The 144,179-nt window shown below is 38.6% G+C and overlaps 1 protein-coding gene across 1 annotated transcript; it reads left to right on the top strand.

Moving 5' to 3' along the window:
- The first annotated feature begins 25,410 nt into the window (after positions 1–25,410).
- On the top strand, positions 25,411–122,499 carry LOC118910067 (uncharacterized). The gene is made up of 3 exons (XM_057495400.1): positions 25,411–25,491; positions 43,901–44,251; positions 122,290–122,499. The coding sequence occupies exons 1-3, from the start codon at positions 25,411–25,413 to the stop codon at positions 122,485–122,487; spliced, it is 630 nt and encodes a 209-aa protein (XP_057351383.1). The 3' UTR covers positions 122,488–122,499.
- The last annotated feature ends 21,680 nt before the right edge of the window (positions 122,500–144,179 follow it).

Below are 144,179 nucleotides of genomic sequence, written 5' to 3'. Positions count from 1 at the left end.
GAGTCATACCAAAAAAAATTGTTCAGAGTTTTTATCATGAAAAGATTATTGAAGAGCCTATCCTTTCCCCAGTGAGGGTTCTTGGCTCCTTGTCACATATTAGTTGACGATATATCTGGGAGTTAATTTCTATGCTTTGATTCCATTCCATTGGTCTGTCTGTGGTTTTAAGCCAGTCACTCTGATGACTGTTAATGCAGCCAGAACAAAAAGTATTTTTCTTGTCTAATTTTGTCTTGTACATCACATACCTTTCTCTTTCTTTCCAGTGAAGCTTCAGGTAGTAGTGTTTATATAAGAAGCATTCAGGTTCCCTCTAGTCAGCCTTCTGCCATCTTGAGAACATAAGCAGCTGGTAGAAAAGGTTGTTTGCTCTTCAACAGTGCCAGTTCTAAATCTATTGTCAAAGCAGGCCTTGTCAAAAATGCAGCTGGGGGCCAGCTACCTGCCTCATGGGTGTGGGGTGATATGCGAGCACTCAGTGTTATAAGCACATGATTTTTAAGATACAACTCCCAAGATATTTTCATATGTCATTTTGGTATGGTGTTTATTCATTTATGGTTGATTCCTTATCACACGTTTACCTTCTCCTTTGGTATTTTCACCCCAACCCCAAGCTTTTCCAACATTTTAAAATTTCTCAAGTTGCATGGTTTCCTAATTGGCAAAATGCAAGGCTGCCTTTTAGTGCTTACCAGTGTGCCTATGGCATCTGAAACGATTAGAGATTTCACTTTCTTTGCATTATCTGCTCAGATGATTTTATGTTACTCGGGTTTTTTTATCTGTCATTTTATTCTGCCTGTCTTCAGAAAGGTTTGTGTCAACTTGTAATACAGAGCCTCAAGTGAAAGAGAGGATTAAAACTAAGCTGAAAAGTGAAATCTGAAATCATTAGGAACAAAAGGGATGTATCTGCTATTTGGGATAAGGTAAGGCAGGCATTCTATTTTGGTACCAGATTAATTTTAGACTTCCTGGTGATCAAGCAGAGAAAGGCACTGAGAATGTCCCTAACCCACAATGCCTGTCAACAGCTCTCCTATGCTGGCTTCTCTAAGTTACGCGGCCTTCATCCCTGCACTTTTCTCTTCCTAGGGTCAGTTCTGTCGCTATTCATGCTTCCAAATGCCACCACTGAGGGTAATGCTCCAAACCCCAAGTGTTACTGTCTCATGAGTCCTATCTGCTTCCAGTTATTGCGTCATAATAATATGACTGCAACTCAATGTTTCAACTTCAAAAAATAAATAAAAGACAGCTCAAACCTTCTAACTCTCCCAGTTATTCGAAGTCTCAACATTTTCCCAGCTCTAAATTTCCAGAATTTTGTCTCCTTTTTCTTTGCCATCCCCATCCAGTCAGTTAGCAAATCTTGTTGATTTTTCTCTTGCAACCTCCCTCCTCTTCTCTTCCAATGGCCTCAGCTTCCTTTGAGAACCTCCACAGTAGTATGCCTGATTCTTGCCTTCCCTTCTTCCAGTCAGTCCTACAAATTGGGCTCAAATAATTTTTTTCTAACTTTTGCTTCCCTTCTATTCCTCCTTTGTTGTAAAGCTTTCACTGGCTCCCAATTATAGAGACACACTCTTTATCTTGACACAAAAGATCCTTCACAATCTCACCCTTAGATCCTTTATGTCTCCCCCAAAAAATAAAAAGCCCAGATCCAGTTAAACTCTTACATTTCCTATTTGTTGGCCTATTTATTCTCATATATCTCTGTACTAAAAGATTCTGTCCCCTCTTCTCCTCTAGCTATGTAGTTCTTTCAAGAGCCAATGCCAGTTTTCTTTCTGTGCTAGAATTACTTATCTTGCAGTTGACACTATAACTTCAATATTTAAGTGTTACTTAAGTTTCTATAAATGTATACATCTTTTACCTCTTCAACCAGGTAATCAGCTCCTAAGAGATGTCTTACAGACCTACACATTCTCACCAGCATCTAGTTTAGTAGCTGTTTGGTAAATATTTATTGATTTCATTTAGAGCTAGTTATATAATTACTTCCCTACTCCATGCTATCTATATGGAACTGTTCACACATTAAGCAACAAAAGAAATGAAAAAAGTTATTATATGGTTAAATAAAAAGTCACACTGCTCCCTAACCTTTGTATCAAAATAGATCTTACTGGTTTTTTCTTTCAACATCCAAGCAGCATATGTTCCAACCAGCAGTTTGAATTTATCAAGAAGACAAGAACTGCCATAGACTGCTATTGCATAAGTATAAAATGCCATCACTGCTATTGTACTAACATCAGGAAAGGTTGAACTGCAGCATTAAAATGGGCCTCCCTTTCCAAGGTGAGCCTCTATGGGAACAATCACACGCCAGAAGAGCAATGAGTGCCATGACAACTCATATAACCTGAGTAATTATTATTTGTCTATGGTGAGAAGTCTCCTGGAGGGAATTATAATAGTAACGGCTAACATTTATTGCGCTCATACTGTGTGCCAGGCACTGTACTAAGTGCTTTATATGAATTATGTAATTTAATCCTCACTACCATCTTATAAGATAGAGACCACTACTTTCCTGTTTTACAAATGAGGAAATTGAGACTTAAAGTAACTTGCACAAAGTCACAGAACTAAGAAATGGCTAAACTGCGTTCAAATTGAGACAGACTGGCACCCAAATTTACACTATTTATTACCTGAATTAGTTTTTTTTCTCTTGAGACTTTCTTGCTTTATGTTAAATATGTTTAATAGCATCACTCACTCAAAAATCTAGTAGAGATCTATTTTAATTACAAACCTATACATATAACCATACTGCTTTAGGAAAGGGGGTGGACAAAGTATTTTGTTTCAAATGACTGGCACTTCTGAAGGTTTAGGGAATTTTGAGAAACTATATTTATATGTGTAGATGCAAACTAAGAAGTGCACTAGTTGTAACAATCCGCCAATGGAGTTAGGAAATCTCAGGAACATGGGCTGATGTCTGTGGTCTTCCAGTGGCTTTTCAGTGTGCGCCTCTTTTGTTCACCTAGTCACCACTCCAACCTATTTTCTCATGGCAGAGATATATTCATGCAGTATCAGATTCCACCCCTCAGAAAGCTAATGGAGATATATTTTAAACACTAGCAAACTAGCAATTCAATTTCATAGAGAACACAAGGTCTATACACCAACGCTTTCTCATGTCCTTTGGATTTAAACAGAGCCTCTTGGAATGTGTGTCATGTCAGAAAATTATTTCATACACTGCAATAAATATATATGAGGACATACATTCCATGTTGGGGAAACTGGGTAAGATATATTTCATAAAATAAATGCATGGTATAAAAAATAACTGTGGGGATTGATATTAGATAATAATATATCATAGTTTGATTCATAAGTTCCCTGAGTACTGGGGCCATGTCTGATTCATCTTTGTATTCTATATAGGACTTGATCATAAAAGATTACTTGTTGGGTTATGTGGTTGTTTCTAGGAATTGTTCTGTATTCTTTAGGTGGACATTTGGCTTGTCATGAAGCAAGAGACACATCTTGGATGAATGTGGACATAACTGAGCTCTCTGAATACTCACCCAACAACTTAATGCTTCTATAGGTTCTGTATGAAATATGCAGAAGGGATACTTGAAACAGATGTACTTAACTACAGTATAAAGCCCATTTCATTTTGCTTCCAGTGTTTGAATGAACTGTACTTAATGCATACAGACATGGCTCACTATCTCAAGACCAATCTTCCACAACCAGGGAAAATTTTGTGGTGGTGTTTTCTGTGCTGAAGATCCCACATGCCTTCACAGAGTATGCTGTAGCACTATTTTTTTGGCTTTTACTGAAGGCTGATATAACGAATGACCATACAGACAACACCTCTAATATTTTTATGGTTCAAATGTTCATACTACCCAAAGCCATCTATGCTATTCAATGCAATGCCGATCAAAATTCCAATGACATTTTTCACAGAAAGAGGAAAACAACCGTAAAATTTGTGTGGAACCACAAGAGGCTGTGAATAACAAAAGCTATCTTGAGAAAGGACAACACTGGAGGCATCATACTTCCCGATTCCAAACTATGCTAGAAAGCTATAGCAACCAAAAACAGCATGGTACTGGCATAGAAGCAGACACATAGACCCAAGGAACAGGATAGAGGGCCCAGAAACAAATCCCTGCATACATGATCAACTAATATGTGACAAGGGAGCCAGGGACTCTCTTCAGTGAATGGTGCTGGGCAAGCTGGATATCCATGTGCAGAAAAATGAAGTTAGACCCCTGTCTTACACCACTCACACAAATTTATTCAAAATGGGCCAGTTGCATCCTACAAATTCTTACATGATATGATTTTATTATTGTTCAGGTCCAAATATTTCATAATTTCCTTTGTGATTTCTTCTTTAATCTACGAGTTATTTGGAAGTATGTTGTTGAATTTCCAAGTGTTTAGGCATTTCCTAAATATCTTAATAATAATTTCTAATTTAATTCCATTGTGATCAGAGAATATATTTTGGGATGATCTCAATCCTTTTAAATATATTGGTACTTGTCTTATGGCCTGGAATGGATATTGCAGTTTGGGGACGTATACTTCAATAAATAGCAATAATGTTATATTGGCTGGTCAAATCGTCTATATAATTTTTTTCTTTTTAGTCTATGAGTTCAGTCAATTACTAACGAAGAAGTATTTAAATATCCAACTGTGCTTATGGATTCATTTCTTTCTCCCTTCATCATATCTTTTTTACAAACTGTATATTAATGCTAACCCCTAGCCCACTCCCCTGAGTCTGGTCCTACAGCACTGTGTTTCTCCCAAGAGTAAGCATTAATGGGTCGAAGGTTCCTAGTCTTCCTTGTTGACAGAGCATGCTCCATACTTTATCCCACTCAAGATACAACATAAGGAAATCAAAAATCAAAATTTCCTCCTTTAGTACAGGTAGCATTATGTTACTTTAAAAAATGACAGAACTGACATCCTTTTGTTAGGGTGTGTGCAGTAGGTGAGGATGTGTTAAACTCGGTTTCTCTTCTGACCACTGTCCTATTGACAGTTGTTTGTCTGCGTGAGCGGTTTCAGGTTGGGACCAAAGACCTGACTGAACTAAATAGCCCCATCTGCCTTCTGCTCATATCCCTCAACTCACAGACCCCAAATGTGTCACGATTCCTTTTCTGATTGAATGTAGATCTTTTGTGGTAACAGATATTTCTAGGAACTGCTGCACCTGGAAGATGACTTTGGAGGTGGTGATAAAGGGCTGGCACTGTGATGGTAAATAGACAAAAACAAAGCACAGCCTCCGTTTAGCATCTTCCAGCTTCCATAGTGCATGTTCAAATGAGCAAATCCCCCAAAGAGATAACTTTTCTCTATAGTGCGTGAGCCGGGAAAGGCCTTAGCAAATAGATGCATATACTGGATAGCATTTATAGATCACATTGAAGGCTCATCTTAATAGTTGCCCTTTCATTTCCTTCCATAAAATTGAAGGGTAAGCATACCTTTTTTTGTTACATGGAAGAATAATGGTTTTTATCAATAGCCTTTTGATTTGCACTGAGCCTAGTCTTTTTCTGAGGCATACAATTGTGGGAAACTTCATCACTGTTGTATTGTCCTTGAGTACTCAGTAGTGAATTTGAAGACCCTAGAAAGCTTTTTTTTTTTTTTGCATGAAATCAACTTTTCTGAATAGATATAGGCAACTGGTAGTGAAATAGAGACTAAGGTCTCCTGCAAATGTTATATTCTTTCTTCATTACCACTTTATAATGGAATGCAAGAACATTGCTTCACAGTCTATGCTGATTACAGCATGTATTGACCTCTTGTCAGCACTTCAGCCTAGTGTTCTCAGCTTACTGTTGAGATATACTACAGCTATTGACAAGCAAAAGGAACTGCCAAAGATAGAACATATATTATTAAAGCAGCTCATTTTCCCATCAACAGTTTATGTCTTGCTTTGGGTAATTAGTGAGGTCTTGGAAGGAATTAGTACAGTATTTGGGAATGTGTGTGCTAAGAGAATATATATACACAGGATTAGAAAAGAAATGTACTCATTTATGAGGGAACTGAGCAATGCGAATGGCATGCACATAGAAACAGAACCCTGAGCTCTGTCACGTGGTTTTCCCATTATACCCCTACAATTGGCCCATTTATTGCTCTTTGTCTATAAGGCTGACCTAGGGTCATTATGTTTCTAATGTTATACTGCTGCTTATATCAGAAGCTACTTTTTCATTCACCCACCATCACCCTGCATAAACTGAAGGAAAAGATTCTATTCCTACTCAGTAGCCTGGGGATATAATACGAGACTTCATACAGAGGAAATAATTGATCAAATGAACTCATTCCATTTAAATGGCCAAAACGTGTATGGGAGGAGCTGTAACTCCAGGGACTAACCCAGATATGCTGTGTTTAAATGATCCCAAGCATCTAGATATTCTTATGGAACTTAGGCAACCCAGGATTCTGCCCCTGGTGTGTGCTGTATTAGGGTATGTTTCTGTCTAATCCCTTCTTCAAAATGTAGGGATCCACTTCCAGGGGGTTTAGGATAACACAGACTTTCACACTATATATGGCATGTAGCATTCTATGCTTATGGTCTATTCTAACACTCAGGGCTTCTTAGGTTTCTATCTTTGAAAATGATTATTTCCATTATATTTTGCATAATCATGGTTCTAGCAGGGAAAAACTTTCATCTTACGTGGTTCAAATGAAACCATTTTAGTGAGACTTCATACAGATGTGAAGCAAGATTAAGAGGACCTCCAATGGATGGTGAGGCACCCAGAGACTAGCAAACCTCAGACTTATTATCCCTAAGGCTGAGGGGGCAAAGGGAGGTATGGGTTCTTCTGGAGCTCACTGAGAGCTGATTCATGGAGGAGAGGCCACCCAGCAGGGGCTGTAAATGTGAAGGAATGCAACTACTGCCAGAGAAGCAGTGCAGAGGCCAGGAAGGAGTTGGGGAGAAATAATACCCTTACCTTTCTCTCCTCCCATCCTGCAGTGGTACCTGTTGCTGCCTCCATTGGGCTAAAACCCATCCAGGAGACAGCTAACATGGGGTCAAGGTTCCATCTCTAGTACACAGGATGGGCAAAAAAAGGAGTCAAGTGGATCTGGGGAGGCTGGGACAAGGAACAGAGAACAAAGCAGCATACGTTTAGAGGTTGCTGCTTATGTATAGGAGTATGAACTGGGAATCAAAACATTGGAGATTATTCCATGTCAACACTCTTGGCTACACAGCTGCAGTTCTATCCTAACCAGTCTTCCTACATCCCCACTCGTCTCCAGCCAGTGAGAAGGCCACCAAAGCCAGAGGAATCAGCTCAAACAAACCTGATTGTCACACCCTGCCCTCTGCTGCCCCCTCCCCTCAGCAATGAACCCCACAACAGATGCCATTGCTTGTAGGACAGAAACCCAAATCCTTACTAGGCCCTGCAGTGCTCCATATGGTCTGAGCCCAGCTTAATTCTTTCACTGCATCTTGCTCCATCCTCTCCTTTGTTTGGCTCCCTCCAGCATTACTGGCTTTCATTGTTTTCAGAGGGATTCAGAACCTTCGAAATGTTGCTCCTTCTTCCTGGAATGTTATCCTGGCTTTTCCCTCTTTTAGTTAATGCTTCTTCTTGCCTCAGATCTCATCTCAAAAGTCATGTCCTCATGGAAGCATTCACATAACTCGTAGATGCACTCAGCTACCAATTTTTATATATTTTTGTTTATAACATATACATTTTCTTCATTGAATCTGCTTAGTTTAAAATTTTAAACTTACTTATTTGATGATTAGCTTGATTTCCATCTCTTCTACTAGATAATAAGCACCATAAAGCAAGGAATATTAATGCAAATAAGATGCATGTAATAGTACGTCTGGATACTTAATCAGTTATGAATTTATTATTCAGTTCCCTATGCAGAAAGACATATAACAATATGCCCACAGTTTATATTGGCTCTTCATGTACTTAAGAGTTAAAACAGTCTCTCTTTTTTCTTTTATAATTGTATTTTCAGGTTATGTCCTTGAAATGTCTCATCTGAAAATGATTGGTAGCATTATTTATGCATCACAGAGACTGTGTTTCTAGGAAATGAAAAATACGGTCCTCTGAAAACTTTGTTTAAAAAACGCCTTTTTACTGTCTTGCATTTTTCTTCCTATAAAACTCACATCTTCCTGGTCATGAAAAAGAGTGCAGTTACCAGGAAAAAGGTGTGAGCATGAATGAATAATATTTAAAATTATTCAAAATAAATGTTCCTTCAGAGAGGAAAATGGTTATATCAGTAGAAATGCTGTCTGCTTTCTAAGAGACCATTCTAAACAAATAATTATAAAGCACATTTTTGATGGGGTCTATGAAGTTCTGGATGGCAGAATATTTTTGTGATTAGCTTAGCTATGCTCAGGGAGTACATGAGTTGAGCCCCATCGCCCTTGTTAGGGCTGTTTCTACACAGCCAACAGGGACTATATGTGAGGGAAGTATTTTAGAATTTTGTTGAATTATTAGCCATTTATTCTCAACATTCCAAGAAGCAAAGAAAAGAGTGAAACTCCTGTAGTATGCCTATTGGGATGGAGACTTAGGTGGTACATGTACATGAGAGAATGTATAGGAAGTGCCGACCATGGTGGGCAACTGCAGGTAAAAATCAGAGTAGGCACCTGGCAAATGTTAGTTCCCTCTTCTCTCCATTTATTGAGGTACTAAGTTGTCAGGGAAACACTAATTACAAAAGTACAGTTGCACAGCTGGACAGGCATGTCATAGGGAACAGCAGTGTATCCGCTTTATTTGTCTTTCTTCTCAACTCAGCATGAAGGGGACAGGACAAGAAAGGGTTTAAGGTTCAAAATTAGAAGGCTCAGTGGGGTATAAGAGCGACTATGGGAGAGAATGAGAAAGGTGACTGTTGAAAAGACAAACAGTGTCATCAGTCTTATAAGATCCAGGCAGGTAGTGAGAAGTCCGAACTGAGCAACTTGTAACTTTTTTTGAAAGCAGTAGTACCTTATTTTCCAGTGGAGTCTGACCTGGGATTCTAATGTACTCAGATGAAAGCACTTGCGGTTGTCGGTAGAAGGGGGCATGGGATAGGAAGCCAGGCCTCTCATTCTTCCACCCTAACTTCACCCGGCCCCAAAACTTTTCCGGATCTACAAATACCACTGCACAATGGCCGGAGGGAATTGATTAGCTGAGTTTCTAAGGAAAACTGACTTGTTAAAGAAATACTTTCTAACTGAAGTTTAGGAAGAAAAGAGGCTTAATTTGTACATAGGAATGCCTTGCTTTAAAATTGCATCTTTCATTAATTGCTAATTCCATAGTTTGAATTCCTAAACTACTTGGCAGTAACTGTTGCTTACGCAATTTTGGCAGTTTCGTTAAATATTTTATTTTATAGGAAAAAGATTGGATCATTTGTTAACTTACTGATTTTATTAAAAAAATAAAAAAGAATAGATCTTGAAGTTGCTGACTTGATATAACTATTGAAACTGAGTTGTCTAATGGAAAAGTGATGGTATATAAATCTAAACCTTGCCTTTGAGATAGGTGGTTTTATACTATTTTTGCTAAATAGCAAAGTTGCTAAAAATATATGAGAAGAAATTAAGGAAATAGTGTGTTGCACTGATAATGGAAATAACTTCTAATTTCGATTTAACTGTCAGCTGACCTCACTGAACAGAACCCCCAAAATACACCATTATCAACACATTTCCTACCCCCAATGGGATGAATGCTGTGCTGATGCCAGGCTAAGTTGAGAACCTGACATAAATATAAGCCTATAGTTAAAAAGCAAAGATAGGAGTAAAAGCAATCAGATAAGAAATACTTCATTTGTCTCACCACCAATTCTACCACTCTCCTATATGTGTGCCCATACATTTTGCTGACTTTCCACTACAATGGGAGAAGTGACTCCATGAGGAATTAGGGCTATATGTTGAGTTCTGGCCGTCAGAATGTGACCAATGGGATATGGGCCAATGCAGTGAAGAGTCCGTGTACATTCTCCACACTCCTTCTCTTTGCTGCCTCTATGCCTGGAAGGGATGGACTTGTAGAATGGCATCATCATAAGTTTCAAGAGCACAGATTCTGAGTCACTGCCTGGAGAGTAGTTTGATCCACATGCTACTATGACATGAGTGACAAGCCTTTGTTGAGTAAGGCCACTGAGAATTCAGGTAAAAACATGGCATAGGCTTTACCCATTATAGGCTATTCTAACTAATATAGATGGCTGTGGATTTCATCATTTCTCAATGATTTCATAAGGTTTCAAGAACCCCTATACCACATATTTGGCTCTGCTGTTCTGTGTGTAAACTTGTCCCCACTTTGAGTTCTGCATTTCTTACCTCTATATTGATCATCAACGGATCATATCCTAAGAAAAAGACACTGGCATAGAAAATAATTTAATTTGGTTCTAATCCAGCATTTCCCAAAGCATTTTTCAAGAAGCATTACTTTTGGGAGATATTAAAATGTGTACCTGAACAGAATTTCCAAGCTTATCTAGTTTGGGGAAGTGCTGTATCAGAGATACTTGACACATACTGTCATACAAAAGGCTCTGAGCAGACCTGAAATAAAGAAGTAAAGAAGCCAAGTGTTTTCCAAATGTTCCCCACATTTATTTGAACATGGCTTTTTTTTTTTCTGCAAACATTTCGCAGAAGTAGTTTCATCTGTGGAAATGTAGTTATGGAGAGAGACTGAGAAAAAAGTCCTATAATTTCATGTACAAAGATGCATTTTCAGTAAAGGAACATTGAATTGAAGTTCTACCAAAGAAATGGAACCAGTAGTTAAGTAGGTACATTAGTTTCAAAGGGCTGTTGTAAAAAATCACCATGAATGGATGACTTAAAAAGGCAAATATTTATTCATTTATTCTTCTGGAGACTAGAAGTTCAAAATCAAGGTGTCAGCCAGGGCTGTGCTCTCTCTGAGGGTTATATGAAAGAATCCTTCCTCTTCTCCTGGTGGTTGCTGACAAGCCTTGGTGCTCCTTGGCTGTCTTCCCCTGAGCCTCTTCCGTGTCTCCATCTCCTCAAAGGGGCACTGGCCATTGGATTTAGGGCCCATTCTAACCCAATCTGACTTCATCTGTATTTTATTACATCAGCAAAGACCCTTTTTCCAAATAACTTCACATTCATGGGTTCTGGGGTTGGAGGTTAGGATCTCAACATATCATTTTGGGAACACAATTCAACCCACAATAGCAGGGTATCTCTACGTATCTAGGAATTGGCTTATGCACTTGCAGAACCTGGCTAGGCATGTCAGAAACCTGGAGGGCAGGTGGGAAACTCTTGGGCAGGAGCTGAGACTGTCGTTCACAGGCAGGATTTCTTCTTCCTCTCAGGAACTTCAGTTTGGCTCTTAAGGCCTTTCAACTGGCTGAATGAGGCCCACACACACTATTGAGGATAATCTCATGTAGCCATTTTTTTCCCCTAAATAACAAAATTGTCCTGGGGTGCCTTCTTAGACAGGTCTGTTGAGGTAGCCATTATTACTCCTGTTTCTGAAGGAAAGTGAGAATTGATGTGATACAATTGAATTCTGTTTGGATATTTTTAAATATCTTGGGTAGTACCTAAGCTAATATTCTTATTTACTGAGGGGTGAACTGGGCCCAGAGTGGATAGCACCTTGTTCAGATTTACCTGGCAGGTTCACACTCAACCTGAGATGAGAACCCAGGCCAATCCTCTTCCCACAGGCAACTACCTGAGTTGCCTCCCAGACGACTATGGAAGGGGCATGCTAGGCTATGTGGAGCAAACAGATTAACCCTCTGGCTTTGTTCTTCCAGTCCTGATGCTGTGGGAACACGCGTACCTTGAGGCATTTCCCATGCCCCTCCTCTAGGGCACAGAGCTCAGTCCCAAGAACCATCTGTGTGGCTGGAGAGGAAGGGTGGCCTGAGCATGAGGGTAACTCCTAGCAGGACCCTTTTCCTGTGCTGGACCTCTCAGGGCTCTCTTTAAGTATGGCTCATGTCCTTCCTCTGCATCACATTTGAAATTCAATTTTTAGTTACTCTGAGTATACAAGGTTGGCCTGCCTCTGCATTTCGATGACACTGTATGTTTTGATATCCTAGGTGACATGTCTGCATAAATACATTAAGACAGGAACAGCAAAGGTCATAACTTTCCTTATTGCTGAAGATAAAATTTAATGAGCTAGATCACAGGCTGCTTTAAGAACGGCTGTGCCAGGTTAATGGGGCTCTGCCACTGAAGCCAATTACACTGGGTACAATTACATCCTATTCTAATAGCTGTAAGTCAGGGTTACACAAAGATTCTGTCTCTGGGTAATTACTAGCTAGGAAGCAGGTGAGGGGAAACTAAGCAAATTGTCACTGATCATACAAGAGACACACAGAGAGCACAGAGCCGGTAGCTATTCCGGCTGCGTGTGTGTCATCTGTTGCTAAGATGGGGCTGGCTTCACAGTCAGAAAGCTCTCTTCTTCTAGCACTGACCAAAAGGATATGTGGTTTCAAAGACGCTTTGAGAAAAGTAGCTGAAAAGTGAATAGTAGGAGAGGGGGAGGAAGAACTCAGAAAGCCCTTCTCTATTGAAACTGTTTCCCTGAGGATTTTGGAAGATTTAGTGGGCTGACATTATTAATTTTTTCCAACCTAAATACAGGGGACTGTTACCAAAACCCAAAATGAGACTGTAAAATTTGAACAAACTAACTTCAAAGGTTGACTTAATAAAAGACCTCCTTTAAATTCTGTTATCCTTCCCCTTGTGGCTATTTACAGGTCCTTTGCTACACATGGCTGAAAGGGGCCCATTGAAGAGCCTCCTGACAACTGAAGATCCATCAGAAATGCAGATGAAAACACTTTCGAATTTCAAAGTAACAGAATATCCCTATGATCTCATGGATCAATTTGCACACTATTGATTTTTGAAAAGCCTTTGAGGAACCAACACATCTTCGCCAAGTGAGACACACATGCTCATGTTCTCCGTGAGTAAACACTTAAAAATCCAGATGAGTGGGGAGTACCATCTTCTCAATGAAAGCGTCGGTGACATGTATTGGAACTGTGGGAAAGTCGTTGCAGACAAGGGCAGCAGTATTTCTGAGGGCTGCCTTTTGAGTGGTACAATGTTTATAACAGGATGAGTATTAAATAAATGACACAGGCAATGTCAATTCATAGAATGTTTCTTGTTTCCAAGAGGTTAAAGATTAAAAAAAGTAATTCCTAATATTGGTTGTTCAGACCACAATTGGAAGGACTTCCAGAATGACTCAATACTTTTTAAAGATCCTTTCAAAGTAATGAAGTAATTCGTGGTAGAGCAGATACAAAGGAGCAAAAGGAAGAGGCTGATAGAGCGGGAAGTCAGCTCATGTCTGCTTGCTACTGCTTGCTCTGAGGTTAAACTCAGGTGACAGTGCTCTTTCTATCATTAGTAGAAAAGAACAGAGAGGTTTCTCAGGAGTTACATATTTATACTATCCCTTTTTTCTCTCTAAACAAAACTCGCTTCTCCAAATCCTTCAGATTTTTACACACTCTCCAAAATGTCATTTGTTTTTACTCCTGATTTAAGGTCGCTATCATTTTCTTGGTTATCTTCCTCAGAGAGTGTCCTTAAAGGATTACATTGTGCGAGTGTGTAATCATTTGAAAGACACTTCCGTTAATCCCTAGCAAGGCTGCCTTACAGAATTGCCCTTTGGTAACAAACTTCCCAAGGGCCCTAATTAAATCAAAGGACAGAATACTCTCCAGTTTATTGTTCTAAGTCTTTCAAGTATTCAGGTGTATATAATGCTATCTCAATAAGGGAGAAAGTCCCACTGAAAATGTATTATATTTGAGTTACTCAAGAAATGCTTCAGCCATCTTTTCAATTGAATAGCTCCAATGAGGATCTATCTTGGAGAGCTACAGTGTTCCAAAAGTGTAGATCTTCTACAACGCAAGCAGATACTCATTTTCAGCATTTATACTGATCCTGGCTATTTAGAGAACATAGTGATCTGGCCTGTCATTCACATAGTGCTGATACTGGACAGTATAAGAGAGAAAATAGGAGAACATATACTTTGATACAAGCACTAATATAAGAAAAACGAAAAAGTGCATCTGATGAGCAATACATCTAACACCGTACTTGCTTACTTCCACCTAGAACTAATACAACCTAAGAATGACAAACAGCCAAGTTTCAGACACAGTAAAAAAAACAACTCAGATATACTGGCGGTTTGCTCTAATACCAACAGCCTACATTAGAGGCAAAACAAAGCAGCTTTCTGTCACTATAGATTAGTTTATATTTTTAAGTCTTAGGTAAGTGCATTTGTAAAGTATGTTCATCACAGGAAAGTGACAAATGAGTTTTCTTGTCCCTGGCAGAATTATACTTCAAGTGTAGTTCAAGAATGGCCCAGATTGATTGATATTCTATAGCCTTGTTATTCAAGAGTGGTCCACAGACCAGAAGTATCGGTATTACTTGGGAGCTTGTTAGAGATGCAAAGTCTCAAGCCCTACCCCAGACCTACTCAGTCAGACTCTGCTTGCATCACCTCAGTCCATTCTCTTATCAACACTATGACACACGTGTTGATCCCCAAGTGATTTGTAAGCACATTAAAGCTTGAGCAGCGCTGCCTAAACCCAGTAGACCAGGAGGTTCCAGTGTCTGCTTTCATCATGATCTCATGGGACGACATGTAAAACATTCCAGAGCCAGGTGCAGATTCAGTTTCATCAATCTCCCAATAGGTCTGTACTCAGATTCGCCTCTATGTTATGTGAAATGAAAGAAATTATTGGTAAATGACTATACTAAGGACAGTATGGCCTTAGTGGACCAAACCCTGAGCTTGGTGTCAAAGAGATTTATGCTTGATTCCTGACTCACTGTGTAGTGTGAACTTGAACAATATGCTTTATCTCTTTGTCATTTCTTTTATTTACAAAATGGGGTTAGTACAACGTGTGTCATAGTGTTGATAAGAGAATGGACTGAAATGATGCAAGCAGACTGCTGAAATAAATCTCAGTTTGATGGGTTGCCTGAGGCCCATCTCGAAATTTTCCCCCAGCACCTCAATATTAATTTCTCTCCTCTGGTTAAGTCTGTAGTTTGTCGCCTCAAAGGTATTAGACAACTTCACATCAGTGATTTTTCTACATTTTCTCAAAGCAGTAGCCTCTCAGGTCTCATCACAGACCCATCACTACTCACTCTGACCAGATTTAGCTTTAAAATGACATGTGAATAAAGAGCAAATTAGAGGTGTATGATTTCAAACTAGTTGTCTTCCAACATGATAATTTAGGTCAAACCATTTTTTCCAACCCTCACTGCAATTAGAGGATTCCTGGAGACCCCCAGAGATGTTTTATGGCCATCTGTCCAGCAGTGTGGCTCAGGGACTGCTGAGTCTTACACAACATAAAATAATTGATCCAGAGGGCTCTTGTCATTTAGATAGCTTGACTATTTGTCCTTGTTCACCCAACACAATCCTAGTTTACTGTTGTTTGTCCAGGTGTGATTATTAGTACCCCCAATAACAATATTTAAAAGGGTCGCAGCTTGTATGATAAATTACAGTCATCTATGAGCAGGTGACCGAAGCTGTCTAAAGGTAAACGGCCAATGAAGAAGAAAAGTTGCACTCGTTGCCTTGCTTTGCTTAAGCAGCTCTTCAGAAAGTTGCTTCTGCTATAGAACCTTACCCACTTCATCAGGCCTCCCCAGCCTGTGCCAGGCCAACTACTGTCCATCAGCAGTCAGTACCCTTTACACTCCCCTCTCGAGTGTCCCCTCTATCGCAAAAGATGAAAATTTGGATCTACGTGTGCCAGACTGTCCAGCCAGCTGAGAGGTTCCTATAGTCTTCGATTCCATGCTGAGATGCATTAGTGTGAGGTCTGGAAGGCAGATGAGAAGTACGATCATTTGCAGCTTCTTCTGTAAGCGGCAAGCAGACTCAGGGGGTCCCCAAATGCAAGTTTTTTTTGTCGCACCCTCTGCTTTCTCTAGCCACTTAATCTGCTTTGAGGCTGAAGGAGATGTATAAAGGTGGCAGTGGTTTCCTGCAGATTCCTGACCCTGGGCAGCAACATTGCTGTGAGTCTCTCTGCCTCTGTGAAAATGAAAGCTAGTGGCAGTCAGCTAGACTTTCACCTCTGTTAGCCCTTCCAGGGCTTTGTTGCTTGCTTGCTGATGCTTTAACAGCTCTATGGAGTTATCATTCATATAACTAACCCTCTCCCTCTGTGTGCCCCACCCCCAGGCAGCTAATCATCTGCTTCCTGTCACTATCGTTTACATTCTTAAGTTTTACATAAGTGCAATCTTAAAGTATGTAATCTTTTTTGTCTGCCTTCTTTCACTCACATCATGTCTTTTGAGCTTCATCAATGTTGCAGTTACCAGATTTCATTACTTTGTATTACTGAGTGACACGCTATGATATGAATATATCTTGTTCACCACACCTCCATTGACGGACATTTGCATTTTCATTGTTTCCAGTTGTTGGTTATTACAGATAAAGCTATTACGAACATTCCTGCAAGTCTTTGTATAGACATGTTTTCATTGCCCTTGAATGCCTTAGAGTACAATGACTGGATGGTATGGGAAGTTTGTTCAACTTTTAAAGAAACTACAAAACAGCTTTCCAAAATGATTCTATCTTGTTATATTAACTGAACATTGCATATGATTTCCAGTGGCTCCACATCTTCACCAACACTTCTAATTGTCTGTCTTTTTAATTTTGCCCATTCTAATAGGAAAGAAGTAGGATGAGCCTCATCTCTACCTCAACTTGAATATGGCCACATTAACTTGGAGATATTTAGGTAAGATATACAAAATATTAGGTAATAGTGAAGGGTGAGAGACAAGAGGCTAAATCATGGCATAGGGGTGGCCATGGGGAATGACTTGGAGAAAATGCCCTCTCCTTGCCATGTGAGCCTCCGGAATTGAAGGCAGAGTATGAGGAAAGTTAGCAGGACAATTTGGGAATGCTCTTTAGAGAGTGCTAAAGCAAAGGCCCTTTTGTCCAACCAGAGAATCTTTATCTCCCCAGAACCACCACAGAGGTGTTAATGGTGATACTTTGTGATATCAAAGCCATATCATGGCCACCCCAGCATCTACCACCCCGTTGCTTCTTTGCTTCATCATGACTAAAGTAGCCAGGAAGCCACAGGACCCTAAAATGGTTACAATATAACTAACCCCAAGGACCAGAGGGAGGAAGATGAGAAAAAACCTCTGTAAATCAAAGTCCAGAGTTGGTGTCAAGGTAAGATTGAAAGGAAAGGAGCGACACACAGCAGCGATTCACCAGAGAATTCCGCTTTATTAGGGAAAGGTGCTGGGTTATATAGGAAGGGGCATGGGGTGATTGTGGTGTTACTTCTACGGGGCTGGTGGCTATTGGCTAGGTGCTGGGATTAGGGGGGCGAGGGGTGATTGAGGTTCAGGTGGCGCCGGTGGGAACCGAGGACCCAGAAGGGAAGCAGGAATTTTGCCATCTTATGGGTGGGGGCCCTTCAAAGATGACTCCAACCAAGCTCCTCTTCTTCCCCTATTGACTTTGCCTCCCAAGTCCTCCACCCTGTCTTGCCTGGCACAAAGCCCCTCATCAGCCCACACCCCGTTTTCATAAAGCCCCCCCCTTCCCATTCAGTCCTTATCTGCTTTCTCCAAACCAATGCTCTTCTGGGCTCACTCTCTTGTCCTTCCAGGTGCCAAAGACAAGCATGAAGGTCAAAAGATCCCTTCAAGGGAATTTGACAGAAAAATCTCAGACATCAACCACTCATTCAAAAAAGCTTAAAGAAGCAAAAAGTACAATGCTCATCTTTTTCCAGGTGGTAAATAAGAAATTGAGCAAAAGAGAGGGAATCAAAGTGAGACAAGATCAGCCAGTCCCAGAACAAGAAACCCTGGAGAAGCCTACCACCTCACATAACCTGTGTAACCAGTAGCTGAACAGAAGAGCAGAGACCTTAGAAATAGTTCCTGTGTCTTCAGATGCCTGCTTTCTCAGAAATGACCATCCACATAGAGGCTGAATTTTACCCCAAGAGGGTAAATTGGTAGCTATGATTAAATAAAAATTAAGTTGTGAAAAGATGATATTTTGGGTGTCTCTGAATTCTCTTTTGATGGGAAGAGAGGGAAGGAAGGAAGAGAAGGCAGGTGTGTGATAAGGGAGGGATGCGGGGTCATGGATGGTTAGGGACCAGGCCCTCAGGCCCACAGTTAGCCAGACATTGGGGATAAGGTCAGGACTGAGTACCGAAAATAAATTTCCTTTGTTCACACTTTAGCTCAGAGTGAGAAGTAAAATGGTGTGGTAGTACTGCACTTACTTGGGGTGGGGATCAACACTAGGGTCTAGATTGCCACAACCAGGACAGAAGAAGGTTTGGTGTGTGGAGTGTGACTAAAAGAGAGACAAATCACCTCCTGGCCACCTAAGTCATAGTGGGGTTTCCTGTGGTCAGCTAAGTGCTCAGAAGGCACAAAAGGCTCAGTCTACTAAAAGTCACCACCTGTATTCCCAAGGACTGAAGAATGGTTGGAGAGAACAACCCAGTGCTGATTGGGCCCCTCTCTTGCTAAGAAACTGGGGGTGGAGCAGTGGCCCCCACAAGGCTGAGTGGTCCACTCCAGTGCAAGTGATAAAGAGGAGCGTTGTCCACAGAGAGTCTTAATACAAGTACAAAACCAAGTAAAAGCTGGTCTTTTAATTATCATCATACCCCAGCATTTCTAAATAACTAGTGGTGAAACACTCATTCTCACTGAAGTCTTTTATTAGTCCAAGTTCTGAAAGTTTCTTGTGGCTTAAGTTTTAAAAATATAAGGTTTATTCTACAACTAAACAAAAATGAAATCCAACTCAAAAATGGGTAAAGGACATAAGTACATATTCCTCCAAAGAAGATGTACAAATGGCCACTAGATACATGAAACGATCTTTAGTCATTAGAGAAATGCTCATCAAAATCCTGAGATACCACTTCACACACATGAAGATAACTATTGTGAAAAAAGTGAAAATATCAAGTGTTGGTGAGGATGTGGTGAACTTGGAGCCCTCACTGCTGGTGGGAAGGTAGAGCGGTGCCACTGGTGTGGAAAACAGTCTGGTGGTTCTTCAAAACCACGAAACACAGAATGATCATATGATCCAGCCATCTCACTCCTAATTATATACTGAAAAAAGTTGAAAGCAGGGTCTCAAACAGGTACTTGTACACCTGTGTTCATAGCAGCATTATTCACAATAGCTGAAAGGTGAAAACAACCTGTGTCCATCAACAGGTGAGTGGATAAGCAAAACCTGACACATACATACAGGAAGAATGTCTGTCACATGTTACAACATGGATGAACCTTGAAAAAATTATGTCAAGTGAAATAAGCCAGATACAAAAGAACAAATGCTGTATGATTCCCCTTATGTGAGGTACCTAGAGTAGACAAATTCATAAAGACAGAAAGTACGATAGAGGTGACCTGGGGCCTGGGGAGGAGGGAGGATTGGCAGTTATTGATTGATGGGTACAGAGCTTCTGTTTGGAATGTTGCAAAAGTTCTGGAAATGGATAATGGTGATAGTTGCATTGCAAATGAACTTAATGCCAGTGAACTGTACTATACAGTTAAAAATGTTTAAAAGGGGGAAATTTGCTTTATGTACATTTTACCACAATAAAAATTTGTAATATTCAGAATAGCACACCATTGGTACTTATCCTTGGAAAATCATTGTCTCCTATGAGGGAGTTCATTTGGAGAGGTCCCTGTTATGCAGTTGGTCCCAACGCACCTATTCAGGCTGGCACCATTACCACTGCTCCTGCATAGAGAAAGTGCCCCAGGGTTTGGGATTGCGGGAGGTCACTACCAGTGCCCTTCCAGTCTGCAGTCCCCGAGGTACTGTACGCAGCACGCACATCCAAGGATTACACTGTAGGCTTTACATACACAGTGATATCAGCAAGAGGGCAAAGGTAAAGGCCTATTGGGCAAACTTGTTAATGAGCTGCTAGGAAACAATTTGATACTTTTGGGTGTTGTTTTTAAGCTTTGTTAGGTGGGACCAGAGTGGTACTTACCCTAGGGCTATTTCCTCCTCTCTTCTGTTGCAAACCTTGTACACACTACCTGGTGTACTACAGAGTACTTTTCCCACCATTCCCAGCCCTGCTTGAGTCCTGGAAGACTGGGGCCCAATCCCCTTGGGTCGTTCTTTCCTTTGACTAGGGTAGCTGTCTCACGTGCATGTGCTAATCAGTCCTTTGCGGAATACTCATGGGCAACCCTGTAGGGGCCTGAAGTTCTCTCTGTCTCTCTCTCTCTCTCTCTGTCCAGTTCCTCCCTGGTGCTCTGCCCTCTGAACTCCAGCCACCTTGCTCCTCCTGGACTCCAGTGCTGTCCTGTCACCTCAGGGTGACCGCCAGGGCCTTCCTGGGTCTCTTGTTCCTGCACTGCAGCCTGGAAACGCAATCCTGACAGCAAGCTGGGGCCTCCTGTCTCACCTTTTTTATCCTGTCTCACAGATATCACTGTCCTTCGTTAGCCAATGTCCGATATCTTAAAAATTGATGTTCAGTATATTTCGTGGGTGTGTTTTTCAGTTGTTGAAAGCAGGAATGTAAGAGAAGTTGTTGCTACTTCATTCGTTTTAGAATTGGAAGTCTTACTTGTGACAGAAGTGTTGAAGAGAACTCATTTATTGTAATAAATCCCTTCATGCCTGAAAACCTTCGAATTGTGCCTGTTTTACTAATGGAACATGAGTACCGATATGCCTAGAGTTTGAAGTCAATGAGGTAATAACAGAAATGGAAGCTAACATTTATTTAGTACTTACTGTTTGCTGGGCAAATTGCACACTTAGGAAAATTACTCAGTGAATATTAGCTGACACTGAATATTGCTGATTTGATTTACTATTTTAGTGCACGTCTATATAGCAACTTGCATTTATTTGCAACTATCCTGTTTGGGTATACAAGGAGGGGATGCAGGGAATCATGGTGTTGGTGCTAAACCAAGAGCCAAACAAGTTTTCAGGGCTAGCAAATTTAAACAATGGACTTTTAACATTCAGTGACTAAAAATTTTATGTGGTTTCAGTGACTATTTACACAGAGTCCCTACATTACTTGGCTTCCCCTATATTTGGAACAACTTCAAAAATAAGGTATTCCAGGACTACAGAATCTGATCATAAAAGTGGAATTGTATTTTCAAGCCTGAATTGTAAATTTCAAAAATATGAGGTTTCATAAAATTTTTTGAAAGTACAGAAATGCTTGAAGAAAATTAAAAATAACCAATAATCCCACTGCCTACTGATAAGAATTTCATAGTCAATTCTAAATCCAACCAGTATTTATGTAAATGCATGTATGAGGCATCTAAATGTGTGTACTTCAGTTTTTTGTAAAATTATGTTGATACAGTATTTGTAATGTGCTTTTATTTATGTTGATACTGTATAATGTGCTTTTATGAACCATAAGTTTTTATACTTTATACTTCCTACACCATTTAGTAAAATTGTTTTTAAGAAAAATGGATTTGTTATTCATGTACTTGATTTGATTTTCAAATAGAGATCTTTTACTATCCCACACCATAATTGTTTTGGTCTATCCAAAGATGATACCTCTGTATTTGTTAGAAGTTGCTTATAGAAAACATCACTTTTCTTTTTTAAAATGATGGTACAGCCAGTGGTGTGCTGGAGTCCTGTAATACTGCTTTGTAAGAGATGATAATGAGCATTTCTTCCTAATCCCACATTCAGTGATGTCACATTTGTTGCTTGAATTTGGCTATGGGAGTATTTACAACACAGAAAAAGGAAAATAGCACTAGTCAGGGCATTTTTTTTTCACTGAAGAACCAGTTATTCGATATTTACTAGCTGAACCTCTGGGTGTAGCCATGCCATGGAATACCTTGCTAGTAAACAAAGATGTGAATAGATAAGGAAAGGGTAAAATCATAAAAGCTATGCATATTAGATTCCTATTTCTGTTAATAAAAAATATGTATGCATGTACAAAGGAAAATGTCTCTAAGGACTAGGATTGCCTCTGAGAAATATGACTGTGGAGTGATCTGATGCTTTCAAATTTTTTTGTACAAAATTGTTTTCTTTTAGACCTTTATAATGAGTATGCTTTACTCTTGTGATTAACATATATATTAAAATTATTACAGATTTCTTCTGGAAAATAAATGTATTATGCTGATATTATCTTGCAGGTATTAAGATAAAAACAACCACAGTGTAAACCACTTATTTACTGTTTAGGATTTATCAGATATGCATAGTGCCAGGTAGCTTTTATGTCTGTCTACTCACCTACCCGCCATGAATTCCACAAGACAGATTTTGTTGCTCTCATTTTGCAGAAGGATCAATGGAGATGCACAGAAGTTATATCATCTTACCCATAACCAAACAGCTATTAGATGTGTGAATGGTTAGTTTTAAAGCCACTTTTTTCCCCCTTTGTCTACTGAAGGGAAAGCTCCAGTTGGTTGTTTTGTGAGTTTCAGCCCAGGATGAATGAGATCTTAAACATACTAGGAGAATGAGGATTGTTGGTATATGCTGAATGGCTACCTTGAGGAGGGGTGGTGATTTAGATGTGCTGACATTGATTATTGCTAAGTATGAGAGAAATCTGAAAGGTAAAGAAAGACAGCTGAGATAGGAGAGACTAATTGCAAATAGAGATCATGGCCATAATTCCTGATTTTAAAAGAATAAAGTTGGAAAAGAGCTAGAAGCAAAATTATATGTTAGACCAAATAAAAATGCCTTGGCAGATGGGTGATATTAAGACAACAGGGGATTGCATAGGTGATAACCGAGGTTGTTCTGATAAGCCAAACTCAAAATCCTATGCCAGTATGGGAAAAGCACTCATATAGAAATTTATTAGTAATGAAATGGCCAGGTTCACTACAGAGGGTGCCTCTCAGGCTTATGTGCTATTAGATGTGGAAATGAGGCAAAATGGTGGTTTTGAGACTCAATCAGATTATGTTGGTTGATCAGAGTTCAGGAATAAAGTTCTACCATTACTTTGATCCAGTTCCTACATCCGAAAGAACCTAGAACTGGTAGGCTATTAGCTGCAGAAGAACAGGAGAAGTTTTCTGTGGAAGACTGTTCCCCACGGAAGGAAATTCTTTAAGGAGGTTGCCCAGACTCCAAGTGTGATCAACGAAGCAGTTCTCTCACTCACAGCACACAGTGTGGCAAATGGCTTCACCCTGCTGGGCCTCAGCTTCCTCATGTGTAAACCAGGGCATCTAAAATACTTCAATCAGTTGATGTGAAAATCAAATAGTGATGCCATTAATATTAGACTGGCAAAAATTAGAAAGCCAGATAATGCCAGGTCCTGGTTGAGATGTTGGGACATCGCACTGGAATGGAATGTGGGCCTGTGTAGCCATTATGGAGAGCAACCTGACGCTAGCTAGTCACGGAAATACATGCATACCTTACAGCCTAACCATTCTGCTTATGAGGAATTGTCTCAAATAAATTTTCACACAGCTCCATAAATTCTCAAATGATGGGCATATTGCAGATGAAAAATAGAACAGTGTGGCAAGAACCACAAATATCACTGAGGATTGTAGCTCAAATCATTCCCTGGTGACATCAGAAACCTTCTAGTTTCACATTCAAATTGCTTAACATAACAAGATCCTTCTTGCTCTTATTAAGCTTTAAAGACAAGATATGTATATACTTTTGGAACCAGGCACTTTGTAAATTGTTTTAGAGTGGGGACTATTTAATTTGGTGTTAACTTTCATTTCAAAGGCTTTTTTTTTTTTAAGGATTAAAGGACTATTCAATCAAATAAAACAAAAACTTGTCCAGAGTACCCACCTGACCCCAGACTCTGCTAGGCTTGGCAGATAGGAAGATACATAAAGCAGAGTCCCTGACCTCAAGAAGCCTGCATGACCTCAGAAAACATTTTAGAAAAAAACTCAAACACGGAGGTTTTTCACCCATCAGCATCCAAAGAATTCAGTTGGGATTTGAAGTCAATGATATGGTATCTTTCATCTGGCCTGCCCTCTCTCATTAACTCTTTCTGGCACTTTAACTCCACAGAAACCCAGTTGATGATTCAAAGTCAGTCATTGACTGTGATTTAAAATCAGTAAGAGTGAAAGACACCCTGGGTGTGCTGTCTTTTCAAAGGAAGTGGGAGCACTTTCATGCCTTGTTTGCAGAAAATCGATTGCGTTAAGCAGCTACCAGGATGATGTGGAGAGAGAGAGCTTATGTCTAAGAGAGGCCAATGCTGCTATTTCTGATCTGCATACATTGTAACTGTTCAGCGCTTCTGCACTTTAATGCTCTGTTGTAGGACCTGCCAAATGCTTGTTGTTAGACTGAAAGGTAACAGACTTCTATGCCTCGAGAGCTGGTTAAGCAGAAGCAAATGTTGGAATTTGTTTCCCAAAGGGGCCCTGGTATGTATTTAAATATGCATGGATACATTGCCACATTCTACAAAGAACTGAGGATTCTTAGAGTTAAAAAAGAAACACATAGGTAAGAAATGAAGCCATGAACAGAGAAAATATCTATCCACACAGAACAACAAAAAAGATCAGTATCAGATGGGTGTGATTCCCCTCAAAAAGGATAGCATATTATGCTTCAGACATGTCACTTACTATTGCAAAAGTTGTTGTTTGTTCCTTTAGCACTTACAAAGTACAGTGCAAACTCTTTAGACTTAGCCTAAATGTCCCCTCTGAACAGGCTCCAACTGACCTTTTGAGCCACATCCATAAAACCCGTGGCCCCAAACCTAACATCCTTCGAGGCCCAGCCTAACAGCCACCTTCCAAAGTCCTTTTCTCAATTACCCCAGTAAGTTTTAGTTTGTCTAGTCTCTCTATACTCATTTATTTTACTGTTTACCACATGCTGCCTTTATGATAAGGATTTGAATATGAGGCCAGTGGACTAAATTTATTAGTGTGATGTAAAATATCATCAGAAATGGAATTATATAGGACTATAAGGGGAGAGAATCACTCTCTTCTGTAAACTATATCTAAGAATCTGTTTTGAAAATATAATAAGAACATAGACAAACTGGAGAGTGGGTAAGTGGTGGAAGGAATTTAAACCACAGGCTTTTTCATTATATGTCAAGAGGAACTCCAGGTCCCTGTATTATTAAGAACACCCCTTGCAAGACACCAAGGCAGAGGCCAAGAGAATGCCCATGGACTCAGAACAAGAGTACCTTAGTGCTGGCCCCGAGGCCTCTTCCCTCAGAGGTCAAACGGGCGTTGATGTGCCGAAGGTGAGAACACCTCTCTGCAAGACACTGTACATCTATCAGCAGGGATCAAGTGGGAGCCACAGAATTCCACATGTTCCCGCAAGGTGCCTTACCCCAGTGCCTTCCCCACAGGCTTGTCACCCCTTTCTGCCTTGAGATAATCATGATTAACGTTCATCCTGTCTTCTCTTCAACTAGTGGTGCTGGGAAACTGGATATCCACATGCAAATGAATGAAATGAAACCTTAGTCTTACACCATACCCAAAAATAAACTCAAAACCAATTAAAGATTTAAATGTGAGACATAAAACAGTAAAACACCTAGAAGAAAATGCAGGGGGAAAACGTCATGTTGGTTTTGGCAATTAATTCTTATATGTGATACCAAAAGCATAGGCAACAAAAACTACAAAAGAAAAGTGGGACAATATCAAACTAAAAGGCTTCTTCGCAGCAAAAGAAACCACAAACAAAATGAAAAGGCAACCTACAGAGTGGAAGAACATGTTTGTGAGCCATATATCTAATAAGAGGTTAATATCCAGAACATAAAGAACTCATACAATAGCCAAAACCCCAAATAATCCAATTTCAAAAATGGGCAAAGTCCCCAGGCATTTTTCTAAAGGAGACATACAAATGGCTAATAGGAACATGAAAAGGTGCTCAATATCACTAATCAGCATGGAAATGCAAGCGAAAACCACAATGAGATATCATCTCACAGCTGTTAGAATGCCTATCATCAAAAAGACAAAAGATAACAAGTGCTGGTGAACATGTGAAAAAAACGGAACCCTTGTGCACTGTTGGTGAGAATATAAATTGGTACAGCCATTATGGAAAACAGGATAGAAGTTCCTCAAAAAAAAAAAAAATAGAACGGCCAGCTCCAGCAATTCCACCAGAGGAAAGAAAATCAGGATCGTGGAGACATTATCTGTACCCCATGTTTATTGCAGCATTATTTACAATAGCCAAGATATGAAAACAAGCTAATTGTCCATCAACAGATGAGTAGATAAAGATGTGATACATTTACATATATATAAGAATATATATATAATATATATAAATATGCATGTATATAAAACATATATATATAATGGCATATTAGACATGAGAAGGAAATCCTGACATTTGCAACAACATGGATGGACCTTGAAGGCATTATCTTAAGTGAAATAAGTCAGACAGAGACACACAGATACTCTACACACTTAAGTGTGGAATCTGAAAAACCTGAACTCATAGAAACAGAGAGTAGAGAGGTAATTACCAAGGGGGATTGGGGTGGGGGAAATGATGAGATGTTGCTTAAATATTACAAACTTCAATTGTAAGATTAATAAGCTCTGGAGATCTGATGTATAATATGGTGATGATAGTTAATTATACTGTACTATATGCTTGAAAGTTGCTAAGAGAATATATTTTACATCATGGATGGACCTCGAGGACATTGTACTAAGTGAATAAGTCAGAGAAAGACAAATACCATATATGATTTCTCTTATATGTGGAATCTTAAAAATAAACAAGCTCATAGATGTGGAGAACAGATTGGTGGTTGCCAGGAGTTGGGGGTGGGGAAATGGGATAAATGGGCGAAGGGGGTCGAAAGGTTAAATAAATAAGTTCTCACAAAAAAGAAATGGTAAGTATGTGACATAATAGAGGTATTAGCTAAGGCTATGGTGGTAATCATTTTGCAATATATAAGCATATCAATCAGCATATTATATATCTTAAATTTACAGTGCTACATATAAATTATATCTCAGTAAAGCTGAAAAAAACCAAATGACCAATAGGAATATGACAAGATGTTCAACATCAGTAATTCTGAGGACAATGCTAATCAAAACCACAATGAGATACCACCTCACACCTGCTAGGATGGCTTATATACATATATCTCAAAACAGAAAATCACAAGTATTGGTGAGTACATAAACTGGAACCCTTGTGCCTGGTTAGTGGGAGTGTAAATTGGCAGCCACTCTGGTAAACAGGAAAACAGTGTGAAGGGTCCTCAAAAAATTAAAAATAGAACTTATATATCCAAAAGAACTGAAATCAGGATCTTGAACAGCTATCTGCACCCTCATATTCACTGCAGCATTATTCACATTAGACAAAAAGTAGAAACAATGTAGATGTCCACTGATGGATGAATGGATAAAGGAAGTGTGCTCTACCCATACAGCGGAATTTTATTCAGCTTTTAAAAAGAAGAAAATCCTGTGACATGTTACAACATGGATCGGCCTTGAGACCATTATGCTAAGTGAAATAAACCAGTCACAGAAGGACAAATACTGTACTGTATGATTCCACTTATATGAGGTATATAAAATAGTCACCCTCATAGAAGCAGAAAGTGGAGCTGTGGTTGCCTGGGGTTGTGGGGTTGGTGGGAATTCAAAATGGAGAGTTGCTGTTCAATGACTACAGAGTTTCAGCCGTGCAAAATGTAAAAGTTCTAGAAGTCTGCTGTACAATAATGTGCATATAGTTAACGAGACTGAACTGTATACTTAAAAATTTTTTAAGAGGTTAGGTTTCATGTTATGAGCTTTTTAGCACAATAAAAGAAAGAAAAAGAAATAAATTTCACCCTGTTTTTTTATATATGTTGATCACTTACCACAAAAAACCAGGAGTACTGAGTCATCATCCAACCCTCCTGTCAAGGACTCTAAAAGCCATACTGAGTCCTCTTCTGTTTCTCTCACCTCTCCTCAATTCCTGAAACTCATTCACTGGATCACTACCACCATCAACATAAACCCCTCCATTTGCAAAGGAGCTCATCTCTTCACTGCATAGACCCCACTGTCCCTTCTCCTTTTTGCAGACATTACAGAGCCTTGGTTCCCTGTCAATCTCTCCAGCACTATCACTGTCTTAATTCTGGGCCATTTCAATACAAACACTGGTCCTATCAGTTCTCTGTCTAATCAGTTTCTTTTTCTTTCCTCCAGTGAACTCGTTTGCCACTCCCTTAGTCGGTCATTCCCATGGCCATATCCCAGATTTTATCATTTCCAATAACCACAACTCCTACATAATCTCATTCCTTGAGCACAACCTCCAACTGTCCAACTCCCTTTAGTACCACATCTAAAACACTCTTTGACTCTCTAGGATCTCTAACACATTGAACCTACAGCCTTTTGTTATCTGTCACCCCATTTATATTCTCAGAGTCCTTCTTACCCAGATTATATTACATAGTTATCAGAATCATTAATTGAAGGCATGCCTCTTTCTAGCAGCACTGTTGTACTCATTTGGGTAAATCACAACTATTTCAAAAGTTTGGCCAACTGCTCAACAGTACATGAACTACAGCACTGTGGATATTTTAGAGGGGGTGAATTTGAGTTATGGGAATAGAATTGATAAGACATATTGACAATGGGTGATTATAGAGGCAAGGAAATGAGGATGACTTCTATGCATCTATTTTGGAGAATAGATATTAGAGATATTAACTGGTTTACAGTCATACAAAGAGGGGCATGTGTATGGGAGATCATAAATTTGTTTTTTAGGCCCAGTGAGTTTTAGTTGCCTTTGTGCTGCCCAGGTGGAGATGTCTAGCTAGTAGTTATAAAATGTGGCCTCAGAGCTCAGACGAAAATTCAGAATAGGAGTTATTAAAGTATAGTAAGAAGCTAAATCCATATGAGTGAAACAAATCAACCAAGGGAAACCATATAGACAAAATATAAGAAGAGACTGCATCAAGAACAAAATAAAACCTGTTTTGGGAATGTTTGGTTTATCTTCGTTTTCGTTATTTATTGGAGTCCATGACAATGTGCAATCCACATACTGTTATCCAGCTCTCCCCCAAAGGAATTATAGAAAATAGAGATACATTTCTCTCTATAATGGCAAGCTATATAATCCTTCTAAAATACTCACTTTTGCATAGTTTCAAAGGGATGGGCTATAAGAAAAATTGTTTTCTGATTCGAACATGACCTGTTATGACAAGGAAATGCATTGCTTTATTTCATTCTCAGATATTTTGATCCTAAGGATTTTTTCCTTATAATTTAAGATCCACTATAAGCACTTATCAATTTATGTTAGAATCTCTGTAAACAAAGCTACTTTCCAAATATTGGATCAAAGTGCCTAAACTATTCTGATTCTTATACAAACTCCAGCATCTGAAGATGCTGTGTCTGTCTTAAGTACTGGAAGAAAGGGAGATTTATCAGAAATCAGCAAATGCCCATTAAATCCTAAAAGATTAAACATGCAGGGTGGGGGTAAGTAGCTGTGCCTGCTCATTTTCCCGTTTGCTTTCAGAATCATTTGTCACTCAAATATAGCATCATCATTCCTGTAACAAGAACAATGCCATTTCCTGAAGTTATCCTGAAAGTCAAAGGCAAAATTGGGTTATAAACTTGGCCCAGCTTTTTATTGGCCAAGTGCTGTTCACAAGTCACTTGACCTCTCCAGGACTCAGTTTCCTTACATTAAATATATATTTTAAATGCCTAATATAATTATCAAAAGGATTAAATAAAAGGCTGCTGAGTAACATGTAAGGTATTAACTCTCTACAATTTCATTTCATGAAAACAGTTTCTCCTCAGTTGGGCTTATTGATGTATCTCCAGTGAGATAGAATATCTGGCACAAAGCAGGTATCAATAAATATTGCATGAATTAATTTGACCTTATTTTATCTGACTTTAAAATCTTTCACATTGCATACTAAATAGAAAACAAAAACAAAAACATGGAAAACATTTACATCAATAAAGATGGGCAAAAATACTTCATAGAGGCCATGGGATCACAGTAAAGCTAGTTGTTTTGAATAGGAAACATCAAATCAGAACAAGTAGAAAATCTTGAAATATAAATAAGGGGAAACTCCCTATGTCATAAATTCTATTCATGTTGATTTTGAAATGAGCTTACACTAAGAAACAAAAAATAAAAACAAAATATACTTTTCCTAGGAGGTAGGTTTTTTAACATTATTTTTAATGCATTCATATGTGTATTTTCCAAATTTTCTACTTTCTTCAACTATTTTCATAAGCTAACATAGTGGTTTTGCCATTACCAAGTATTTCTTACTCCTCAACTACACCACCTGTGGTTACTGTGCAGCAGACAGGTTTTAAGACAAAGCTTATATACCGGGGAATTTTTTTCATGAGTGAATGTTGCAATTGGCCTATTTCTTATATGTGTATCAGATTGGAGATAATTAACATTTTACAAAGCTCTTTTACTTTTCATAAATTGATTTCTTTTCCTCTTGCTTTTGGTTAAATGTTAACTGCATGTTCTTTTCAAAAGGTTTATGTGTTTTAGTGGTTCAGCTATTTTTCCCTGAGTTCATTTCAATTTTTCCTCATCCATTGATGTGTAATACATTTTATCAATGTCATTTTCTTTTATAGACAATATACAGTTGGGTCACAATTTTAATCAACTATGGCAGTATCTGTCTTTTAATTGATATACTTAGACCATTCACACTTAAAGTGATTATTGCTATAGTTGATTAATACCCACCATGTTTGTAGCTGTTTTCTATTGGTTGCACTTGTTCTTTCTTTTTCTCCCTTCCCCTCTTCTGTCTTCTCTGCTTTAAACTGGGCATTTTATACAATTCCATTTTCTTTCCTCTCTTAGCATATTGATTATACTTCTTTGAGAAATTGTCTTGGTGGTTGCCCAAGAGTTAGCAATATAAATTTACAACTGATCCAAGTCAACTCTCAAATAACATATCACTTCATGGAGAGCAAAGGTAATATAACAATGTTTCCAATTCCTCTCTCCTGTCCCTTATGATATTGCAGTTGTTCATTTTACTTAGGCATATGCTCTAATCACCTAATGCATAATACATTGTTAGTATTATTACTTTGAAAGTTATGTAATAGATTAAGTAAAGGAAAATATTTTATTTTACCTTCATATATTCCTCCTCCTCTAATACTTCTTTCTTTATGTAGGTGAATTTCTGAACTATTATTATCTTTTTTCTACTTGAAGAACTTTTAACATTACTGGCAAGACAGGTGCTGGAGATAAATTTCTAATTTGTTTACTGTGTCAGTCTATATATTTTCTCCACTTTTGAAGAATAATCTCACTGGATATAGAATTCTAGGTTGGTGTTTATTTTCTTTCAACACTTTAAATATTTTACTCTACACTCTTCTTGTTTGTGTGATTTTTAAAAATGAGAAATCCCTTGTAACATTCTTGTTCCCCCATGGGTGAGGCATTGTTTTCTCTTTCAAATCGCTTTAAGTGTTCACTTGATCTTTGGTTTTCTACAGTTTGAGTATGATATGCTTAAATATACATTATTTTGTTATTTATCCTGCCTGGTGTTCCCTGAGCTTCCTGGATTGTGGTCTGGTGACTGTCATTAATTTTGGAACATTCTCAGCTATTATTACTTCAAATATTTCTTCTGCTCCATTCTCTTTTCTTTTTTCCTTTTGATATTCTGCATATGCTGTCCCTTTTGAAATTACCCCATTATTCTGGGTGTTCTGCTCTGTTCCCTTCATTCTTTCTTTTTCTTTGCATTTCAGTTTAGAAAGCTTATATAGACATGTCTTCAATTTTACTGATTATTTCCTTGGCTCTGTCTGGTCTATTGATGAAGCCATAAAAGGTATTTTTCAATAATATTATAGAATTCTTGATTTCTAGGAATTCTTTTTAACATCTTCTTAGAGTGTCTATCTGTCTGCTAGCATTATTCATCTTTTCTTGCACACTGTCCACTTTTTCCCTTAGAGCCCTTAACACATTAATTAGTTATCTTAAACTCCCTGTCTGACAATTATGAAATATGCAACATATGTGAGTTCTATTTCAATATTTGATTTGTTTCATTATACTGTATTTTTGCTTTACTTTTTAGGACGTCTTGCAATTTTTTTTGTTGAAATCCAGATAATGTATCAGGTAATATGGACATATGCTAGTCAGGGTTCTCCAGAGAAACAGAATATATATATAATATGTATATAACATATGTGAATATATATATATATATAACACACACACACATATATATATATATACACACACATTTAACTCACAATGGATCAAAGACCTAAATATAAAATGCAAAATTATAGAACTCCTAGAAGATAACAGAAATCCTAGATGACTCTGGGTATGGTGATGACTTTTTAGTTACAACACAAAAGGCACGATCCATAAAAGAAGCAATTAATATGTTGGACTTGATTAAAATTAAAAATGAAATACAATGTCAAGAGAATGAAGAGACAAGCCAAAGACTGGGAGAAAAAATTTTCAGACACTTAGGGTAAAGGGCTGTTACATAAAATATACAAAGAACACTTGAAACTCAACAGTAAGAAAAAAAAACATTTAAAAATGGACCAAAGATCTTAACAGACCCTTCACTGAAGATGATATAGAGATGGCAAAAAGACATATGAAAAGATGCTCGATACCCTATGTCATCAGGGAAATGCAAATAAAACAACAATAAGATACAACTACACACCTGTTAGAATGCCCAAAATCTGGAACACTAACACTAAATGCTGGCCAGGATGCATAGCAACAGGAACTCTCATACACTCTTGGTGAGAATACAAAATGGCACAGCCACATTGGAAGACAGCTTGGCAGTTTTTTACAAAATTAAACATATTCTTATAATATGATCCAGTAATTATGCACCTTGGTATTTACCCAAAGAAGTTGAAAATTATGTCCATGCAAAAATTGCAAACAGATGTTTATAGCAGACTTATTCATAATTGTCAAAACTTGCAAGCAACTAAGATATCTTTCAGTAGGTGAATGAATAAATAAACTATGATACATTCAGACAATGGCTTATTATTCACCACTAAAAAGAAATGAGCTATCAAGCCATGAAAAGACATGGAAGACCCTTAAGTGCATATTACTGTGACAGAAAACAATCTGAAATGCTACATACAGTATGATTTCAAATATATGACATTCTAGAGAAGAAAACCTGTGGAGACAGCCAAAGGATCAGTTGTTGCCACAGGTTAGGGGAGGGTTAAGTAGGCAAAGCACAGATGATTTTTAGGGCAGTGAATCTACTGTGCACAATAATATAATGCTGGATACATACTGTTATCTATTTGTCCAAACCTATAGAATGCACACCACCACAAGTGAACCCTAATATAAACTATGGCCTTTGGTTGATTATGATGTGTCAATGTAGATTCATCAGTTGTAACAAATGTCCCACTGTGGTGGGGGAATGTTGACAATGGGGGAGGCTATGCGTGCGTGGGGGCAGGAGGTATATGGGATATCTCTCTTTCTTAATTTTGTTGCAAACCTAAAAATTCTCTAAAATATGTCTTTAAATAAAAGAAACAAAAAAAACCCCAGTATATATTCACAGTGCACTTAGTTTGTCAAAGGCTTCTAGGGTACCCAAAGTTGGATAGGCCATGTCCTGGCCCAGCGGACAAGTCTCAGGTGGTCCCACTCCCCTGCTTTAACTGCCCCATGGTTTTGGGGAACAGGATGGGTGGAGTATAAAGGAGAAGCAAAGGGAGTTCCTTTGTGGTGCTGAAACAGTTTTGCATCTTGACTATGGTGGTAATTACATGAATCCACACATTGGACCACATATCTAGGCACTATGACCCAGCCAAGTTGACTCACAAAGTTAACCACCACAGGGACAGAGGTAAACAAAGGCCTTTATCATGAGTTTTGTCAAATAAAAAACAGATTTGCACTTGAGTAGGGAGACTTTATTTGAAAAGATGATTGCACAAAATCTAAAAGTGTCTCAAAGGTCAGCCAGAAAGAATTTTCTTTTATAGTGAGGAGTGAACAAGGCTAGACAGAATTGGTTATGGGACAGTGAGATGAACCAATTGCATATGATGTTCATATTCATAAGTGTTACGACTGGAAAATGGAGCTGGAAATGCATTTCCTGGTCAGCCCATTTGCAGGAGGGATCATTAAGGAGTGTTGTCCCAATGTTTGTTTAAACATTGGGGTGAGTGAAAGTCCAGGACCCTATGGGAAGAGGAGATACTTAACTAAAATTTGGCCAAGTCAATAGGCATTCTGTTCTCATTGATCAATGGAGACAAACAGTTCAGCTAACTAATCACTTTACAAGACAAAGGATGGGAATTTGGAGGGTCTGTGTCTGGCCTACCAAGTAAACAAAGGGGTTACCTGCAAGTCTTAGCTAGGTCATATGAGGAAGAATGATACTTTCTGGTAGGCTGCTTCCCAGAACACAAAGCGTGGTGGGATTTCTTTAATAGTAACTCTTTCCAGGACTGCAGTACTCTTGTGAAGTTCAGCGTTTCTAGATTGAACGTTAGTCTGGCTAGGAGTTGGGTTTGTTTAATGGCTGCAGGTGTTGGTACCAGAGGCTTCAAATTACTTTTGTGCTAGTCCTTGTTTTGTCCCTCCAGTTGGCTTTGGGTTTCCCTAAAAGTGCCTTCGTAAGTGATAGAAGCACTTTGCTGCTCTTCCAGCTGTAATTCACTTCTACCAGTACCACTGATTGGACAGTAAGGGATGGGGAGAACAGTGTTTTGTAGTCTTATTAAATCTCAGTCTACCAGTGCATCCCTCTGCTGTGGCTTTCACAAGTGTGTCTCAGCTTCCTCTCCCCATTGGGTGATCCAGGAAAGTCAGAGGTTGCTGGAGTTGAAGAACTGCCCTTTTCCTGTATCTGAGAAGACTGGTAAAATATTTTCCCTTGGAGAATAGGCCTTTGTTATGGAGAATGCTCTATTTCTAAATGGATACTTTTCTCCTCCTCCTGCCAGAGCCATGAAGGAATTTTTCTTGGCTCCTCACCATGAGAACCTGATGGGGTTCCTGGAACCCGTGAATGCACTGGGGGCCTTCCTAAATACTACAACCCCGAGGAGTCACTCTCATCCACATGCAGACTGTAACGATTCATCCAAGTTTCTGTTGAAGTGTACCTGCCACTTTGTGGCTCCAGTGCTTTTATTCCAAGTAAGCTGATCCCTGCTGTGATTCTCTGTATTTACCTGTTTATCCTGATTTAGAGTAGGTTTTGCCTGATGACTTTAATTCTCTGGTGGTCTAAGAAAAGTCAATTACTTTCAGTTCAGCTTTTTTCTTAAGGACGGAAGTCATGTTCAGCATTAAGAATGGGAGTTATGACTTTGAAGCTCTTTCCATGTCAGAGCTGACATCAGAAGTCCTCAGTGTCATTTTTTTATGATTAAGAATCAGTTCAGATAGTTCAAATTCTAGAAAATCAAATAAGCTAATTAAAATTTTCTTCAACTTTCATTTTTATATACTCTTGTTCATGATTTATTGTTTCCACTGATACTGATATTCTGAAAATTTTCATTCATACAATCAGAAGTTAAAGGATATTCTAATTTTCTCCATTTGGAGATGAAATGGACACTTCTCTCACACATCATTTTGTTGACAGATTATTTTACTTCTTGTGTACACCTGTTTTTATTTTTTAAAGCCTACCCATGCACAGAAAATTATTTATTTAAAAAATTTTAAATTCATTAACTCATATCACACTGATATTATAGAAGGTGTTCTTAAAGTAACACCAATGTATGCAGAAATGGAATTGGACAACCTAAACACTATTTAAAAATAGTATTCTGTCTCTGCTTAACAGCCCAAGGATATCTCAAAAGAAGTCCACAGTCAGAACTCTAATGGATTCAATAAAACAAATGTCACAGAATTAGAAAAATCTGGCTTTATGGAACCCACATGACCTCTTTGGGCTAAAGAGAAGCATATGAATACTGAGAAATAGCATTGCACACGTTTAGGTATGAATAGAGTAGTCGTGTGGGAATGACACCTTGTGAAACTTGGCCTGGATCTTGAGACTGATCACTGATTTTAGATGCCAACCGGTGCAAGTGTCTTAGTCAAAAAAAATATCAAGGATAACATTTCATTAGTTTAAAAAATGTATCAATGATAAAAGATTTCAGTAAATAAATGATAAAATATTTTGAAAAGTAGATGAGACAAATGAAAAACTGGAAAAAAATTATATGACATACAATATCCATGTGGTTTTGGTTGCAAGACACAGAAAACACAACTTAAACTACCTTAAAATATTTTTATAAAATTCTATTTTCTCAGTTTGAATAGACTTCTGACATGGTTGTACAGAGCTCTGTGCCTAATTGTCTGTCTCTTGATTCCATACTCTTTCTAGTGTTGGCCTCATCCTCAGGTCGGTTTCCTTCATATTCATAAGATATCTGTGACTGGCAAGTGGGACTAGATTATTCTTGGTTCATTCCAAGGGGAGAAAATGTCCTACTTCCCAAAACTGCACACACACAAAGTCTCAAGGTTATTTCTGACTAGATCACTCTTAAACCCAATCACTCTGATCAGGGAATATTTCCATCATCATCTGACCCACTTAAGCATGGGCTAGTGTCTATCCCAGTGAAAGTAGGGTGTAATTATTCCAACAGTTTCAGTTTAGTGTTCCTCCACGGGAGTGCTGCTGGCCAGCTCTGAGCTAATCACTGGCTTAGGTCTGAATTAGGTGCCAGTGCCTGAACTAATCACCAAGGAAAGAAGATGGAATTTTTCTCTTTAGTGTAGACCAGTCAAGAGTCGACTCCTGAAGCTGGAAGTGGGGTTAAATCCATGCTAAGCCATGTGAATTCTATGCAATTGGGAAAAGGTAAAATTAAAGTTGCAGAAGCAACTACAACATTTGCTGCCTAGACAAAATGCCAATAAATTTTTATGAATAGTCATCATAAATAAGGAAGACAAGCACAAAATAAGAAATAGCAAAGGATGTGATCAAGAAATTCACAAAATACAAACGATCACTATCAATCAAGTATGAAAAGATTCTCACCAGTAATCAAATTCACACATATTTTAAAGTAAGATTAGTTTTTCACATATTATATTTGCAAAAATGAGTAATACTGTTCCTCTATAGGGTTGGCAAGTGTGTGAGGAAAATTACATTGTCATCTATTTTTGGTCAGACTATGAATTGGCAATAAAAGATTTTCTGAAGGGCAGTTGTCAATTCATAATAAAAGCCTTAAAAAGAATATACATTTTTGCTGATCATTTTAAATTTTAGGCACTTAATTAAAAAATATCACCAATGAATTTGCAAGCATTTATACATGTTTCTCCATAGCAGTATTGTTTATAATGGCAACGACAGTAGAAAAACCTGAAAATCCCCAAGTAATTAATTAAGCATATTATTAAGGTTTTTTTTTATGTTTCAGACACTCTGCTAGATGCTAGGAACAGTACAATGAACAAGATACATATGGTCCCTGTATTCATGGAACTTGTTTCCAGTATGGGATATGCAAGAATCTGAACACTATAGAATTGTTAGAAAAGATGACAGATACATGTTGGTTGACATGGAAATATTTTCCCAATCTATTGTGTTGAAAAGGGAGACTACAATATAGCATGTAAAGTTTGATTTGATTTCTATAAATTAAAAAAGGTATATTCATTTATGTGTATACACCCTTCCAAATGTATGTATTACATACATTATAAGCATTTAGGGTAGAACAACGAGCACCAATATATTGACAGTACATATTTCTGGGAGATGACATTACTGGTGCTCTCTTACTTCATTACTTATACATTTTTTTTCCTTTTGCCAAGTACTTTGCATTGAGTATATATTTATAATTAGAAAATGTTGGCAAAGCTCTTTCAAAGCAGTGTAAGACAGCCATTAAGTTAGCATGTGCCCTGGTGTTCCTTCAAAGTCTTCCCTTTTTATATCTCCAGGGCCACGTTTCTTCCCAATTCCCCCATCATACCTTGGATTCCAGTCATATTCAACACATGGACTGTGAAAAGCCAGGGTCCTCTCGGGTCGCGGGGCCTTTGAAGATGCTTCCCCTTCCCTTTGTCTGGAAAACACTCTGGTGCTTTCCCTTGGTTATCTACTTCTGGTGGTTTAGGATTCGCCTCAGGTGTCTCTAGGAAAGGCCCCCGTCCTCCACCTCCTGGCCTGCCGACTAGGACAAATGCCTCTCCTTTCTGCCGTGGCACAGGACAGCTTGTGTACTGTGAACCAGTTCATCACTTCAGTGGAAACGTACATGTCATGTTACCTTCCTCCTCTGCCTGCCTCATTCTCTCACCAGCACCTCATCTCTTTCCACTTGCCTCCTGACTCACCTGGTTCCACTTACCCAGGCCTCCTTGCTTCTTCAGAAGAGTGCAGATGGTACCAATTCAGGGCTTTTGCCCATGCTGTGTCCTCCACCTAGAACTTATTCCCCAAGATACCCGCAGTTCATCCCTCACTTCTTTAAGTCTTTGCTTAAATGCCCTGGATTAACAAGGTCTTTCCTTACTACCTCTAGAGGAAAACTCCCCATTTCTCATCAGCCATAGCTTTGTCTATACTGTATCATTTACTGTTTTGTTGTTAATATTTCCCTTTCATCTTCCTTAATCAGAACGTGAGCACCGTGAGGGCAGAGATCTGTGTCCCTTTGGTTTCTGATGTGTGTCTTGCACCCCCAACAGTGCCTGGACACAGGAAGGGCTTAAGTAATACCTGTTAAGTAAGAAATAAACATCACACCACAGAATTAATTTTTACTGGCAAATCAAAACAAATCCAGACTTAAGTAAGAAGAAACTTTATTTGAAAAGACTATTGCAGTAGGGAGAATGTTCTGAACGCAAGTTCTACAAGTGTCTCAAAATAGAACAGAGAAGGGTGTTTCTTTTACGGGGAAGGGTAAACAGGGATAACAGGAAATGTGTGTGGAGAGCAGGGTCGGGGGATAAGTGGTGGGAGTGAGCAGACAGCATGATGGGAGCAGGAAGTATTTCTCTGTGTTTAGCTAATTGTCAGAAAGAGCTGTTGAGGAGATACGCTTCCATCTTAGTGCTCACTTAAGCTTGGGGGTGAGTTGAGGCTCAGGGCCTGTGAAGAGGGGAAAGGCCTGACTGAAGTTTGATTAAGCCAAGTCAGTGGGTATGCTACAGGTAATTGTGAACACTCAGTCCCTGCTGTTGTTTAAGTAGGTCAGGTCTGTCCTTAAACACTATCATGGATAGAATTAGAGTCATGTGATGTTAAGGATGGTCAAAGTAGTTTTCACCGATGGGCTGGCCTGCACGTTCTTGTTGGCTTTGAAGTATTAGCCTTATTATATGTTGAACATGTTGCCAACCCACAGCTGTCGGAGGGCCTTAGAGACAAGGCACTGGTGAGAGCTATGTCTGGGAATTTAATAAAAAGAATGGCTACGGTTGAAAAAGGGAGTAAAACCAAAATCTGAGGTTGGAAAGGAATCAGACAAAAACATTCCAGGTCATTGAACCCAAAGTGTTCTTAGACCGCAAAGTGAAAGTGACAGTGGCGATCTGCTTCATTTTCTGGTTTGTGCTTTGAATATTTTTGGTGATAGCATAGAGATAAAGATGTTTTGGGGGACATATACACAGCAGCTCCTTCTGACAACTGATCACTGCCTAAGTGCCCCTTTGGGAGGCCAGAATCATGTCCAATGTCAGACAGTTTTGGAGGACCACTTCTTGAAATTGATGTTATTTTATGGCAATCATGTTGGCTGTTTCAGTAAGATTTCCCACGGTCCTGGTTATTTCCCAGAACAAAGCATGTAAATTGTGGGAGTTTGTAAAGAACTTTAGAACTATAAAAAGTGAGAAGAGTTTGGCTTCTCAATTAATCAAGGACATGATAAAATCAACATGAAAGCACAAGGAATTACTCTAATAAGACACAGTATTTTTGCATTTTAGGCAAATTACTTAGCAGTCCAAGAAAAACTTTTCGAATTTCTTGTTAAGAGCAGGTAAAACATCCAAGGAAATTTTGTCATTTAACAGAAAGAAAAAAAAATTTTTGTTTTGCATTAGTGTAATATTTGATATTAAAGTGTCTCTTAAAAAATTATAAATAAACCCATTAATTCTTTGCCAGCTTTGACTTCAACAAATAAAACTCCCCATCACAACTTTTGTATCCACTTAACTTTTATCCTACATTTCCTTCTTTTTTATTTTGGAACAACCAGTCATTTTACTTTAGGACAAAATTTTTTTTTCCTTAATAAAAACATATCTTCTATATTTCCATAAAAAGTTGTTCTATATGCTACTAGTGCTTGCTCCTAATAGAGTTTCATTCACATATATTGATGATAACATTCATTCACACTAATTTTTATTTTAAGGAAACCTAGGAGGTCAATAATTATGAACTATCATATACTAATATTTTGTAGCAAACAACCAGAGGTTATGAATATATATCTTACAATTTTTTATAGCCATAACTATCCCTTATAGTACAACTTTTCAATGAGGCAAAAATGAATATGTTAATAGACCCAGACATATATAGCCTTAAAGATATGCCTGATAATTAATATTTCAGTATTTTACTTAAAAATAATCTAGTTATTTAATGAATATTCATTACTTAATTTAGCACAAGTCTGAGGGTTTTAACTTAGCAAAATATCTTGAAAACTATTTTCAGGCTGATATATTATGAAGCAGATTAGAGTTAAGATAGTTTTGTAAGACAATGATTTAATTTGGTTAAACAAATTTACATTTTTTTATAATCTTAAATATTTAATAGATGTAGTGCTAGTCTATTTGATCAGTAAGCCTACATAAGTTTAGGAGGAATATACCACAAAGAATAAAAATGTATGTTTATATTTTATCTATACTTGATAACTCAGAAGACATAGCTGAATTTATTTAAACCAGTAATATTAAACTAGACTTGTTTGCCATGATTTACTTTAGTTATGTGAAGTTGAGTTTTTAAAATATTTGGGTTAGTTTCTGTGAGAGAATTTTTGAAAATTGCAGATGTGAAATTTTCTTAACTTTTGAGAACTTTAGGAATATTTAATTCATGGAAGTGCTTATTTATCTCTAAGCCAATCAAAATAGAGTTCTTGAAAACATTTTGTAATCTAATATTTCAATACTACCTGGAGGTAGGAAAATAACATACATACATACATAAACATACAGCCAGATACAAATAGAGAACTCAAAGCTTTAATTTAAAATTTTAATTTATTGGTTAAAAACTGCTGACCCTTGCCCTTGACCACCCTTACTCTTTTAAAAAGCATCAGCATTGCATTTCTGGTAGATGGGGCAAGTTAAGGTGACCTATTTGATATCAGAGGTGAAGTGTCTCCAACAATATTAGTGGAGGAGACCCTTAAGATTTTCTTTACTCTGATGTGTACTCTTATGGAGGACGTGGACTGAATTTTGGGTCAGGGACTGGGGATACACCAAATGACCATCTGGGCATCTCTACAGCTCATCTGAGTTGATAAAACATCCAGCCTGGTTTTAATTAGATTTTTCAGCATTAAGTGTACGCTCTTTGGATCCCTGAGCCCCTCAAGAGCTCCCAAGAGGGAGAGGAGGGCCTAGAGCTTAGATGACTATACAATATTGAAGGGTCCAACTGGGATGGAAAAGTTTTGGCAGAAGCAGATAGAGGGATGGAGGAGGTAGAAGTGTTGACAGATCAAAGGAGCTGAAGGGAAGTTTGGAAGTCATGAAAATGGAGGGGGGGTGGTTGTGGGAAGGGATGGGCAATTGATGAGCCAGTATGGGCAAAGCCCAAGCTGCCCAAGGAGGCCATTGAACTTCTCAACTGTCTTGAGTGAAATTTTGCCATTTTTGAAGATACTGAACTGTATTAATGCCATTATAATGGAGCATAATGTCAGCAGGGAAGGAAGAGGGAGAATACCCAATAGAGTGGGAGTCACTCAAATGATTAGAGAATTGAAACAGATAAGACCTTAAAGGAGCCAGGAAAGAGTCCTCCTTGATTACTCCCTGGTACAGTTCCTGCCTGAAGGGCCTAGGAAATTCCCTACCCCAATCCCCACCTGCGGAGCCTGGGAAAGGAGTCCTCACACAGAAGAATAGGGAAGGTTCCTGCTCAAGAGTCAGGAAATGATTCCCCACTCAAAAGGCCAAAGAAAAATTTCTTTGCTTAAAAGAATCAAAGTAACTCCTTACTGTGATGTGACACACATGAAGCCCAGAGTGCTGGTGTGAGAACTGAATTCACCAAAGGATTTCTGAATTCATGAACAAGAGAGGAGTTCAAAGGATTTGCAAGGTGCCATTAGTTACCTGGACAGAGATGACACGGTTCTGTAAGTAAAACTCAATCTTGAGTCAAGTCATGATACTGTAAAACTGTCAAATAATAAATCCAGACTAAGGCAAAGACAGACTTAATTGGAAAAGGCCATTGCAATAGGAGAATGCTCTGACCATAAGATCCAAAGCCTTGTCAAAATCAAACAGGAAAAGGCTTTAAAAAAGAAATGGGAGTGGTAGGCAGGGCTAGCAGTAACTTCGCTGGGGGTGGGAAGCTCTGGGGGTGAGTAGACAGATGACTGGGGTGGTTTAACAGGAAGTGTTTCTCTTGTGAGTAGCCGGGAATGAACTGCATTGAGTGCTTGCTTAAGCTCCAGAGGGAGCCACAATGTAGGGGTTTGTGGAAAGAAGAGAACTAATGTTTGGTCAAACTAATGGGTTACTTATGAGTCACTGTGTGAGCGCTTAGCACTTGGTCATTACCATTCTAAAAACTCTGAATTCCCACTTTGCCTCTCTGTTCAAGTTGGTATTACTTGGCATTCTCTGGAATGACTGAAAAATATCACACTTTAAAGAGTCAAAGCCTCAGACTGGCCAAGTCTCCAGTGTAACCAGGTCCTCAGCTTCTCAGACTTCAGTGTTTCCTGGTCAAACTTCATATTCATGATTACAAGCTTTAATTCAGTAGATATTTCACAACTGTTTTTCCAAAATAATCTCAACTCTCTGTGCAGGCACTGTCACTGAAATTTCAGGTGAAATTACAATTCCTTCCCAGCAAGAAGATGAGATAATGGTATCCCAACCTTTTACTCAGGGTTCAGATGACCCCTTTCCACATATGCAGACTGTGACAACTGCAGCCAGTACCCACACAGGAAATGGCACTTATAAAGTCACTTCTTTCCCCTGCTAGGTCTCATATTCCTGAAAGCACTGGCATCTAAGGATAGGGAGTAAGAAACACTTGGATAAAACAGTGCTGCTTTCTGGTTTGGAGCACAGTCTCTAACTACAGAGGCAGGAGAGGGTTTTGTTTGTTTGTTTTCTGAGGGAACCAGAGGCAGGAACCACCCTTGTGTATTTGCTTCAGTGGATCACTTATCTTTGCAACCGTGGTCCTGTCTGAAGTCTTTTCTCTTGTCCCGACCTGAAAATACTGACACCCACATAACTGACTAAAGCCTTAGGCTACCTGTATTGAATTAAACATAGTTTATTAGCCCCCAGACCCTTGGCCTGGTCCTGGCGCTGGGGAACTACATCACCCAGAAGGCTCCCCCCTGAGCATAGGCGTCGCTGGGCCACTGAAGGACCTGGAGGGGGACGTTTCCGCGCCTTACGCGTCACTTCAGGGCGGGACTTCTGGCACTTTACCGGCGGCGGTTATTTTATCTGCTCTCTGTTTGGTCCATCGGTCAGGGACTCCGGAGCACTGTGTCGCACTCGAGGTGACGGGAGGGAAAGCGTTGTCCCCACTGCACGGGGGCGGGTCTGGGGCTCGGCCCTTGCCGCCCGCCGCGCCGGCCTCCCTCCCTGCGGCTCCGGTGGCCGCGCTGCTGGACCTGGCGCAGGTGGGTGCCATTCCCAGGCCGCCCTCCGACCCGACCCCCACCGTCCAACGCTAGGGCCCCGAGCGAGAGCTGCCGCTCAGGTCACTGTGTCCGGGACCCTGGGGTGCTCGCGAGTGGGGTCCCCATTTCCGGCAGCCAGCGAGGGAGGTGCGGGAGAGTCGCAGAGGCTTAGATGTGCGGCCGAGTCGGGGCACTTGGGAAACCTTGGGGGGAACCTCGGGTCCGCGCGGGGTCTGCAAGGATCGGAATGGGAGGAGAGGCGGCTCGGCTGCACTGACCACCTGGACCTTCACTCCTAGGGCGTTTCAAGCCAGGGCGAGTTGTGAACAGCAGAGGGACACAATCTGGGATACGATTCGAAGCGTTTCCCAAAGGTGGCTCGGGAGAGTGGGGTCTGGAGCGGGCGCTGATGACGGTGGAGGGAGGGAGACCCGGGAAGACCCTGCTGCCCCGGCGCCCGCGGAGTTCCCCTGGTGACCGGATCCCCGGCGGCGGGGCAGGAGGGCAGGGTAATCGATTCCAGATAGATCCGAAGGATGGAGCCCTTGGGGTGTCCTGCCGCTGCCGAGGAAAGTAGGGAGTGAAGGACCATCCCAAGTTGTTTTCTGTTTCTTGTTGCTCAACATCTGGGAGAATGGAGGCGGAGAAGTCGGGTGGAGGGAGCAGGTTGCTGCGGGGAAGGAAGGTCAGCGGTTGGTTTAGTGATTCTGAGATGTTCCAGAAGCGTGACAGACAGACAGAGACAGAGAGAGACATGGACAGCTGGACAAGCAAGCCTTCAGTTCCAGAAGGATTCTACCCTGGGGATGTCCAAGGGGAGCTTTAGAGCTGGACCAGGGCATAGCGTGGGGATCAGATTTAGGAGAGGGAATCTTAAGAGGCTTATTCCAAATGGGCCTGAAGTGAGAAAGGCACGTGTTGGAGGGTAGGCCTAGCGTTCAGGTTCAGGTTGCTGAGTCTTCCTCTGGAGGGAAGGTGCCTTCAGTTCCAGTGGGTTCTGGCTGTTATCTGAGGGAAGGGAGGCCTGTGGTGGGTAGGCAGCCAGGCCAGCAGGGACAGGGACAGTGCTGTTGGATGATGTAAGTCAGCACCCTGTGGGCTCAGCAGGACCTTTTGTCTACTCCCTGTGAGCAGGAGAAGAGGCAGCTAGGCCAGCAGCGTGACCCAGGCCAGGCCAGGGAAAGGGTGCATCAGCTCCTCAGGCTCTTGCAGGCCCCCGGGGGAGGGTTGATCCGATGTTCTAAACAACACTTCCTTGAGCAGGTTCTCCCTCCCAGCAGCAAGCACGCACCTAGCCTGCTTTAGCGAAGGAGCTAGTGTCCCACTGGTCTGCTTAGACCCAACCTCCAGAATTTATTTATGAAGTAATTGCTTCTTTAAACATTTCTCTAAATAGAAACACTCGATAGAAATTTAAAACTTATGGATTTATTTGGTTAAATTTATGCAAATTCTTACTATTGCTTGAAAAGTTACTATACTGCTAAACATTTGGTTAAAATCAAAAGTCCTAAACATCATATTCTCTTAAATGCTTAAAAAAGCAGGAAAGCCACCCCACATTTTCAAAAGCTCCTTACTTCATTGGCAGCAAAAGCATTTACCAAAGCTTTAGTCCTGTGGACAGAAAAAGCTCATACTTAGCACTTGACATGTACTAAAGTGTTTGATATTAACAACAGCCCTATGACATGGGTACCATTTGACAGATGAGGACATTGATGCCCACAGAGGGTGAGTCCTTGTGCAGGTTCATGCAGCCAGTATGAGACAGTGCGGTAATAGGATCCCAGGTTTCCCTTTGAATGCAAACATACACCAGACCCAGCTACTCTCTGGCAGCCACCCTGTTTCTCCTCATCGTGGCGCTGGTTGCTGTCAGGACTTGCCTTGTTTTCTCCTTTGTTGGACACGTGGCCCAACCCCTCACTTCATTCCAGGCTTGTCAGTGTGCCCTCCTCTGAGAAGCCTTCTTTGGTCATCCCTAATCTCTCATCTCCTCACTCTCGTCTGCAGATTTCTCTTGACCATTTATCTAGTTCCTTGTGGATGATCTGTCTGCAGCCCTGGAATATGAGCCTCTCTTTGTGATCTATCCCCAGGCCTATAGGCATCCTGGTCTGTACCAGGGGTTCCATAAATGCATGCATGATGCTCCCCTTCCCCAGCTCCTGGCAGGACAAATCCAACCTCCCTACCAAGCCTCAGAAGGTCCCGTCCTTGGAGATCATCTCCGACCTTGTCTCCTAATATCCTTCCCTCGCTCACTGCCCTCCAGTCACACCAACCTGAGTATGCCAAGCTCTTTCCCACTTCCCAGCATTTGCCCTTAGAGTTCCCTCTGCCTGGGACACTGTGGCCAGATCTCTCCTTGGCTGTCCTTTCACATCCTTCCGGCTCTACTCAAATGTCACCTCTTAGAAGAGGCCTTTCCCGGCAGTTCTAGCTAAAATAGTCCCTGTCCCTGCCTGCCCTCATTTTGGCATTTTTGTACAGGGAATTTGGCATAATTACAGAAGCAAAGATGCAGGCTGAGTCAAGCTTTTCTAGGTTGCTGAGGGAGTAAATAGGAAAAATAATAATAATCGAACAACCGTTAAGAGTTGGCCTTCATCATTGAGCCCTTGCCATGCACTGAGGGGCAGTTATTATGTACCACTTCATTTAAGTCTTCTCTCCTTAGAGTTAGTTTCTATTATTATCCTTACTTCACAGAAGAGGAACTTGAGGCTCAGAGAAGTTAAATCACCTGTCCAAGGTCACACAGCTCCTAAACAGCAGAAACTCAAACTCAATATGTCAACCACCAGAGCCTGTATTCCTAACCAAAACAAAACCCATAGTGGGCTGGGGAGGCCTGTGGGTGACACCTAAAGTCTACTTTGCAGAAGGAGTTCAGGTTTAGGGATGAGGAGAGCATATGGGGCATTCTAGGTAGGGGGAACCTGTGGGCAAAGGCAGGGATGTAGGTTGTTCAAGGAGTCATGAGAGGACCTGTGTGGTTGCTGAGGGCCTCCATCTGTTGAGATATATCCTGGAGGGCAAAACTGTAACAGCATTTGTTGAATATTCATTGTGGAAATGGAGGAGTGTGGGGGTTATACACATAGACCCTGAAGCAGAGGGTCCTGGGTTCAGATCCTGCCTTATCAGATATGGGACTGGCTAGATGTCCCTGAGCCTCAGCATGCTGACTGTGACATGGAGACTAATGGTCATATTGGCCTCATGGGCTGTGGGAAGATTAATACAAGTTAGCAAAACCACACTGAGCACAGACGTGTGCCAGGCATCCCGGTGTTTGCCTTAGGAACAGTTCATGTTCATTCTGACAACAGCCTAGAGAAGTGGGAACTATCAGTATATCGAAGCAGAAAGCGCTACACAGAGAGATGCAGTCATTTCCCCAGGACTGCACAGTGGGCAAGTGTAGGATTCAAGAAACCAGATTCAAACCCAGGAGTCGGGCCCCAGTGATGGGGACACTGCATCACTTTGTGACACACTCAGTTTGGAGCCAGGCACACGGTGAGGGCTAGTAAGACTCAGAGCTCCTGCTGTGACCATTGTTGGCATTGAGATTATTGCTAACATTGTTTCCTCCTTCCTCTGATGTCCTTGAGTGCTTCCTGCCTGCTCCTCCCAGGACACAGGGGCTTAATATTGTCTTGTGTCATTCTCCAGTGGCTTCCCCTGTAGAAGTGACACAATCACATTCTGTGCAAAGGCAGGATCCACCCCCGACTGGAGCCCAGAAGAAAGCTGGGCCCTTAGGAGGAGTACAGTGATTTGGACCTTGGGTGCTCCATGATCTTTTCCAATGACTGAGTGACAGACTCTAATCCTATCCTATTACAAGGCCAACATCCCTACCTTTCTTTGACTTTCCAGGGATTGGTGACCTTTGAGGATATGGCCATGACCTTCAGGAGGTCCTGGCCCAGAGGATAGAGCCCAAAGGACCATGTACCAGGAGGGGATGCTGCAGACCTGGACGCCCTGCTCTTGCTGGGCAGGCCCACATGTGTGCCACCTCGGGGGCCTGCAGCGTCCTGCATTCTGCCCTCGCACAGGGCCTGCCCTCCCTCCTCCCCACACCTCTTGCCTTCTTGGGTCTCGTGTCCTGCCTGGTCTCCCTGTGTCTCTATCAGGGATTGGTGGGACTAGAATCAGGGTCCCCTTCAAAATGGTGCAAAGCCAAGGGAGAAGGTGTGGGAGGGGAATGGAGATACACCGCAGAGGCCAAGGGCAGCATGTCCAGGTGGGCTCCGTGAGAGACTGAGAGCAAGGTCTACAAGGAACGGAGGTGTGGCCTCAGGGTCTCTTCTCGTGGCCTCTCTCTCTGTCTGCTTGCCCAAGAAGGAAGGTGAGTCAGGTGCCCAGAGTGCCTGATGGCAAATTCCGCCTCTGCTGCTCCTGAGCTCTGGGACCTGGGCACGGTCCTTACCTTTCTGTACCTCAGTTTCCTTGTTGGTCAAGTGCGGTCATATAGTGTCTAACTGGCAGGGCTGTTGCCAGGTCAAGCAGACTGATGCATGAGAAGGCTTGGGACAGAGACTGGGTGCTCCCTGACTGTGCGGATTAGCACTTGTGATCCCTACTGCGGTCATGACGGGTCATGCCCGGACTCAGCACCTTGAGGAGCCAGGTCATGTAGCTCTGCCGATAAACATCACAGACACCACACACAGCCATATCTGGGCTTCTGTCTTGGCTCGGCCACTCACCATTTCCAGGCATTTAAAATGCTTAGCGTAGCCCCTGAGACATGCTAGTACCCCGTAATGTTAGTTCTGGTCTTACTGTTAGAATAAAAATTCCCATGGGGCATGGCAAATTAAGCCCTTGGACTCAGGAGTCACAGTGTGCATCTTGGCACTGACACTTACCAGCTGTGGGACTTGAAGCATGTTATTGACACTCTCTGTGCCTCAGTTTCTTAATCTGTGAAGTGAACAATAGCAGTATTGGTCTGATAGTGGTAGTATATGAATTGAAATTGATTCATATTTATAAAGCTCTTAGGAAAGAACTAGGCACATAGCAAGTGCTATCTACATTTTTGTTCAATAAAATGAATGAATACATCCCACAGTATTCCCACCCAACTTTTGGTGGTTCATTTACCAAGGAATTGGTCTGCATAGGAACTGAAGAGAAATGTGAGGACCACCCCTTGCCCCCGGAGGGCTCCCCTGGCCTCAGCACCCACAGGTCTCTCCCAGGAGGTCAGAACAGTGGGCCCCACCCATCCTCTGGACTACTGGGGGGATGGCACTTCTAGCCTTTCTTCACAGGGGGATTTAGCCCTCCACCCCATACTTTGTTGAATCTTTTCTGACGGCGGCCTGGAAGACCTGAGCAGCTAGTGGAGGCTGGTCACGTGGCTACAGGCCACCCTTTGCTCACTCATCAGTCACAGGACCTCAGTTAAGTTCTCTCACTCACCTCTGAGCCTTAGTTTCCTCATCTATAAGACGGACTGGGCTGCAGTGAGGATTGTGTGAAAAAGTTCTTGTGAATAGCCTTAGACCAAACCTGGCTTCAGACGAGTACTCGAGACAAAAGGGCCCAAAACACACGGTTACCACTCTACTGGAGGTTAGCCCCTTCCCACATTCCCTCACCCTCTCCCCAGTTTTATTCCCTTCTGTAGCTGTCAACACTTCTAATAGACTTTAAAATCCACTAATTTACGCTTACTGTCTTTCTCCCCAGTAGAACGTAAATTTCAGAAAGCCAGGACCTTTGTCTGCTTGGTTACTGCTGAAGCCCCAGCATGGAGAACAGTGTCTGAAACATAGTGAGCCCTCAGGAACACTTTGTTGGGTGGATGAATGAATGAATGGATGAATGATCTGTGAGTCCTGGTGTCTGTCATTTTACCACTGTACAGAGGGCCCATGACTCTTCTCCTTCCTGCATTGATCAAAATATGTTTGGCTACATGCAGCAGATGACCACCTCAAACAGATCCCCCTTGAGCACGTGCAATACCCCACCCAGGGAGGAGCCCGGGCGGCACTGGCCCCTTGCTGGCAGTGCCACTGTTGATGTAAAGGTGTTTGCTGGTCCGTTCATCTGTCTTTCCCTCAGGCTGGCTCCCTCACAGGGGTCGCAGGATGACTGGGACAGCTCCAGTTACCCCTCTCCTCTCACCCTAAAAATAGTGCTTTATCTTCAGAACGATTGCCCTGCCTAGGTCATGACTATTGTGGGATGCCTTTTGCCAACTGACTTAGACCTGTGCGCTTCAATCCTCCCTGCCTCCTTAGGCTGCAGTGCCTTCCCCCCCCCCTCCCCCCCGCCATCGCCCCTTATGCTATCTGGGAACTCCGACCTCCCCATCAGGATTCAGCTCATGGGACACCTCCTCTGGGAAGCCTTCCCTGGTCTCCTCACTCCCACCTGGGCCTTGTTAGGCACTGCTTCTCTGCTCTTCTCACACCACTAGACATCCTCTCTCAGATCAAATGCAGCACACACAGTGCCGTCATTCCTCTGGCCGTTCACCTCCACTCTGCGCTGTGAGGAGTGGTTTCCACACTAGTCCCTCTGTCCCTTGCCTGACCCTTCCTTCCTGGGTTTCCATTGACACTCATGAAGGTGTCAGGAGTCCAAGGATCAGAAAAGAAAGAGATGGAAACATAGATTTCAGAAATGTCAGAACACAGCAGGCACAGAGACACTATTTTCCTCTTCATTTCCCCCCTGAAGCAGTGATTTTGCTTCTTTGTCCATATCCTAAGAGTCTCTGTTTAGGTACAAAATTGCCCTCAGGTGACCAAGCAAAACCTGACCCTGTAGAGAGTGCCACTTGCCTGAGGGAGCCTGGCTCCAGGGACAACTGATGCAGGGAGCCGCAGAGGAGTCCAGGTCGGGAGGAGCAAGGGGCCAGCAAGCTCGGGCCTTCAGGAATGCAGGAGAGGGGCATGAGACCGTGGCTGGCCCTCTGGGAGAGGCTCCCTGTGCCGATGGGCCCGGAATGTCCTGGCTAGCACAGATGACAGTCTGCGCTCGGGGGTTTCGCAGCAGCGATTGTCTCCAGGAGACTCTGTCTACAAAAGGAGTTCATCCAGACCCTGCGCTTCATCCAGGAAGAACTGCTGCAAATGCAAGGATTGTGGGGAACGGCGTAGCAGGAATTTCTTGCTCAACATCAGCAGATTCACACTGGAAAGAAGCCCCGTGAGTGCTGAGAGCACCAGAGAGAGCTTTGCACAAGGAAACGCCTCATCCGACGCTATCGTCCATGCAGTGAAGCAGCCCAGTGAGTGAAGTGAATGTGGGGATTCCTTCCCATGTCGCTGCTTCTGTTCAGCATAAAATAATGCACTCCAGAGGAAAGCCCTTTGAGCGCAAGGAGGGCAGGAAAGCCTTTCGCCCCAGCTCTTCCTTAGCGCAGTTCACGAGGACGCCTGCTGGTGAGGGAGCCTTAGGAATGCAAGGATGCCGATGATGTCCGGAAGCATTTGGCTGCAGCTCAGTCCACAGTGAGCATCTAAGGGTTTACGCTGGGGAGGAGTGGGAGAGTCGTGGGAAAGTGTGGTGCTAGCCCGTCCACTTGGGTCAACATTAGACAGTGCACACTAGGGAACAGCGACCTTCCAAGTGGATGTACTGCAGAAACTCTTGGTCTGAGGAATCATCTTACTTCGCATCTGAAAGTTCATGCTGAAGTATCATTGCTATGAGGCAACTTTTTGTGACATCATCATTTATTTTCCTTTTAAAGAGTCATATTAGAAAATGACCAACCTAGAGCCTACTCTATATCTGAGAGATACCTAGTGGTTATTGTAAACTATGGGAAAACCTTCATAGTTGGCCATTAGTTTGCACTGGAAGGCTCTTTAGAATATTCAACAACAGTGGAGGAAGAAATGTAGACAATGAAGAAATGCATGGATGACTTCTTTCTGACTCTTCTGTGCCATGCCTTTGATGATTTATCATTGGTTGCTTTTTTTGAGAAGGTGGGGAAGGCAAACAAAGAGTCCCCAGAGATGTGCACGGCCTAATCCTGGAACCCGTGAATAGGTCATGTGACATGGCAAAGGGGGATCAAGTTTGCAGCTGGAATTAAGGCTTGACCATAAAACATGAAGGCTACCCAGGAGGAGGTAGGCGGGCCCAATGCAGTCACGAGGGGCTATAAAAAGGGAAGTGGGAGGCAGAAGAGTCGGTGATGGGATGCCATGTGAGAAAGATTCAACCGGCCACTGCTGTCTCTGAAGATGGAGGAAAGGGTATGTGAGCCGAGGAATGCAGGCAGCTTCTAGAAACCAGAAAAGGCAAGAAAACAAATTCTTCCCTGCATCCTTCAGAAAGCAATGCAGCCCTGTTAACACCTCGGATTGGCCTTGTGACACCTGTGTCGGGCTTGTGAGCCACAAAGCGATATGATAATACATTTCTGTTGTTTTCAGCCACTAAGGTTGTGGAAATTTGCTAGAGTAGCCAGAGGAACCTGGTGTAGAGGGTGGGGTGGTTAGGGGGGAGCTGAAAGGCCTATTCCCTTGGTCTTTTATAAACATTCACTGCTGTCCAGTGTCAGGTGTGTTGGTTGAAGCAGCTCTATGAACTTTTATTCAAAGCCACCTTTTCTAAAACATTGTCTCTGCCCTTGAGAAGCATAAGTCTCTGTAAGAAACATGAAAGCTTGGCTTATGTGAAGTACTTGAAACTTACAAGGAATCAGAATACTAAATATAATGTCTCATGGAATTATTTTATTATAGCTAGGGAGATAATGATCCGTATACAAATAATCACATTTTACTGTGCCAGTTAAAACCCTTTAGGGCTTTTATTTTTTAAAAAAAGTTTCTTTATGTGATTTTGAACATCCAGCACCCTTACTTTCTTTTGCTGCTGGTCCACTTGTTTACTGTACAACGGTGTGGAGTGGGGATGATGGTGAGGCTGTGCGGGCTTCCCTGTTCAGGCCTAACTCTGCTCTGGCAGGGGTGTCTCAGCTTCCTTCATCCTCGGTGCAGGGGCTTTTCTACCCGCACTTCAGCAGTTACTTAGGGGTGGAATTAGAACTAAAACAAAATAATACACCCAGGCAAGTTAATTCGTGGTCTACTCAGAGAAGCAGAAGAAATCTCATTATTTAATCTGATAAAAGATTGTGTCAAGTGTTACTGTGAAGTGACTAGAATTTTAACAGGCAGACCAGGATGAATACAAGCAGGTATATGGGCTTCACAGTTATCACCATGGGCTTATTGCCATGCTGCTGTCACTGGTCAGGGGTGTTGCAAATCCTCTGTGATTAACTTGAAGCTACTTTTCGGAACATGTGAGATCCTCGTGTTACCTCTGTTTAAAAAATGTACACAGATAATGGCGTGCTCACTTTGGGACCTCTTTGGAGCCCTTTCAGTGATCACAGGCCAGTTGGATTACGTGGCCAGAGTGCACACTTGCCCTTTTTGTGGTACTCTGTCCACATATCATTTTGCCTATATATTGATAATTTTATAAAGACTAGGTGCATGGTTTTCTATTCTTTGTGGAAGAGCAGTGCCTCAGGACCCGGCCTCCTCACGAGGGTGTCTGCTGTTGCTTGGCTGTGCTTGTAGCACACATCCTGGTCGTGGGAGAGTCGGGGACCATCTCTTCTGAAATGCAAGTCTGTTGTCAGCAGAGGATCCTTTCCAGGGAGGAGCTCAGCCAGACCTTCCTAGGGCCTCCCAGCTCTCAGCTCGCTTGAGGCTGGGAGGAAGAACCTTCCTGGCTGTGAGGCCTCCCCTCACCACTCACTGCTATATCCTTTCCTAGAACAAAACACCATGCCGAACTCTGAACTTCCTACCCCTCTGAGGTGATGGTGGGCGGTACCTATGGTGAGGTGGACCTGGCACGCTCCCAAGTTCTGCGTTATGAGCGGCAGGTGGGAAACGTGCCTGGCAAAGACACCTCGCATGGTGGGACCTGCACAGCTCTCCCCCGAGAGGATGGGCACAGCTGAGGCATTCATGGGGGAGCTACGTTATGGTGGGTGCTGTCCTTGAGCTGTCTGCACGCAACCAGTGGGGGTCTATGTGGTTGTGAGCAGCCGTCTGAATGGGTTCAGGCAACAGGGAGTCACTGACAGAAAGAAACTATCAGATTTACTTTCCTCCTGAGGCCTCATTGGTAGCTCCTTTCCTTGAGCCATGCTTTACTGAGCCCAGACTCTGACCTCAAAATCACTCAGATCCAAGCCCCGAGCAGCTGCCCCTCACTGGGGCTGGAGCCCCCCTGAGTCTGTGTTCGCTTCAGGAGGGAGCTGGGCCCTGGACTCAGGTGAGCCCCATCTGCCCTGTTCCTGACTCTGCTACCGCATGTTGGGCCCTTGTTTATTGAGAACTACTTACTAAAAGTGTTCATGTTTTGTGTGGGTAGCTGTGTGTTTGTGTCTCCAAGTAGGGCCACTGCTTATATAGGAAGCCCTTTCCTGAGAGGATTCGGATCCTTGTTCTTCCTGGCTTCCAGGCCAGCTCCCTTTACTGCTCTTCTTACCTTCCTTAAAATTCAGCAGTAAAGCTGTACAGTTCATTAGTTGTTGGCCTTACTCTGCCAACTCAGAAATAACCTAACATCAACCATGTTAAAACTCTTTATAGTCTCTGTTTCCAGTTTCCCAAGTCAACATTCATCCTGGAACACCCCAACTACATTTTATTTACTGTTTTATCTCTTCTTCCTACCAGGAGTTTCCCAAGACCCCAGGGACTGCTGGCCGAGGTCATATTTGGTTTGTCCCTCTGCACTCAACTGTGATAAAAGTCTTAGTTGACACCTGTCCTTACTAACGTAGTCCTTAATAGATTCTTTCCCTTTCCTATTTGCTCTCCCATGGACACTGGAAACCCCACATCTCCTGGCATTGTCAGACTCCATTTCAGTACCTTCTCATTAAAAAATCCCCAGCACCCTTGTAGCACATGCTATCAGGCTATAGTTCCAGCTACCACTTCTGCAGTCACTACCAACATCTTGCTCCGATTTCATCTTTCACTGGAGACCTGGCCTCTTGGCTCATGGCCTCTCCCTTCTCCCCTGTTCCTGTTACCATCTGCCGTGACTGCAGCATCTGTGGTGGCTGACCAACCAAAGCTCCATAACCTTTGATCCTCACCGACTTCCAATAATCCCTTCTGCCATTCCACTGCAGCCAAGATTCCCATGGTTACACTCCTTTCACCGTCACTGTGAGGGATGACTCCACCTCCAAAATGTGCCTGTTTCACTACCCCCACTTACCTGTCTACACTTTCAGCCTTGTGCCCCTGAACATTCAGATATCTTATAATCTAGACTTCCAATCCACTGACATGATTATGTCCTCATTCTTGGTGACCTCCTACCCCTCTATAAAAATCTTAAATTCCATGTTTTGTTATTATTGCAGATCCGTTGAAAACATGCTCAAGAACTGCACTGTCCTTACTGGTAGACAAATGTCACTAATGAGAGATTGAAATGAGGCTGGGTCACCAAGGGACTTAGTTTTTAATTTTTTGACAAATAAAAATTATATATATTTAAGGTGTATAGCATGGTGATCTGACATATGGATACACTGTGAAATGGCTATCCTAAGTTAATGAACACATCCATCACAAAACATAGTTAACTTTCTATTTTTTGGGACGGTGAGAACATTTAATATCCTCAGAAAATTTCAAGTATACAATACAGTATAAATATAATCACCACGCTGATCATTAGAACCCCAGAAGCTATTCATCTTATAGCTGAAAGTTTATTTCCTTTGACCAATATCATTATTTTCCCCACTCCCCAGCTTTTGGTTAACACTCTCTGGTGGATCTCAACTTTTAAATCCCATCATACAGTATTTGTCTTTGTCTGGTTTATTTCATTTAGCATGATGTCCTCCAAGTTCATCCATGTTGTTGCAAATGGCAGGATTCCCTTCTATTTTATGGCTGAAAAAAGTACAGATACTCCATTCTGTGTATCTATATCTATATATCTCCATCCCATATTTTCTTTGTCCATTCATCTGTTGACAGATGTTTCCATATCTTGGCTAATGTGAGTAACGCTGCAGTGAACCTGGGAGTGCAGATATCTCTTTGAGATCCTGATTTAATTTTCCTTGGTTACACACTCAATAATGGGATTGCTGGGTGGTAAGGTATGGTAGATCTATTTTTATTTTTTGAGGAAACTATACTGTTCTTCATAAGGGCTATACCAGTTTGCAATCCCAACAGTGTCTAAGCATTTCCCTTTTCTTCACATCTTCACCAACATTTGTTATCTTACCTTTTTGATAATAGCCATTATAACAGGTATAAGAAATATCTCATTGTGGTTTGCATTTCTATTTCCGTGATCAGTGATTTGAGTACCTTTTGATGTACCCATTGGCCATTTGTATGTCTTCTGTGGAACAATGTCTGTTCAGAGCCTTTGTCCATTTTTAAATTGGGTTATTTGGGTTTTGCTTGTTATTTGCTACTGAGTTATATGAATTCCCTATATATTTTGGATATTAATCCATTACAGATATATGGTTTGCAAATATATTCTCCCATTCTGTATTGCCTTTTCATTTTGTTGAATGTTTCCTTTGCTGTGCAGAAGCCTTTTAGTTTGATGTAGTCCCATTTGTTCATTTTTGCTTTTGTTGCCTGTGCTTATGGTGTTATCCAAAACAAAACAAAACATTGCCAAGACCAATGTCAAGGAGTTTTTTTCTCTGTGTTCCTCTAGGAGTTTCACAATTTCAGCTCTGACGTCTAAGTCTTTAATCCATTTTGAATCAATTTTGCGGATGGTATAAGGATATATTTTCATTTTTTTGCATGTGCTTATCCAGTTTTCCCAACACCATTTACTGAAGAGACTACTGTTTCTCCACTGTGTATTCTCAGCACCCTTGTGAGAGATTAGTTGACCTCATATGTATGGGTTTATTTTCTGTCTGTATATTCTGTTCGGTTGGTCTACATGTCTGTTTTTATGCCTGTGTCATATTCTTGATGGCTACAGTTTTATAATATAGTTTGAAATCTGAAACTATGATGCCTCCAGCTTTGTTCTTCCTTCTCAAGACTGCTTTGGCTACTTGGAGTCTTTTGTGGTTCCATATGTATTTTATGATTATTTTTTGTATTTCTGAGGAAAATGCCACTGGAATTTTGATAGGGATTATGATGGATCTGTAGATCACATTGGATAGTATGGACATTTTAATAATATTAATTCTTTCAGTCCATGGACCCAGATATCTTTTCATTTATTTGTGTCTTCAATTTCTTTGATTAACACCTTAAAGCTTTCTGTGTACAGATCTTTCACTTCAGTTAAAATTATTCCTATGTATTTTATCCATTTTGTTCCTACTATAAATGGGATTATTTTGGAACTTTTTTTTCATTGTTAGTGTATTGAAACACAACTGATTTTTATATGCTGATTTTTTTTTTAGATAATTATTTTTTATTGAAGGGTAGTTGACGCACAGTATTACATTACATTAGTTTCAAGTGTACAACACAGTGATAAAACATTTATATACATAATTCTAGGTTCCAGCTATCACCCTACCAAGCTGTTACAATATCTTGACTATATTCCTTATGCTATACATTACATCCCGGTTACTTTATTTTACCATTGGAAGTCTGTCCTTTTTTTTTAAAATTTATTTTATTTTATTTTTTTTGTGAGGGCATCTCTCATATTTATTGATCAAATGGTTGTTAACAACAATAAAATTCTGTATAGGGGAGTCAATGCTCAATGCACAATCATTAATCCACCCCAAGCCTAATTTTCGTCAGTCTCCAATCTTCTGAGGCATAACAAACAAGTTCTTACATGTAGAACAAATTCTTACATAATGAATAAGTTACATGGTGAACAGTACAAGGGCAGTCATCACAGAAACTTTCGGTTTTGCTCATGCATTATGAACTATAAACAGTCAGTTCAAATATGAATACTCATTTGGTTTTTATACTTGATTTATATGTGGATATCACATTTCTCTATTATTATTATTTTTAATAAAATGCTGAAGTGGTAGGTAGATACAAGATAAAGGTAGAAAACATAGTTTAGTGTTGTAAGAGAGCAAATGTAGTTGATCAGGTGTGTGCCTGTAGACTATGTGTTAATCCAAGCTAGACAAGGGCAATAAAACATCCACGTATGCAGAAGATTTCTCTCAGAACGGGGGGGTGAGGTTCTAAGCCTCACCTCTGTTGATCCCCAATTTCTCACCTGATGACCCCCCTGTGACTGTGCCTGTCTTAGGTTGTTCCTCCCTTGAGGAATCTTACCCGTCTCTGGCTAACCAGTCATCTTCCGGGGCCATACAAGGAAATGTAAAGTTGGTAAGTGAGAGAGAAGCCTTATTGTTTGAAATGGTTAGCTTTTTATTTCTTTGCATATTTATGCCCTGTAGCTTCTATGCCCAGCATTTGTCTTGAGGTATCTTTACCACTTGGAAGAATTATGATACTCGGTAAATTTGATATGAGGCACGAATTCTATTTAAGGGTTGTAATTAGGAAGGAAGAAGAAAAGCTATAGAAGTAGCAGGCGGAAGAAAACCTGGGAAGATTGATTATTTCTTTGACATTATCTTCTTGTAGAGTAACTTCAGCATGTATAGGTTTTAAGCTACTACTTAAATTGCGCACACACATTAACATAATAGGAGTATAGTTACATAACCAAAGCATATCTGTAATTACCAGCCATCTCCAGTGAAACCAAGAAAACCAGTTAGGCACCTTAGGCATTTGTGAAAACTTATCTATGATATGGTGGATATTGTCCAACTGAGCTTGAACAGTCTGAGAGAAATCAGACAAATTAAAACAACCCATTCCTGGGGAATGTTCACATCCCTTATGTTCTTTAAACAGTAAATAGTCTGTAGTTGTAAGATTTTGGAGCGCTACAATTTGCACTTCTCCTAATTCTTGGTTGAGTTCCAACAGTATAGATCCAGTCAAATTTGTTGTTTTACTGTATGCACAGGCCAGCTTAGATATCTCCTTCATTCCCATGGCAAGTCCAGGAGCTGGTGGGATGAGTGCATCTACAGCTGTAGCAGTGCGTGGATCTTTGTTGGGGTTTTTTGATGATCATCTTCTGGCATGAGTCTTCCAGAGAGTGCTGATGTTGGAAGTTCTCTTTCATATCGTATCTTAGTTCATTTTTGGGGTAGCCCAATTAGGCTTTGATCCTCTGTATAAACGCAAACAGACCCTTTGCCTACACTTTTATAAGCCCTTTGTACCCTTGTGTAGAACTCATTGGAGGTTACCACACAGGAACTGCCCTTTTTTTTTCTTCTTTTTTTTTTGGTATCACTAATCTACACTTACATGACGAATATTATGTTTACTAGGCTCTCCCCTATACCAGGTCTCCCCTATAAACCCCTTTACATTCACTGTCCATCAGCATAGCAAAATGTTGTAGAATCACTACTTACCTTCTCTGTGTTGTACAGCCCTCCCTTTTCTCCTACCCACCCATGCATACTAATCTTAATACCCCCCTACTTCTCCCCCCCTTATCCCTCCCTACCCACCCATCCTCCCAAGTCCCTTTCCCTTTGGTACCTGTTAGTCCATTCTTGAGTTCTGTGATTCTGCTGCTGTTTTGTTCCTTCAGTTTTTCCTTTGTTCTTATATTCCACAGATAAGTGAAATCATTTGGTATTTCTCTTTCTCCGCTTGGCTTGTTTCACTGAGCATAATACCCTCCAGCTCCATCCATGTTGCTGCAAATGGTAGGATTTGCCCTTTTCTTATGGCTGAGTAGTATTCCATTGTGTATATGTACCACATCTTCTTTATCCATTCATCTATCGATGGACATTTAGGTTGCTTCCAATTCTTGGCTATTGTAAATAGTGCTGCGATAAACATAGGGGTGCCCTGATCTTTCTCATACTTGATTGCTGCATTCTTAGGGCAAATTCCTAGGAGTGCAATTCCTGGGTCAAATGGTAGGTCTGTTTTGAGCATTTTGATGTACCTCCATACTGCTTTCCACAATGGTTGAACTAACTTACATTCCCACCAGCAGTGTAGGAGGGTTCCCCTTTCTCCACAGCCTCGCCAACATTTGTTGTTGTTTGTCTTTTGGATGGCAGCCATTCTTACTGGTGTGAGGTGATACCTCATTGTAGTTTTAATTTGCATTTCTCTGATAATTAGTGATGTGGAGCATCTTTTCATGTGTCTGTTGGCCATCTGTATTTCTTTTTTGGAGAACTGTCTGTTAAGTTCCTCTGCCCATTTTTTAATTGGGTTATTTGTTTTTTGTTTGTTGAGGCGTGTGAGCTCTTTATATATTCTGGACGTCAAGCCTTTATCGGATGTGTCATTTTCAAATATATTCTCCCATACTGTAGGGATCCTTTTTGTTCTATTGATGGTGTCTTTTGCTGTACAGAAGCTTTTCAGCTTAATATAGTCCCACTTACTCATTTTTGCTGTTGTGTTCCTTGCCCGGGGAGATATGTTCAAGAAGAAGTCACTCATGTTTATGTCTAAGAGGTTTTTGCCTATGTTTTCTTCCAAGAGTTTAATGGTTTCATGGCTTACATTCAGGTCTTTGATCCATTTTGAGTTTACTTTTGTATATGGGGTTAGACAATGGTCCAGTTTCATTCTCCTACATGTAGCTGTCCAGTTTTGCCAGCACCACCTATTGAAGAGACTGTCATTTCGCCATTGTATGTCCATGGCTCCTTTATCAAATATTAATTGACCATATATGTCTGGGTTAATGTCTGGATTCTCTAGTCTGTTCCATTGGTCTGTGGCTCTGCTCTTGTGCCAGTACCAAATTGTCTTGATTACTATGGCTTTATAGTAGAGCTTGAAGTTGGGGAGTGAGATCCCCCCTACTTTATTCTTCTTTCTCAGGATTGCTTTGGCTATTCGGGGTCTTTGGTGTTTCCATATGAATTTTTGAATTATTTGTTCCAGTTCATTGAAGAACGTTGCTGGTAGTTTCATAGGGATTGCATCAAATCTGTATATTGCTTTGGGCAGGATGGCCATTTTGACGATATTAATTCTTCCTAGCCACGAGCATGGGATGAGTTTCCATCTGTTAGTGTCCCCTTTAATTTCTCTTAAGAGTGACTTGTAGTTTTCAGAGTATAAGTCTTTCACTTCTTTGGTTAGGTTTATTCCTAGGTATTTTATTTTTTTTGATGCAATTGTGAATGGAGTTGTTTTCCTGATTTCTCTTTCTGTTTGTTCATTGTTAGTGTATAGGAAAGCAACAGATTTCTGTGTGTTGATTTTGTATCCTGCAACTTTGCTGTATTCCAATATCAGTTCTAGTAGTTTTGGGGTGGAGTTTTTAGGGTTTTTTATGGACAGTATCATGTCATCTGCAAATAGTGACAGTTTAACTTCTTCTTTACCAATCTGATTCCTTGTATTTCTTTATTTTGTCTGATTGCCGTGGCTAGGACCTCCAGTACTATGTTAAATAACAGTGGAGAGAGTGGGCATCCCTGTCTAGTTCCCGATCTCAGAGGAAATGCTTTCAGCTTCTCGCTGTTCAATATAATGTTGGCTGTGGGTTTATCATAGATGGCCTTTATTATGTTGAGGTACTTGCCCTCTATTCTCATTTTGCTGAGAGTTTTTAACATGAATGGATGTTGAACTTTGTCAAATGCTTTTTCAGCATCTATGGAGATGATCATGTGGTTTTTGTCTTTCTTTTTGTTGATGTGGTGGATGATGTTGATGGACTTTCGAATGTTGTACCATCCTTGCATCCCTGGGATGAATCCCACTTGGTCATGGTGTATGATCCTTTTGATGTATTTTTGAATTCGGTTTGCTAATATTTTGTTGAGTATTTTTGCATCTACGTTCATCAGGGATATTGGTCTGTAGTTTTCTTTTTTGGTGGGGTCTTTGCCTGATTTTGGTATTAGGGTGATGTTAGCTTCATAGAATGAGTTTGGGAGTATCCCCTCCTCCTCTATTTTTTGGAAAACTTTAAGGAGAATGGGTATTATGTCTTCCCTGTATGTCTGATAAAATTCCGAGGTAAATCCATCTGGCCCGGGGGTTTTGTTCTTTGGTAGTTTTTTGATTACCGCTTCAATTTCGTTGCTGCTAATTGGTCTGTTTAGATTTTCTGTTTCTTCCTGGGTCAATCTTGGAAGGTTGTATTTTTCTAGGAAGTTGTCCATTTCTCCTAGGTTTCCCAGCTTGTTAGCATATAGGTTTTCATAGTATTCTGTAATAATTCTTTGTATTTCTGTGGGGTCCGTCGTGATTTTTCCTTTCTCGTTTCTGATACTGTTGATTTGTGTTGACTCTCTTTTCTTCTTAATAAGTCTGGCTAGAGGCTTATCTATTTTGTTTATTTTCTCGAAGAACCAGCTCTTGGTTTCATTGATTTTTGCTATTGTTTTATTCTTCTCAATTTTATTTATTTCTTCTCTCATCTTTATTATGTCCCTCCTTCTGCTGACCTTAGGCCTCATCTGTTCTTCTTTTTCCAATTTCGATAATTGTGACATTAGACCATTCATTTGGGATTGCTCTTCCTTTTTTAAATATGCTTGGATTGCTATATACTTTCCTCTTAAGACTGCTTTTGCTGCGTCCCACAGAAGTTGGGGCTTAGTGTTGTTGTTGTCATTTGTTTCCATATATTGCTGGATCTCCATTTTGATTTGGTCATTGATCCATTGATTATTTAGGAGCGTGTTGTTAAGCCTCCATGTGTTTGTGAGCCTCTTTGCTTTCTTTGTACAGTTTATTTCTAGTTTTATGCCTTTGTGGTCTGAAAAGTTGGTTGGTAGGATTTCAATCTTTTGGAATTTTCTGAGGCTCTTTTTGTGGCCTAGTATGTGGTGTATTCTGGAGAATGTTCCATGTGCACTTGAGAAGAATGTATATGCTGCTGCTTTTGGATGTAGAGTTCTATAGATGTCTATTAGGTCCGTCTGCTCTACTGTGTTGTTCAGTGCTTCCGTGTCCTTACTTATTTTCTGCCCAGTGGATCTATCCTTTGGGGTGAGTGGTGTGTTGAAGTCTCCTAGAATGAATGCATTGCAGTCTATATCCCCCTTTAGTTCTGTTAGTATTTGTTTCACATATGCTGGTGCTCCTGTGTTGGGTGCATATATATTTAGAATGGTTATATCCTCTTGTTGGACTGAGCCCTTTATCATTATGTAGTGTCCTTCTTTATCTCTTGTTACTTTCTTTGTTTTGAAGTCTATTTTGTCTGATATTAGTACTGCAATCCCTGCTTTCTTCTCACTGTTGTTTGCTTGAAATATGTTTTTCCATCCCTTGACTTTTAGTCTGTACATGTCTTTGGGTTTGAGGTGAGTTTCTTGTAAGCAGCATATAGATGGGTCTTGCTTTTTTATCCATTCTGTTACTCTGTGTCTTTTGATTGGTGCATTCAACCCATTAACATTTAGGGTGACTATTGAAAGATATGTACTTATTGCCATTGCAGGCTTTAAATTCGTGGTTACCAAAGGTTCAAGGTTAGCCTCTTTAGTATCTTACTGCCTAACTTAGCTCGCTTATTGAGCTGTTATATACACTGTCTGGAGATTCTTTTCTTCTCTCCCTTCTTATTCCTCCTCCTCCATTCGTCATATGTTGGGTGTTTTGTGCTGTGCTCTTTCTAGGAGTGCTCCCATCTAGAGCAGTCCCTGTAAGATGTTCTGTAGAGGTGGTTTGTGGAAAGCAAATTCCCTCAGCTTTTGTTTGTCTGGGAATTGTTTAATCCCACCGTCATATTTGAATGATAGTCTTGCTGGATCCAGTATCCTTGGTTCAAGGCCCTTCTGTTTCATTGTATTAAATATATCATGCCATTCTCTTCTGGCCTGTAGGGTTTCTGTCGAGAAATCTGATGTTAGTCTGATGGGTTTCCCTTTATAGGTGACCTTTTTCTCTCTAGCTGCCTTTAACACTCTTTCCTTGTCCTTGATCTTTGCCATTTTAATTATTATGTGTCTTAGTGTTGTCCTTCTTGGATCCTTTCTGTTGGGGGTTCTGTGTATTTCCGTGGTCTGTTCGATTATTTCCTCCCCCAGTTTGGGGAAGTTTTCAGCAATTATTTCTTCTAAGATACTTTCCATCTCTTTTCCTCTCTCTTCTTCTGGGACCCCTATAATACGGATATTGTTCCTTTTGGATTGGTTACACAGTTCTCTTAATATTGTTTCATTCCTGGAGATCCTTTTGTCTCTCTCTATGTCAGCTTCTATGCGTTCCTGTTCTCTGATTTCAATTCCATCAATGGCCTCTTGCATTCTATCCATTCTGCTTATAAACCCTTCCAGAGTTTGTTTCATTTCTGCGATCTCCTTTCTGGCATCTGTGATCTCCTTCCGGACTTCATCCCATTTCTCTTGCGTATTTCTCTGCATCTCTGTCAGCATGTTTATGATTCTTATTTTGAATTCTTTGTCCGGAAGACTGGTTAGGTCTGTCTCCTTCTCTGGTGTTGTCTCTGTGATCTTTGTCTGCCTGTAGCTTTGCCTTTTCATGGTGATAGGAATAGTTTGCAGAGCTGGGACGAGTGACGGCTGGAAGGACTTCCTTTCTTGTTGGTTTGTGGCCCTCCTCTCCTGGGAGAACAGCAACCTCTAGTGGCTGTGCTGCGCAGCTGCGCACAGACAGGGTTTCTGCTTCCTCACCGGCTGCTATGGAGTTAATCTCCGCTGTTGCTGTGGGCGTGGCCTGGCTCGGGCAGCTACTCCAAAATGGTGGAGTCGCGTTGGAGCAGGAGCTGCTGGGAGGCTATTTATCTCCGTAAGGGGCCTCCCTGCTCCCTGCAGCCCAGGGGTTAGGGTGCCCAGAGATCCCCAGATTCCCTACCTCTGGATTAAGTGACCCGGCCTGCCCTTTAAGACTTCCAAAAAGCACCCGCCAAAACAAAACAGCAAAAAAGCAAAAAAAAAAAAAAAATGGTTGCGCGCTTTTCTTATGTCCTCCAGCGCCCGGCCTCCAGTGCCCGCTCACTGTTCTTGCTGCCCTGTTTTCCTAGTATTGCGGGCCCTGCACTCTGGCCCTGATGGCTGGGGCTGGGTGTTCGGCAGTCCTGGGCTCCGTCTCCCTCCAGCTCTGCCTAGTCTTCTCCCGCCGGGAGCTGGGGGGATGGGTGCTCGGCTCCCGCCGGGCCGGGGCTTGTATCTTACCCCCTTCGCGAGGCGCTGGGTTCTCTCAGGTGTGGATGTGGTCTGGATATTGTCCTGTGTCCTCTGGTCTTTATTCTAGGAAGGGTTGTCTTTGTTATATTTTCATAGATATATGTTGTTTTGGGAGGAGATTTCCGCTGCTCTACTCACGCCGCCATCTTCCGCCCCTCCTTCTCTGCTGATTTTTTTTGTCTTGCAAATTTACTAAATTAGTTTATTAGTTCTAAGAGTTTCTTTATGGAGTCTGTGATTTTCTATACGTAAGATCATGTCACCTTCAGTCAAAAACAATTTAACTTTTTTCTTTCCAATTTGGACGCCTTTTATTGCTTTTGCTTATAAATAGACTATATTTAGATTATACCCCATGTTAGATGGGAGTGCCTTGCTCATGGCCTCAAGCTCTAAACAACTAATTTCTCCAAAGGCAAAATAAATTTTCTCTTGAGAGAACTAAAAACATAGTGTAGTGTACGTATTAGGATGAAAATCTGGGAACCTGAGCTCTGATTAACTATCAATACATTGCTAAGCAAAAAATTTTACCCTTTATACCTCTCTTTCCCTAGCTATCTAATAAATGGGTAAAATGTATTATGTATATTTGGTATACTTTTGAACTCAATTATGCTTTATGTTTACAGAAAATATCCAAATGCTTTTTTTGTTAAAACTGTTCATTCATAAATACTACTGATGTAAATAATAGGGTGTGATTAAATAATAGGGTGTTATCTAGAGCAAGACTGAAAGATCCCGCATACCTAAGGTCAATTTCATATTTTACTTGCTAATCCTTTTTAATTAATCACTCTTTAATTTTACCACTACTTAATATATCCACTGTCATTCCTAAATATAACATTTCTTCCAGCTCTACCCTTTTCCTTGAAATAGTTAAAGCTTTTTCAAGAATGGTTTCAATTTTGACATGTCTAATTTTCTGTGAAAAGCTGTTATAGTTTAAAAGTAGGTGTTGAGTGGTCCTAAGGTCTTGCTGAGGGATGCTGCACTTGGAAATTGTTATTTTATTCACCCAAGACTGCCAGTAAATACTCAGGAGTGGGGTGTGTGTGTGTGTGTGTGTGTGTGTATGTGTGTGTGTGTGTATGCACGCACGTGTGTATTTTGTTAGTTTACTTGTACCAAGTGAGTGGGCAGGCATAGCATACGTTCAGCTCTCAGAATACTTGGAAAGAACCAGGCATTTATATAGAACCCCTCTGAGATCAGGATGGGGCAAGGTTTTCTGGCAGGTGGAATCATCCTTCTGTATGAGTAGCATCATTGGCTCCTGTACATGCCCCAGAGATGTTTCTTGGCCTCCTTTTCTCCATCACATCACTGTTCTCAGCAGTTGCCTGTGCAGATGGAATCCTCTGTCTATTGATAAAGATGTCAGTTCTCCAGACAATCTGTAACAAGATGCTGATTTTCTTTCCCAGAGTTAAAAAGTATCTAATGAATGCTAAGCATACCTGATTCCTTCTCAAGAGAGAAAAAAAATAGTCATTAGTCCTCTGCCTCTGCACTCCACCCTGTCATCATTCAGAAGGACATTTCCCAGCTGTCTGGTTGCATTTCTTAACCTTAACTCTTTTTTGCATTGAAGGTATAGTTTTGATAGTTCAACCATGCATTGAATAGTCCCTTAGCAACCACTGAACTCACTGGGTTAGGTACTAACTGTTATGTGGTAGAGAAAAAAAAAGCTTTGAATTACACAATCTAAACTTATTGGAAGCTAAATCAAAATATGCCACATTTAATTGGTGTAAGAAGATTTTTCAAACAGATGGAATGTAGTGTCACTACAGCCTCCAGTAAGCTTAAAGTAGAAAATGCCTCCCTCTTCTTTTCACCTAAACCAAACCAGATTTGTCATCCAGTGTCTCTCTGCTCTGCTTGAAATGGCCTTGCTTGTTTTAGCTGTGCTAGGGAAGTGTGCACAACAGGCATTCCAACACTGAGGAATTCATTATGAAGGCAAGCAGAATCTGAAAGACAATACTCTGAAATTTGGGAAAAAGCACAATTACTCTAGAATTTTGAGGATTTCCCCTTAACTTTTGTGAGACTAAGAATTTATTTATGCGGAAAATCAAGTAAAAAAAATCTATATAATTGTTTTTTTTTTATCTTGTTTGTCCTGGAGCACTAAGTTGGAAATCACAAAAAAGGTGGCTATTAAACTTTAATGTGCAGAGGTACCATGTTTTAATTTAAAATGCAGATTCCCCGGAGCCATGCCCCAAAGTTCTATTTAATAGGTCTGGTCGAGGTGTCCAGGAATCCGCCTTTTTAACAAGCATCCCAGGTAATTTGGTACAGGTCAAACTTAGACTACAATTTAAGGAAAACTGACCTGGGCTACTTCCTGAAATCTGGAGAAGTACGCTGGTGTTGATAGGCTCCATCCTGCTACAAACATAGACATGCTGGATAAGATTTAACAAAAATTTGTTTTATAGCTGAGCTAAAAGAAGGGGCGGTATCTTTGTGCCAGAATAGGGAATTCAAAAAAGCCAGAGAAAGTATAAGTACTTTCCATCAAATTTGTTTACCTCCCACGCTTAATTTAATTCTTACAACAATTCTTCAAAGTCTAACCAATATGAAGATACATGCTAGGTGTAACTATACTGTGATGAAACTGAGATACAGAGATGTGAGACAACTTACTCAAGAATTGACCCTGAGTTCCATAGTTGTAGTCGAAACCAGAAAGTTGGCTACAAATTCAACACTTCTACTCAGTCCTAAAATCTCAGATAAGTAGAAGCAATAAGGTGTCTATTGTTTAGAAAGAAAGGAAGCTGTCTGCAGATGATATGACTATCTACATAGAAAAGACAAAAATATCTACAAAATAAATTTTAGGAAGAAGAGCTTGTCAGCAATTTGTAACACAAGATCAAAATACCAAAAAAAAAATTTCGATATAGCTATCACAGCCAATTAAACAAGATAATCCTGATTTAAAAATTCATGGTAGCAACCAATACTATGGGTGTGTGATGGTTAATTTTATGTCTCAACTTGACTGGGCTGCAGGGTACCCAGTCATCATTTGGCCTAACATTATTCTTGGTGTGTCTCTGGGTGTGTCCTGAGGGTGTGCCAGATTCATACTGAGTTGGTAGGCTGAGTAGAGAAGCTTGCCTTCCATAATGTGGTTGGGCCTCATCCAATTGCTGGAAGACTTTAATAGAACAAAAAGGCTAATCGAAGGGAATTGCCTCCTGCCTTGACTGCGTTAGCTGGGAGATTGGTCTTTTCTGGTCTTCATATTCAGACTGAAACATTGGTTCTTCTTGGGTCTTCAGTCTTCTGGTTTTTTGACAGGAACTTGCACCACTGGCTCTCTTTGTTCTCGGGCCTTTGGATTAGGCTGGAACTCCATTATCAGCTCTCCTGGGCCTCCAGCTTGCTAACTGCAGATATTGGGATTTCTTGGCCTCCATAACTGTGGGAGCCAAGTCCTTATAATCTCTCTCTTTCTCCAGATGGATAGAGGTAAAAACACACACATACATACATATATCCTATTGGGTCTGTTTCTCTGGAGAACCACTGACTAATACAGGGTATCTAGGAATTGCTGAAATAATGTACAAGGCCTGTTTGTGTAAAAGGTGAAATGATATTCATAACATTCAAACATTGCTAGATCTTCAAGGCTGAGCCAACTGATAATTTCCACTTGCAGGCTCAGGCCCACTCCAGCTTCTGTCTGAATCCTGAAGAAAGTAGGAATTTTATGTACATCCTCTATCTTGCTTTCCACTGCCCCCATCTCCTAGGGCAGTGGTTCTCAAGGTATAGCCCATGGGCCAACAGCATAAGGATCAGCATCATTTGTAAATTTAGTAGAAATACTTCACCTCAAATCCCTTAAATCAGAAACACTGGAGTTAGACCTCCAAAATCTGTTTTTTAAATAAGCCCTTCAAGTGCTAGAGTCTGAGAACTACCATAGTAGATCCATGTGTCTCAAATTTACTGTGCACAGAAATCATCGGGTGATCATGTTAAAATGCAGATGCTGATTCAGTGGGCCTAGATCTGAGTTCAAGTGTTTCTAATAAATTCACAAATGATGCTGATCCTTATGCTGTTGGCCCATGGGCTATACCTTGAGAACCACTGCCCTAGGAGATGGGGGCAGTGGAAAGCAAGATAGGGGATGTACATACAATTCTTCTGCATTTCTGGAAAGCCCCCATGTGATGCTGTGTCATGAGATACACCACAGCGTAATGGTTAAGACTAGGCTGTTGAGCCAGGCTACCTGGATTTGCTTCCTGTATTTTAATTATACTTGTTTCATTAACTGGCTGTGTAACCTCAGGCAAGGCATTTAATGAGGTGAGCACTCAGTAAATGTCATTTTATATACACGTGTGTGTGTGTGTGCACATATATGTAAAGTCATACATGAGAGTAAGGGGAATGTGTGGATGCTTTCTACACTGTTCTGTGAGAAGGCAGATTTCTGTATTGGGGACTAGTAAGAACATCAGTATGATGGGGAAGTTTACTTGGCATATGCCCTTTTTCCCCATCACTGATAAAATTTTTGCACCACCAACTAACAGCAGCTGAATGTAAGCCCACTGGCAGCAGTGAGTCCAGCAAGCCACAGAGAAGCCCACTGCTGTATACAATGGGTTGAATTGTGTCCCCCACAAAAAATGTATGTTAGAATCCTAATCCTTATTTTTACAGGGTTACTAAAGTGAGCTCATTAGGACGGGTCCTAATCCAGTATGACTGGTGTCTTTATTAAAAGGGGAAATTTGACAGAGATGCACATACAGGGAAGACGATGTAAAGAGACACAGGGAGAGACGGCTGTCTGCAAGCCAAGGACGGAGGCCTGCAGCAGACGCTTCCCTCACAGCCTCCCGAGGAGCCAACCCTATCTACGCCTTCATCTTGGACTTCGGGCCTCCAGAACTGGGAGACAATACAATCCTGTTGTTTGACCCTCCCAGTTTGCGGTACTTTATTTGGTGGCCCAAACAAACTAGCACACTGGCTGTGATGTGCATTCCCCACCTTGCTCTTTCTGATGGCTTAGACACCCTGCTCTGCTTTAGAAGTGCTTATTGTTCAGTTCTCTCAGATCTGTGTGCATTTTACCTTTGTCCACGTAACTCAGCAGTCCTAATCCTTCCTTACACCACTTTCCGTCAGGTTACCTTGAACTCTTTTGGGTGAGGTTAAGGTTTATGTTTACTATGATATTGTTTATTTGTTAGTAATTTACCATATCTTTAAAATTTTCCCGGGATTTGGTTACTGTTTTTGTGTTCCCTTAATGCAGCTGCATGATGTTTAAGTGGTCTGCCACAACCCTATTTTTCCCATAAACCCTCTTATATTCTACACATAAATTTACAAACAGATTTTCCAGGGACATATATATTGCATTGTATTAGTTTTCTACTGCTGCCTATGAAATTAGCATGAACTTGGTATCTTAAACAACATACATGTTTACTATGTCACAGTTTCTGTGGACCAGGAGTTGGTGGGCATGGCCTAGTTGGGCTGTCAGGTTCACGGTCTCACAAAGCTGCACCCAAAGGGTTTGCTGGAGCTCTCTTCCGAAGCCTTGGTTGGGGAAGAATTCAAGTCCATATTCATTCAGGCTTATGCAAAATTCACATTCTTAACAGTGTATTGTTGAGAGCCATGGATATTTACACCCAGCTAGGGCTGCCTCCAGGTCCTAGAGGCCACCGGTAGTTCTTCCCCACATGAGCTTCTTCAGCAAGGCTGCTGCAAGCCCACAAGGACCATTCATTCCAGTCTGCTGAAATGGAGTCTTATATTTGTACCCTAATCACAGTTGTGACATCCTGTGCCATATGGTATGACCTAATCATGGCAGTGACATCTATCACCTTTGCCATAATCTGCTGGAGAGAGAGGATTACACAAAGACTTGACTACCAGGTAGAGGGAATCATTAGAGGTCACATTAGAGTAGGGCAGGATTATATTCAATATACAGGCCTCTTGTACCCCCTACAAGTGTGCCTCTTAGACCTTAAGAACCAGTCATTGTAGCCAGACCACCCAATTATGGTGAGGAGATGTCCAACGGGTCCCAACTCTATTTTCTTCCAGGTCTATACATAATGTTTCAGGATTCAGGCACGACTTTTAACTTTCAAAAGTTCAGAGCCAACATCTGACAGAAACAACTACCTCATGAACCCTGTAAAGCACCTGCCCCTTCCCTTTTTCCTAGGCTGGATTTCTCTTCTCTGCTGAGGAAGGCTGGAGCTCCTAATTTCATAAATGGGTAGAAAAAGGGAGGTCTGCCACCTGCTTCTGCCTTCCTTCAGTGTTGTTTTGTTTTGTTTTTGTTTTACCTCCCCTGCCCTGATTTTTTTCCTGGCTTCAATACTTTGACACTCCAAATATGGACTAGCCAGTCTGCTCATTGTCTGAAAATCTGTGTCCATTGATTCCTTTCTGTCCTGAGGTGTTTACAGTGAAGAACACCCACTTGATGCTTGCAAGAGCAGCATCTTGAAAGAAGTGCCAGGAAAATGGAAATTGATTTCTTCATAACACTTTAAACAATATGACACCCTGTAAGTACCCACTTTCAGAAAAGCCTTGCTGTTTCTCACAAAAGGAGAAACTGTGGCCTGTCCCAGTAAAACATGCAGCCTCTCATTTAGTTTTCGTTTTTAATTATCTAGTCTCAGATAGCTTTCCCATATGTCAAATTATTTTTACTGGTCAATGTAATAGCAAAATGGCTCAGTACTAACCACTTGGGTATTTTCAAATAGGAGAAGTATGGTTGAGTCTCCCAAATTGCATTTACAATGAAAGGTGCTTCATGCCAGTGACGCAGATCTTGACAAACGAGGCACGACATTCATTAGTTTAATGTTTTTCCCCCTATTGTGATAGAAATATGTAATGGCACAGCCTATGTAATGTGAAATTATTCAGCAATATAAGAAAAATATTCAATAAGCACTGCCTACCAGTTACAGTTCTTATGCTCATCTTCAGATTTCTTCATTGGAAAATGACTTAGGAGACTGTGGAAACTTGCTACCTTTTCTATTTCAATGTTAACTAAAATCATCATCCCCTATTTATTTTTACTCAGTTTTTCTCAAAACAGCCAAATCAATACATTGAATTCTTAGCTTCTATGAGTCTTTAGGATAAAGGACACAAAGAATGAAGTGGTTAAGATAGCTCAATTGTGGTCAACATCTCATGATGTGTACAGATGGCAAATTATCATGTTATGCACCTCAAATATACATAATTGTTATTTGTCAATTGTACCTCAATAGAGCTGGAACAAAAAGAGACTAATATAATAATGTTACTGGGTATCAGTGTCTATAATGCTGTAGCAGGTATTATGGAATCAGAGAGTGTATCTTAAAAGAATGAAGGTAATGTCAGGAGGTCATCTGTCCAATCTTCTTGGCATTAGGCAGGACTATATCTAAACCCTCCAAAATTGCATGGCGTAATGGGAAGAATGATAGCCTAGATATCAGGGGACTTCTGCCCTACTTCCGGCTCTGCTGTATATTTTCTAGCTCGTGTCATTTACAAAATTAAGTGGTTGAAGTAATCTAGTCACTGGATGATAACAAAGCACCTTTTAAATAAATTTGTCTTATCTGGATAAGTCCATTAGGGAGTTCTGTTTATTTACTTTATATCATTCAGATATTTTTCTATGTAAATACCATTTTCTCCTTAATTGTGAAGTGAAATAGTTGGTTACTATTGTGTGAAGCTGTACATCTACTTCCTTGATACATAGTTGTTATTTTATCTATCAAATCATATTATTCATACTTAAAGCAATTGTTGCTCCAACTTAAAGCAATTATTCACTGTGCTTCAATGTAATAAGGAAATAAATTGTCATCAGGTTAACTGGGGGTTCAACCCCTGGTTCCACACATTTCTAGGTTCATGATGCTGGGGAATTCTTGACCTTCTATCTAACTGTTTATTTGTCTGTAAAGTGGCCAGTCATCATAATCAATCCCATGCATACACTCACAACTGCCTTACTCCTCTCTCACTTTGTTATACTCCTTTAGCAAAGCCACTCTTGGCTGAATACAACTCTCAGGGTGTTTCATATGTGTATGGGGAAGCTGAGCTTGGTTAGAAACAGAACAACTCTGTTAACTGCTCTCACTTGAAATTCCTAATCACAAACCTTGGTGGGCTTCCAATGCCATCTGAAGCCACAGTGTTGTCCTCAGTCAGCTTGGGAGACTACATTTCACCTTCGTTTTCCTTACTGCTCTTCCAGCTCCCTTGCCTTACCTCTCAGATCTACATTTCACCTTCGTTTTCCTTACTGCTCTTCCAGCTCCCTTGCCTTACCTCTCAGATGATGAGTGTTCAGTTAGCAATGGCCAGATGACTTCACTCAGCATGATGTTTTTGAGGTTCATCCATGTGTCACATGGAACAGCTCATTCTTATTTATTTTGAATTTTTAGTTTTTAATATAAATATGCCACACTTTGTTTATCCATTCTCCAGTTGATTTTGCATTTGGGTTGTTCTCCATTTTTGACTGTAAAAAACAGTAATTCTTTGATCATTCTTATGGAAGTCTCTTTTTGTAGGTCTATGTTTTCATTTCTCTTGGGTAAATACCTAGGAAGGAAATACTGGGTCATAGTACAAATTCATGTTTAATTTTTATGAGACCCACAAATAATTATCCAAAATCATACTATTTTGCACACTGACCAGGAATGTATGGTAGTTTCTTTTTCTCTTTATACTGAACAATATTTGTTGTACTGTGTCCAGTCTATTATTAATCCCATGGGAAAGATTCTCCATTTATGATATTATATTTTGAATTTTGAAGGTTTTTTTTTATACTTTACCTCTTCTTGGTAAAATTCTTCATCTGTTATTGTACAATACTCACCTTTTCAAATAAATACCCTACATATTTATCATAGACATTGTAAAGCCCCAGCTTGATAATTTCAACATACGATCATCTCTGGGTCTGCGTCCATTGACTATTTCCTCTATTGAGCATGGGTTGTAATTTATTGCTTCTTAGTATTTCTCATAATTTATTGTGTTCTGGATTTTGTGCATAAAAAGTACAGTATAGTCTAAAGTAAATAATATTTTTCCCAGGAAAAGGTCATATCGTTTCTTCTATTGGGCTACGAATTATTGGAGGTGGGAGTTGAGTGTGTCTAATCTATAGTTGACCCAAGTTGAGTATGGGCTTTTACTTTGGTTTTAGTTATATTTATTTCATGGTTGATTTCAAATATTTCAAGAGTAACATCAGAAGTTCCCCTTCAAAGAAGATCAAAGCATCAGCAAGACTTAGAGAACTCTGTATGCTTAATTTATATATGCAGTATGCTTAATACTGCAGTCGCCAGCTTTCCGATCTATGGGAAAGCACTCTGTTTTACCGATTGGCTGACCATGATTATATTGCCTTCAAATTCTCTTTGCTCTTCAGGCTTGCCTCCTGGGTTTCTGCTCCTTGGGTGATCCCTTCTGGGCTACCTTACTCCAATCCTCTGGAGGGCCACTACAGTGGCCTTGATGAAGAGCCAGCTTTCCTATCATACCTTCAGGCTCTGGCTTTTTATTGAAGCACTGTGCATGCCTCAGGGTGGGATCTTTCTTGGTTCTGCTGCCTCTACTTGGTCTTTGCTGGACTACCCCTGTGATCTTGAAGGCCCATGGGAAAGAGTTGGCAGGTAGATGCAGACGCCTTCTGAGGCAGGGGCTCTTAACAATTCTATTCTGTAACTCCAGGTCACGGGTAGCCAGTAAATGTTTATTAAAGATTTTGTTGTTTTCTCCTTAACCCTCATCTAATGGATTTTTCTTCCTCTTGTTGCTCTGCCAGGGATAGAGGCAGCAGCACTTCTCTAATCATCTAGAAAGGGCTTGAAATCTACATGTTTAGCTCATTGAGACACTTCCCACTCTCTGGTGGGATTTTTACAATTATGATGTTGTGTATTATCTAGGTTTTCCTCATTGACAAGGTGAGAAGAATGATTTCTTTTGACTCTGTATATCCTAACTAGAATTAAAGTAATACAATTTGCATTCATTATTGAACAGAATAGAATACAGAAAACATTGAAATTCTGACTATCTTAACCAATACAATAAAATAAGAAAGAAGAAATGAGAGATAACCATAGGAAAAGAAGATATAAAGTTATCATTATTGCAGGTAATACTCTCATCTATATAGAAAATCAATGAGAATAAACTATTCAATGATTAGAGCTAGTAGGAGAGATCAATAAAATGACATTCAAGGTAGCACAAGAAAAACATATAAAAATAAAAAGCTTTCCTATATACCAGCAACATTATCTCTTCTGCAAAAACCTTATCAAACCATCCTGCACACTGTTAAAGCTAGGTGTTTCTCTCTCTGCACTGCCAAAATTTCATAGACATTTCAATGGCTAATACTTTTATTATGATTACCTTATATATATTTCTGTCTCCAAATATACTTTGAAAGCTCAAGGACAAGGAAAGTTCTATTAATATTTGCATTCATGAACATTTAGCACAAATTCTAGCAAGAAAGAGGAGCTCAATCAGTATTGAACAACTGAGTGAGTCAAAGAGATTGAATGAAAAGATTCCCTAAGGTCTCTTCCAAGTGTGAAGATAATACTTTCAACAATCATCTTTTTAGGGGTCTAAAAATACTTATGAAACATTCACACACACACACACACCAAATAATGCTGCACATACTTAAGCCTTTTGGTATGCTGTGGTTTTTGCAATTACAGTACTTACAGGTAATATATGGTAGATCATTAGGTTAAGACAGTGTTTCAGAGGAAGAGGGAACAAATGAGTAATGTGATCAAGCTTTGTGTATTGAGTGACCCTAAGAACTGACAGTTCATTTGGTTGTTTGCTATTTCTTTAATGAACCAGAGCAGTTCTCTTAATTAGCAAGGGCCCATCTGTTTTGAGAACAAATGGCATTTAGTGTAACAAGGGCTGAAACAATAAGACAGCTTAATTTTGGTGTGCAAATGGCAATAGCAAGTGACATAATTACTAGTTTGTGCTTTCCAGATATCGTTTAGTAGGTCTTCTAGAATACAGGTAAATCTGGCCATCTTGTGCTCTAATAATTCATAATGTACTGATTGTTACTATTTCTGTATAGAGGAAGCAATGCTATCTTTTATTTTTATAATGTATATTGTAATTGAGATTTTATGCCTTATATCCCCTCTCCCATCTTTTAAAGGATACTGTGAGAGAAACAATGCTACCTTGTAAAGGACAGAGTTGGATATTTATGTAATAGCAAGGATCATCTTTGGGTTTATAATTTGATAGATACAATAAGACTATTATTTGTGAGGCAAATATATTGTTTGTAAATTATTTTCAATCCTAGGGGTTTTCACAGGAGAAAGAGCTATTTTTTTTAATTCTGTAAAATGTTCATTACATTTACTATGTAATGAATATTTTGTAGTCCTTAACAAGTTTATAGTTCTTTTAGGCACTTAACACATTCAATGGTGACCGCTTCTTTGGTTAGACCTAATTCTGGTCCCTTCATAATAAGCTATGATAGAAATTTCAGGAACCAAAACCTGCCGTGTCTGCCACCCCACTCCATTCCCTGAAGGAAGCAGAGACTAGAGAGACAATGTGAAAACAGGAAACATGGTACAAGGGGAGGGCCAAAGCTGTCTGAGTAATATCTGCATAATAACTGAATGCTGTCTAGTATTATTTAAGGTAGAAGATAAAGGGGCAGAAGAAAATATTAAACTGGTTTAAATATTTGGTTCCTGTAACTTCTTTCTCATTGCTTATTTTGAAGGGACTCATGAGATGACAACTCCTCAGGTAGAAGCAATTGGTCATAGTAACAACCAATTGTAATTCAATTATCTGATTTGCCTCTTTTCTACTAGAGCTATTAAAATAGCAAATGAAAGATTGAGCTAAAACATGCTTCTTGCAGAAACTACAAGAGCACTTCATGTGACATGATTCTGTTACTAATCATCTAAAATTTACTCAAAAATCTACTATGAGCCAAGGATTGTGCTAGACAATGGCAATATATCAGTGAAAGAAATAGAAAAAAATCCCTGCTCTCAGGGAGCTGATATTCTAGTGAGGACAGACAAACCAAAAAAAAAAAAAATAAGTAAAGATATGGTGAGATTTCATGTAATACCAAGTGTTCTGAGCTAACATAAAGTAGGGTAAGGGAAGAGAGAATGACAGCCACAGGGCTGCCTTGAGCAGGTGGTAATTAATGGAGGAAATGAGTGATACTACCTGGAGCTAAAAGGGTCTCAGGCAGAACAACAGCAAAAGCAAAGATGGTAATATTGAAAGAAGCTTAATGTGTTTAAGGGACAACAATGTAGTACATGTGGTTGGATTCCAATGAATGAAGTGGGAAGTGGTGGAGCATGAGCTTGAAGGAGGTGGGCCAGATCATGCAGCTGAAAGATGACAACTAAAGAATGACCACTGGGTTTGGCAACTCAGAATTCATTGGAGACTTGGACAAATGTGTCTTCTGTGCAGTGTTACAGGGCTTTTGGGGCCAAGAGTGTGATTGTTCTGTGTTCAAGAGACATTCGGAGATGAAGAAGTAAAGTAACAAGTATAAACATCTCTTTCAATAATGTTTGTTGTAAAAGGAGCAGAAACATGTTAATTCAGCATTTGGTGAAAGGAACACTACGATGTGATGGATACATATTAGGTACTACTGTGTAGTAGTGAGAAACAACAAACTAGGTAAACACAGCAACAGGGATATATTTAAAAATTGTATGGTTGACTGAAAGAATTAAAAGAGAATGAAATCTATACACAATATCATTTACATGAAGTAAAATGCTGACAGAGAAAAAAAGAATGTTACGTATTTCAGAAGCATATGTATATGTTCAAGGGCCAATAGCAATCACAGTATCAAGTTAGTGAACAAGAGCTGATGATGCTCTTGCTCAGGAAGCAATACCAACCACTGCTCTAGTGGTAGTACTTATAATAGTTATAATAGCAGTAGTCCATTTACAAAAATGAAATAAGTATATTCACAGTTTAATGCAGTTTTCAGAGATAAGACAAAAGATGCAGACAAGGATTTTGAGAATACCATAACGAAATAAATGAGAAGAATTCTAGATTGCCAGGGTCAGGTCTCTAAAGGCAGAGAAGGCAGAAAGAAGGATGGTATTACTTGGAGAAGTGGTGGGTTTACAAAGGGAAAACGATCAACTTTCTAAGGCTCCAAATTTTAGTGCCTTTGCTCTCTATTGGGCTCATTAACACTTTTTTTTTCAGTTGCCCAGAAACATGTTGAGTGGAAGGCTCAGATATTGACAAGGCAGCCCAGCCAGAGCTCAGTAGCCTGCCAAGAAGTCCATCAGTTTAGGACATTATCACAGCTTGACAACTGACTATTAGATTCAAGTTGCTGAAGCAAAGGGGTTTGGGTGTAATGAATTCAATGCTGAATTAGACTAACTTTTCAGGATGAGAAGGACTAAAGTCGCTAAGAGAAAATGACATAAGGTACGTTAGCCAAGCTCTTTTACTATGAAGCAAAGAGAACTTTAGACACTAGCGGATACCAACATTATGAAGTGACAATTATAGGAATCGTGAAGCTGGCAAAAATAGCAGATGAGATGCTACACACTTTGCATCCTTAAGAGCCAGCAAAGAGCTGACTGCTAATTTTAAGAGAAATGGCCTTACAAGATAAAGGGAAGTAAGAAAGCTACTTTGAAAAAAATCAGTTTTTATCAGATAGATTGTATCTTACACTAGTAGTCAACTAGCCATAATCCTGCTGGGTCTTTTCCCACCATACTGCATTCCACCAGACCTCCCTCCTCTTGTACCCAGGAACAACTGACTTTTTAAATGGAAATGCAAACCAGACCTTGTTAAAAATGTCTCTAGTTTTTTTAGACCCAGTTATTTGCACTCTTTGAAGTATCTGAGTATATTTGCAGGATAGCCCACACAGATATGTATCTGCCTCGATATGCTTTGTAGACTCTAATTCTTCTACATACCCTTTAAATATCATTGTGACCCACGGTTTTTGCCTCCGTTTTTCATAATTTCACACATGGCTCCTGGGCGATATTATCAGCAGCTGTGTCTAAGACCACCATGTATATACTGATGCTTCTGTAAGAATGCCCTCAATCCCAGAATTCTCTTCTAATTTGTATTTCCAACTGCTTACTAATCATCTCTTCGTGACTTTCCCACAAGTACCACAAACTACAATGTAAAACTGAACTCATGTAACCTGTAGAGTGAGAATAGAGGCAGAGGGCAACAAGTTTCCCAGCACAGACTCTAATACTTGGGAGAAGGGGAACTGCTGAGGGCAGGCAGGAAAGTCTGTGAAAACACTCAGGTTCCCAGGATTCCAAGGGTTCAGTGCCTGGAGATCACGGCACGACCACAGCCATCCACAAGAGAGAGTAAAATACCATGAAATCAACAGAAGAATATGAGGTACATCTCAGAGGAAGGCAATATAGACTCCTGATCATGTGCACTGCATGCCCTAGATGCCTCAGACTTCAAATGGACACAAATACTTTCCATCCTCCCAGGGAGAATGGAAGGAGAAAGGGAAGGGAAAAACTCCTGAGGTGACCATGCAAAAGAAACTTGAGTTGTAACTGGAAGTGACTAAGTTTATTTGGAATCAGCATGAATAGTTTTACCAGTGTTGAGTGCTAATGGAGGCTTGTTACAGAAAAATTGACCTTTTGTATATCTGAGGATATGTATATGAAATTCAACAACCTTAATTCAAATACATTCAGTAAAGAATACAGAGTGCAATGTTTTGTGTATTTTACAGTGAGAATCTTAGAAAATTCCTTTATTCAAGACATAAGACTATACAAACAAAAATAAGGATGTGCTAGCATCATAACAGGAAATATTGACACATTTGAAAATAAACAAAGGCAGTGCCCACAGCTGACTGAGCTGAGACATGCTGTACTAGTAATAGTGAAGAGCATTTGCTCTAGAATTAGGCGGAAGTAGTTTTGTGCTTGGCTACATAACTTATTTGCTTTCTGATGTGGGCAACTATTTATCCTCCCTAAGTCTTAGTTTTCTTATTTGAAACTGAGGATAATTATGTCACTAACTTCCTAAGAAAATGTGTGTATTAAATGAGATATTGTCCATAAAGCACTTAGCTTGGGGTCTGACATATATAAATATTAGATACTGAAAAAATTGAACTCATTATTTCCCCTCTCACAGTATTGGCTAGATTTGTTAATGAAATAACCATCGCTCCAGTGATCCAAGACTTTTCTTCCTCTTGTCCCCAACCACAACCCTGACACTTTATAACATATGTGTTGAATCTGCCCCTTCCTCTGCATCCCTGTAGCCATTACCTTAGTCTGGGCCTTAGTTCAGCCATTACCTTAGTTTAGTTATCACATGTCCTGGAATACTACACGGGCCACCTAATTAGTCTCCTGGAAATCCTTTAAAATTCCATATTCCCTTTTGGAGGATCTGATAGCAGACCCTTTACTATAAATATTTGAATATCCTTTCCCATAAAGTCAGACTACTTGTCTCAACATTAAACATATGCCATTATTTCAATTTTATAGATGATAAAGACAGGTTCACGAGAGACTAAGTAACTTACCCAAGGTCATGCAGTTACTATGTAGCACTGGAAGTATCATTAGGACACTGTAGAAAATGAGAAAATCGAAGCAAAGTAGAGGCATTATTTAGAGGAAGTATGGCTTTGGAAAACAAATTCCTAAAGAGTTCAAAACACAACAGCCTCCATTTGTTTGTATAAGTTATGGGGCTTCTGTACAAAATACTCCAATAGTCATGCTTTTAAATTGTATAGAACAGCTAAGACATAGGTGTTAAAAGGGTGGTGGTACTATCAACTCAGAGACACAGTATCTTTGATGTAAGTAAAAGCCACAACAGTTTAACTCATCTAAGATGGCTACATAGAGAAGGAGACCCAGCAGCATTCACCTGTTGGAGCTGCAGCTCTTCTGGCCCTACACAAGGCCACACATGGTCAATGCTATTGTGTGATCAGGCTTAGGATTCCACAAAGTCTTTCATCTTTTTCTTGTTGTTGTGGGGGGGGGGGTCTTATTCCCCTGTGGCAACCTCTAGTTGTTCTGAGAGGTATGAAGAACTTCTGACCGCATGCCAGCCTGCTGGCCTGATATAACCATGTACAAATCAATTGCATTAGGGTAGTAATGCCTCTTGCCCTTGAACCTTCATATGCATTTCCTGCCTTATAAGTAAGGGAGCAAGTCCTGTGGCATGGATTAAATCAGAGGCCAGCGCGCATCTACCTCATTAGAACCAGGCTGCAGACCTGCCTGAAGTTTCAGCCTCATGTTGGTAAAGAAAAGAGAATAGAATAACAAGAACATAAAAGATGAAATTTGAATTAATTAGATTTCTGGGGAACTAATGTGTGACAATTTTATTCTCTACGAAAAAAAGTAAGTGATGTCTAAAGTAGAATTTTAAGTATGTTTAATTTAATTCAACACTTACTGAACAACTACTATTTGCAAGAAAGGCTAGACCCCATGGAAGCTTACAAATGAGGACAGATTTGCTGCCACCAAGAATGGACAGGTCAGTATTTTGGAAACCGGTAAGAGAAATCCAGAGGCTAGTGTGTTAATTATAAGCAGTGGGTTAGTGGGAAATGAATCTATGGAATGCTTTGTGCTGGATAATTTCAGTAAAATTAAAGTGAGCTTTTGTGCTGTTTAGCTACACATAAGAGAACATTAAATAAGATATTTGAGGTTATTTTCACTTGTAACTTTCAACGAATTGAAAATAAGAGATAATTCTGACTTCTTGAAAATCAGCATAGTGAAGAGCATATTTTATAAACGACAAACTCAGAGTATTCAAAGTCTCTACACCACCCAGTATACTCTACATCCAAGGGTAAAAGCTAAGAATCGTTCTATTTTGCTGAAGTTTAAAAATCACTTTTAGTTTCCTTGGTATCAACCTCCACAAGACTCTGTCAGGTCAAAGAGGAGCGGCATTTCTTGTTTTATACTCATAAGCCACAGCTCAGCCAGCTGTCACTCTCTCAGTATAAAGATGTGAGAAGATGGCTGCAGAGGTAACAGGGTGCGCCAAGGTAACCCGAGCCTGCCAGAATGGGACCAGGAAACAGATATTACCCACCCGTATGGCCTCCAGAGGCAATTGGTTCAGCTTGGTAACACACACTCAAATAATGAAAGAAAAGAAGGAGTAAAAATTTAGCTTTGCATCATTTTGGATTGTTATTATTAGCGTAGAGGAATTCTCTTGATCTTGGTAACTGAGAGGTGTTTCTTCAAATAAACAAGACATTTCACACAATAAATATCAGAAAACTGTCCTTGACATCTGTTCTATTGCCATATTCAAGGTCAAGCATGTGTTTGCCATCCATGCAATGGGCAGGATGTTTTGACATTTATGACCTCTGACAAAATCCCCATGTGCTAAGGGGGAGAGCGGGTTTGGTTACCTGTCAACTCTTTGGTTTTCTTAACTGTCACTGAGTTTACTGTTCACTTTCTGGCCCAAATGACAAGGTAATTTGATTCACAGCCATAGCATTGAAAAATCCCAATTGGTTTGTGTTTTAGCTGTTTCAGAGGCAGGAACTGCACATAATATGTGATTATGTCTAGAAAATATCGGGAAAGCTGGAGATAGATCAGATGTGAATTACCAAGTATCACATGGTTATGGATAGAAAAATGCTGGTATTTTCTCAATTGGTTTTAAACATCTACTTTTATATTTTATTTTTAGAATCTTTGTGATACATTTTTAAAAGTATTATACGATTAGATAATTTGATGGATTGTATCTGCTAAATAATCTTTACTGAAAGTACTATTCAAAGTTGGGTTTGAAGGAAATAAGGTGGATAGATTTATATGAGTGAATAAAAGAGAACACAGACTTCTGTTTCTAGTAACATGACAGACTAGATACCCTAAAAAATCTCCAGGTAAACTTAAATCCCAACCAAAATCACCAAGAAAAAATAAAATATAATTTAAAATGATCAGAACTCAAAATGAAATTAGGATATTCCTCAGAGAACAAAATGAAGCAAAAGAACAGAAATCCACAGCAGTAAGTTGTTTGGGGGAATTTTCTTGTCTTAATAAGGATGGGGCCTGTATTTGATTTCAGGATCAAGATCATATGATTTCAGGAGACCTTGAACTCATAGAAAATGAGGATTCATTCTTGAAACTGCTTCTTAAAATTTCTTTACCCATGAATTGGTAGTATGTATTTTATTGTTCGAATATGGATGGATATATTTTTTCTTATTAACATCTAACATAATTGAAGTGAGATCTGAGATCATGTCTTGTATGACACCCAGTCTTTGAAATTTGTTGAGGCTTTCTTTATGGTATGGCCAAGTATATGTTCAATGTCTTATGTTCCATGTGTGCTTGAAAAAAATGTGCATCTCTAATTGTCAGAAGACTATTCTATATTATCTACTTATCTACCTACCTACACAAAGATATATCCTAATTTGTACTGTACAATATCTTAGTATGTATTATATAATATCAATTTTAAGTAGATATTAATTATCTAATGGTAATCATATCATTCATATCTTTTATATACTTTGTAGCTTTTTTCTGATTAATCTGTCAGTTGAGACTTGTGTTGAAATCTTCAAAAGGAAAATGGTTCCATCAATTTAGTTTTGTAGTTCTACAAATTTTACTTCATAAATTTTAAGGCTATTTTAGTAGGTACATACATATTTAATATTGTTAGATCTTCTTGAATGTAAATGTTTATATGCAGTGATATTTACCACCCCTAAAGATGCTTTTTATGTGTGTGTGTTAATGTCTATTTTATCTGATATTAGTAGAGCTACACTAGCTTTCTTAGGATTTATAGTTGCCACATAAGTCTTTTCCCATCATTTTACTTTCAATCTTTACATGTACTTATATGTACTGCTAGTATTCTGCATATATTTGCATTTTTCTCAATTTTTTTTCTTTTAACTGGCCAATTTATTCTATTTGCATTTATTCTATTGATATATTTAGATCTATTTCTATCATACTCATTTGTTATTTCCATTTGTCTCATAACTTTTCTGTTTTATCTTTTATTATTTTATTTTTAAAATGCTATCTTTCCCCTTTGATAGGACAAGAATTTTAGTCTGATCACACATTTATTGGTCTCATTTCCAACTTCCATCATGTAAATATTATCTAAAATTTTTAATTCCAATTTACTATGAATATATGTTCTCTTTTTTTCATTTTGTCTTAGATTTTTAAATGATATCAATGAATTTCACCAAGATATTTAATCACCTTATTTTTTTATATCTTCCTCTTTATTGTTTTATTTAGGTACTTCACTTAAAACTGTTTGCAGTGTGAGACTTTGTGTGACAAAATTCTGGAGGCCTTCTATACCTAAGGATATTTTTATAATGACTTTACATTTGAGAAACAGTTTGGTTGGATATAAATTGCACATTTTAAGTTATTTTCCTTCTGTACTTCAAAATTTCTACTCCATTGTTTTCATAGGTCCGGTTTTACTGTTGAAAAATCGAAGGTCAATCTGATTTTTGTTCTTTTATATGTGATCTTCTCTGTCTTAAAGATTTTAGTTATTTTTCTATTTTCTATTAATATTTTCCCCTCTAAATGTATCTAGGTATGGCTTTTCCTTATACTCCCATGTTGGCCACCTATGGGGTCTTTCACTCTGAAGTCTTTCTTTTAATTTGGGAAATTTATCTCTTACTGCTTCAAATCTATTTTTCTTCTTCCTAATATACTGCCTATTTCTATCCTCTACATTTCTTAGCTTTTTTTTTATGGTTCCTATTTCTTTTTTCTACAAGGTTTCTTCAATCTGGTCTATACATTTCCTGATTTCTTCCTCAGCTATAGCCATTCTGCTCATTATCTCATGTAGTGCATAGTTTATTTCAATTATATATTTGCTTCCTAACAAGATTTTCTTCTTCATCTTCTTGTGTTCTTATTTCATATTGCTTATGTCTTCTTTTATCTCTTTTATTAGGTTTATTAGATTAATTATATATTATTAGACTCTAGGTTCTAATACTTTTGCTTTTGTGGAATCCATTTCTAGAATGCTAGATTTTTGTTTAAGTTTATGCTTCTCAAATACATTGTTATCTTTGCCTGTTCGCTCCCTTTTCCCTTGGACTATTGGATGTGCTATTAAGTAATGTCATGTCCTTTTAAAACACTCCTTGGAACACAGCTGCCAGGTTGGGAGGAAGGCCAAACAACCATTTGGGAAGGAAATAAGGCCCCTGGCCAACAAACCCAGCTGCATTCCCAGACATCTGCCAGTCATATGAATTAATCTACTTTGGACACTCCAGCTGCCACAGTGTCCCTGTTGCCATCACCACATTAAGCAGAAGAACCAGCTAGCCAATTCATAAAATAATGAGAGCTAAGAAATTGTTGTTTTCCAGTCATTAAGTTTTGGGGTATTTTGTTACACAGCAACAGATAACCAAAACATGGCCTTTCCATGTGGCTTTTTACAGTATGGTAGCTGGGTTCTCAGAAGGAATATTCCAAGAGTAGAAACTTTAATTGTTGGTGCTTCTCAGGTTCTGCCTGGCATCATGATTGCTAATGTTCCATTGCCCATAGCTTATCACATGGCTGAGCACAGGGTCAGTACAGTAGGGATATTATAGAAGGGAATAAATAAAAGGAACTGTGGTCCGTTGAGGGCCACCAAAGTAACAATCTACCATGATATACTTCAAAGAATGCAAACCTTATTCTCTGGCCACAATGAAATTGAGTTAGAAATTAAAAAGAAAAATTAATTTAAAAAATCTGTAGATTTGGATTTTTCCAAGACCATATCATATCTGAAAAATTCTTGGAACAAAGGGTTATGAAAATGGAAATTAGGAAACATTTAGAACTGAGTGATAATGAAAATAACCATATGAAAACTAATGGGATTCAGCTGTCATATTTTAAGTGAAATGTATAGCATTTACTTCTTTATTTAACAGGTGCAAAGACCGAAAATTAATGATGTATGCATCTAACTTGAGAAGTTAAAAAAAGAACAACAGACAAAATTGCTGTTTAAGTAATGCAAACAGCTTACAGTTTCTGAAAGACATAATTTCTGAAAGAGCTTTCACATATATTCTGATTTTATTCATATATAATAATTTACCTATAGCACTTTGGTCATGAAAACCCAATGCGTAGTTGGGCAGGTATTATTAAAGCCAATTTTAGAGATAACGGTATTGAGGTTCAGAGTTTAGTGACTTACTGAATAACACATGGCTTATAAGTCACAGAGTAATGATTCAAAACAAGGTTACGAACCTGAGTCTGAAGATCATTTCACTGTATTATAATGATAGCTTATATTAGGATAGAATATATCACATATCCCATGCCCTGATATACATGATTAAAGAGGTGGCTCTAAGCAACTGTATTTTTGCTTGTGGCCTTGTATATATCCCAATCTGAAAGAGTTTATTTATCAAAGTTAATCTGGTCCTGAACCAATCTACACCTAATGAATACCTTATTCCCAGAATTTGGGATTAGGACAATGAAATAAGATTCAGACTTTCTTAGGCTTTCTGTAACTATCACTAAATCTCAGAGAATGTGGGATATCTTCCATCGGCCATGTGAACTAGAGTATAAGATTCAGCATATGTAATCACTGTATCTTAAGCTTGAGTTTTCGAGGAAACTTGTCATTGTATCAGAGTGTGTGAGCTACTCTTGTGATGTTCAGTAAGCAACTATAAGTTATTCAGTGCTAAATATAAATGTGCTATCAAGCCATAAAAAGATAGAGAGGAACCTTAAATGAATATTACTAAGTAAAAGAGTCAATCGGAAAAGACCATATACTATATAATTCCAACTACATGACATTCTGGAAAAGGCAAAACTGTGGAGACAGGAAAAAGATCAGGGGTTTGGTAGGGGAAAGGGATGAATAAGTAGAGCACAGAGGAATTTTAGAAAAGTGAAAGTATTTTGTATGACACTATAATTATGAACACATGTCATTATACATTTATCCAGAGTTATTCACCAAAAATGAACCCTAAAATAACCTATGGACTTTTGAGTAATTGTGATATGTCACTGTAGGTTCATCAGTGGTAACAAATGTATCACTCTGGTGGGGGATATTGTTAATGGGGGAGGCTATACATGTGTAGGGGCAAGAGGTACATGGTGAATCTGTATTTTCCTCTCAATTTTGCAGTGAAACTAAAACAGCTTTAAAAAAATAAATTCTTAAAACAAAAAGAAAACTACAAGAGAGTGAGGTATGCTGGAAACTTACATTTGCCCCTTTAGAACCACCCTTCACCCTTCTCCACCCAGATCTGTGCATGGTAGGCTGAGCCATTGGACTGCATCACCGTTTTCCCTTGACCTTTGGCATCTGGTTGGGATTGGACAGAAGGAAACAGATGAACAGAAGAAGAAAAATGTGGTTAGGGCTCTCATTCCAATGGTTCCTACTTTGTTGGGTCACCATGGTTGAGTCATTCCGTGGAAGCCCACAGCTCCTGCCAGGCAGCCCTCTGCACACATCTTCCTGCTAGGTTTCAGTAACTGGTCCCTCCCTTTGTGCTTTTAGATCTAAAGGTGGTAAGAGCTACCCATTGTTTTTAGTCTGGGGAAACCACACCTTCTGTCACTGGATTTCTAAACCCCAAACACACCTATATTAGTAGTCCCTTTACTAATTTATTTTCAAATTACTCATTTTGAGCATGCCATCAATTTCTTGCCAGGATGCCAAAAGATTAAAAAAACGTAGAAGATGTGTTGCGATCCGTGCTTGTTCACTTGAAAGACTAGAATGGATGGCAGAGAAAAAAGCTTTTTTAAGGAAGTCCTGACTTTAGCCAGTGTTACTGATACTGCTGAAATATCTATAATTATGAACTTTGCTGAATTAAATTAGTCAAATTCTCTGCTGCAGCCAGTGTCTAAAATTATAATAGGTGTGCTGATTATGTAACATGCACCATATCGATTTGAATGGGGTTATCTGGGAGGAGCCAGAGGAACTGGAGAATCCAGTAAACGGGCCTCTCCACTGCATCTCCTGCACTGCCTCTACTAAGGAAAAATAAATGATAATGGGTATGCCAGAGTGCAGCATGGAAGCCAACAATACACTCTAAGGATGATTAGAGATGTCTCCCAAACCAGTACCCTAGCCTAATGGTTTTCTTATCCAATCTGTAAGGTCAAAATCATTAAGCAGGGAGCAAAACAAAAAAGCTTTGCATCCAGGAGAAAAAAAGAAGCCCTAGGGGTTAGCATATCCTTGTTTTTCCCATTTGCCCACTCTGAGATTCAAACAGCATGACCCAATGGTGCTTTTGGCATTAGTGACTATCAAATAAAATTCTCCAGAATGAATTGTCAGGCAGTCAACTAATTTTATTTGATCTGTAATTCCAGAAAAAAACAAATGCAATGACTTCTGGTTGCTCAGACTATTAATCAATCCTAAATCCCCAAGGCCAGCCCCAAGAAATAATGGCCCTCTAAGTTACAGAAGCTCGCAACCTGCTCCATCAGGGGAAACCCTTACTAATTTGTCAATGGGACTGAGGGACATTTTCAAGGGGAATTGTCTGAAAAGACAGAAGCAGAGATGGCCAGGTTGGCCATACAAGAAACTCATTTCTTATCCAGGAGATGTTCATGACTCACTAATCTAATCATTGAACTTTCCATCCTTGTCCAGCATAGTAACAGTCACTATTGGTACCAGTGAATGATGAATGTCATGTTTTCCCCACACTCTTTAAAATGCTTTCTATAATACTTAATGATGATTATAACAAAAGCACTTGTATATGAATTTACTACTGGATATATGCAAAGGATTATGGTTTTGTTTTGACATGCATTCAGAATTTTCTTTGCACTATGAAAATTTCAGGCATACAAAAACATGAAAAGCGTTACGTAATGAACACCTGTGTTTCCATGACCAGGATAAAGAACAAAGCATTACAAAAAGAAAAAAAAAAGTCAAATTCATAGTAACACCAGGGGCTGTGGGTGGGGGAAAAGGGAAGATATTGATCAAAAGGTACAAACTTTCAGCTACAGGGAAAATAAGTTCTGGAAACCTAATATACAGCATGGTAACTGTATACTACTAATAATAATGTATCATTATTAATATAGTTAGTAATATATTAAATACTTGAAATTTGCTGAGAGTGCATCTCAAATGTTCTCACTACCCACAAAAAAATGGTAACTATGAGAGGTGATGGACACGTTAATTAGTTTGATTGTGGTAATTATTTCACAATGTATACATATATCAAAATATCACATTGAGCCTTAATTCCAAGCAGTTCTTATCAAAAATAAATAGAAATAAAAATAAGAATACAGTATTACAAATTAAATTAATGCCCCCTGAACTTCCTCCAAATTACACTCCCTGTCCTCTTTCACCCTTCCACCTTCTCAGGGCTGACCACTCTCCTGAATTTGGCATTTATCACTGACATACATGTCTTAATTACTGATGTGTAGGATTCCTAAATAACACATATATGCATATTTACATGCCCTGTACGATGTAACCTCCTGCAACTTGTTTTTCACTATGCACTATGTTTTTAAGATGTATACATGTTGATACTGCTCTAATTCATTTACTTCCACTGAGGAAAACATTCCATTGTACAAATATGTTATAACTCACATATTGTTATAATTACATGTTTTCTCATTAGACTCTAAGATTCACAAGAGTATGGTGTGTCTCACTTGTAGTCATCATTAACTCCCAAATTCCTGGCACAAATCCTGGTAAATACTAAGGACTCAGTAAACATTGGTTAATGGAAAGATTGCATTTGTAAATATTGATTCTGCTCCTTTAACTCATCTTTCCTAGAGGTGCCATTATGTGAAGCTATGTGATTGAGTGCTAGCCAATGGAATGTGAGCTGTGCCATTTTAAGTCCTGCCTCATTAAAAAAAAAACAACACCACACTCCATTCTTTTCTGCTCTTTCGTCCTTCTAGGTGGGTGGAACTGAGATGACACCTAGGGAAACCCAGTAAGCCAGAAATTTAATATGGTAGAACCTCCATTAGCCAGGGATTCCAAATGGCTGTGTGGAGGAGAGCAGCCCTGTGAACTCTTCCCCCATACTGTTCTTTCATGTGAGTAAGATACACTTCGACTGTATTTGAGCCACTATACATGTAGATCATTTGTTACAGCCATAAGCCTATCCTCATATTTCCATGTGAACTTATCTCTAAGCTGTGATGGACCTCTATCTTAGTTTCTTATATATAACATTTTCCTTGTTATTTCCTGAGACTCTACCATTTTAGTTGTAATTTGTTCTGTGAATCAATTGTTTAGTAGATGATTTAAAATTATTCTTGCATTTTAATTTCCCAGGGGGGATAATTATTTGCTTGTCTAGTTTTGTAATAAACTATTGTTCATCAGATATAATGATCTGAAAATGTTGTCTGCCCTGCTTCTATGACTTTTTTGTGTTTGTGTGAATTCTGATGAATGTATGAATTTTTATGTATGGTCAATGTCATGAATGTTTTATGTGTATTGGAATAGAGTGTAGGGTTAAGTGAAAACTGATTCAAGTTATACTGCTCAACATACATCAGGCAGCTCTACTTTATGGTATGTGAAACAGTCCTTTATCCTCATTATGGAAGATAGTATTTTCCTAAGGTGCCACAACACTAACTCCGTGCCTTATGCTCTTCTGCAATGAGACTTTTCTACCGTCCCATCAAAAGGAACAGCCTGCTTCTCCACCCCCTTGAATCTGGGCAAAACCTGGGACTGTTTTGACCAATAAAATATTGCAGAAATGGCAGTATGCCAGTTCCAGGCATAGCACGGAACAGACCCGGCGGCTTCCATCTCCTGTCTCTGGGTCAACACTAAGAACTGTGAGAAACCACAAACTGGATTTCCAGCTCCAAATAATGGGATGTCTCGTTATGTAGCAAAAAATAAGTGAAAAGTTTCATTTGTTACATGACATTTCGAGGGCAAAAGAGGTAAATTCAAGGATACCTCTATGATCTCCAGGGTATGCCCTGTTTTAAGTGGTCTCTCCCCAGAAGCAGAATGGACCCTCTCCCCCAAAATTTGGTACAAATGTCAAGACTGATATACCATGTATGCACCAAAGGAGTTTGACATGATTTATCACTCATGTAATAAGGCTTTCCAGAGACAATTAGGTGGCTCCCGAGGAGGTCTGCCAATGGCTTGAAAGGGCAGAGAGGAGACTGGCCAGAAGTTTTCCTCATAGATAGGGGTTGGAGCTGAAGGGAAGCTCTCCCATGTGGGCTAGACTTGCATGGTTTGAACTTCCACCAGCACCAAAGAAGGTAGCACCTAGACCTTCTCATTACCTTGCCCACATGTAAGGCAGGAGGAGGAGTGGGGCTTGAAAACTTTCAGCAGTTAAACAACAGTGGAGTCTGACTCTATTCTACTTGTGCTATTACACTGTACATTTTGATGCTGTAATATTTGGTACATAAAATTAATAACCTAACATCTACATTGTTGTTCATTTTCTGATTATGAAGTACCCTCCATTGTACTATTTAATTTTCTTGTCTCTGAATTAACATGCCTGATATCAATATAATACCCTATTTTTATAAACTATTGGGTTTTTTTTACTTTTTTAAATTTATTTTTTATTTTGTTATCATTAATCTATAATTACATGAGGAACATTATGTTTACTAGACTCCCCCCATCACCAAGTCCCCCCCACATACCTCATCACAGCCACTGTCCATCATCATAGTAAGATGCTGTAGAATCACTACTTGTCTTCTCTGTGTTGCACAGCCCTCCCTGTGCACCGCCCCCCACATTATACATGCTAATCATAATGCCCCCTTTCTTTTTCCCCGCCCTTATCCCTCCCTTCCCACCCATCCTCCCCAGTCCCTTTCCCTTTGGTAACTGTTAGTCCATTCTTGGGTTCTGTGATTCTGCTGCTGTTTTGTTCCCTCAGTTTTTTCTTTGTTCTTATACTCTACATGAGTGAAATCATTTGGTATTTGTCTTTCTCTGCCTGGCTTATTTCACTGAGCATAATACCCTCTAGCTCCATCCATGTTGTTGCAAATGGTAGGATTTGTTTTCTTCTTATGGCTGAATAATATTCCTTGTGTATATGTACCACCTCTTCTTTATCCATTCATCTACTGATGGACACTTAGGTTGCTTCCATTTCTTGGCTATTGTAAAGAGTGCTGCGATAAACATAGGGGTGCATATGTCTTTTTCAAACTGGGCTGCTGCATTCTTAGGGTAAATTCCTAGGAGAGGAATTTCTGGGTCAAATGGTATTTCTATTTTGAGTTTTTTGAAGAACCTCCATACTGCTTTCCACAATGACTGACCAATTTACATTCCCACCAGCAGTGCAGGAGGGTTCCCCTTTCTCCACAATCTCACCAACAGTTTTTGTTGTCTGTCTTTTGGATGGTGGCAATCCTTACTGGTGTGAGGTGATATCTCATTGTGGTTTTAGTTGGCATTTCTCTGATGATTAGTGATGTGGAGCATCTTTTCATGTGTCTGTTGCCCATCTGAATTTCTTCTTTGGAGAACTGTCTGTTCAGATCCTCTGCCCATTTTTTAATTGGATTATTTGCTTTTTGTTTGTTGAGGTGTGTGAGCTCTTTATATATTTTGGATGTCAAGCCTTTATCGGATCTGTCATCTGTGAATATATTCTCCCATACTGTAGTATGTCTTTTTGTTCTATTGATGGTGTCCTTTGCTGTACAGAAGCTTTTCAGCTTTATATAGTCCCACTTATTCATTTTTGCTTTTGTTTCCCTTGCCTGGGGAGATATGTTCATGAAGAAGTCACTCATGTTTATGTCCAAGAGATTTTTGCCTATGTTTTTTGTAAGAGTTTTATGGTTTCATGACGTACATTCAGGTCTTTGATCCATTTTGAGTTTACTTTTGTGTATGGGGTTAGACAATGATCCAGTTTCATTCTCTTACATGAAGCTGTCCAGTTTCGCCAACACCAGCTGTTGAAGAGGCTGTCATTTCCCCATTGTATGTCCATGGCTCCTTTATCATATATTAATTGACCATATATGTTTGGGTTAATATCTGGTCTCTCTATTCTGTTCAGCTGGTCTGTGGCTCTGTTCTTGTGCCAGTATGAAATTGTCTTGATTACTCTGGCTTTGTAGTAGAGCTTGAAGTTGGGAAGTGAGATCTCCCCTGCTTTATTCTTCCTTCTCAGGATTGCTTTGGGTATTCGGGGTCTTCTGTTGTTCCATGTGAATTTTAGAACTATTTGCTCTAGTTCATTGAAGAATGCTGTTGGTATTTTGATAGGGATTACATTGAATCTGTAGACTATTTTAGGCAGGATGGCCATTTTGACAATATTAATTCTTCCTAGCCAAGAGCATGGAATGAGTTTCCATTTGTTAGTGTCTTCTTTAATTTCTCTTAAGAGTGTCTTGGAGTTTTCAGGGTATAGGACTTTGACTTCCTTGGTTAGGTTTATTCCTAGGTATTTTATTCTTGTTGGTGCAATTGTGAATGGAATTGTTCTCCTGATTTCTCTTTCTGTTAATTTGTCGTCAGTGTATAGGAAAGCAACAGATTTCTGTGTATTAATTTAGTATCCTGCAACTTTGCTGAATTCAGATATTATTTCTAGTAGTTGGGAATGGAGTCTTTAGGGTTTTTTATGTAGAACATCATGTCATCTGCAAATAGTGACAGTTTTGACTTCCTCTTTACCAATCTGAATGCCTTGTATTTCTTTGTTTTGCCTGTTTGCTGTAGCTAGGACCTCCAGTACATGTTGAATAACAGTGGGGAGAGTGGGCATCCCTGTCTTGTTCCCAATTTTAGAGGAAAAGCTTTCAGCTTCTCGCTGGTAAGTATGATGTTGACTGTGGGTTTGTTGTATATGGCCTTTATTATGTTGAGGTACTTGTCCTCTCTACCCATTTTGTTGAGAGTTTTTGTCATAAAAACTATTGTTTTTATTTAGTCAGAATTTACAGAGTGAAATGCACCATTCTTAAGTATAGATATAATGAATCTTATATATGTGTCCCTGGAAACACCTACACCACATAGAGCACTTCTGTTACCCCAGCATATTTCCTTTTACTCCTTGCCGTCAATTCCCATTCCTTTTGTAAATCACTGTTCTCATTTTTCTCCCCATAGTTCTGACTGTTCTTAAATATCATATCAGTGGAATCTAACATTCTGTACTCTTTTGTGTCTGTGTGCTTTCACACAGCACAATTTTTTAAACATTTTACTAAGCAGAAAGTTACACGTGTTTGAATATGAAAACCCATATACCCAACCATCTAGAGTGTGCCATTAACACTTTACTATACTTGCTTTCTCACAAATCTATCTACTCTTCAAAGCATCTTTGCATATCAAAATCATTTGTATATATTAGGATAACATTTTCTAAATACTTTAGCATGCATATAGTTAATTATAGTTGAAAATGTCCTTATAGTTCCTTTTTATCCTTTAGTGGTAAATTTTGCATATAATAAAATGCATTATATTAGAAGTACTATTTGTTGAATTTTGACACATACCTCTGTGTAGCCTAAACTTTTAAGGAATAGAACATTACCATCATTCCAGAAAGCTTCCTCATACCTGTTTTTAGTCAAACCTCACCTTTACTTTAAATTTCTAAGTACTGCTTTATCTATATCTAATACAATTTTGACAAACTTTATTTTAGAAAGCTTTGGATTGACAGAACCATGCAACAAATTTTGATTTGCTATATTTTATTACCATTAATTTAAAAACATTTTCTAGTTTTACTTTTAGTTATGAAAGCCTTTCTGTGCCATGCCTCATGGATGCAGATTTTTTTTCTTCTACTTCTGTATTTTATACACTGATGGTTTACATTCCATTAGTAGGTTATAAGATATATTTAGTGGCTTGAAGTTACCCAGCGTTTAAAAAATTAAAAAATATGTACCTAATAGCAGCATGTAAACAGATAAAATTAATTGCTGTCTTGGTACCTATTTGTTTTAATTGTATGTGTGCATGTGGGCCAATGCACACAGGTGCAGGTGCATATATGTGGTGGGTACATACACTGGGTCTTGGTAAACAAAGTGTCTCTTTCTATAAGGTTACAGTGAAAAAGACTGAAAAATATTACTATGGAAAATTTCATGTACAAGAATAAGATAATTACATTTGCATTTTAGAAATACAACTCTGGTAGCAGTTGGATTGATTGTAGGTGGGCAAAAGCACATGTGAGGAGAACAGTTAGAAACTTATTTTATAGTCCAGACAACAGATGGTTAGAGCCCAACTAAAACATTGGCTTAAGGTTTAGAAAGAAAAGGAGAGATGCACTAGATAAAGGGACTTCATAAATGATTTAAACTTGAGTGAGAAGTCTAGGATGACACATATTCCTTGGGTGGCTGCATAATGCTTTTAATCAGATTAGAAAATAACAAAGGAGGAGCTCATTTGCAAGAGAAAGCATTAGGTTGTGTCTGTATTTAGCGCAAGATTTCTGTTTTAGTCCATTCTGGCTGCTGCAATAAAAGCACCATAGACTGGGTGGCTTATAAACAACAGAAATTTATTTGTCACAGTTCTAAAGGCTGGAAAATCCAAGGTCAAGGTGCCATCTGACTCAGTGTCTGGTCAGGGCTAACTTGCTGGTCCATAAACAGCCATCTTCTTGCTGTGTCCGCACATGGTAGAAGGGATGGAGTTGCTCCTTAGGGCCTCTTTTATAAGGATAATAATCCCTTACTTGAGGGCTCTACCCTTGTCACTCATCACCCCCCAAAGGCCCCACCTCCTAATACCATCACATAGGATTATGTTCCAACATGAATTTTGGGGGACACAAACACTCAGTTTATGGCAATTACTAAAAGATATCCACTTATGGATATGTTACACATTTGCCTACATATAATGCTAAGAAGACATCTAGGCCAGAAATACAGATTTGCAAGTTATCACCCCATATGCTGTTAAACCTTGCGAGTAGATGAGATTGTCCAAAGAGTGAATATTATAAAAGTAGAAACCCTAGAACTGCTTGGACTACCAAATATTTAGGATGTAGAAAACAGAAAGAGATCAAAATAAGGGACTTCGATTCAACTGTGATAAAAGCAAGGATGGAGTGGGTGCTGGAAGCTAAGAATAGTTCACATACAAAAAAAGTTGTTGAAGTACCAAATGCTACAAAGAAATCCAATAAAAAAAATTGAATTTGGCAACTCGGAATGGGTTACTTTGGCAAAAGCAGTTTTATTCAGTTTTGACAATATCGTGTTAAAAGCTTTGGTGTGCTAGAAAATGTTTAACCAATTTTAATATATAAAACAGATATATATTAAATACATTTTAGTGGTATTAAGGAGTTCACAGCATGCATTTTATCTAATAAAATATATAATCTTCTTTACTGTACTTTATTGTCAATTCTACATAGTCAATTATTGTCACAATGCTTTTGTTGATTTTTGCCAAACTCTAATATTCTGGTCACAGCTGGTGAATTAATGTAGTTATGACTTTAATGTTAGTTGTTATTTTCATTTATGTTAAGAAGTAACATGAAAATGAAACATCAAAGGTGAATGTCAAAACTTCACTCATTCTGTCAATGATGTGAGTGAATTTTTGCTAAATTGGATGATAGGCTTTGAATACTGGAAGAATATTTCCTCACTTATTTGCTATTCACAACGTAAGGGCTACAGGCCTGGAACACTTTTAAGTTTATTCAGCATTATTAACACTTTCTCTATCACTTTATTAAATCTAGAAAAACACCAGAACAATAAGCCAAGCTCTGGTTGAAGCATTTCCTGATATCCTTGGTATAAATACTGCCAGCATGATTGATTTCAAGCTAGCAACATGCTGTCACTGAATGGGGAGCTAGAAAGAGACGCACAGCAGTGTGCCATTGTGTATTATTTCCACCATACAGATACCAGAGATGTAATAACTTCAAGAACTCAGATAATAGTAAAACATAGTAAAATAATTTAGGAACTGATGAGCTTTGAGTATTATCATTTTAAAATATAATTTACTTGCTTGTAGATTTACATAATTTTTTAAAATAATGGCTTGAAAAATTCCTGAAAATTTAAAAATCGATCCCTGAACACCCGTACAGGTCAGCTCCAGCAAGCCACTGGTTGGGCGGGAAGGAGAACAGCCCTAGGCAGGAATCTGGTGACTGTGGAACCAGTAAGCATTATTTTGATCAAGTGGTTTTTCTATTTGGGGCCTCTATTTCCTCATCTTAAAATTAAGGATCCTAACATTTATTTTTGCTTGTTATTGGGAACATTAGAGATAATGAATATAATTCACACATATTAGACCCTCCTTTTATAGAAATCATTACTATTCATTGCTGCTATTTAAAGCCTGGTGATTACAGTCCCATGGGAATTCTGTTGTTGTTTTTGTTTTAAACTGCTTAACTCTTCCATATGTTCTTTCTTGACTTGGAATAGCCCGTTTAATTTTGAAGCTATCTTCTTTCTTTTTAACCGAATTTCCCATCAAAGTTTCTAATATTGTAAGTCTTTTCAAAATTAACCATAAACTCCCATGCTGCCTATTAGGCATTTCCTTCTTTGAATTCATAGCAGAGGAATAGATGGGAAAGTATGATGCAATTTCAGGAGGATCCTAGAAGTGCCATCTTATTAGGTGACGACTGGTGTGAAGTAATATACCCACCAATTATTCACATAAGCCTGGGGCATGGGGAAAAGGAGGAGATTTGACTGAGTCTCTAAACAAGAGTGAGTCTGTTCTCTAAAATAATCATCTTTCCCCTTCTCAGTTCTTTTCATTCCTGCCCACAGATGTGATATCCTTGACATCATCCAGAAAAGGTTATAAATACTGAGCATTTGAATGTCAGATGAATGGCCTTGAATACAGCTTCTGAGTTTCCTACTTCATTCATCTATTTATAAGCCCTAGTTTACAAAAGAAAAATCTCTTACCTTCTGAAGTCATATTAATAACTACTTATCTGTGTGTTTGCAGGGCATTGTGACTAGTAGTTTAAGATTGCTTCATTCCACTTAGTATTTGTGATACTGAAATCAAGCTAGATAACGGTCTAGATTAGTTAGCAAATAAGAGAAATATTTGTTTCTCGAGCCAAGGTTTTTAAATTTAAGAAAATGGTCATATTTTACCATATAAAATCATTTCTGTTGAAATGTCACAAAGAAACAAAGCATTTTTTAAAGTGCCCAATTCTCTGCTCTGTATTTCTACTTTCAACACAAAATTTAAAGGTAATGTGGTTAATGAAATAAAAGATAAACATAGCTGCTTTATATGGAAATCATTAACAAACCCTTACACCTATAAAAATAATCATGAACTTCCAAATAAGGTCATTCATTATGACAATTTAGGTAGGTTTAAAGACTATATTCATGTAATAAAATAAACATTTGAATGAAAATATTGGTAAAATGCAATTATGCTAAGCAAATGATTGCCCAATTGAAGGACTTATACAGTAAATTTTCAGGGCTATTATTCAAATATTTCTTTTACTCTCTTCTTTGTAGCCCCCTTGTGGTTGAAGGAAGTCATTTGGCTAGTTTGGACCAATGAGTTGTGAATAGAAGTAACATGCCACTTCTGGGCCAGGGCATTTAAACACCAGTGTGAGACTGTTCTGGTTCCTGGGGTGTAGCTCCTAAAGCTATGAGTGTCTTTGTTATTCATGATAGAATGTGCCACACTTGAGAGTTTATGCTAATAAGGTGACTCATGTTGAGCCCTAGTTTTTACTAAGGAAGTAACTCATGATGGAGGCTGGCGCTGCCAGAAGGACCAGCCATGTAATTTAAGGGTTGACATCAGACTCACCTCTAGGGAGGAGAGGCTGGATTCAACCTCATGACCAATGATTCAATCAGGCCTACATAATAAAACCCCAAGAAAAAGCCCTAGGAAAAGTTTTGACACCAAACCTTGGGCAAGTGTCCCTGGTGACCAATATTCTGTGCAGGGAGGGTGATCTGTCCTAACTCCTCAAGAAGGCTGCAGAAACTTCACATTTGGGATACTCTCTGACTTTGATCTGTGTGTCTCTTGTTTTGGCTGGTTATGATTGTATCCATTTTGCTATAAGAAAATCATAAAATTACGTGCAGTGCTTTCCTGAATTCTGTGAATTGTTCTAATGAATTATTGAACCTGAGGGGATAGTGGGAATGCCCAAATTTTTAGCTAATTGGTCAGAAGTGAGGGCAGTCTTGTGGAGGACTCTACCCTTCACTTGCCAAGTTTGGCCTCACTCTGGATACTTAGCATCTGAAGTCATTGCCCTGAGTGACTAGGCTAATCAGAACTTTCCTGCTGATCCACAAAAGAGCTCTACTGTGTGGAAGAAATAAAACTTTACTGCTTTAAATGAGATACTGGAAGTCTCCACTAGTTTGCATATCCCAAGTGACATTTATGACGCAGAAACATGTGACAGAGAACATATGGATAGGTCAATACAGGTATCTTCATTTCGTACAATGACAAACTTATAGTTGGAGAGTCCTGAAAGACTGCTGGTCTGTCCCTTACTCACTACTTGAAATATTTCTGCAATACCCCTGCCAAGTGGCTCTCCAACCTCTTCTTAAAAACCTAAATTGCCCCGACGTTTATTACCTCTTGATGCACCGCATTCTATTTATGGAAAGTCTTTAATACTAGAACATTCCATCTTTATGTCAAGCCAGATATTCTGCCCTGTAATTTCTGCCACAGGTCCCAATTCTGTCTTTGTGTACCATGTAAAGCAAGTCTAATCCCCAGCAGTTCAGAAATGTAGCAGCAGTAAAGGTACCTGCACCATGTCTTTTCTTCATATAACATGGACTAAGTTCTCTTTGCCATCTGGTTAGCCTGTTTTGAACACAGTCTAGCTTGACTGTGCCCCACCTGGAATATAATGCCCAAATAAATGTAGTCAGCCCACAAAGAAGTGGATGGGTCCCACATGCCAGGTTTTGGGCAGCCATATCATTGAGTTCACATATTTTATGTGTACAGCCATTTAAAACCCATGACTTTTTCAAGTGTACTTCTTTTAAATCATGTTTTTTTTCTTATATTATTCCTTTATCTATTCTCTTGACTCATAACAAGCATAGGAGAAACAGCAATAATGTAGTGTCTGAGAGAAGTAATTTCAAATTTCTACCCCTGCACGTATTAATTTTGTGACTTTGGAAGTTATCTTACTGCCCTAAACATTCATTTTCTTACATGTGAAATAGGGTTAATGATTTTACCTTACAAGGGTGTTCTGAGGATACACATAGAGTAATACTGTGTCAGAAAAAAAATCAGTACACAATAAGTAACACTTAAAAACAGTAAGACAAACTTAAAAATGCAAAATCAGGAGCATGGAAATGAAGCAGCAGCAGCAAATGTGAGAGCTGCCGGGTTAACTTACTGGCTAGGTGTGAGTTTCAAAACGAGTCCCGGTATTTCCAATAACCAAACCGAAGGGAGACAAATCTATCAACAGAAACAACAAAAACTTGCAAAGCCCTCATCTGCAAAGCAGAAAGCTCGTCAATTTCTAAGGAAGCTTTTTTTCATGAAACCATATTCTAACATGACCTTGCATTTGAGGTTTTATTCAGAGGTCTTCAAGAGACAGAAGAGCCATTCCCTTTATGCACTTAATACACCTGTGGGCTTGGTTGCATGCTTCATATATGCATTACCACATGTTTTAGTCACAGAAACCCCACGAGGAGGTATCATGGTACCTATACTTTACTGAAGAGAAAGGCGATTCCTGGAGATAAAAGCAAGGTGTGTAAGGTCACAGAGCAGGGCAGCATTCTATCCTCAGTCCGTCTGACTCTAACTTCATTGCTCTTCTCCCCATCTGGTGGTGGTTAAATCTAGTTAACTAAGTTCAGTGTCTCTCAAAGCCATGGGAAGAAAGCTTGTTTTTCACTGCCTTTTATTCTTTGTTGTCAATTCCTAACTCTACAGAGTCTACAAAAATGGTGTTTCTCAGCCTTGGTCCAACATTGACTTTCCAGCGGAATCGGAACCACTTTGGCTACTTTTTCTGTGTGTCCTCCTCTATGGCTTCATCCACATCCTACACCCAAATGCTGGCACTTTCCAAAATGCTCATTCTAGGTTCTCTCTGCTTCTGTTCTTATGCCTTATCCTGAGGCTGTAAGCATTGCATCTAAGCTTATATTCCTTGATTTGCTTTTGGGATAGCTCACCTTTTCTATTAGGCTCCAATTTTTCATTTCCAACTGCACTGTGCATGTTCCACATGGAGGACTTACAGGTCGAACAACCTAGTATGTGCCGAGCATGTACATCCTGACCCAGCTTTCTCCCAGTCCTCCTCTGCTTTCTGCCTTCGCTTTGCAGTGATGGGCCGTTACGAACAATTCTTTCATGTCTCATTGGGATATTCAAAAGCTTCCTAAGCCATGCTACCAGTTTACATTTCCTTCTTTAAAATCATCAGACTCCCAATTGCCAATATGATAAAACTAAAAACTCCTTAGCCAGGTACTTAAGACTCTCAACAATTTCATCCCAACTGTGCTTCCAATTTTATGTGCTATTGGTATCCTTCATGTACTCAGTGTTCCAGCCCAGCTGATTTAGCTGTTATTCTCCATTAACCACTTACATATTCTCCTCTCTGATTTTGCAAATACTGGAATAAATCACTGAGGTTCTTCTTATGTTTAACTCTTTCTTTTCCCAACCTTACCACTCTTCCAGGACCAACTCAAATCCTAAATATTATTTTGTATTCATGCTGACTATAGCCACAGATGTAGACTGAGGTATTCTTGCTTCTGCCCTGGCCCAAGGCGACCCCTAATGGTTAGACCTGCTCAGATCACTTCCTGGTCAAAGTAATAGTTTCAAACCAATGGAACAGAAACTGAAAACTGATGATCATTTTCCCCTTTGTGTAGTAAGAAATTGTATAATGAAAATATAAAGCCAAGTAAGGCAATCTATTGATTGACACCTTACATTAAGATCATGGTTTTCTAAAGGATACAAATAAACTGTGAGTTACTTGGTATATAAAGACTCCCACAGCTATAAGATTTCTTTTCCTAGACAGCACAGCGTTAAAAGAATTAAAAAATTTGTTTTGACCTGTAGAAACTTTTATTGACTTCCTAAACTAGATAAGCCCTTTTATATTCTCTCTTGGCCCAGTGCACCTGCTGCATCAGAGTTACAGAATTATAGTTAAATCAAATAAATCATTTGCACACATTTTACTGCGACTCACTCTAGTCTATAAGCTCCACGAGGGCTAGGGTTTGTCTGATTTGTTCATTTAGTGTGCTTCCTGGCACATAGTAGGACTCACATTTATTGAATAAATGACCTCCTCCATCCCTGCAGAAGCAGGAACTCACATATTTGTGAATGAACGAACTCCTTTCCCACAGAAGTTTCACTCACATTTCTCAGTGTTAGAAAATTCATGTTGGTTTTCTGTGCTCTAATCTGGTATTCCTTTGGTATGCACCTCTCCTTTACCTGGGCCTCTGTTTCCCCAGCTGGACCATCTAAGAAGGTTTCCAGCAATTGTCACACCTATTGTAGAAGCAAATATGATTTACATAAAGCTTCACATTTTCTAGTCCACTTTTCTTCAAATACTGCAGCTCAGATTTTCATGAATGATACTGACTTCTGAACAAATGTCATCACTTAGGTGTAAGCTCATTGTCCACAACATGCCCTTCTGAAAATGAAAACTCTAGCTGTAATACAGTGCACTGTCATTGAAATGCTAAATCTCTCATTTGAAAAAGGACTATGTTTTGAGGCCTCCAGAATGTAATTAAATCAATCTAAATTTGCAGTACTGAAGAAGCAATTTCTCATCGTTTTCCATTAGTTTGTTCTGTTTTGTTTTCATTCACATAAAAAATTAGGAGAGGTATATCTTGAATGACTCCGCATTGTCCATGGAATAAAGTATGGGCTTCTTATCCTAGTATTAAGATCGACCACACTACGTGCAATGGTTTGAGTAATTATCTTGAATGAATCATACTGGCACACTCAAGCATTGGCCCCAAGGGGATAATCAGATATAGCTACTATTTACTAAGAGATACAATTAGGAATTTTCAACTACTTTGAATTCTCACAATGACCCTGAAGTAGGTATTATTTGGACCCTTTTCACAGATCAGAAAATGGGTTCATTGATGGAGAGTAATATAAAAGAGATCACAGGGAGTGTCTGAGATAGAATTCAAGCCCAGCTATGTCTGACTCCAAAGTCTATATCCCTTTCATTGAGATGTGCTGCTCCAAAATTACATCATTTAATGAAAAATTAAAGTTCATACTCCATTAGGCATATCTCAGTCTATTGTAGCCAATATGCATTAGCAAAGATCCATACCTTAGTTCATATGCACAAATCGGCTCTAGCACAACCTTATCTCCAAGACCAATATAAGAAAGAATCTTCTAGGAGATTTGAAAACTTACTTTGTTGTCACAATAGTTTCTTCTTCCTAGTTGACTGGCGTTAATTTTGCTTACGATAAGATAGATGTGCTGGGGGCACATTTCAAACTCCCATTTCTCCTCTAACCATTTACTGTCATCTCATATATGTGGGCTTATCAAAACAGGATACCCTACGTAAACATGTGACACTTAGGGATTTAGCCATGCAACCCTAGGCCCTGGGGAGCTGGGATAAACCCACTTAAGAAGCAAGACAACTTGACTAAACTGTAAGAAACACCCAGTGGCTTTATAGTCATCTATTCCTCAGGCTTCATCTTAGTCTTTTGTTTCAGGATATTGCTATTCTAGATTCATTTACGATGAAGGCCCAAGCCCCTATCTCCACAGTCCAGTTTATCACAGTGAATTCCATGATAGCAGATTGGATTCTTCTGTGGGGTAAACTGAGGGGAAAGGACTTGAACTCAGCTTGAGCAGATGATTTAGAACTAGAATCTGAACACTTTAAAGGAGCCAAAGTATGGGTTTCAGGAAATTTAGGAAATGTGAAATTTTATGTGAATCATGGTATATATGTATTCAAAACCATTTGAGGGGGAAGGGTCTACTGCTTTCATCAGTTTCTGAACTGGATCTTTGGACTCTTCCCCCAAACTAAGGACCACTGCCCTAAAGGCTAATGTATAGCCAACACTTCTCGACTTTTATTCTCCTCTTATCACCTCAGTGAGTATGATAGGTCAGCTGGTGGTCAAGCAAGTAAATGGCTGTCTATCCAGATGGTGGGGCAGGTATTATTGGAGTGCTAGTAGGAGATATGCAGTTCAGAACACCTCATACAGTTGAGAAAGCACATGGAAATGTGTAAATAAGTCCTAGAAAGTAATAAGGGTTAGAGCATACACCTTGAGCACCTAGTAAGTTCTGTAGAGCATCTGCTGAAGAATCAATAAGACATCTTGGTCTTGGTAGGGTACTCTCACAAATAGTGGATTGACTGTCACCATGGAAAGAAATATCCTCAAGAGGACCAACACCTCTCTGAAGACATAACTCTCTTTCCTGAAGCACTGTAATCTCATCCAAACATTTGGAGACACCTCCTTTATAATGAGCTGGAAATTCTAAATATAACAAAACAGTCTAATATTTGTAGAACATTGCACAGTAAAGGGATGAGAAGAACACAGACTTTCTCATCTCATCATTTTATTTTGTCCTGGCGTAATATTATAAAGGATTATTCAGGTGATAAATGGGACACAGTGGGTGAGTAAGGATGCATGATTCCTCATAATTGTATGAATATACCAGGAGACTATACCTGGGCTACTCCTTAATAATATCATGTATGCTCAAACCCCTATCACAAAGCCCTTAGCATTCCTACATCTTATTGTATTACTAGTTTCCACTTCACTTCATACCATAATACATTTCATTTACATTCTAGTCTATCAAATTCATCTTCATATTTATAGTGCCACTTACTATCTCATCTCTTTACCTCAGAAGTTGCTTTTTTGCAGCATACTATAATGCTGTATTCTCATGGATGGCATTTAGAATGTGGAATGCTCAATTAAAATTCATTAGCTTGCTTCTATGCATGCACTTGTACGCACACACCTTATGAAGAACAGCAGGTTTAATAACATCCATGGCAAATTCAATCATGACTATTTTGTTGACCTCCCTGTCATCCTAAGACAGACAATGAGATTTCACTAAAGATTCCTTCCTATATCTTGGGCCACACCAATGAGGTCAAAGCAAAGAAACAGGTGGGTAAAGGTAATGGAATATTTATAGTAATTTTCATTTCTGATTATGAGAGACATCTATGCCCACTATAGGTAATATGGAAAATATACATAGATATTTACACATGTACATTCACAGACACATACGCATCCACCACATCTATGTCTATATGAGGAAAAGAAAACAATCAACTAAGTATAATGATCTTTTAATATTTTGGTGCATTTCCTTCCAGTCATCTTTCCCACGTTACATGCACACACACACATCACATGCACATGACATACACACATGTATATTCATTAACCATAGCCCTACTATTACTGGCTGTATGATGCCAATCAAATCATGTAACTTCAATAAGTCTCAGATTCCTCAGTTTTAAAATGGGGAAAATAATTTTTCCTATCTCAAAGGGGAGTTGTGAGATTTAAATGAATAAATGTAAGGCACTTTGCACAGTCCCTGGCACATAGCAGGTGCTCAGTAAATGTTAGTTGTGGTTACTGTTATTTTTACTGCTATTTTTGTAATTGCCCTTTTATATATAATACCTGAATAGGCTTTCTTGGTGTATCTTTTTTTGGACTCAAAAATACTCTACTCATGGATGCACTGTGATTTGTTTTACGTATCTCTTCTTTTGAGTCATTTAGATGGTTTCTAATTTTTTATATCTGACATGACAGATACCTTTTTCAAATATTTTTTGTTGTCACATCTCTATTTATTTATAGTAGATTCCTGAAGGTGGAATTCTTGTGTCTTAGATGGTTATGAACTGTGGTTATTATATTGGGTTTGCTCTTATCTGACTTGTTGCTATCATTCTGGAAAGTTTTCTTTTATGAAGAAATCCTTTTTGGGAGTGATCAACTTGTTCTCTTAGGATATCACTTAATACACACAGAATGAAAATCATAACAGGATGACAGACAACTAGCTCTTTCTCATGTACTCTCCTTGGCAACCTGTTAATTATTGCTGAATATCTTTCCCACTCCTTTCTTAAGTACATGGTTCCCCATATGTACCAAAGGTATTAGCAACTTATTAAATGCATTTATACCCATAGTTTAGTCTAAAAGGTGCCTATTCCTGGGATAAATAATTAATATTTTAACAGAAGGGACCTTATGGTTGGCCATAGTTTCCTGATACTTAACCAGTATTGTAGAAGGATAGTATTTTTCTAAATAAAAGAGATATATCAAACTTCTGGTCAATATGGCTCAGGGAATTTATGCATTCACACATGTATTCCATTCATAAGCAAAGACAGACTAAAATAAAACAAAAATATAGACATAACAGTCTAAAAAATATAATACGTATCTCTGGTGACCAGAAACATAACAGAATCACAAAGCACTGAGTAGGCCGGAGTAATAAACTTCCAGTGTTTTAAGTCCAAAAGAGGGTATTGGAAACTTGATGGAAGTTTGGAATGATAAGGGGAAATAAAACTATTGCATCTCATAGAAAGCAATATCAAGAAAAGAGAACAAAACAAATAAAAACAAAAAATAAAACCCAAACAGGCCTAGATAGTTTTTGTAATGACATCTACTGTATAGGCAAAGGAGAAAAAGTCCAAATTCATATGGTCATTTTCAGAGAATAGAAAAAAGAGGAGAGAAGAAGGGCAAGATGGAAAATATATCAATGATGGCAATGATGACAATAAGAGAGCAATAAAGTAGGGAGATATATCTTAAAAGATATTAAGACATATTTTTAAAACTTGTTATTTTTACAGAGAGGTCTTTAGAATAGAATTGGGAACCCAGAGAATAAAGACACATAAATATATAAAAATGATATATGAAAGAGTTTATAACAAGTCAATGCAGAAAAGATAGGCTACTCAATAAATGGTGCTGAGCAAACGGTTATCCATCTAAAAAATAAAATTATATTTTTCACCTATTACAAGCATTAATTATAGATGAATTAGAGATTTAAATGATAAGAACATGTCTTCAAAATTATTAAACAATAATATACAAGACTATTAAATGACCTAGAGGTAGGGAATGATTTCTTCAAGAAGATATAGAACAACACATGAATAGATGATAGTAGTCAGAAATTCATCTACATGAAATTAATACTTCTGTATGATAAAAAGCATCATAAAAAATATGGGCAATATGGGCAAGGATTGATGCCAGCATCATGGTGAAGTAAGATGATCTTTGTTTTGTCTTTCCCTGCAACAAAAATGATTTGGCATCCATCCACAGATCAAAGAGCCTTTGTGGAAATTATGGGATCCAGCAACATATACTAGGGGACTGTGCAGTCTCACCCATCTATGGATCAGGTAATAGTCATAAAGACCTTGGTCCTGGCTGTAGACTCTGCAGTGGCCTGTGAACCAGCTCCAGTTCTTCTCAGCCATTGTCCAATAACCCTCATAAATTCCTGTCTTAGACAATCACTCATAGATGGGAGAGTCTTTGTGGAAGTCCAGGTTTCCAGAGGAAAAGTTGCAGCACATCACTGGAACAAAAATATGACTTTGGACATACTGGAGAGGATTAGTAGAACAGCTTGACTTTACCTGCATCACCCATTCTCCCAGGTGGCACAGCTTAGGGCAAAGAGAGACATTCTTGCAGTGTGACTTTGCTCACAGGGGAAAGTGAGAATGTGTGAGCTCCTGGCTTCCCCAACTGTGCAGGATGCTGAAAAGGAGACTGATTAATCTCTCACACCATCCAGAGTACAGAATCATGAGCTGCATACTGGGGAATAGGAAGATGCTCGGGAAGTGGCAGATAGTATTCTCAGAGGGCATTAACAACATGCAGGTCTTACTAACTACATCAGAGACTCCATCAAGAAGTCCACCAGGAGCCAGTGGGAACACCTCACCCCCACATGCCCACAATAGGCCCATGAGCACCTCCAGTGTTCAGAACACCTCATTCCTAAATACCCCTACCCCATGGTCAGCATTCCCAATTGTGGCAGTGAGAGAGAGCTTTGGTGGATGGCTAGTGAACATACACAAAGAGCTGGCCCAAATCTGCAGCCAAAAAGAGATCAGAGACTTGAACTTCGGTGCCATTTTTGGGAAAACAAAAAAGAGGCTGTCAGCACCCAGCTTGGAACACAGCAGGATCCATAAAAGACATACAAGCTTAAGAGTTCTGCCACAGGCAGGAGCAAGAGGTGTGGAGCAGGTCTGAGGAGAAGAAGGTGTGAGACAACCTCAGAATACCACAGGACTGGCCAAAGGCATTCCATTCTTGAAGGCTGTAAGTAAAAACTGGAAGAGGTAACTGCTACTTGAAATGTTAAGACAGCAACACAAAACTTCAAGGAATGTGAAAAATCAGGGAAACATTACACCACAAAAGGATCACAATAATCTTCCAGTAACCAACCCCAAAGACAGAGATCTTTGATTTACCTGATAAATAATTCAAATTCCTTAAGGAACTCAGTGAGCTATGAAAAAACACAGAAATAAATAAGGAAAATAATTCATTAACAAAATAAGAAGCTTAACAAAGGGATAGGAATCATAAAAAGATCAAACAGAAATTCTGGAGCTGAAGAATACAATGGATGAAATGAAAAATGCAATAGAGAGCAACAACAGCAGAATGGATCTAACAGAAGAAAAAATCTGAGACAGAAGTAAGGACCTTTGAAATTATCCAACATAGCAGAACAAAGAAAACAGAAAGGAAATGAGTGAAGAAAGCCTACTTGATCTATGGGATACTATCAAAATAATTAATTTGTGAATTATTGGAGTTCCAGAAAGAGAAAAGAGGGAGAAGTGGTTCAGAAATTATTTAAAGAAATAATGGATGAATTTTCCAAATCTGGAGAGAGATTTGGATATACAGGTTTGTTAATCTCATAGGTCAAACAAATTCAACATAAAGAGATATTTTCCAAGACACAGTATAATAAAATGGTCAAAAATCAAAAAACAAACAGGGATTTTAAGCAGCCAAAGGGAGAATCTTGAAACTCATAGGAGAACCTCATAAAATTAATAACAAATTTCTCAGTAGAAACCTTGCAGGTTAGAAAAGGTGGGATAATATACTCAAACTGATGAAAGAAAAAAAAACTATTAAATAAATAATACTCTGTCTGGCAAAGTTATCCTTCAGAAATGAAGGAGAGATGAAGACGTTTCCAGGTAAATAAAAGCTGGGGGAATTCATCACAACTGGACCTGCCTTCCAAGAATTACTGAAAGGAGTTACTCAAGTTGAAATGAATGGATTCTGGTTAGTAATATGAAAACATATGATAATACACAATGCCCTGATAAAGTTAAGTATATAGTCAAATTCAGATACTCTAACACGTAATAAAGTGGTGTGTTAACCACTTAAATCTAGTATGAAGGTTAAAAGACAAAAGCATTAAACTTAACTGTACCTATAATTATTTGCTAATAAATATGCAATTTAAAAGGAGGTAAATTGTGAAATCAAAAACATAAAAGGAGGGAGAGTAAAAGGTAGAGTTTTTCATTGATTGAAGTTGTTATCAGCATAAAATAGATTATTGTCTGTATATGTTTTATGTAAGCCTCATGGTACCCACAAAGCAAAAACCTATAGTAGATTCACAAAAGATAAAAGAAGGGAAACTAGGAATACCACTATGGAAAATCATCACTCAAAAAGGAAGGGATAAAGAGAGAAGGAAAAGAACAGGGGAACTATAAAACAGCCAGAAAAAATTAATACAATGGCATTAGTAAGTCTTTACCTGTCAATAATTACCACCAAATAAAAATGGATTAAGTTCTCCCACCAAATAGAGCATATACCCCACTGTATGCTGCTTACAAGAGACTTAGTTCAGCTTTCACGATACAAATAGTCTCCAAGTGAAGGATATTCCCTGCAAATGGAAACAAAAAGAATGGGTAGCTATACTTACATCAGACAGATTTTAAATAAAAAATGATAACGAGACAAAGAAGGTTATTATAAAGTGATATAAAGGAGTCAATTCACCAAGAAGCCCTAAGAATCATAAAATGTATCTACACCAAAAATTAGAGTGCTTAAATATATTAAGCAAATACTAACAGATCTGAAGGAAGGAATAGATCATACTATACAATACTACAATAATAGTAGGGGGCTTTACTATCCCAGTTTCAACAATAGATAGATCATTTAGACAGAAAATCAGTGAAGAAACATTGGTCTTGAACTCTTCTTTAGACAAAATGGGACTGAGACATATACAGAACATCCACCCAAGAGCACATTATTCTCAATTGCACATAGAACAGTCTCCAGAGTAAATATGTTAGGTCACAAAACAAGTCTTAGCAAATTTCAGATCAACATCATACCAAGTATCTTTTCTGACTACAAAGACATGAAACTAGAAATCAGTAACATGAAGAAAGCTGGGAAATTCATTAATATGTGAAAATTACATAATACAATCCTAAACAATCACTGGGTTAAAGAAGAAATCAAAAGACAAGCAAACATGAACATATCTCCCCGAGCAAGGGAAATAAAAGCAAAAATGAACAGGTGGGACTATATTAAGCTGAAAAGCTTATGTACAGCAAAGGACACCACCAATAGAACAAAAAGGCATCCTACAGTATGGGAGAATATATTCATAAATGACAGATCCGATAAAGGGTTGACATCCAAAATATATAAAGAGCTCACACACCTCAACAAACAAAAAGCAAATAATCCAATTAAAAAATGGGCAGAGGAGCTGAACAGACAGTTCTCCAAAGAAGAAATACAGATGGCCAACAGACACATGAAAAGATGCTCCACATCGCTAGTCATCAGAGAAATGCAAATTAAAACCACAATGAGATATCACCTCACACCAGTAAGGGTCGCCACCATCCAAAAGACAAACAACAACAAATGTTGGAGAGGTTGTAGAGAAAGGGGAACCCTCCTATACTGCTGGTGGGAATGTAAATTCGTTCAACCATTGTGGAAAGCAGTATGGAGGTTCCTCAAAAAACTCAAAATAGAAATACCATTTGACCCAGGAATTCCACTCCTAGGAATTGACCCTAGGAATGCAGCAGCCCAGTTTGAAAAAGGCAGATGCATCCCTATGTTTATCGCAGCACTCTTTACAATAGCCAAGAAATGGAAGCAACCTAAGTGTCCATCAGTAGATGAATGGATAAAGAAGATGTGGTACATATACACAAGGAATATTATTCAGCCATAAGAAGAAAACAAATCCTACCATTTGCAACAACATGGATGGAGCTAGAGGGTATTATGCTCAGTGAAATAAGCCAGGCAGAGAAAGACAAGTATCAAATAATTTCACTCATCTGTGAGGTATAAGAACAAAGAAAAAAACTGAAGGAACAAAACAGCAGCAGATTCACAGAACCTAAGAATGGACTAACAGTTACCAAAGGGAAGGGGACTGGGGAGGATGGGTGGGAAGGGAGGGATAAGTGGGGGTGAAAAAGAAAGGGGGCATTACGATTAGCATGTATAATGTGTGTGGGGGCACGGGGAGGGCTGTGCAACACAGAGAAGACAAGTAGTGATTCTACAGCATCTTGCTACGCTGATGGACAGTGACTGTGGGGGGGTTTGTGGGAGGGGCTTGGTAATGGGGGGTCTAGTAAATATAATGTTCCTCATGTAATTGTAGATTAATGATACCAAAAAAAAGGACAAGAAAAAAAAAATCTTTAAACACGTTAAACTGGAAACACAATATACTAAAACCTATAAGACACAGCCAAAGCAGGTCCAAGGGGTAAGTTCATAGTGATGAATGCCTACATTAAGAAAAAAGAAACATCTCACACAACCTAACTTTACACCTCAAGGAACTAGAAAAACAAGAACAAACTAAGCTCAAGGTAAGCATAAGGAAAGAAATAAAAAAGATCAGAGCAGAAATAAATGAAATAGAAACCAGAAAAACAATAGAAAAGATCAATACTAAGAGCTGAGTTTTTGAAAAGATAAACAAATTTGAGAAATCAATAGCTAGACTAAGAAAACTTATTAAAATAAATAAGAGATGAAAGAGAAAACAAAACCCACATCCTTTCATGAAAACTCTAAGCAAATTGGCTATAAAAGGAACATACCTCAACATAATAAAGGCCATTTATGACAAACGTGTAGCTGACATCAGACTCAATGGTGAAAGAGTGAAAGATTTCCCTCTAAGATCAGGAATAAGACAATAAGACAAGGGTTCCAAGTCCCACCATTTATATTCAACACAGTACTGGTAGTCCTAGCTAGAGCAATTAGGCAAGTAAAAGGAATAAAAAGCATCCTAACTGGAAAGAAAGAAGTAAAATTGTCTCTGTTTGCAGATGATACTATCTTCTATACAGGAAATACTAATGAATCCACCAAAAAACTGTTAGTACTAATCAATGAATTTAGTAAGGTTGCAGGACACAAAATCAACATACAATGAAATATCTGAACTAGAAATAAAGAAAATCCCACTCACAATAGCATCAAAGCAATAAAATGCTTAGGAATAAATTTAACCAAGGAAGTGAAAGATCTGTACACAGAAAAGTTCAAGAGTTTGATGAAAGAAATTGAAGAAGGCACAAACAAATGGAAAAATGCCCCATGTTCATGTACTGGAAAAATTAATTTTGTTAAAATGTTCATACCAGCCAAAGTAATCTATAGATTCAATGCAATCCTTATCAAAATTCCAATGGCATTTTTCACAGAAATAGAAAAAACACTACCCTAAATTGTATGGAACCCTTAAAGACCCTGAATAGCAAACGTAGTCTTGAGGAAGAAGAACAAAGCTGAAAGTTTGACGTTGTCTGATTTCAAACTATACTACAAATCTATGGTAATCAAAACAGTATGGTCCTTGTATAAAATACACACATAGGCCAATGGAACAGAATCAAGAGCCCAAAATTAAGCCCTTCCATATCCAGTAACTAATATTTTACAAGGGAATGCAAGAATATATTTTCAAAACATATGTCTGATAAAAGTTAATATCCAAAATATATAAAGAACTCATACAACTCAATAGCAACAAAGCCCATCCCCCAAATATCTGATTTAAAAATGTGCAAAGGACCTTAATATACATTTTTCCAAAGGAGACATACAAATGGCGAAAAATTACACGAAAATTTGCTTGATACTACTAATTATCAGGAAAGTACAAATCAAAATCACAATGGGATATCACCTCACACCTGTTAGAATGGTTATCATCAAAAAGATAAAAGGTAAGTGCTGGCAAAGATGTGGAGAAAAGGGAACTCTAGTGCATTTTTGGTAGAAATGTAACTTGGTACGGCCACTATGGAAACAGTATGAAAGTCCCATAAAAAAATTAAAAATAGAGCTACAATATGATACAGAAATCCCACTTCTGGGTAAATATTTAAATAAATGAAATCAGGATCTTGAAGAGATACCTGCACTCCCATGTTTATTGCAGCATAATTCACAATAGCCATGTACTGGTAATGCCCTCAATGTTCAATTATGAATGAATAAATAAAGAAGGTGTGGTATATGTGTATAATAGAATGTTATTCAACTATGAGAAAGAGAAAAGCTTGGGTTTTTGTGACAACATGCATGGATGGACCTAGAAGGCATTATGCTAAGTGAGATAAGTCGGACAGAGAAAGATAAATTTTGTATGATCTCACATGTGGAATCTAAAAAAGCTGAACTCACAGCAACAGTAATAGAATGGTGGTTCCTGGGAGCTGGGGATGGAGGAAATAGAGAAATGTTGGTCAAAGGGTACAGGCTTTCCATTATGAGATGAGCTGGTCAAAGGATGCAAACTTTCAGTTACAAGATGAATAAGTTCTGGGGATATAATGTACATGGTAACTATAGCTAATAAAACCAGATTATATATTTGAAAACTACTTGGAGAGTAAATCTTAAATGTTCTCACCTCAAAAAAGAAATAGAAATTATGTGAAGTAAGGGAGGTGTCAGGTAATGCTACAGTGGTAATCATTACAATATATAAGTATATCAAATCAACATCATTTGTGCCTTAAACTTACTGTTGTATGTTAATTATATCTCAATAAAGCTAAAATAAAAATAAGAGCAAGGAAGTGACAGTAAATAGAATGCTATTTGCTGCATTTATGCAGGTAAAGGATACATAACAAATATATGTAAACAGCTCTTTCAAATATGTAAGAGCCAAATAGCCGAAAAGGAAAATGGGCAGTCTATGAACAGGCAATGCACAAAAAAGGAATTAACAGTTGATTCTTGTTATTTGTGGTATAGGCATACCTCAGAGATATTGTGGGTTAAGTTCCAGACCACTACAATAAAGTTATTATCACAATAAAATAAATTTTAATATTGTGTCTCAGAAAATAGGGAGGCCCAAAGAAAGGGAGAAAGATGGAATAGCCGGTCGGTGCAACAGTGATAACACAATTTATCAAATAAGTTCACCATCTTATATGGGCATGGTTCATGGTGCCCCAAAACAGTTAACAATAGTAACATCCAAGATCACTTATCATAGATCATCGTAACAAATATAATAGTAATGAAAATGTTTGAAATATTGCAAGAATTACAAAAATATGAGATAGAGACACAAATGGAAAAATCACACCAACAGACTTGCTCAATGAAAGCCACAGACCTTCAATTTGTAAAAATGCAACATCTATGAAGTGCAATAAAGCAAAGTACAATAAAACAAGGTATGCCTGTATTTATGTTCTACAAAGTTACTACAAACACTGAATTAGCAAATATTGAACCATTGCTCCTAGGAGAGTTACAGGGTCAGGTTCCTTCAAGCCTCTGGTCACAATGTTTCATCAAGTGATCAATCCATCACCATGTATGTGTGCTTCTGTTTAAAGACTACTTATTTGATCTAGATTTCTTCAAATAATTTACACACTATTTCTTTATAATGAAACATTATCCAAAGGGGTTAACATTTTCCTGACCCTGGGCAATGTGACTGTAAATTTATTTGGCTTTCAGCCTCATAATGATATTGTGCACTATGCTTTTATTTCATCAGGCATTATATCATGGATCTACAAATTTAGCTATTTTCCCATCTTTTCCATAACTTCACCATCCATAAAAGACATTACTTTGCACTTTCCAGAGCAGCCTTGTACACAGATCAATGAATTTCCTCTATTTTATTCTGGATGTAATGTATTCTCAATTCATTAACTTTGAACTCACAGCAACAGCACAAGTCATGCCTGAACAAAGGTTATCTCAGATACTTATGTTCTCTGTAAAGCACTTATGTTCCCTGTCTTCTTGCACTTAGGAACACAAGACACCATTTGAGCACTGTGCTTGGGGCCACTTTAAACAGCAAAATCACCACTAAAAAGCACAAAAATACAAAAAAAGGTGATGGTAAATAGACTGCAAAAAGGATACCGTTTACAGTTATGAGAGCTGAAACAAGAAGGCAGAGCATCTCCTTGTTCAGCTTCATATGGGAATATTTGTATCATGTGACTCAAAATTTTCATCACTCTGCACATGACTGCAAAAGTGCCTCAGGTATTGATTTTGGGGTTACAAATAACTTTTGGTGAGTAGGCAATTTCACAAATAGAGAATCCAGGAAGAATGAAGAACAACCGTATCTTTAAAAAAAATAAGAAGGGAATGATAAAAATTCAAAATGGTGCTTGGAGATAAGGAAGCATTTGGATGTCCTAGGAGTTGAGGACATAGATAGTTGCAGCTTATTTATACTTGTTTTATCTTTTCAGTGGAGCGGAAGAATCACATACGTTCATTATATTCTCATACTCCATCATATCATATCACATTGTATCATTCTGTTGTAGTTTTCTGTGTTATATTATTATATCATGATACTTTAGTTAGTTATATGCCAAAATGAGATATGACTCCATTTGACAAATTTGGCTGCCTAAAAATTTTAAACTTCTGTATGTGAAAGGCTGGGGGAAATATTAACATTGCATAACATAGGAAAAGGGCAATATTCCTAGAATACAAAGAAGATTCAATACACAGTAGGAAAAAGATTTTTAAAAGTAGAAAAAAATGAAAAATATGTGAATGATTCATTCACAAAAGATGAGAGAAAGCTATTTAATAAACTTAAGTTTTCTACCCAACGAAGAGGAATCTTGGTCAATTTTGTTTTCTCCATGTCACTCAATAAATATTTCTTGCCTGAAAGAACAAGTGAGTGAAAAGATACTTATGTTACTGGCAGTCAGGACCATGCAAATTAAATAATAGCGAAATGCAATTATCCTCAACCATACCATTCATTTTCGTTGAAAAGGTCGATGAAACGCAGTAGAACAGGATGTGGATAATGGGTGCTTTCACATACTCGTCATGGGCATCTGAACTTACTGATGCTGTCACCAGAAAGCAGTAGAGAAAGGAAAGTTTATTCACTAAATGACACTGAAAATATTGTCATGTTGGGATATAGTAAAATGTTATTCATATCAATATAAATTCCAGATGGAGCCTAATATAACATAATAACAAAATAAAATAAACAGATGTCTTTCAAATCTATGGGGTGAATACTTGCCAAATCTTAAAGTGAGACAAAACTCACTAAAAAAATTAAATCTACACATCAACTAATTAAAAATACAAAGTAAAGTCAAATAAACAGAAAACTCTATGTATCAAATTAAATATAAAAGTAACCAATATAATTCATAATAACATTCAGTCACTATTAGAATATGAATCAATAGAAAGGAAAAATAGCTGGTTAACAAACCAATGGGGAAAAGCACATCATTACTGATCAAAAAACACAAATGAAAGTGACACTTTTATCTTTCAAAATACTTAGGATTACTGTTAGTAATAATAGTGAAAGCTGGTGACAGAACTTGGGTATTATAGTGTAAACTTTTATAGCCCTTTGGAAAGTAATTTGATACCTTGAAATAATTTGATAGCTTAAAATATCCATTTCTATTGGGGAATTCATGGAGCATCCAGAAAGAACCTGAATTTCAGATGGAACAATAGAGTTAGCTGACAGCCTCTAGCTGCAGAGCCTTCATGATCGGCTGCAACTTTTGATCCAAGGCTATGCTATTTGGCAGCAGACTGAGCCTGGTGGGGGTAGGAGGTGTGGCCATTTCTGTCCATCATAGGACACTCCTATGAACAATCACAATTCCTCTTTTGGGCTGGGTGAGACTTTCTCAGAGCTGCACCAGGCTGAAGATCTTTCCAAGTAAGTCTACCTTCCCTCTATTCACAGGTATCTGACCTATACTATGGTCTGAGTCTCTCCCTGCCTGTCCTGTACCCTGCATTGTGTACCTCAGGCATGTCCCTCAATAAATCTCCTGCACTTCTCACTCCCTCTTGGCATCTTTTCCCACAGATCTAAACCAATACAACCACCATTGCCTGTACTTCAGGGAATTTATACTAAGGAAGCATTCCCAAATATGGAATAAAGCTCTCTATACACATATCCTCAGCACAGCATTACAATATTTTTTAAAATGAGGAAAAAACAACACTTTCAACAACTGGAAAGTGGTTAAGGAAAAATTCAGTATATTTTGTAGCTGTTCAATTTATATATATGGACTAGCTTAATAATATGGAGAATGTCTGTTATGCGAAATGGATAGGAAATAAAATTATAAGAGTATTACCACAATTATATAAACAACTAAACCAAGAGAGAACTATTACAAAGTTACATTGAAAAAAGACTCAACATAAGTTATGATGACATTCTAGCAGATCTTAATAGTTAATAATAAAAAGTTATTTTAGGTATTTATTGATAAACTGTATTTTAAATATAGTCAGAAATACTGTCTTTTAAAGAACTAACAAGTAGTGAATCCATTACTTGAATTCAGGGGCGATTAGAATGCTGTTGTCTTTGTGAATAAAATATCTTATAGATGTCAAGAATCGATCCTTGAGACTAACTGATGGTCACTGAAAAGGACATAGGAAATTCTTTTGAAAATGAAAGGCAAGTTTATATCACATGGGATATGAGGCATACACTGACCGAGAGCAGCAGGTGAACTTAACTGCAGTGCTCCCAGTTGTGATACACACTTCCTGTCCTATGAGCATCCATATTGGTACAGCTTTTTGATTATGTGTATCCATTGCCTTTTGAAACATTCTACCCATCTCCTTTCCAATTGCTCTTTCTCCTCATTGCACTATGCTCATTTGTGTTTCCATCTTAGAACTTTATTTTTGCCTTCTAGTGTATTTGAACTCTTCTAACGTACCATCACTATTTCGTCAACCATATCTGACAGCATTCTACAAAATTACCTATCTTGAATTTGGAATTTTATATCTTTTATTAACTAAACAAATGTGCAAAAGATTAAGTTATTTGATTAAAGGAAAAATCCCAGAATTCATATAATTATTATGAAAGTATTTATGTGTCATATTCTATTCAAATGCTTTTTAAGTTACATTTCTTAGATGTTGTCTACAATTCACATATAATCCCTTGACTACAATTCAAATCCCTTGAGTATAATTAAGTCCCTTGACTCCCATTTAAAACTCAGCTCTTAGAGCAAAAGTTTCACATACATAAATATACATCAGAATCAACTGGAAGACTTGTTAAAACACAGATTTCTGGGGTGTCACCTCCAAAGTTAATGATTCATAGGTCTGAGATGGGGGCTGAGAATGTGCTTTCAACAGGGTCCCAGATGTTGCTGATGTTGCTAGTCTGGGATCCACACTTGAAAACTAGTGATGCAGAATCTGTACTGTACCCATATTACTCTACTGAAACGGCAGTTGCTAAGGTCAAGCAGGAACTCTCAAGTAGCCAATCTAATAAACACCTCCTATTGACAGCCGACTTTCTCTACTAAAATCCAACTTTCTCAGCTTGAATGTGTGACTTCTTGAAATAGTTTTCAATAGTCTTCACATACTACCCTTCTCTACTACTTTTTCTTCTTCCCCATTGGCCATTTTTTCTCTTTCAAGGAGAAACCTCTATTTATAATGGAAATGTTTGGGGTTTCTCAAGGTTTGATTCTATGCCTTCTTTTCTTTTTTACATCCTATTCCTAGGTAGTCTCACCAATGGTTATGGTAATGATCACAAATTAGTATCTTTATCCTTTCCTCTGAGTTCAAAAATCATTTTGTTAAACTTCCTACTTATCATTTCCATTTGGAGATTTCACAAACATCACAAACTTCATTTGTCTGTTACAGAATGCTTTTCTCTCCTAACTCTGTTTCCCAGAGAATTCCCTATGTCAATCAATGGGATCCAAAGTGATGAAATTCTCAAGCCAGAAATTTAATCATCTTTAAGTCCTCCGTTTTCTTCTCTCCCTTTTCCACTACCTCCTATTCCCCACATCCAAACAATCAACAAGTACAGTTGCTTCAATCTCCAAAATACATTTCAAATCCTCTTTCTTCTCTTCATCATCGCTGCCATGACCTTATTGCAAGCTACCAGCATCTGCTGACTTCATTACTGCAGTGATCTAACAACTGCTTATACGCCCCCTCCAGTAAATATTCTTCTCACTATAATTGGATAATGTCAGCCCCCTGCTAGAAGTTACCAATGGCTTGTAATTATAATTAGAATAAATGCCAGCTGCTTTCTATGCCCTATGAGGCCTTTGATATGCTGCCCTCAGCCTACTTCTTCAGTCTCATTTGATACAATTCTCCCTCATATTTACTCCATTCCAGCTGTGCTGGTGGTCTTTCAGTTTCTGTGCAAAGCACAAGAAGCAGTTTCCCATGGTGGAGTCTTTGCAAAATTTTGTTCCTTTTGCCTGAGATGTTTTTCACCAACTTCATATGATTTTATTTCAAATATCCCCTATTCAGAGAGGCCTTTCCTGACCATTCTGCCTAAAAGAGGACTACCTCTGTTATTCACCATATGAACTCCATTGTTACTGACTTCAAAACATATTTGTACTTGTTATGCACTTCTACTTGCTTGTTTACTGTTTCTCTATTAGGATATAAATGCTATGACAGAAGAGACTTTGTGTATTTCATTTGTTACCATATCTCTAGAGTATAGTTCAGTACCTGGAAATTAATAGGTATTCAACAATTATTTTATTGATTATTAATACTTTTTAAGTAAGTATCTAAACAGTCATAAATTATTTTAGTCTATAAAATTACTACCTGGTCATCTCAATGTATCTTTATTTGTTGATTACTAGATGTGGTTTTCCCATGATCACTGGACACCTAGATGTTCACTGGTTATTGTAATGAAGAATGACATTTTAGGAATACATACCTGAGGTACACACACACACACACACACACAGTAATTGACCCTGACTTTGGATATTGAAAGTATGGTCATTTTTCCCATCATTTTACTTTTCTGTAGATTGTGATTATTGATATATAATAATAGCCAACCTGTAAATAATTTATATGTGTCAGATACTGTGCAGAATATTTAATGTGCATTATCTTGTGTAATTGTCTCCTAAACTCATGAGGTTGGTAATATTTTTGCTATTTGATACATCAAAAAAACTGAGGCACAAAGAGGTTAATTAATATTCCAATGGTCATAACAATCATTATGTGGTAGAGATGGGGCCAATCTGCCTTCAAAATTCATGCTCCCAAATTCTACGTTATTCTTCCTTTCTAAAGAACACACATGTTTAGAAAAGCTATAACAATGAGAACAATTAATAATCTGCTATAATGGTTACATTTTACATATTGCTGGAATCTCATTTACATTTCTAGGTATTTATCAGAGAATCTAGCCTTGATTGGAGTTTTCTAACAGAGATGAAATCTTTGATATCTTATAAACAATGCAGAAAATGGCTCTTTATTTGTGTGCAAGGACACTGTCTCTATAGCAGAGGACAGGAAACTGAAACTCTAAATGGGTCTGAGAGGAACAGTCTAAAGTAAGCCCTTTAGTAGGAGGTTTCTTTTATGTGTTCCACTTTATCTTTAACATTCATGTGTAGTTTTTTATTCTACAAAAAACTACATGTTTTGAAATGTATTTTAAATTACCTGTAAGTTGCTTTAAAGCACCTCCCCCTGAAATATTTAAATAACCACCTGATTTAAAGAAGTGAAATCAGCTGTAATCTATGGCCCTGCAGTCTATATCATACATGGCTCAAGTCTGAAAAACAAAAATGGTTGAAAAGTTTCCTAAATATTCCATTCCTTTATGCTTCCTAAATATAATGATTATCTGCTTTCAGAATAACCTTCTCAGAAAAGGGGCAGAGGCAACAAAAGCAAATCCTTGGGCTCAGCACGAAGGCAGCTGGCAACAGCAATACGGGAGGATGTCTGCCTGCCCAGGCCAGGCTGAGTCTGGCACTCCTGGACTACATCCCTGGCCTGCTCCCCAAAGAGCCACAACTCTCTTCGATGGCCTGTGCTTATATGATGGGTAAATAAAAGAAATGGCTTTTAAAATACTGCATCTGCCTATTTCAAGGTGAGACTATCCACATTCCCACAGTTTTACTTCTTTTCTATAATGACCTACCTTATTCAATTTTCATAGATTTTTTTTAAATAAGGAAAATGTTTGCTTTTTGGAGAAAAAAAATGTTTTTAATCAAACAATGAAGAGTCTATGGTATACTAAGATGTGGTCTTCTGCTTTGTTTTTAACCTTTTTGTTGAAGGTGTTACTTTTCCTGTTAGGAAGCAAGATTACATTTTCAACTGTGGTAATACCTCTCCAGATCATTTATCTCGTTTATCCCAGAACATTATCTCTCCCCTTTTTCTCTATAATCTTGGAACTCTTATCTGATGTTTATCTTGAGTCATCTGTTCTCTATGTGTATTTTTTACATTGAATATCTCCCCTCTGATACTTGTTGGAAGTAGATAGATCAAAATAATGAGATAAAACAAATACTTTGAAGCTATTTAAAAAAGCAGAATGCATACCACATAGTTTTGTGAATCCCTGGCAAACCCTGGGACCACAGACGGATTACATTCATCTAGGGCCTGATCATTTTCTTTTGGAAATGCTCACTTCAGTTTCAAGCTAATTTTGCTCTGATACGTTTCTATGTAAATGAAAAGGAAGTGATTCTACTCCAAGTTCACTGCATTTGGAATCATATACTACCAGCCTCAGAATTGAGAAGGATTTTTATTTTGGGCATATGTATGAGTTGGCTTTATGAGTTATTCTCAAAGAGCTTACAATCTGGAAATTATTTGCCTGTATACCTCATTTTAAAGCAAATTTAATATAAAAAGACAGAAAATTTCCATTAAATTTCAAGTTATGCTGCATCAGTTTTCCAGGTTTCCTATAGCTGAAAGGGTGGCCATTTGAGTACTTAAACTGAATGAGTGTTTGGCAGTTAGTTCTATTTTTTTCTCTCTGAATGGTATAAGAAAGGAGAACCAAGATACTAAAACTTGAAAAATTTCTTGGCACCTGACCATAAAAAAGTTTATCAACATGTCAATATGCAGAACAATCCTTTACAACAAAACCTTTGCATGAAGAGATTAGTTTAATTTCAACAATATAAGACATCTCTTATTTATAAAGGTTGCTTTACCATTAACAAGGCAATTCAATGGGGCCATTCTTTTATGTTGCTATTACTTTTACAGAGCTCTTCATTTTAGCAGCTTCTATTTTAGGAAGATCAATTGAATTGTATAGATATTAGTCCAATAAGACTACAAATGAATACATATGGGAACTATACTCAATAGTCTCTCTGCTAAGTAATTTGATTTATCTAAAACTATGAAGTCATTAAAGATCTTTTTATGATAAGAATCAAAGTTTTCTGGAGGAAGATTAAAGATGGTAGCATGAGAGGTGAGACAGAAAACTCCTTCCAAAACCACATATAATATGAAAATATAGCAAATATATAAAATCCTGAAAGAACAATAGGAAAGAAGGCTTTGGCACACTGTCTACACATGAGGAAACCAGCAGACCTAAAGGAAAAGGGAAAAATACCAAAGCCATGATCTGGAGGGACCCAAGCCCTTCCCCTACTCCAGTTCACTGGGGGGAGGAAAAGAAACATAGTGGGGAGGGGGAGGAAGCCTAGGACTGCTGAACACCCAGCCCTGGAAATCTGCTGTGGGAGCACCAACCTACATTACATGGTGCTCTGGAGATTACTGGGGTTGGAAAGCTAAGACATGTGGAATACTTGGAGAGACTAAGATTTCAGCCACTTGTGGAAAACAGGGATCCATATCCGGCCACACCTGGACAAAAGAAAGGCAGGCACTCTGACAGACATCCTCACAGCAAGAGGGCTGCTAAAGGGGCAAGGATTGCACAGAGGTTGCTGCTCTGGAGAAAGGACAGGTGGACAGAATTCCTGGGTGCACTCTGCCCAGTAGATTGGGAACTTTCAGGAGCTTCATGCGCTCCATTCCCCTGGCTCACTATGCAGCTCCGAGGTCCCCCACCATGATATGCACCCTGCTGTGCCTTCCCCCCAGCTGGCACCAGCTTGCAAACCAGGTGCCCCTGCCATAGTGCCAGGCCAGCCAGAGGGCGGCCCCACCTATGGTAGCTAAAAGTGCAAAGCATAGAGGCTACTCCATGCATGCTCAGCCCATTGGCCCTGGCAGTGGAGACAGGCATAGCAGCCAAGAGGTAGGAAAGACCTCTTTCTTCCGACAGGCACCAGTACCACTTGCCTGCAACCCCTACCACCACTCCACAGGCTGAGAAGCTCCAGAAAGTAGAGCTTCTGGGCACTAGAGGCTGCCACATACAAATATGAAACGTGAAAGGAACGTGGTTCAAACCAAAACCCCACAAACACGAGAAAAAGGACAAAGTGAAATTGAACTCATCAATCTCCACAAAAGACATTTCAAAATAAAAATCATAAACATGTTCATGGAGCTACAGAAAAATATACAAGAACTCAGGGAGGAATTCAGGAATGAGATACAAATATTGAAGAACATGGTATCAGAAATGAAACATACAACAGAGGGATTTAAAAGGAGATTTGATATAGTAGAAATTAGAGAACAGGAATATAAAGAAGCTGAAGCACAGAGAGAAAAAAGGATTTCTAGGAATGAAAGAATAATGAGAGAACTGTGTGAACGATGCAAATGAACAATATTTGCATTATAGGGGTACCAGAAGAAGAAGAAGAGAGAAAAAGGGATAGAAAATATCTTTGAGGAGGTAATTGCTGAAAACTTCCCCAATCTGGGGTAGAAGATAGTCTCTCAGGCCATGGAGGTACACAGATCTCTCAAAACAAGGAACCCAAGGAAGACAATACAAAGACATATAATAATTAAAATGGCAAAGATCAAGGATAAATACAGACTATTAAAAGCAGCCAGAGAGAGAAAAAGCCACGTATAAAGGAAAACTCATTAGGCTATCATCAGACTTCTTAACAGAAACTGTACAGGCCAGAAGGGAGTGGCATGATATATTTAATGCAATGAAGTAGAAGGGCCTCGAACCAAGAATACTCTACCTGGCAAAGTTATGATATAAATTTGAAGGAGTGATTACACAATTTCCAGATAAGCAAAAGCTGAGAGAATTTACCTCCCACAAACCACCTCTACAGTGCATTTTGGAGGGCCTGCTATAGATGGAAGTGTTCCTAAGGCTAAATAGCTATCACAAGAGGAAATAAGACCACAGTAAAGAAAGTAGACCAATTAATTACTAAACAGATTCAAAATAAAATCAACCACCCCCAAGTCAGTTAAGGGATAGATGAAGAGTAAAGAATATGGTACCTATATATAAATATTGGAGAAGGAACAAAAAGGAGGTAAAAAAAAAAAAGAACCCTTAGATTGTGTTTGAAATAGCATATTGAGTGAGTTAAATAAAACTGTTAGATAGTAAGGAAGTTACCCTTGAACCTTTGGTAACCACAAATCTAAAGCCTGCAATGGCAGTAAGTACATACCTATTGATAATCACCCTAAATGTAAATGGTCTGAAGGCACCAATCAAAAGATACAGAGCCACTGAATGACTAAAAAAACAAGACCCATCTATACGCTGCCTACAAGAGACACACTTCAGACCCAAAACATACACAGAATAAAAGTGAAGGGATGGAAAAAAAAAGTGAAAGGATGGAAAAGGGAGAAATAGGGAGAAAAAATCAGGAGTTGCAGTACTTGTATCAGACAAAATAGACTTCAAAACAAAGAAAGTAACAAGAGACAAAGAAGGACATTACATAATGATAAAGGGGTCATCCAGTAAGAGGATATAGCCATTATAAATATCTATACACACAACACAGGATCACCTACATATGTGAAACATATACTAACAGAATTAAAGGGGGAAATAGAATGCAATGCATCCATTTTAGGAGACATCAACACACCACTCACTCCAAAGGACAGGTTAACCAGACAGATAAGTAAGCAGACAGAGGCATTAAACTACATATTAGAACAGATGGACCTAACAGACATCTACAGAGCACTCCATCCAAAAGAAACAGGATATACATTCTTCTCAAGTGCACATGGAACATTTTCAAGAATAGATCACATATTAGGCCACAAAGAGAACCTCAATAAATTCAAAAAGACTGAAATTGTACCAACCAGCTTCTCAGATTACAAAGATATGAAACTAGAAATAAATTACACAAAGAAAACAAAAAATCCCACAAACACATGAAGGCTTAACAACATGTTCCTAAATAATCAGTGGATTAATGACCAAATATAAATAGAGATCAAGTGATATATGGAGACAAATGACATCAATAACTCAACACTGCAAAATCTGTGGGATGCAGTGAAGGCTGTGCTAAGAGGGAAGTATATTGCCATGCAGGCTTACCTCAGGAAAGCAGAGCAATCCCATAGGAACAATCTAAACTCACAATTAATGAAACTAGAAAAGAAGAACAAAGGAGTCCCAAAGGCAGTAGGAGGAGGGACATAATAAAGATTAGAGCAGACATAAATAAAATCAAGAAGAATAAAACAATAGAAAGGATCAATGAAAGCCGCAACTGGTTCTTTGAAAAATAAAAATAATAGATAAACCCTTAACCAGCCTTATCAAGGAAAAAAGAGAGTCTACACAAATAAACAGAATCAGAAATGAGAAAGGAAAAATCACTATGGACTCAACAGAAATACAAACAATTATTAGAAAATATTATGAAAAATTATATGCTAACAAACTGGATAACCTAGAAGAAATGGACAACTTTCTAGAAAAATACAACCTTCCAAGGCTGACCCAGGAAGAAACAGAAAATGTGAACAGACCAATTACCAGCAACAAAATTGAACTGGTAATAAAAAAACTACCTAAGGAGAACATCAATGGACCAGATGCCTTCACTGCTGAATTTTATCAAACTTTTAGTGAAGACCTAATACCCATCCTCCTTAAAGTTTTCCAAAAAGTAGAAGAGGAGGGAATACTTCCAAACTCATTCTATGAGGCCAGCATCACTCTAATACCAAAACCAGGCAAAGACACCACAAAAAAAAGAGAAAATTACAGACCAATATCCCTGATGAAGACAGATGCAAAAAACTCAACAAAATATTAGTAAATTGAATTCAAAAATACATAAAAAAGATCATCCATCATGATCAAATAGGATTTATTTCAGGGATGCAGGGATGGTACAATATTCGAAAATCCATCAACATCATACACCACATAACAAAAAGAAGGACAAAAACCACATGATAATCTCCATAGATGCTGAAAAAGCATTCAACAAAATTCGACATCCATTCATGATAAAAACTCAAGTAAATGAGTATACAAGGCAAGTACCTCAACATAATAAAGCCTATATATGACAAACCCAGAGCCAACATCATACTTAACAGTGAAAAGCTGAAAGCTTTTCCTTTAAGATCAGGAACAAGACAAGGATGCCCACTATGCCCACTTTTATTCAACATAGTACTAGAGGTCCTAGCCATGGTGATCAGACAACACAAAGAAATAAAAGCCATCCAGATTGGTAAGGAAGAAGTCAAACTGTCCCTGTTTGCAGATGACATGATATTGTACATAAAAAACCTTAAAGTATCCACCCCAAAATTATTAGGACTAATAACTTTATTCAGCAAAGTTGCAGATACAAAATCAATACACAGAAATCTGTTGCATTCCTATATACAAAAGATGAACTAGTGGAAAGAGAAATCATGAAAACAATTCTACACAATTGCATCAAAAAGAATAAAATACCTAGGAATAAACCTAACCAAGGAGGTGAAAGACTTATACCCTGAAAACTACAAGACACTCTTGAGAGAAATTAAAGAAGACATGAATAAATGGAAATACATCTCGTGCTCATGGATAGGAAGAAACAATATTGTCAAATTGTCCATTCTGCCTAAAGCAATCTACATATTTAATGCAATCCCTTTCAAAATACCAACGGCATTCTTCAACAAACTAGAGCAAGTAGTTCTAAAATTCATATAGAACCACAAAAACACCTGAATAGCCAAAACAATCCTGAGAAGGAAGAATAAAGCTGGGGGGATTATGCTCCCTGACTTCAAGCTCTAATATAAAGCCAGAGTTATCAAGACAATTTGGTACTGGCACAAAAACAGACCCAAAGATCAATGGAATAGAATAGAGAGCCAAGATATAAACCCACATTTATATGGCCAATTAATATATGATAAATGAATCATGGATATAAAATGAGGAAATGACAGCCTCTTCAACAACTGGCATTGGCAAAACTGGACAGCAACATCTAAGAGAATAAAACTGGCTTACTGTCTAACTCCATACACAAAAGTAAACTTGAAATGGATCAAAGACCTGTATGTAAGTCATGAAACCATAAAACTCTTAGAAGAAAACATAGGCAAAAATCTCTTGAATATAAACATGAGCAACTTTTTCCATAACACATCTCCCCAGGCAAGAGAAACAAAAGCAAAAATGAACAAATGGGAGTTCATCAAGCTAAAAAGCTTCTGTACAGAAAAGGACACCATCAGTAGAAGAAAAAGGCATCCTACAGTATGGGAGAATATATTTGTAAATGACATATCTGACAAGGGGTTAACATCCAAAATATATAAAGAACTCACATGCCTCAACACCCAAAAAGCAAATAACCCTATTCTAAAATGGGCAGAGGACATGAACAGACAATTGTCTAAAGAAGAAATTCAGATGGCCAACAGGCACATGAAAAGATGCTCCACATCGCTAATCATCAGAGAAATGCAAATTAAAAACACAATGAGATATCACCTCACACCATAGGATGGTCAACATTAAAAAGACAAGGACCAGCAAATGCTGGTGAGGATGCGGAGAAAGGGGAGCCCTCCTACACTGCTAGTGGGAATGTAAACTAGTTCAACCATTGTGGAAAGCAATATGGAGGTTCCTCAAAAAACTAAAAATAGAAATACCATTTGACCCAGGAATTCCACTCCTAGGAATTTACCCAAAGTAAAAAAGATCACTGATTCAAAAAGACATATGCACCCCTATGTTTACAGCAGCACTATTTAGAAAAGCCAAGACATGGAAGCAACTTAAGTATCCATCAGTAGATGAATGGATAAAGAAGAGGTGGTACGTATACACAATGGAATACTATTCAGCCACAAGAAAGAAACAAATCCTACCATTTGCAACCACATGGATGGAGCAGGAGGATATTATGCTCAGTGAAATAAGCCACGTGGAGAAAGACAAGTGCCAAATGATTTCCCTCATTTGTGGAGTGTAACAGCGAAGCAAAACTGAAGGAACAAAACAGCAGCAGACTCACAGACTCCAAGAATGGACTAGCGGTTACCAAAGGGGAGGGGTGTGGGAGGATGGGTGGGGAAGACAGTGTAGCACAGAGAAGACAAGTAGTGACTCTGTGGCATCTTACTACACTGATGGACAGTGACTTCAATAGGGTATGGGGGGGGACTTGAAAATATGGGTGAATGTAGTAACCACAATATTTTTCATGTGAAACCTTCTTAAGTGTGTATATCAATGATACCTTAATAAGAAAAAAAGAATCGAAGTTTTTTGTTATTTCCTTTGGCTAAAGCACAATAAAACATTGAATTAAAGGACTAATTCCCTATGGTTTTCCATTTACCATAATTTTGTCAGTAATTATAATCCAGTAGCAGATCACTCTAGGCTTCCATTATATCCCCATTACTCTACCGAAATCTCACCCCACACCAGCCATGTTGCTTAAATGTTAAAAAAAGATGTCTGTGTGCTTACTTGTGTGACTTTTTCATTGATGACTTGGAGGTATAACTTTTTCCTCTTTTGAGTTATTTTGAGGAATAAATCACTGGGTGTATGAATGAATAGCACTATAAGGATAGTAGTAGTATCAGACATTGTATTTGTTTAAATTTACTTATTTTCTGTTTAAGGTAACATATCGTATAAAGAAAATGAAGAATAACTTTAACTTTCCACTTAAAATTTTTCCCATTTTATTTTTATGTAAAAAAGTGTCAAAAAGTGCTTGGTTAGTATGTCTTTATACTTCTGTACACCAGTCAATGTTCTAGGTGCAAGGGAGACAGTTGTTAAACACATAAGAATCTTTGTATTTGTGAAGCTTACATTGCAGTAGAGGATATAGAAGAAGGATATAAATAAAATATATGGTATACTAGATAATGATAAATGATCAGAGGGAAATATAAGGAAAAAGGGGTATGAATGAGTAGGCAGAGTTTAGTTAGCTTGGCCTCAAATATCCTCACTGAAAAGATGAGTGTGAGTAAAGACTTGAAAGAAGAGCTTTTCAGGCAGAAGAAACAGTAAGTAGAAACACTGAGGCAGGATTATTCCATGTTCCAGGAATTACCAGAAAGGCAGTGTGCCTATCACAAGGTGAATGAGGGATAGAGTAGGAGTTCAGGTCAGGGAGAAAATGGAAGGGAAGTCAGGGGGCCTTGAGGGACAGTGTATGAATTTGTATTATATTCTGAGATCAGAAGCTATTATAAGGCATTAGGCAGGATAATTACATGATCTGATTTATAGACCCATTCAGGTGCTATATTGATAACAGACTGAAGGAGGCTATGAAAGAAGCTTATGAAACCAATTAGGAGACTATAGCAATGATCTAGTTGACAGATGATGGAACCAAGCTATAGGAGTGGGGGTAGTGAGAAGTGGTGGGATTCTGAACATATTTTGTCACGATTTACTTATGACCTTGGATAGGAGAGAAAGAAAACAGTCAAGAATGATCCCTATAAATGTATCCTGAGTTACAGGAAGAATGGACCCTCCATTTGTTAAGATATGAAAGACTGTGGGAATAGCAGGTTTGAAGGATAGAAATGCAGATTTTGGTACTGAGACATGTTAAGTTCATGCTGCCTAAAAGATATCTGAGTAAAGATGATGAGTAGCTAGTTGAGTATATGACTCTGGAGTTTCTGAGAAGGGTCTTGATTGGAAATATGGATTTTATCATCATAAACATAAAGATGGCATTTAGACCCATTAGACTAGAAGAGTCGACAAACTAGTGAGTATTGAAGCCTGAGGCTGGAGCCCTGAGGTATGTTACATTAAACATCTGAAGATAAGTGGAAGACCCACCATAAGAGACTATGAAAGCCATCATTTATTATTATCTAACATGCAGCTATGTAAAAGGAGAACCAAGTATGTGGCATATTGAAACCCAAGTGAAGACAGTGTATCAAAACTGGAGGGAGCGATCAACGGAGTCAAATGCTGTTGATGGGCCAAGTAAGATGAAGACTGAGAAATGATTTTAGATCAGTGATTTCAGAAATGTCAAAGTCATTAGGGTTGTTGATGAGAGCCATTTCGGTGAAGCGATTCTAAGAGAGAATGGGGGAGGGGGATTGGAAACAGGGAACACAGGCTTTGGTTAGATATGAAGCCACTGGAGGACACTGATCATAGAAGTGACATAATCTGGCTCCTATTTGATATAGGGATACCTGCTGTAGAAAATCAAGAGAGGCAAAAGTGGAAGCAGGGCGTCTAGTTAAGAGGCTTATTAAAATAATCCAAGTGGGAGAAGATAGTGGTTCCAACCAGGATGGTAGCAGTGGAGGTGGTGAGAAGTGGTTAGATTCTAGAGGGATTTTGAAAGTAGAAATGCCAGGACTTGCTGATGGATTTGCTGATGGATTAAATGAAGACTATGGAAGGAACAGAGAAGTCAGCTGGAATTATGGAGTTACCATTCATGAGATAGAGAAGATTTAGGCAGAGGGTCATGGGAAAAGGTTAATACAATAGTAAACATAATGACAAGAGGTATAAATGTGAGGAAGAATAAAGATTGTACAGGGAATTATAAGTATTAATGGTATAAGTATAGTGGTAGTATAGGGTAGAAACCAATGCTGGTCTTCTGAGTGACAAGACAAAACTGGACTCAAATCCTAGCTTGGTAATGTTCTGTTTATTTTAAGTACATTCCAGAGAAAAAGAGCAGAGACTGTAAAGACCTACTCCAGGAGTGTGCCTGTTAGTGTGCCACGGGGTGCCTGGTGTCTTCATGGAAAGCCCAGAAGCCTGTGTTGCTGCAATGAAGTGAGCAAGAGGGAGAGAAGTATGAGATGCAATCAAGGAGGTAGCAAAAGACCTTCCTGAGGAAACACAAGTTCCGAGTTTCCTGGTATAGATGCAGTAAAAGAGAAAGGTATAAGGAAGGGTATGGTGATGCTCAGATGTCTACACATAATTAATAGCTAAAAAAGCTTCAGAGGATCCACAAAACCAACTTTGCTGTTTCAGGATGATTATTCTGGCATCACTGAAAAGGATAAAACTGGGGTGAGCTTTTATTTCAAGGGTCAACATTCAAATCCAACAAATATTCAACATATATAACAATATTATATTGTCATTTACTCTTCACAATACTCGTTCACCTATATTCATTTAATATTCACAATATGTCCTTAACCTATTTGCTCTCCTTCTGTTCTCTGTGTCAGATGGGAAAACTGTATTTTGGTAAAATCAGTAAGTCTTATGCTCTATTTTGTCATTCAAGGTCTTTCTTAATTGCTTCTCAACCAAATTCGTCACTTGTTCCTTATCTCACCTGCCACAAATCCACATTCCAGCCATTCAATGGACATACTGTACAATCTCATGCCTCTTTGCTTACAGTACTGCTGTTTTAAGATGTACCAAGATTTGTTTTAATCCGGTATAATAAGATACACAGACATGGAAATGACTACCATGAAGGAAGGTTATACTCACAGTTCCCTAGAAACAGGAGGCATGGTACACAATGTCGGGCCATATGGGGAAGCATCAGGGTCAGTCAGGAAGTAGAGGGAGTGAGTAAAATAGAGGTAAGAACCTTTATCATTGTTTCTGTGGTAAAGGCAGGGTAAGGAAGTCTAGGACTGGCTGGTTTGAATAATTTCAGTGGCTGTGGATTGTTCCTGGTTGTCTGGTACCTGGCTCTAGAGTGACTGGGGAAATGGGTGGTGACGTAGAATGTAAGAACTAGATAAGGAGGCAGTTGGGGAGAACAGGCTTGGGATTACTTGGTTTGCTATATGGAAGAATTAACTAACCCAAGAAGGGATGGTTCCCCCCTAGTAGTGAGCCAGGCCCTAGATACCAGAGCACCAAGAATACAGAAAATAAGGAAATATAGTTAATACAATGTCATCAGCCACTCTTTCTTTACAAGTGAAATGAATGAATCAATCAATTCATGACTCAAGGTTCAATCAAATGTGTTTGCTTCTGTCAAGTCCTTCCCAGTCCCTGCAGTCAAAAATAATCATGCTCTCCTCTTCACTGCTGAAGTCTTTTGTTTAAAGTTCTCTCTATTTAAAATAGTTCTGATCAATAATTAAGGTCTGTATGGGTTATTATCCCCCATATTAAAAAAAAAAAAGAAAATATAGCTTGGTAACAAATATTTCCAGTAAGGACTTAAATGGCATAGTGTGAACATCAAGTCCATGAAAAATATTATTGAAGTAACCTCAGAACAAGGAAGCATTACTGGCAGTGTCATCTCAATGAATCAGGATACTGAGTTTATACATAGAGAAAGAATCAAGTTTCTTTATAGCTGTCAGTGTAAATGCAAAAATATAAGCAAAGAATAATAGTCAATAAAATGTCTAATTGAAAGTACTATGCCTACTTAGAAGTAATAAATTAAATAAGTCTTTTCCTGCAACTATGACACCCAACTATTGGCTTGACTGTTCTGCTTATTTGGCATGTTAATTACTTAACTGGGTGACTTGGGCATTATATAGACACAACTTACCTATTGACTACACTACACTTGTGAGGTGATCAACTTTTAAAGCAATGAGTTGAGCATGCCCAGTAAATTTGATTTAAAGAACCCTAATAGTATTTACTAGGTGCAATTCTACTCATGGATACAGCTATTTGTATAGTACTAAATAAGTATTATTCTTTCATCATGTGAGAAAGCTGTCCTTTTTGATAACATGGCTTCAAAACAGATGCCTATAGAATACTGCTCACCAGTGTGACACACAAGGAAGATACCTTCCTGCCCAGAATATGACCAGTGCTTGCTAACGAACCAATGGATGACACTAAAATAATAATAATAACAATAATAATAAAGTCCTATATACTTCAATATGGTTATTTATAAGATAGAAACTTTGTATCATACTGAAGATTTACCAGATGTTAAGTCAAACCCTATGTCATACACATAACTGTATTTGATAAGCAAATTAATACTAGTATTTTACATGTATAATGCAGTTTTAAACTTTTATGATAATTTTTACCATCCATTATTTTCCTTTACAGTTGGTTACACATAACAGCTTAGGATTTATGCCAATTAGCCATGGTCCATATGGATGTCTTGACGTGCCATGGTGTGAACAAGTAGGGATCATGCACGATACACCTTGTGTGTCACTGCAAGACATTGAATGCTAAGTATGATCTGTCATTGTGGAAATGGCTTCTTCTTGGTCAGGAGATAGTTCGCTGGATTCTTTATACTTTCTGAATTCCAGATGGTATAGAGGAGACTATTGTTAAGGGACAGACTTAGCGTGAAAACATGTGCTAGAAGAAGCAAGAATCTATATGATATGATTTTTTTATCATTAGGAGTAAGAACACAAATGATTCTTGGCCTGAAGGTGAGTCACAGATGGACGGGGCTCAGATGGCATGTGAGGACACAGAAGTAAGATGCCCTAGTGAGAACTGAGAGTGCATCTTGGCAAAAGATGAATTTGTCCCCTATATAGTGGGGTCATTACACACAACCCTTGCCCATTCCTCCATCTGGTTTCTGTGTCAAATAGCATTAATTCAGTTTTTAGTGGTCTGATTCTTAACCAGTTTAAACACAGCAAATATTTCAGACATATACTGAAATGTACATGTATATGGTTTCCTTTGTATGTAACTGAAAGAAGGTAAGGGGTGATGCTCACATCAATGAAAATAATAAATATGTTACAGAAAAAGTCAAATTACTATAGTAACAACTTCCCAAGTCCAAGTGTAAAAAGAAATCTCATACTTCAGAAACCTTTTCCAATGAATGTCCTTGTTATTTTATTTCAAACACGCAGCTCTTGTCATTGACAGAATTACTAGCTTTAGTGAAAAATGCCTGGAGAAGGAAGAGAAATTAAGAAGTGAATCAGTTTTCACAAAAATACTGGCTGATGAATCACTATTTAAAGGAAGAGAGTTTACTTTCCTCAAACAAGAAGATCACCCAGAACTTAATAGTGACCATGCTTTCTGTTCTCTAGATTGTTTGACAATTGATGTGTAGCCATTCTAACCCAGTAATAATATCAAGGTCATGTTACCATTATTATTTCTAGATCATCAAAAATATGGAAGGTGATTAACTCAAAGTAATACACTTTATTGTTTTCAGTCTCTGCTTATCTTTGTGCTTTGCTGTTGGATCAATTTAAAAGGAGGCACAAATCTACTACTGAGAGTCTCCTTGGACATAGGTTTCTCCAAAGAAATAAGTAGTTACTTTAAGGTTAGCTTTATATGCTGATCAACCTGAAGGGGACAATCAGCCCAACAAGACTTTGCATGTTTTATTAGTCATTTTGAAATTCTAGAGACAGTCTAATAATTGCAAACTATTTTAAAGCATTAATTAACTGACTAAAAAAAGTTGTTCTTTGAGAGTATCTCAGTGATCTAAGCATATTATTTCCCTCCCCCAATCTGTAGGTGTTGCACTCAGAGACTAAATATATACTTTGGAAAATTGGCTGATAGAATGCATTATTTGGCTAATGGGCATCAACATCTGAGTTCTGTTGTAGGGAAAGCCCTGTGCTAGTTACTATGGGAAAATACATGAAGTAGAAAAGGTACAGCCTCTTCTTGACACTTTCAGTCTCACTGAACTTCATAAGAACATATATTCATGGGAAAAACAGACTTTGGAATTAGTATCAAACAAAATATTAATAAGCATAATAGACATGGTTCACAGTGAGAAAGAAAATGGTGAGGCACAAAGGTAAGGAATGATCAGGAGTGACTCCGCTTTAATTGAAAGTCTCTGATAACTACGTAGGAACAAAACTCAAAACAGAGGATAGCATAGTCCCATAGAGAATTTTGAGCTAATGGAAAGGAACAGCAGAAAGCTATGCTGGCAGTCCTTCAAATGAAAATATGCTCACTGATGACATGGTCCACCTCATATCTAATGTGAACAGATTGTGGAAGGTCAGAGGGAAAAAAAAAGGATGACGGCAAATAACACAGGGCTAGAACTAGCCATAGACTCTAATTAAAGCAACTCCACTTGGCTTTCTGTAAAAAAAATGTAAGAAGCAACCTAAAAGGAGAGAAAAATTGTTTCTATAATAAGGGCTCCTTTAAAAAATAACTGTGCCAAGAATATAATCTAACATTAGCCTAATAGCATAGAATTTTGTCATACAACAGTATATCCTTAACAGCAGTTTTATTGAGAAACATGCTGATTTTGTGGTAACCAAATACAAATAATCACAAGCATAATGTTCTTCCAGAGCTGGTTCTGTGTTAAATAAATGCACTTGGTCAGTCATTTTTCCTTGTTAGCATCATACTCCTGAATGTAGACAATTGAGAATGGATGTAATTACAAAATATTCAAACAGACTAGCTCTACAGAACTGTTTTTAAGCATCCATATTTCAATCAGTAGTGCAGAAAAGAGCGACGGTAGAAATATTTTCTATTCTGACTATATTTGCATCTTTGTGTCAGTTTCTTGATTCAAACCAATTAGACTAGTTATCTATGAAAACCATATGGTGCACAAATAAAGCATACAAGACCAGCTAAACATCAAAAGTGTATCATTTGCATAGTTAGAAAGGAACACTGACAGGGAATACATTTATTATTCAAGGACTATACTACATAATAGAATGTACTGTCTTTGTACTTTAAATATATATGTGCTGAAGCAAATGATTGCTCTTCAAATATTTGTCAATGTTGCACTAACTTGAGGCAAAGAGCACAGAAAATGGTGAGGAGCACAATTCAGACAAATGTTTAAATAAGCTTGTGAAAATTGTGTTTTCATAGGTAAATCAATGACAGAACGACCTAACCTTCTACTGGAATTTCTAATGAAACTTTTCTAATAGGACTGTTCTTATCAGCACTTAAGGACATAATCAACATTAATTTATTCAATTGTTGTCAAGACATTTTGCTTCTTTAAAAAGCCTGACATAAAATAAACATATAAAGCATCTGAACACTTTTTTTCTTTTTACTTTGGGAGACTTTTAAAAACACACAAAACTAGCATGTTTAGGCCATCGAGGTTATACACCCGCATTTAGGCAGATGGAGACTTTGGTAAATAGAATAAAGGCCCCCTATGATATCTGTGTCCTAATCCTCAAAACTTGTGAATGTGTTAATCTACATGATAAAATACACTTTGCTCATGGCTGAAGGTTCAGGATCTTGAGACGGAATATCAGCCTGGATTATCCAGGTAGGCCCATGGCTTCAAAACAGATACCTATAGAATAGTGCTCACCAGTGTGACAAACAAGGAAGACACCTCCCTGCCCAGAATATGACCAGTGTTTGCTAACGAACCAATGGATGACACTAAATAATAATAATAACAATAATAATAAAGTCCTGTATACTTCAATATGGTTATTTGTAAGATAGAAACTTTGTATAAATACTGAAGATTTACCAGATGTTAAGTCAAACCCTATGTCATACACATAACTGTATTTGATAAGCAAATTAATACTAGTATTTTACATGTATAATGCAGTTTCTGACTCCCTTAACTGTAAGATGATAAATTCATTTTAAGCCAGTAAATTTGTGTCAACAGGAACTAATACCGAGTCCCTACCAATGAACTTCCTAGGTTACCACTTAAAACTTTTCTTGTCATTTAAGTTGTTCCCTTTTAATAGACATATCATCAAAGAGTGACTTGGTCACTTATACAACACTTTTGCCTTGGAGAATACACAATATATCTAGATGTCCCCTGGTCCTACTGAGATAGTCACTCATACTTTTCAAATAATTCTTCTTAGTTTGTAATGTGTGCAACAATATACTGGACATAAAAATATCACACAAGCCATTAATTTTAAACATTTCAGAATTTAATTTTGCTAATGCTATACTATATGACAGGTCATTTTATATACATCTGGTTCAAGTTATATTTGTTAAAATGTGTATAATCAGATTTGTAGTTGTGAATGTGATCTCGCTTTGAATGGAATTAAATTTAGAGTTAAATTAAGTCCTTAAAATATGGTTCCTCAATAACTGTGGATAAATGTTCAAATGGAATTCTCTCTCTCCCACAGTCTGAAACACATAGACTCACTAAATACTGGTTATAAACAATCAATGAAGTAACCTTGGTAATACAAACTGAAGAATTTTAAACATCAAGGCATAGCCTCTTCAGAATCATCTGGTTATCAAAATGTCTGTAAGATGTAATTAATACATTAAAAAAGCAATGCATTATTTTTATCTTTAATTATGATACTATATTACTTAAAAAAATTTTTTTTCATTGTCCCCAAATTCATATAAACTTTATTCTTTCAATGTACTACTTGACTAAATGATACTCACTATTGTGCTTGCTGGATTTAGGTTTGGGGATTGAGTTTTGTCTTTGTACGATTGATTATAGTGTGTTATCCCAATATTACTACGAGATGCCTGGTGCCTCACAAAGAATTAAGTCAGTGAGCTCTCTTTTCACTGAAAGAGGTGAAGCAAAGGCCGGATACCAATGTGCCAACCATTTTGAAAAAGAGACTTCTGAAATAGACAGGAGATTGAATTAGAAATGGCCTCTAAGGTCCCTTCCACCTTGAAGAGCCTATCATTAATTCTACTATGTAACTTAAGGATGGTATTCCACATGGATCATAGATAGTCAAGCTTAGATGGCTCAGCTGTTTTTACTAGTCACCATGGCTCAACTATTTCTGTACCATCTGTACCTGTATTCATGCAGAACCAGCCTTGCAGGAGAAATATACTCATCATTAATATATTCAACTTAGAAGGGATTCCCTGCAATTTGCTGTTTAATTTTTTGTAGGACAGTTTCAGAATTATGAAATTACCTCAAGTGCTAGCAACAGAATATTTCCCTGGGCAGAATGAAGAAGAAGTGAGATCACTGTCATACAGTGGTAACTGAAATTTCTTTGGCATTATAAAATAGTACAGAGTATGTCAATTGAGCTGTCATTTCCCTCTGGCCTCTATCCTTGCCCACAAGTACATTCCTCAGAGAACATGTCATTTCAAAATAAAGACATCATTCTGTAATCACTGAATCAGAGAAAGCCAACGGACATGATCTTGGGTCAGAACAATACAGCATTTGTCTCTTTCTCTTGTGGTGGAAATCCAAAGTATAAAAATCATTCCCAAAGGGGGACAGTCTGAGTTTGAGGAAAAGGTGAGATCGCAGAGTGCATCTTAGTTTGTGTTCAAGTCTACAGGGAAGTTTAAGGACAAGTTATGACCAAAAGTTGTCCTGTATCTAAACCCAAAACAGTTTTCATATGTCTTAGAATTTTATAATCTTTATATATTTTTCTTCAGTATAGCATTGTCAAAAAAGTGTGAATAAATCAATGTACCAAAACCCAAAGCATTTATCAATTAATTACATAGATAAAGCAAAACTCAGCTAAAACCCTGTAGTTTTCCAGGCTTCTGCCTCACATACGATTAGACTTCTCACTGGAAAGCAAATAAAACTAAGTTGATAAACATCAACATGACTAAAACCTCTTCAGGATTATTTGAGCACTGAGACAGTAGTAACTAAATCCCTTCTACCTCCAACTGCCTATGTGTGTAGGGAAGCTACTATTTAAATGTTTGGTTTGTTCTAATACATTACTAATTTTATATCATAGCATATTGTTATTGTAATTATCAGGGTACCCAAGAGCCTTGTTGTTTTACATTGTTAGTGCCGCTTTATTTTGCCTTTCATTACTGACACAAACTTACATACGTAAGCTATGTATTAATGCTAAATTTACATAGGTTTGTAATGTGGAATTTTCCTTTGCCAATTCAGCTTAAAAGGCCACTCTGAGATCAAGGAAGAAGAAGAGTCTATTGGGTTATTATTCCATCAGCCGTATCTGCAGTAGGCCGAGGCAGGTCTGAGGAGCCATAGCCTTCCTGTCAGCACTGGGTAGTTGGCAGAGATGGAAGCCAGCTGGGTTGGCCAGGTCAGACTGGAGACAGTCACGGTGAAGGAAAACAACAGCGACTTCACCATCTTCTCTGTGGTTCTGAGGGAAGGGCCACCTGGCCCACCAGGGCTACTAATACTGTCAGCTATCGCTTACTGAGATCTCCCTTCCTCTCCTTCTCCCTCCCAATATGTCTTGAGAATACATATTTTTAACTTATTTCGATTTTGAGTATTTATTACCTATATGTTCTCCTATAATTAAGTACAGAAAAGATCACAAAGCTGGTGAATAGCCAAACTAGTATTTGAACGTAAGACTTTCCAATTCAAAACCTCATGTTCTATTCAAAACAGCACACTACCTAGGGCCAGTTCAAGGTTTTAGTCTTTTCTAATTTACATATAGTAAAATTTACTCTTTTTGATGTATGAGTTTTGACAAATGCATAGAGCCATGTAACCCCCGCCACAAACAACACAGACAAGTTCCATAATTCCCCCAAATCCCCTCACGGTGCCCCTTTGGATAGAAACCTCTCTTCCATTATAATCATAGCAAAAAGGAAAACAAAAAAGAAAAGAGAAGAAAAGTAAAGTAGAAAGAAAAGAAGGAAACAAGAGGAGAGGAGAGGAGGGGAGGAGAGAGGAGGGTAGATAGGAGAGAGAGAAGAGGGGAGGGGAGGAGAGGGGAGAGCAAAAAGAAAACAGAGAGGGAAGATTCTACCCCATTCCCCGGTTCTCAGGAACCTTTTTCTTGGTCCTCTGGTCAGACAGTTCTCTAGGAGTTTCTCTCTGGATTTCTGTGTCACAGGTCAAAGCCAGGAGGGAAAAAGAGGAAAACAGCAAACAAAAACCTAAAAACAGGAAACACCCCATGGTTTTTGTCCTACCTACTTTTCAAAGTCCTCAGGTGGTTGCCTTTTTATGTTCAAGTCATACTGTTGTAATAGTATCAGTGGGAGTGAGAGAGGCTGTAATGGGTTTATTCCAAGTTGTCCAGCATGAGAAGTTGAGCTTGAATTTGAGAAGCGGACATGGAGTCTTTGGTGGAACAGTTCAATTCCAAGGAGCAAAATACGTTCTATCACTTAGCCTCAAATAGCCAATAACACTGTCAGTGATAAAGTACATGGATATAAACCTCAGCAGTCTAACATTTGTCTTGCAGCTGAAGGTTAACAAGAATTATAAATTTAAGGTTAGTTTTGATAACTCTGGCCAGTAATGAATGAAAGACATTTTGGATTTGTCACTGGTTCTTAGATAGGAGGTTCAATAAATAAAAGCCCCGGTTTTGATTTGCACTTCCCTGCTGATGAGTGATATGGAACTCATTTTCATGTGTCTGTTGGCCATCTGTATGTCTTCCTCAGAAACATGTCTGTTCAGATCCTCTGACCATTTTTTTTTGTCATCGATATACTTTATTAAAGGGATTTGTAGCAATGTGTTTTAGTTTTCATTTATTTTCTCTTCAACATTTTTTTTGAGAGGGCATCTCTCATATTTATTGATCAAATGGTTGTTAACAGTTAACAACAATAAAATTCTGTACAGGGGACTCGATGCACAATCATTAATCCACCCCAAGCCTAATTCTCATCAGTCTCCGATCTTCTGAAGCACAACGAACAAGTTCTTAAATGGTGAACAAATTCTTACATAGTGAATAAGTTCTTACATGGTGAACAGTACAAGGGCAGTCATCACAGAAACTTTCGGTTTTGATCACGCATTATGAACTATAAACAATCAGGTCAGATACGAATATTCGTTTGATTTTTATACTTGATTTATATGTGAATCCCACATTTCTCCCTTATTATTATTATTTTTAATAAAATGCTGAAGTGGTAGGTAGATGCAAGATAAAGGTAGAAAACATAGTTTAGTGCTGTAAGAGGGCAAATGTAGATGATCAGGTGTGTGCCTATAGGCTAAGTATTAATCCAAACTAGACAAGGGCAACAAAACATCCACGGATGCAGAAGATTTCTCTCAAAACAGGGGGGGTGAGGTTCTAAGCCTCACCTCTATTGATCCCCAATTTCTCACCTGACGGCCCCCCTGCGACTGTGCCTGTCTTAGGTTGTTCCTCCCTTGAGGAATCTTACCCGTCTCTGGCTAACCAGTCATCTTCCGGGGCCATACAGGGAAATGTAAAGTTGGTAAGTGAGAGAGAAGCAATATTGTTTCAAAAGGTTAGCTTTTTACTTCTTTGCAGATTTATGCCCTGTGGGTTTTATGCCCAGCATTTGTCTTGAGCCTCTGACCATTTTTTAATCAGGTTATTTTCTCTTTTGGTATTGAGTTGTATGAGTTCTTTATATATTTGGAATATTAGCCCCTTATCAGATATACCATTTACAAATATATTCTCCCATATGGTAGGTTGCCTTTTTGTTTTGTTGGTGGTTCCCTTTGCTGCACAGAACCCTTTTTGTTTGATGTAGTCCCACTTGTTTCTTATTTTTGTTTCCCTTGCCCAGGGTGATGTATCCAGAAAAAAACTACTCAGGCTGATGCTCAAGAGATTACTGCCTACATTTTTTTTCTAGGAGTTTTATGGTGTCATGTCTTAGATTTAGGTCTTTAATCCACTTTTAGTTTATTTTTGTGTATGGTGTAAGACAGTGATCCAATTTCATTTTCTTGCATGTAACTGTCTAGTTTTGCCAACACCATTTATTGAAGAAACTGTCTCTTCCTTATTCTTGCATCTTTTCTCATATATTGGCCATATATGCATGGGCTAAGTGCCCATCAGCAGATGAATGGATAAAGAAGATGTGGTAGACATACATGGTGGAATATCACTCAGACATAAAAAAAAGAAATCTTGCCATTTGCTTCAACATGGATGGATCTAGAGGGTATTATGCTAAGTGAAATAAGCCAGTCAGAGAAAGACAAACACCAAATGATTTCAGTTATATGGAATCTAAAAAACACAACAAATGAACAAAAGAGAAATAGACTCAAAGCCACAGAGAAGAGACTGGTGGTTGCCAAGGGACAGGGAGTTGGGGGGTGGGTAAAATAGGTGAAGGGGAAAAAGAGGCATGAATTTCTAATTATAATGTAAATTAGTCATGAGGATGTAAGTACAGCATAGGAAATATAGTCAATTATATTATAGTATCTCTGTATGTTGACAGATAATAACTACACTAGTTGGGGTGAACATTTAATAATGTAGACAACTGTCAAGTCACTATGTTATATACCTGAAATCAATATAATATTGTATATCAATATCAACTATACTTCAATAAAAATAAGTAAAAGAAAGGATGTAACTCTAGTTGTGGGGGAAAAAGAGAGACCAAGTTTCTAGCATGTGTACGGGACACAGGATATCCTCAGGGTGCCTAAGACCT

Source organism: Manis pentadactyla, chromosome X (assembly GCF_030020395.1).
Source record: "Manis pentadactyla isolate mManPen7 chromosome X, mManPen7.hap1, whole genome shotgun sequence".
Lineage (NCBI taxonomy): Eukaryota > Metazoa > Chordata > Mammalia > Pholidota > Manidae > Manis > Manis pentadactyla.
This window is presented reverse-complemented; position numbering and strand designations above follow the sequence as displayed.

What these genes read in the sequence shown, in the direction of transcription:
- LOC118910067 (XM_057495400.1), top strand. Translation starts at nt 25,411, where the DNA reads ATGGACTCAGAACAAGAGTACCTTAGTGCTGGCCCCGAGGCCTCTTCC. An exon ending in CGGGCGTTGATGTGCCGAAG is followed by an intron (nt 25,492 to 43,900) that starts GTGAGAACACCT and finishes ATAGTTTATTAG; the next exon opens with CCCCCAGACCCTTGGCCTGG. An exon ending in CGCTGCTGGACCTGGCGCAG is followed by an intron (nt 44,252 to 122,289) that starts GTGGGTGCCATT and finishes ATCTGCTTTCAG; the next exon opens with AATAACCTTCTCAGAAAAGG.